Genomic DNA, 121,896 nt, shown 5'->3' with positions numbered 1-121,896 from the left:
AAGTAGTGTCTTGGGATTAAAAAGTTATTTGGCATAAATATGGAGCAAGATGAGCAGAACTCAATTTAGCAGTAATGCACTGCCTAAATGACAGCTGAACAATATACTTGGAAACGAATGCTACGGCTATGGGAAGTGAGGTAAGCAAGCTTAACTGAACAGCTTTTCCAAAAAGCTGGCTAATGCACATTGTTCATCACAGAGAAAGGCTGCTTAGAACCAATGAAATGTACAAATTCCAAGCTGGACCTTCTTTCCAAGTTGATTGAAATAATTCCACAAATCAACACATTGGTTCATCATTCAAAGGCAAAACTCAAAGGTTACAAGTAAACTATACCACAATTTTAATGTTTGAAGATTTATTTTGTATAAATTTGTTTTTCTGCATGATTACAAAAAAATTCCAGCCCATAAGGAGTGACATGAGTAATGATAAAAAAATCTGTTTTCACTTCAATTACACCTCAAATCAGCCAAGGCAAGATTAAATTCAAATGAAAACATTCCGATGCTGTACCAGAATGAGGCACAATTAAGTCAATCTTTTTCAGCATTGACTATTCTGGTCAATCCAGTTAAAATGGCAGCATTGCCCAGCAATGTCAGCGGAATCTGACTTGAGACAGCTACCAAATTCACACTTTGGTAAAGAAAGTATCAAAAACCTCATACATCCACTTCAGTGCTATGCTACGCTGTGGAGTCCAGTATAAAGCTTGATTTTTTTAATAGAAGTGTAGAAAAATATTACATCTGTGATACTGTTTCATTTAAAAAACTCACCAAATAGATTTAGAAATTCATAATAATTACATCCATCATCTTTACAATTTCCCTTCAAGCTTTGATAACTGTATAACACTTAATGCGCATTATCTGAATCTATTGCAATCCCAATGATAAGGAATCTATTAAAGACTACAATATCTTGAAAGTACTATGTAAAGAATGGAAGAGCTGAAGGAATAATGGGATACACAGCAAAAGATCTCCAACCAATTTCAATTTCCCCTCACTGTGACTCAAGTGCCAACACGAAACCATGAGAGATTTAATCTTATTTTGTTCAACAGCACAGTGAGCAGCAAAAATGATTACCATCCCCTTCACCGTAGCATGCTAAGCTAAATATAATGTAAGATTACTTTAAAAACATACCTTCACACAAAAGTAAGTTTTTATAATACGTGTTCTAGTTGGATAGTTGCCTTCTGGATTACAGTAACACAGTTGGTTGTTTACAAATTGAATCAAGATTCAGGCATTTAGATGAAGTGTCTCTCAGCTACTTAAGAGTACCTGAAATAAACTTTAACTATGGAATACTGGTCGCAGTGTGAAAATAACTGATGATTCAGACAAATATCGAATGTCTATTCTAAAAGAAATTGCAATTGGAGTCACTGCCTACAACCAGGGTCATGACAATCAAAAGTCGCACAAGGCTTACAGTGATAACACGTATAGGATGTACAATACTCAAGTGCTCAAAAAATCAATTACAACAATAACATTCCAGGTGGACTTGTACATTCCCAATAAAAGTTCAGTATGTTTCCGAGTGCTTTTCCTATTGCTAATTTACAACTAATACAGTGTTCATTGCAACGCCAAGTTTCTATGCTTTTACCCAAATAACCTTTGTTCCTAAACATGATTCCACTTCATATTCCATCAAAATTCCCCAAATCCTGGTATCCAACCATTCAAAGCAGGTCTAGCAGAAGGCAAAAAGCAGCATTAAGGTAATTGTTAGTTTTCACACTTCTGTGTTACATGTCCAAGGCTGCTATGAAGTCCAGTTTTCAGAGGTCGTTCAAAGAGCAGTTGAGGTAAGTTTCTTAACACCCCTTCGCTGAGCCAGGTTTGAGCAGCCAACTGGTTCTAGAATGGGCTGCAATGGTGTGCGGTTCAATGCAGAGTAAGTGGCAGCCATGGCCCCCTAAAAATAAAAGGACACGAGTGAAAAAATAAAACACTAGCACACAAAGATAAAATGCACATATCTTTACTCAAATCAACTGATCATTAATTTCATATTTGCAATTGTCTTTACAGAGAGCTACTACACTAGAATACAACTTCCTCTTCTACGAAGTGTTTGGAGCTATCTTGAGGATATACCAACCAAGCAATGTTTCCATACTATGAATTTCAAGTACCATCTTTCCCTCATTTAGAAAATGAACTTAAATTTAAATACAGCTAAATTAGCTAGCATATTAAAATTGTCAGATGATCCACAACCTGTGTCTAGATTTTCTTTTGTAGGTATAAGTTGACTTAACTGAAAGGCATCTTAGATAGCACTGAACACTGTAGCTCAATACACTGGAATGCCACCCTAGATTTTCATGCATTAATCTTTTAATGAACCTAGAAGCGTCTGGCTAAGATAATTGCACTACCGACTGTGCACGATGCACAAGGATCAAAATGAATTATCTCAGTTTTCACCCTACTTCATTCTAACCTCTCCACAAACAGTGCATTCAGAAAGTATTCAGACCCCTTCATTTTTTCCACATTTTGCTATGTTACAGCCTTATTTAAAAATGGATTAAATTCTCTTTTTTTTAAATCATCAATCTACACACAATACCCCATAATAAAAAAGCGAAAACAAGTGTTTAGAATTTTATGCAAAGTAATTAAAAAGAAATAACTGAAATATCACATTTACATAAGTATTCGGACCCTTTGCTATGACACTCAAAATTGAGCTTATGTTCATCCTCTTTCCATTGATTATCTTTGAGATGTTTCTACAACTTGATTGGAGTCCACCAGTGGTAAATTAAATTGGACATGATTTGGAAAGGCATACACTTGCATAAGGCATAAGGCATAAGGTCCCACAGTTGACAGTGCATGTCAGAGCAAAAGCCAAGCCATGAAGACGAAGGAATAGTCTGCAGACCTCCGAGACAGGATTGTGTTGAGCCACAGATCTGGGGAAGGGCATAAAACAATTTTTGCAGCATTGTAGGTCCCAAAGAGCACAGTGGCCTCCGTCATTCTTAAATGGATGAACTTTGGAACCACCAAGACTCTTCATAGAGCTGGCCGCCCGGCCAAACTGAGCAATCGGGGGAGAAGGGCCTTGGTCAAGGGGACAACCAAGAACCCGATGGTCACCCTGACAGAGCTCCAGAGTTTCTCTGTGAAGATTGGAGAACCTTCTAGAAGGACAACTATATCTGCAGCACTCCACCAATCAGGCCTTTATGGTAGACTGGCCAGACAGAAACTACTCCTCAGTAAAAGGCACATGACAGCCCGCTTGGAGTTTGCCAAACCTTTCTTTTTTTAGGTCTCTTCCTCGGGGCACGGCTCGGCCGCGGGGCCTTCCATCGCCCGGCGCGGCTCGGCCTCTGGACTTAACAGTGCCCGGTGCGGCTCGGCCGCGGGGCCTTCCATCGCCCGGTACGGCCGCGGGGCCTTCCATCGCCCGGTACGGCCGCGGGACGTTTCAGTGCTCGGTGCGGCTTGGCCGCGGGACGTTTCAGCGCTCGGTGCGGCTCGGCAGCGGGGCCTTCCATCGTCCGGTGCGGCCGCGGGACTTAACATCGCCCGGCGCGGCTCGACCGCGGGGGCTTCCATCACCCGGTACAGCCGCGGGACGTTTCAGCGCCCGGTGCGGCTCGGCCGCGGGGACTTCCATCCCCTTGCGGGGGCTGTGCGGGTCGGTCGCCTCGGTAGGGGTCGAGCTGTCTGTCTGTGGGCGTGGGGAAAGAGAGTGGAAGTTTTGTTGCCTTCCATCACAGTGAAGGGGTGTTTGGAGTCACTGTGATGGATGTTTGTGTTGGGGTCGTGTGTCTTGTGTTCTTTTCTTTTTTGTTGTGTTCTGTGACTGCTGGAAATGTAATTCCGTTCGGTATCTCGGTATTGAATGACAATAAAGCTCTGTAAAAAAGAAGACTTGAGGCTGTAATCGCTGCCAAAGGTGCCTCAACAAAGTACTGAGTAAAGTGTCTGAATACTTATGTAAATGTGATATTTCTGTTATCTATTTTTAATTACTTTGCAAAAATTTCTATACACCTGTTTTTGCTTTTTTATTATGGGGTATTGTGTGTAGATTGATGATAAAAAAAAAATCAATTTAAAAATAAGGCAGTAACGTAGCAAAATGTGGAAAACGTGAAGGGGTCTAAATAGTTTCTGAATGCACTGTATACAACCTGGAAAAAAAAAAGAATCACTGGTCTAATTTAGCAACACAAACAGATGTTTAATGGCCTAACCCAGCTAACAAATGGGTTCTGTTTTCAGACATCCATATATTAATTTTGTTCTTTAAAACAAACGCATGTACAGCTTTTGAATTTAATAATATTACTAGAACAAGTGGACCCGTTGGGCCCAAACCTCTCCTGCGTTGGTGCAGCACCCTCTCCTCCCCCACTCCCCCTACTCCATCCCCCTCAACCCCCCTTATCCTCCTCCTCCCCCCTCCCTCGGAGATAGATTTAAACTTTAAAATGTGAATAACTTTAAAAATATAACACCGATTTCAATGAAACTTCTTCCATTAGCACCAAAGGAACGTCAGTGAGCAAGGTGGGCCTAAAATTGTCGCGCTATCGTGTATCGTGTACCTACTTATAGTGAATGTCTGTAATAATCAATTCTTAATATTATAAAAATTGCCTTTTTATAAATATTTTTGATTTGGAGTAATAATGTAATTTAACTACCTTTCATATACCTTTTCCCCTGTTCAATCCAACAGGAAAATAGATTCATGTTGTACTTAGTATGGTTCTAATTGACACCCAAAAGCCAATTACCGTGACCCATTTTGTATGCCTGAGCATCTTCCCATAGTGGTTTTAAGGATGGAGTGCAAAGGGCAATATATGTTACTCACAAATCAAATAGGCAAGATCTCACCTTTACTAGATGAGGGGCATCCTGTCGGTTTAAGTGAAACTGTGGAAGTTGATCTCGATGAATAATCCAAGGGTGCCGGAGGATCTGAGGTGTGGATAACCTTTGCTGTGGATCCACATGAAGCATCTTTGATACAAGGGCCTATTACATCAAAAGTTAAAGTCATGATACTTTCAATTAACTTTAGCTTCATTCTGCTTTGCTCAGTGGGTGGAAAAATTCTCATTACACAATTAAAAATATTGGTGGGTCAATGGTATTTCCAAAACTTGAATACATTTAGCATCTCTCACAACATCTTAAAGTACTTTAATTGATTGAAAGATGAGCATGGAAACAGGCCCACAGAGTCCACATTGGCCATTGATCCCGGATTCACACGAGTTCTATGTTATCATAACTTTTGCATCCATTCTCCCACATACTAGTGCAATTAACAGTGGCCAATTAACCTACAAACCCACATGTTTTTGGGATGTGGGAGGAAAATGGACCACCCAGAGGAAACCCACATGATCACAGGGAGAGTATGCAAAGTCCACCCAGACAGCACCTGAGGTCAGGATTAAACCAGAGTCTCTGACGCTGAGGCAGCAGCTCTACCATCACAACTATGCTACCCTTATTATTCTTTTCTTTCACTCCCTCTTTCTCTCTCCTCAATTCTACAGTTATTTTAACCTCTCTTCCCGTCTTGCTTATTCTATTTCTCTTCATTTAATCAATGCTGCAGTGCTGGGCCCCATCGGTTTCTCTTGAAATTTTGTGGCTGACACATATCTAATCAGGGTTTTGAAGAATTCATATTATTTTCATGTCATGTGGTCGTCCCAGCTACAGAACATTTGAAGCATGGTGGCTATTTCCTAATATATAGGAAATGCACCAGCCAATTTGCAAACAGTAAGCTGCCAAAACAGCTAAGAACAAGCTCATTTATCTCAGAAATATTAAATAAGAGATAAAAATGTCCTAGAATAACAGTTAAAAAGATCATTCGACCATATGGATCTAACCTCTTCAGGAACAGGATCCCAAATCTTTGCCTCTTGCAACCATACTGGCACCAGTGATGTCGGGTTAGGAGAGTTGGCACACAAACTGCTGACTGTACACAATTTGGGATTTTTAAGATAGTTAAATATATTTTATGATCCTCATATAATGAAATAATTCAATGCCAAATCCTTTCCTGGATTATTCTATTAAGTCCCTGACTTCAGTATCTAGTGTTGCCTTTATATTTTTATATTATTCAACGTATTCTCTACTATCGTGCATTCATGTTTTTCCTCAAATCACTAAGTATTAAACACAATTTATATTTCAGATAATGTCTTCGACACCAACCTTGGCAACATCTGAGACAGTATTCCAGTAACCTCCAGTCAGGCTAAATTTTCCACTACCTATTCTTGCCAATATTTCTTCTGGTGTGTCATCAGGTCCATTAGCAAAGGGGGTGTAACTGAAACAAAATTTAAATTCTCATTAAACCACAAAAATTATGAGATTAGGAAATTGACATTGATGCACAATCAAGAGCCACACAAAGTAATATTTTCCTTCAACAGGACAGATGCAAACAGGATTTGTTAGAAATAAAATGATGTGCTAGAGAACACACTTCATTTGTATACTTCAGAATTCTGAATTTGGCCAAATGACATCACTTTGCAGGTCACCTCCAGTGTACAAATGCCCGACATGTGTACAACCTGTACATATGAACAAGCATTTGAGAGACCAGTGGATGTATTTGCTGGCTGCTGTGGAGCGGTGGCAAGTGTTCTTGACAGTAGTTGGAATTTTGTCACATTGAACTCAACAAGAATTCTAGTTTTCTAGTTAACACGTCGATGACCATTTAGCGAATGGAGATGCACAGTCTGGGCCAGCAGCAGTATCCGTTTTAAAACCATTAATAACATTTACATCCTCACCTGCTGGATCATATTTTTAAAATAGAAGCCGAGCTCAGGTTAAATTTGTCAATATCACTTTTTTAAATTAAGAATGACACAATGAGATTTAAAATGTTTTTCCAGACTATTGATTCCATTGGGACAGTGCACCCTTGCAGATATTTGCTGCAGTGTAGGAACCTAGTTCAGCGTTACACTGATCAAAATACTGTTTGGATTATGAACATTTCCCAGAAACAGAATCTTGCCGTAACCCAGAGGACCCGCAGCTGTATCGTAATTGATAGGAAAGAGGTGACAACCAACCCCACCCCCCCTCAACCTTTGCTAAGATCAAGATCTGATCTAGGCCTCAACTCCATTTCACTTCCACATAACCTTGAACTCCTTTGCAATACAAAAATCAGTCCAGCCCCTGTATTTAACAGTCACCACAGCTCTTTGGGAGAGAATTTCAAAGATTCACAACAGTAGATATTCTTCCATGTCGTCACCTTGCCCCTTATTATGAAGATATCTGAAGTGAGATAAGTATACATGAAGAATGTTATGAAATTAGAAGCAAGGAACATCTTGCACTGCATTAAGGTATTGCAGAACTGTCAGACCAAAACCTGTTGCCAGCAAAGTATGCAGACTGCAATGCAAACAAAACCTTTGCTGTGCTCCTACATAAAGCAGTTCCAATCCAAAATAGTGAGGCTTTGTATGATGTAGTGTTTTCACATGGCAGGCCAGAACAAGCCCCACAAGACAGCTGAAAACTTGCCAACAAATTTGAATATTTCTGACATTTTGAAATACAAATTCTTTAAAAATAATGAAAAACATTTTTTTTTTAAAATTGAAAACAAAATGATAAAAAATATTTACATTTAGAATGTTTTTATATTATTTACTGAACATATGCCCAAAAGAGTTATTCCCATTCGACTCGATATTTCCACACCAAGTTAGTGGGCAGATTATTTTTCCTCCAAGGGATTGCATAAGGAGTTCATATACAGGAATGCAAAATACCAGCATGAAGGGAGTCTTTGGATTTGTAAACTTACATGGGAATTCCAAACTTAGAAACATACAAAAATAGGCGCAGGAGAGGCCAATTGGCCCTTCGAGCCAGCACCACCATTCAATATGATCATGGCTGATCATCTAAAATCAGTACCCCATTTCTGCTTTTTCCCTATATCCCTTGATTCCTATAGCCCCAAGAGCTAAATCCAACTCTCCTTAAAACATCCAGTGAATTGGCCTCCACTGCATTCTGTGGCAGAGAATTCCACAGATTCATAACTCTCTAGGTGAAAAGGTTTTCCCCATCTCAGTCCTAAATGCCCTACCCCTTATACTTAAACCGTGACCCCTGGTTCTGGACTCCCCCAACATCAGGAACATTTTCCTTGCGGCTAGCCTGTCAAATCATTTAAGAATTTTATATGTTTCTATAAGGCCCCCTCACATCCTAAATTCCCGTGAATAAAAGCCCAATCGACCCATTCTTTTATCATATGTCAGTCCTGCCATCCTGGGAATTAACCTGGTGAATCCACGCAGCACTCCCTCAATAACAAGAATGTTTTACCTCAAATTAGGAGACCAAAACTGCACACAATACTCCAGGTGTTGTCACATCAGGGCCCTGTATAACTGCAGTAGGACCTCCTTGCTCCTAAACTCAAATCCTCTCGCAATGAAGGCCAACATGGCATTAACTTTCTTCACAGCCTGCTGTACCTGCATATTTACTTTCAGTGACTGATGTACAAGAACACCTAGGCCTCGTTGCACCTCTCATTTTCCTAATCTGACAACATTCAGATTATAATCTGCCTTCCTGTTCTTGCCACCAAAGTGGATAACCTCATTATACTGCATCTGCCCACTCACACATGTCCAAGTCACCCTGCAGCCTTATATCATGTTATCATCCTCCTCGCAGCTCACACTACCACAACTTGGTAGTACATGCATGGAAAAATGCTGTACATTGAGTGTAGAACTGCCAGCATTTCCATCAACTTCTAGCACAAAATAAAAGTTAGACAAATGTAACTATATTTTTGTTTAATTGCTATATCCATCTTCACATGTAGCACAAAGCATACAGAAGAGTCACTGCCTTTAACCTGGATGGATAGTCCAATAGAAAATTAGTTTTTTCAATTATTAATAATGAAGACTGCCCACAAACTTACCCAGTGAGCATCGTGTAGAGAAGAACACCAAGACTCCAGATATCACAAGCTGCATCATATCCTTGCCGCTTTAAGACCTACCAAGTATAATACATTAACATAGTTAACAGCTTATGTTTACAATTCACCTTGTAATGAATGACTTTATCAGCAAAGTATGTGCAGTATTGGCATTCAAACTTGATACAAGAGCTTTCAGTAGGTACTGCATAGTTGAACTAAGTTGCTGCCTGGAATGAGGAAATACAAGTTGAGGCATCTACCAAAAACAACATAAAATTTAGCACCAAAAGGATTGTGAAGCTATGAAATTAATTTGCATTTTCATTGAAATCGTCTCTACGAATGCTTGGTGATACATCTATCTTATACATACTTTGCCTTTGTTTATTTACACCAAATACCTTTAAATATTGTCTTAATTACAATTGGCATCAGAATTTCATTGTAGAACATAACATTACAGAATTCTGCACAGAATGAAGATAACATTTCTTTGAGGGCCCTTCCATTGTGAACATCAGTAAATTGTATAGGATACACAGAATCAGATTTAAACAGTTGCAAAAACATAATAGTTTGTAGCACTATTATCTGAGCCATCATAATAGAAATGTAACCCCCTACTTCAGGATTTGAAAACATCAATTTTTGATTATGGATCTGGGACAAGTAATAGAAAGTGCAACTTTCCAGCTTTAAAGGAGCTACATAAATGCAAGATTTCTTGGTACTAACTTACATGGTGAATATGTGTTTCAGACAAGAGCCCAACTCAGACATCATCTATTACTTGCAGGGCAATAAAGAACAAAATATTTCTGAACATTTCTGAAGTAATTTCTTGTATAGAAAACACTTGAGAAGATTGGAAACATAAGGAAGAGGCTCTAGAAATCATGGACGCATTGGTGATCATTTTCCAGATTCAGGATCAGTTCCTGTGGATTGGAGGGTAGCTTATGTTATCCCACTTTTTTAAGAAAGGAGGGAGAGCAAAAATGGGAAATTATAGACCAGTTAGCCTGACATCAGTGGTGGGGAAGATGCTGGAGTCAATTATAAAAGAAGAAATTGTGGAACATTTGGATAGCAGTAACAAGATCATTCCGAGTCAGCATGGATTTCCGAAGGGGAATTCATGCTTGACTAATCTTCGGGAATGTTTTGAGAATGTAACTGGGAAAATGGACAAGGGAGAGCCAGTGGATGTAGTGTACCTGGACTTTCAGAAAGCCTTTGATAAGGTCCCACATAGGAGATTAGTGGGCAAAATTAGAGCACATGATATTGGGGGTAGGGTACTGATATGATAGAAAATTGGTTGGCAGACAACAAACAAAGAGTAGGGATTAACGGGTCCCTTTCAGAATGGCAGGCAGTGACTAGTGGGGTACCGCAAGGCTCGGTGCTGGGACCACAGCTATTTACAATATATATTAATGACTTAGATGAAGGGATTAAAAGTAACATTAGCAAATTTGCAGATGACACAAAACTGTGTGGCAGTGTGAACTGTGAGGAGGATGCTATGAGGATGCAGTGTGACTTGGACAGGTTATGTGAGTGGGCAGATACATGGCAGATACAGTTTAATGTGGATAAATGTGAGGTTATCCACTTTGGTGGCAAGAACAGGAAGGCAGATTATTATCTGAATGGTGTCAAGTTAGGAAAAGGGGAAGTACAGAGAGATCTGAGTGTCCTTGTTCATCAGTCACTGAAAGTAAGCATGCAGGTACAGCAGGCAGTGACGAAAGCTAATGGCATGTTGGCGTTCATGACAAGAGGAGCAAAGAAATCCTTCTGCAGTTATACAGGGCCCTAGTGAGACCACACCTGGAGTACTGTGTGCAGTTTTGGTCTCCAAATTCTTGCTATTGAGGGAGTGCAGCGTAGGTTCACGAGGTTAATTCCCGGAAAGGTGGGACTGTCGTATGTTGAAAGACTGGAGCGACTGGGTTTGTATACACTGGAATTTAGAAGGATGAGAGGGGATCTTATTGAAACATAAGATTATTAAGGGATTGGACACGCTAGAGGCAGGAAACATGTTCCCAATGTTAGGGGAGTCCAGAACCAAGGGCCATGGTTTAAGAATAAGGGGTAGGCCATTTAGAACGGAGAGGAGGAAAAACTTTTTCATTCAGGGGGTTGTAAATCTGTGGAATTCTCAGCCTCAGAAGGCAGTGGAGGCCAATTCTCTGGATGCTTTCAAGAGAGAGGTAGAGCTCTTAATGATAGCGGAGTCAGGGGGTATGGGGAGAGGGCTGGAACGGGGTACTGATTGTGGATGATCAGCCATGATCACATTGAATGGCGGTGCTGGCTCGAAGGGCCGAATGGCCTACTCCTGCACCTACTGTCTATTGTCAATAAACAGAACAGACCAATGCTACATTCTATTCTTTCATCTTTCAGGACTGGAATGTATTTTATTAAACTATTTGTTCTTTTGGAAAAGACTGTTCTACATCCATTTACAAGCTGCAACATGCCTTGTAAATTGATGTAAATCACATCATTCTGGGAAACCAAGTAAATGGATTGTCTGGCAAAAAAACCCACCGATGATGCAATTGGGTTGCTATTCCCAGGGAGGGTAGACATATGGAACAAAGGAGACAATAATTTACATTGTGGTGAGATACTTGAAATTGCTTGAAGTATAAGTATTACAATATTTATTTACCTCATCTTGATGAGCGCAAAACTTAATTGGGAAAAAGAAAGATTTAGGGAAACTAATGAACAAATATTTAGTTTGAAAAGTTGGTTTCTAATATCTTAATACCATTCCCTGCATTTTATTGTATCACTTCTAACAAGGAAAGGTCAAAGTCTTGACCAAATCCACATCTAGACCATTGCCAGGGAAGATATGCCCACTCATCCTGCATGGAAAAGAGCTGTGGATCACAGGTAATCTCTACTAATGCAACCGAAACTGGTAGCTCAGCATAATGGAACAGTGAAGGGTTGATCTGCATCCTACCATCTCATGGCAAGTATAGATTTCAGATACGCTGCAGTGCCATGGAATACCTTGATGAACATTGAACATATTGTTGTTTCAAGAGGTACTTTAAAAAAAATTGTAATATTTCAACAAAAGACACGTCTTACCTCGGGAGCAACAAAATTAGCTGTGTAACATGGAGTCATGAGAAGGCCATTGTCAGCACGTAACTGCTTGGCAAATCCAAAGTCACAAATGCGAATCGATTCTGGATTGCCTGACTCATCCACATACAAGATGTTGCTTGGTTTCAAGTCTCTGTGCACCACCTATATGGATTCATATAAATAGAGAACTTTATTCCTTTATCAATCTATTCTCAATAAAATAATTCATGGGTTAGGTTGAAACACTACTCATAGCCATATTAACGTTGCTCAGATATACAGCAAATGCTTGAATATTCAAACGGTCTTTTGAAATTGATGCATAAGCTTCGAAATGTGTCACCAAGTCAGATATTAAAAGTGTTTGTAATTTATTCCTGCTTCAATATAGATTCACTGGACACCTTTTGATTCAGCGTGGAGCAGATAATGGCAGCCAAGTCTCTTACATATAGAAAAGAAACAGCTACAGTGACTTGTTAGTTAATTAGTAAATATCCTAGTACTTCACGATACTCAATGCTCTTTCAATGCATCAGTGGTGAAGAGTTCAGGTAATGCTAGGATTTCCCCTGTGGTTGAGGATTTTTACACTTTCCAAGTTAAGCTAAACATGCGCACTTTAATTTTTTTTTTTTAGTTCAGTTCAGAGATAGAGTCTGGAAACAGGCCATTTGGTCCACCGAGTACACTAGTTCTATCCTACATATTCCAGACAGTTCACAAAAGCCAATCAACCTACCAACCTGCACATCTTTGGAATAAGGGAGAAAACCAGAGCACCTGAAGAAAACCCATACGGTCACAGGGAGTACATACAAAATGTACAGACAGCACCCATAATCAGGATCGAACCCAGGTCTCTTGCACTGTAAGGCAGCAACTCTACTGTGTCGCCCAATTGGCATATTCAAATAAAGGGACAACATGATGAAAGGGAGAAAGTAAATAAGGGGAAAATGTATCATGTGTGATATAAACATCTTTTTCTAAGCTCACATTTGTTTCATTTGATATTTCATATGGCTGGCATGCTTCAATCTGTCCTCAAAATCGGCGTGCTTCGTATTTATGGTATTCAGAGTTGCCTTCAAAATGAGGTCAATAATCTTGTATAGAATTGCATGAGAATGCATGTCAATAATATACTGCTGGAGAACAATTTACTTTCTTTGCATTGGAAAACATAGTCCAAAGTTTACCATGGAACAAAGAACAGTTGAAATTGCTGCCTTTGGCAACAAAACTATTGCTAAATCCACTGCTGAGCAACATTTAATGAATAAATTATGTCTCACTGCCTGCAGTTTTTGCAGTGAAAGTAATGAGATATTACAACTTCTTAATAACTAAAGCATGTTAAACATGTCCACACTAAAACCTTTGACTTTCCATGTGGTGTTACAGTATTGAGTATACTGTTAGTTAAGATTAAAACAGCCTTTTTTGCTTCTCCATCTAAATTGATTAAATTTAGAGCTTCTCTTCAAGTAATCATATTACTTAAGATTATTGCATGATTGGACACATCATGCAAGATGGAAAACTGGTGCATTGAAATGCGGTGTGAAATAACCCAACTAGGAGAAAAAGAGCAGCATAAAATTGAGAAAAGTCAGGAGAGGTTTTGTAAACGTGATCAACTGAAATCTGACAGGAATTATTAACAGGGCAAAGTACCTGGGGAGGGAGTGGTGTGGGTGGGAAGGGATGTGTGAACCAAGGAGCTGCAGAGGAAACAGTCTCTGAGGAAAGCAGTGGGTTTGTGAAGGTGAGATCAGATAGATACAGTCAAACCAAACTCAATTACAATAGGTAGTGCAAAGGAAAAGAGTGTAGAATACAGTTCTCAGTATTTTACACAACAATGCTCCTACTCCTACCATGGGAGAAAAAAGATTTTGACTATGCCACTGATAAATTTATACACCTTTACAAGGCCATCATCCAACCTCGCACTCCAAGCTCTTCAATCTCTCCCCATAACTCAGATTATCCAATCCAGGCAGCAGCCTGAGAAATCCTCTTGACACTTTCCCCAACAACACAAACCTTTTTATAGCATGGCAACCGAAACTCAATACAGCCTAACCATTGAGTTGCAAATTTGGAATATAACTTACATATTCTATTTATTGCAGTCCATGTGCCTTTTCCCTTCTCCATATACCCGTGTTGCGCCACTTTCAGAGATCTATGGACTTGAACCTCAAGTTCTCTATTCAGCACTCATTACTACCCTACTACTTTTTACTGTATGTCCTATCACTACGACTTCCGAAGCATTTGGTCTGCTTCATGAATCAAGTGCTTATCCAGATTATAATGGCATGATTAACTGCCTTCACCATCCATTCAGGCAAATTCCAATCACCTTCTAGATAAAAAAAGAATTTCATTTACTTCCTCTAAACTCCTTACCCCATCTTATACCTCCTGGCTATAGTGCCCTCTTCAAAAGGAAAACCACTTCCGATTAACTGCCCGATGCTGCTCAATTTTGTTTACTGCTAACAAGCCCCAGCCACCACCACTATCTCAACTCCCACCCGAATTTGACATCCCAAAGTGCATTAATTCACACTTATCTAGATTAATTCCATCTGCCACCACTCCACTCAACTTTCCAACTCCTCCATGTCCTGCTGCATCTTTAAATTTTGGGGGAAAAAAAGTTTTGGCAGGTAGGGTCATAGGATCAATGACTGGAATGGACCTAAACCATGTTCCATTCATGAGATGCGAGAACATGAGATGAGAAAAGCTGTTTATAACTTTTCACAAATTTTAGTTTAATTTTTAAGACTGCAGAAGATTTTCAGTGGAAATAAAACCTTACATACAAAGTTAAATGTGAATACCCTTTTCCTAATTTTCTCCGTCTTTTAGGTACCATAGGGCTTGGTTCCAGAACGCCATGGAAACAATTACAAGATTAATGCTACAGCACCCATCTTGGCTTCAGTCTATTTTTTTTCATCAGTATTAAAAGAGCAGAGCTTTCATGGCAGCACCACTACTTTTGTCCAAAATTCTCCACTTATTCAAGTGAAGTCCACTTGAGTGGAATACTAGCTTAGTTGGCAGCAACAATTTCTGTTTTGTTTAAGCTGCTTACTTCCTAGTTGCTACTGTCAATTATGGTTTTATGCTCCATCTAATACCTTGATGTAAGATGAATTCTCCATTCGGGAATAAATGATTTGCATGCCCCGAGGTTTGTAGGGAAGCAGGGAAGCATGGGTCTTCAGCAAAGCCACATTAACAAGTAGCTCAATTTCCAGTCAGTAGTTCAGTCCATCGAAAAAAAGAGCAAGAGTGATAAGGGGCTGAGACTGGAAAATGGTGGATGGAAGAAGGGAGAAGACAAAGTGTGGGTCTCGCTCAGGGAGCTGCACAAAACCAAGTGGGAAAGGAACAGAGAAAATTCTCTTCATATTCCCCAACCCATTCCCCAAAGTCCAGATGCAGAACTAGGAGATAGTGCTGGTGAGAAACAAAGGAAAGGAAGGATTGTGGGATTGGGGTCAGGAGAACGGGAATTCAAGGTTGAGTGGCAGGCTGCAATTTAAATAAATTATTTCTTAATTCGTGGTGTCAAATAGGAAACAAATCAAATTTACATGAAACCTTACTTTTAAGTATGGTGTATGAGTATGGTGCACAGCTTTGGTCTGCAGATTGGTTTCTATTAACATGAACATTACTGACTGAAAAAGGTTTGAAGCAATTAAATTCAGCTACTCGTTTCCACAATGAATTCCAACCATTAGAAACAGCTGCTCTAAAAATTATCAACATCTTTAGTAAAGGTGACTTTGACCGCAAGGGCACAATGGACATACAGTCAGGTCATTTCCTGGGGCTCTGCTGGTGTGAGGTGGGATCAGTGGGAGATCATATTGGAGAGTAGACAGCATGCATACAACATAGGCAGTTATTGAGGCTGCTTGTTTATCTCGCATTATAATCCAAGTAATTTCTCATTGCATGATGCCAACGTCTCATTCTCCATTGATACTGCAGTGGATCCACAGAGTCAATCTTCAGCAATATTTAACTCATCAAACGACTGGAAATCGTGTCACAAAATGCTGGAGTAACTCTGTGGGTCAGACAGGCATCTCTGGAAAAAAAAGAAACAGGTATAGTTTCCGGTTGGTATCCTTTTTCAGAGCCGAAATGTCATCTATTCCTTTTCTCCAGAGATGCTGCCTGATCCGCTGATTTGCTCAAGCATTTCGTGTCTATCTTCGATATAAACCAACATCTGCAGCTCCTTCCTACACATGGAAATCATGTCACTTGGCTTTGGCTTAATGAATAAAATCCACACAAAGTTCACTATTTTCAAATTTAGATGTTCTGCAAGTTGCTTTAAATTATAGTGAATTTAAGAGTCTACCATCAACCACAGTATTAGAAAGCTTGAAAGAAATAATATATTCCCTATGGCTTCAGTACTAGAAGTAATTAAAAAATATATTAAAAGTGTTATATTTACCCCCTGGGCATGTAGATAATCCATCGTCTTTGTTATGGTATACAGCACAGCATTGGCTTCACGTTCTGAGAAAAACTTTTGCCTGAGAATCTTGTCCAGCAATTCTCCTCCTTTCATTAGTTCTGTCACCAGATACACATATTTGCCATCATGATAAACCTATAAAAATGACAATGAAATGTAGTTACAATCATTATTGAGTAACTGATCACTACTATTTCGACAACTAAATTGTGAAATAATGTACAATGTTACAAAACTGGAAGAGTGAGGGGATTTAATAGAAATATACATGGATGTGGAGGGGTTTCCTCTTTGGGTCAACTTGGAACCTGAGGCCAATGTTTAAAAGTATATGTCCCCAACTTATGAATGCCCGTCTAACGTATCGCACATACAAACGTGTTCTTGGGACGATGATGGAATAGGTTTGCTATTTGCTGCAGGCATTTTTGCTAAGTGGAAACTTGGTTTATTGCCACATTTCCTACTTACGAACTGTTCAGGTTACGAATGGTTCTCAGGAATGGAATCCTGCCGTAACCAGGAGAGGAACACTTAAGGGGTCATCCATTTTAGCCAGTAAATTTTTTCCTGTTTAAATGACATACAACCCAGAAGATTGAGAACACAATGTGGCCGAAGTTAATGAAAAACTGCACTTACATCTTTCAAGGTGATAATATTGGGATGCTGCCCATAGCGCAGTAGAATGTCAATCTCTTCAGAGGGATCCCTCTTGTTTCTATCAATTATCTACAAAACAAAATTATTAAATTGTGCAGTAAAGCATGAGTATATTCTGAAAATTATCAGAGTATCAAACCGTGACACAATCATACTTGCATTGTTTATGTGAGTAATACACAATGTGCAAGGCTGCTGAGGGATTAGACCTTTTAATTATACCAAGAATGAATAAATAATTCTCATTTAACTGCTGCAAAGTTATCTTTTTAGAAAAAAAAAAAATCTTCCTCCCTTGACATTTGATATTATTTATCATCACCAAATTCCTTTTAATGTTCTGTAATAAGGTGCCGTGGAGGTTGTCACCACTGACCACAAACCAGACCTGTGTTACAATCGCAAGAGGGTGGGTATTCTGCAGCAATTAACTTCACACCAGCTTCTCAAAATCTTTATACCATCTACAAAGCACAAATAAACAGTATGATGGGATTCAGCTCTTGGCCATGTAATTACAGCTCCAATGTAAGCAGTTCATTGCCATTTAGTACATTTGCTTCTTCCACTGTCATAACACTGCCAAACAGAACATCTAGAAGTTTGCAGGAATTGGCCAAACTTTCCTCAACAGCACCTCCAAAATCTTGACTACTACTTACAAGGAAGCAGGCACCTGCCACTTGGGAATGTATCAAACTCTCCTCCAATCTGTACACTATCCTGAATTGAAAACATATTTTTCTATTAGAGGATCAAAATGCTGGAACTCCCTTTCGAGGACAACTGAAGAACTTTCACAATGGACCGTAAAAGAGATTCTCCACCTACTTTCTCAAGGTTAATTAATAGGGATGGGTAAATTTTATCTTTTGTCATAAATGCCCTGATATCACAAATGGACAAACCACCAAACATTCTCCCTGAGGAAAGGGAGTTTCTATTCAGAATCTGAAAAATAAACCACTGGTCAGCTTACATTATTATTCCTCAACACTCATCCAGAAGGCAAGTCCTCACATGATGCAAATAAGAAAATTGTGCTCAGGAGAGGAAATTGAGAGGGAGTAGTGTTGGAGCAGGGAAGAAGAGATTTAGAACTTTAATTAAGGGAAAATAATATCTCCAAGTCCTTATTACTGTAATTTCAGCATACACTGACATCTAAGATTAAACTAAATGAACATGAACCCTCATGAATAAATGTAAAAGATCACATTTACGAACTGTCATGGACTACTCACGAATTGGCAGCATGGGTATGTTGACAAACAAGTAGTTCTGCACCAACCTTCATAAAGTAACCCACTTGACAAGTGCTAAACTAAATATCCACCGCTACCTTCAGCAGAACACAAGCCCACAGGGGAGTTATTACAGCTCTGACCTAAACTTGGTACATCTGAAACTCAAACCATTGTCATTTTGACCAGAGTGCCTGTCTGGGTGAAATTGGATACCATCTCCATTTATAAGCTTCCACATTCAAAACATTCAAAACACGGCAGTTAAGATGCCAAAGCTGTAGATTGGTTATTTTCTACTAACCAATTGTAGCGCGTTAGTAGCTCCTCTGCCTAATATGCGATATATATTACCAAGAGCTTGCTTACGTAGGGCAGTTGGAGTAGCTGTTAGCCGCTGTGACGTCTTGCAGATCAATGCTGTAAGTGGACATTAATAAATGTGTGTTGCATTTCGACGTGTGTACGACTCCACTCATTACATGGTGTCTTACCTACTCCGTTCATGTTTATCGGGTTTTGTTTTTTTACATTTGTTTTATGTGCCTGTTAACTCTATCATGGCAAACTCATCTCGCCGTCCTAGTCCTCTGATCTTTGACTGACATGGCTGAACGCTGGCGCCTTTTCGAGCGTGACTACACTCATTACATTTGCATCGTGCATCGCAACGATCCTCCAGATGTTCGTGCTTCCGTGCTGCTAAACCTGGCTGGCCCTGAGGCAATGAAACGTGCGGACCATTTTACTTTTCAGCCTGCTGTTTTAGGCTCAAACGGACAGATTCAAGTGCCTGCAGAAACGATTGATAACCCTGCTGTCCTACTTGCAAAGTTCAGACAGTTGTGCGACCTTCCCTCGAACTCTATTATCGAACGTACCAAGTTTTTTGCTCGTATGCAACAAGTTGGTGAGCCGATAGAATGTTTTATCAGTGACTTGAAACACATGGCTGCGCGCAGTCAATTTCGAGATTTATGCCATGAACTGGTCCGTGATAAACTCGTTGGTGATATGCTTAATGACAAGGTGAGAGACGAATTACTTCGTAACACTGAACTGACAATAAATCAAGCCGAACACGCCTGTCGCATTGTTGAAATAACGGCTTCTCACACTACGTCTGTGCTCTCTAGCCAGCGTGCCCAGTATAGTGTTAACCTCAGACACCTCTTGTTGGAACAAGCGTCCCCAGCCTTCCCCGCCCTGGCAGCGGACAAGGTCTGCTGCTCGATGTCCTAATTGTAGCTATTCTCATGCTCCGGCTCGGGAGTTCTGTATTGCTTATAGTAAAATTTGCAAGTTCTACAAGAAATCCAACCACCTTGCAAAATGTTGCTGTTCCCATGCGACTCAATCCATCCCAAGGACATGTTTGCACCTGTTGCACCACGACTCTGCTGATAACGAAAGCCGAAGGTTTGCGGAGCCATCCCCCGCTCAGCTCCGAAAGTGAAGTTAACAGTTCCGCCATCCACTCTCTCCTCCCTTCCTCTAACGAGCAACTTGACCCTGCGGTAACCATGTTTGTGAAATAACAAACCTATGACTGCTAAAGTTGATACCGGTGCGACATGTAATGTCATCTCACTGGCTGCATTTAAAAAGATACGTAATACTGAACATATTGAAAAGGCCTCGGGCACGCTACGGGCCTACAGTGGCGTTCTACACCTGCTTGGGCCAACTGATTTAAACTGCATCATAGACTCGCTGTCTCATACCCTGAACTTTTATATCATCAAGGGGGATTCTGAGACTCTGCTTGGTATCAATGCATGCCATGATCTAGGCCTAGTCTACTTTGGCTGTGCGGTCCATCACCTCTTTCTCACTGAGGGCCCCACTCAACAAATACTCTCTCAATATAGAGAACTGTTTAACGATGAGCCTGGCAAGCTGTCCCTCAAGTACAACATCCCCAAGTCACTCCTGTGGTTCGCGCACCACATCGTGTTCCGCATGCGATGCGTGACAGAGTACACAACGAGCTCAAGTGGATGGTCTCCCTGGGTGTCATTGCTGAAGTTACTGACCCGTCTGACTGGGTTTCCACCATGGTGGTTGCAACGAAGAAAAACAAGGAGGAAATCCGTATCAACCCCAGGGACCTCGACACAGCTATCAAACGCCCACACTACCCTATGCAAACGGTAGAGGAAGTTGCTTCTCAAATAGGCAACGCATCGGTGTTCTCCGTTCTGGATGCCAGAAATTCGTTCTGGCAGATTCCGCTGGACCCAGACTCGTCCAACCTTACTACATTCGGCACCCCCTTCGGCCGTTACAAATTCCCGAGGATGCCCTTTGGCATCAACGCTGCCAGCGAAGTTTTCCAGCGCACGATGGAACAACTGTTTGCGGGGTATCCATGCGCCATCATTGTTGATGACATTCCCGCCTACGGGCACAATTTGGCTGAGCATGACGCCAATCTGAAGAAAGTGCTGCACCGTGCCAAAGTCATTCAACTCAAAACTCAATCCCCTGAAGTGCATGTTTCGGGTCCCGGACGTTACCTAAGTCGGCCATGTTTTCACAAGTGACGGCCTCAGACCAGACCCTTCAAAGACTGCTGCTATCAATGAAATGCCGGCTCCTACTGATGTTGCGACTCTACAAAGGTTCCTTGGAATGGTCAACTACCTAGGAAAATTCATTCCCAACGAAAATTCATTCTCCACTCATTACAAAAGCCATGTTCCATTAAGGCATTTTTGTGGACAATAGGTGCTAGAGTAGGCCATTTGGCCTTTCGAGTCAGCACTGCCATTCATTGTGATCATGGCTGATCATTCACAATCTGTACCCCATTCCTGCATTCTCCCCATATCCCTTGATTCCGCTATCTTTAAGAGCTCTATCTAACTCTCTCTTGAAAGCATCCAGAGAATTGGCCTCCACTGCCTTTTGAGGCAGAGAATTCCACAGATTCACAACTTGCTGGGTGAAAAAGTTTTTCCTCATCTCCATTCTAAATGGCCTACCCGATATTCTTAAACTGTGGCCCCTGGTTCTGCACTCCCCCAACATCGGGAACATGTTTCCTGCCTCTAGCGTGTCCAATCCCTTAATAATCTTACATGTTTCAATAAGATCCCCTCTCAATCTTCTAAATTCCAGTGTAGACAAGCACAGTCGGTCCATTCTTTCAACATATGACAGTCCAGTCATCCCGGGAAATAATCACGTGAACCTACGCTGCACTCCCTCATTAGCAGGAATGTCATTCCTCAAATTTGGAGACCAAAATTGCACACAATACTCCAGGTATTGCCTCACCAGGGCCCTGTACAACTGCAGAAGGACCTCTTTGCTCCTATACTCGTCTCCTCTTGTTATGAAAACCAACATGCCATTAGCTTTCTTTATTGCCTGCTGTACCTGCATGCTTACTTTCAGTGACTGATGTACAAGGACACCCAGATCTTGTTGTACTTCCCCTTTTCCTAACTTGACACCATTCAGATAAGAATCTGCCTTCCTGTACTTGCCACCAAAGTGCATAACCTCACATTTATACACATTAAACTGCATCTGCCATGTATCTGCCCACTCACACAACCTGTCCAAGTCACACTGCATCCTCATAGCATCCTCCTCACAGTTCACACAGCCGCCCAGTTTTGTGTCATCTGCAAATTTGCTAATGTTATTTTAATCCCATCATCTAAATTCTTAATATATATTTTAAATAGTTGCGGTACACCACTAGTCACTGCCTGCCATTCTGAAAGGGACCTGTTAATCCCTACTCTTTATTTCCTGTCTGCCAAACAATTTTCTATCCGTCAGTACCCTACCCCCAATAACATGTGTTCTAATTTTGCCCACTAATCTCCTATGTGGGACCTTATCAAAGGCTACATCCACTGGCTCCCCTTGTCCATTTTCCTAGTTACATCCTCAAAAAATTCCAGAAGATTAGTCAAGCATGATTTCCCCTTCGTAAATCCATGCTGACTCAGACCGATCCTGTTGCTGTTATCCAAATGTGCCACTATTTCATCTTTTATAATTGACTCCAGCATCTTCCCCACCGCCGATGTCAGGCTAACTGGTCTACAATTCCCTGTTTTCTCTCTCCCTCCTTTCTTAAGAAGTGGGATAACGTTTGCATTATAAAACGAAAAAGAAAAAAGGTATTTACCTTAACCGCATAATCCATGTTAGTGGATCTGTTCACGCATCGTTTGCAGATTGAATAGGAACCCACACCAATGTCCTCTTTCAGGTCATAATTGTCTGCAAACTGAATACTGGTTCTGTGCAACTGTAGAAAAAAATACAAACATGATGCAAGTCTACACTTATTTTGAAGTATTATTTTCTATATTGTGATGTTTTGGGGAATTTAAATCTTATGTTACAGAAGTCTTGACATTATTTAAAATATTTAATTTATCAAATCAGTTGAAAATACATAATGTATTTAACTTATTTAGCCGTGTCATGTTCCACTTAATGTTTCACTGACTCGTCTTTTATAAATCCTTTAAATTTATTCACATTGTTATTATCTATCTTTACTCAATTAGCAAGGAAGAAACAACAATGTAAATAAAGTTATTGTGATACTTGGGATTCCAATAGACCAGAGATCATGACAGGAAAGAGAAAGCTGATCTGCATCTTAATTTCATCCATCTGCCTTGACATGTAAATCTTAACCTTGCTGTTAAAAAAAAAATCAAATTTGAAATTTATTTGATTTAGCTTGTTTGTTTTAGTAATGGACTGGAGGTGGATGGTGAAAGGAGGGGTGCTGTAGTTGAGAGTTCCAATTTTTCATTCATTTCGGTTAAGTGCTTGTGATATTACCTCTGAAAGCCTAGCCTTAATGTTAAGTAGATGCTATGAAAGGCTGCCAATCAGATCTTCAAGAAGATATTCACTGATGTGTTTAGAAAATGCTCCATGTTGGGCAAGACCCAGAATAAAATACAGCAGTTAATTGAACGTGTGGATAAAGAGACAAGGGTGAAAAGAATAGAATTCTGCTCAGTGAGACAAATGGAGAAATTGAGACAAAGCAAGCAAAGAGCCTAGGGACAAGATGTCAGGTATAAATCCTGTGGAGAAACTTTGGGGAAATTAACACTTAACAGTGGAATACATCAAGATACATGCAAGTAGGTAGTACGGGACAAAAAGTGCAAGGCTGCAAAAAGTAAGATCCCACAACAAAGTAATCAAATGCAATAGTTGAAGAATTATGTTCCATCCATTGTAGACGATGTCCTGGGCAGGAAAGAAGGTCAAGTAAAACATAAGATGCAACATAGAAATCATTGCTAATCATGGAATATTGACAGCCAGAACAATATTTGAACACAGTAACCAAGCTGAACTGTGTAGACAAATCTGGTAACAATGGTAAGTATTAAAGGAAATTTGAAAAATCAGGTACGATGTTTTAAAGAGAGATACAATGCCTCTTGCAACTTAGATGCTCTCCAAAAGGGATAGGTCAAAGGCATGATTTAAGGAAATTGGAGGTGACAGGTAATTTGCACAAGGCAGCTCTAATCCAAGAGCAAATATGGGATTGAATGCCAAGGACCCCTGCTCCTTTCTGAATCAGTGCCATTTGATTTTCTTTTAATTTATTTGCCCGAAGGTGAGCAGAGGCTCAGGCAGGCATTTCATTTAGTCAGTTGCACAGCACTCCCTCAACATAGATTGAAAAAAAAAACTTGAACGCAAGACCTTCTGAATTAGAGCAAGAGTGCTCCTATTCAGCATTTTCTGAAAATGAATTATTCCAGTTCCTAAATTTACTTTCTTTCAAAGTGATCAGGTAAAGAACCCCACAGGTACATGAATATCTGCAGGTTTAACTAATGGCAGAAATAAATAATTATGGATCGCAATTTTTAAAAAATCAGTAAATGGCAAAAGTACATTAGATTTTGTACAGAGAAAGAATTAACATTTCAGGTCAATTAGCTTTCATCAGTGTACGCTGATGAATGGATCTGAAATATTAAATCTTGTTTCCTTTTTCAAGAGATGCTGTCTAACCGTTGGAATATTTTTGGTTTATTCAGTGATATTCAAATAAATATATTGAAATGAGATCTAAGATAGCTAGAGGGAGAATATTATCAAATGCATTCAGTACTTTTTTTGGTAATGGTATTGAAGGTGGAGTAGACTTGATTGAATGGTGGAGTAGACTTTATTGAATGGTGGAGTAGAATGATGGGCCAAATGGTCTAATTCTGCTCCGAGAACCAATGAACTTATCAAAGATAGAAAATGCTGAAAATTCAAGTTTTTAAATATTGGCACGATGATTCGGGGTTTTTACTCTAGATTGGTGCAGCACTTCAGGCTAATATGCATCATATTGGAATAAATATATCACCTTTAATGTGAATTGAAAACCAGTTTCAATATATTCTGACAAAGGGTCTCAACCCAAAACGTCACCCAATCCTTTTCTCCTGACCTGACCCGCTGAGTTACTATAACTTTTTGTGTCTATCTTCAATATAGTCTTCCTGTGCTCTCTTGTAGTCTATATACTAAAACTCTCATTTGTTTTTGTTTGTTCCTGAACTACAGCCAAAACCGCACACGATAGCGCAACAAATTTAGGCCTATCTTACTCACCGTCACCCCTTTGGCGCCAATGGAAGAAGTTTCATTGAAATCGGTTATATTTTTAAAGTTATTCACATTTTAAAGTTTAAATCTATCTCCTAGGGAAGGAGGGAGGATAAGGAGGGTTGAAGGGGATGGAGTGGGGGGGGGGGGGAGGAGGGAGGGGGGATGGGGAAGGGGAGGAGGGAGGGAGGGGAGAGAAGGGGGAGGCGGGACAGGGTAGGGGAGGGAGGGACGAGTGCTGCACCAATGCAGGAGAGGTTTGGGCCCACCGGGTCCACTTGGTCTAGTTGCTTTTAAAAGGTGATTGAAATCGCACTTTTAGACAGCACGCTATAAAAATAGATAAAATAATAAATATGAACAGCAGTTTACTGGATTTTAGTTGTTGTATGTTTTAATATTAACTTGCTAGCTGCTAATACCCAGAGATTCGCTAGGCCATCTTTCTCCAACTTCAAACACAACTTCACTTGAAGCAAAAGTAATGGATTCCTTAAAAATTAAAAGGAATACATTTAAACCTTAAAAAATAAAAAATAAATCTATCCAGTTTCATGAGTCTGGTTTTGCCAATGTCAGTACCTGTATTCTACCCATATATCAAAAGAACGTAGCATTTAACTGAATAGTCAGGAGCTTTTCCACTGCATTTGTACCTTGATTAAGACAAAATGTACCATATACAAGATCATTTCTCTGTCGTTCCCAAAGAATTTGACATAGAACTGCAATCAGGACTGAACTGAGATTTCACCCATTTTCTTAACATAAATGTAAAATGAAACAAATGCCTTTGACAGGTAAAAGGATATTTTCCTCAAATTAGTCATTTTCACAAGGTTCAAATCTTGTATTTTTCACTTTAATTACCTGTATAACTGGATGTGCAGCTGTTTGCATTGGCTGGGGTTCATCCTCTGAGGTATTAGCCACAAAACTGAATCCACGAAAGAGCTGATGAGCATTGGCACTAGGTGGAATACCAGGGGAATCTATACAACATTACATCCAACAAGAGACTTCAAATAGACCATATTCACGTTTCTATAAATATATTTAAATTGATATACATCACATTGCAGAACTATTTATAATTACTCTCAAGTTTTTCTCCATTTGAGTCAATTATTTCTAGCTGAATTTCACTTTGACACCAGAAGAAAAGCAACTATATGACAAAGTAAGATTGAAGTTTTACATGCAATTTTCATGCAGTCTGTCCTTCAACAGAGAAGTACATAACTAGTTGAACAGGCAGTAAATTTTAAGAATTAGGTTTTAAATTATTTTGCACATTCATTACCTTTTGGTGTCTTTGCTGTAAACTCTGGATCAAAATAGAAAGTATCCTCTGGTCTACCAATTGCAGGTTTGAAAGGTGGCTGTATTTCTCGCCTACACAATTTCTGAAAATAGTAGTGAACAAATGAACATTTACAGACACATTGTGAGGAGTAATTGTGTAGAACAATGAGAAAAAAATATCAAAAATCTAAGCCACATTCTGCATTGGTGGGGAAAAATTAATGGTTTACTCTGAATTGAGGAAATTATAAGATTTGTAGGTAATTTAAAAATGTAAATCCAATCTAAAAAAACCAATGTACAATATTACTTACATTCCAATCAATAGTGGAAAAGAAACCGTGCCTCTTAATTTCTTCAACACCATCTGGACCTGCTCCTGGTGATGGAATAAAAAAAGTATGATTTATCATCTCCACCACTTACCATCTCCTTAATACTTCATTATAAAACAACATACAGAGAATATTTACTCTGACGATTAAGGATAAGAAATCAATAAGCAATTTCTATTAGATTATTTTCTTCCATTCTCACCATCAAACACTAAGTCACATTGATGTTATAAGACGACCTTTAATTGCTATTATACAATGACCACAGCGAGCATAATCACCATGCATATGATTCTAGCAAAAGGTGTGGGCAAATAATCTAACAAAATAAAAGACAACCAAATTTCTGCATTTGAATTTAGTCCACTATCTGATAGTTATACAAAATCTTTATTCTTACTGCCTAGTATTATGAGAGAATTAAAAAAAAAAAAGATTTGCATTTAAAACAATCATCTTTCACATCCATTGCAGAGCACCCAAATAACTTTTCAGATGATAACTTCTCTTTGCGATGGCGTCATTGTTCCAATAATAACCGTGATGTTTTAATTATGTACAGCAAGTGCTCACAGATAGACGTGATGCTAACCAGAGAAAGTTTCTAGTAATGTTGAGTAAAAATAAATATACTGCCTGAATTTCAGAACATTAACAAGGAAATTACCCTGGTGCTCTTCTAAACAGTGCCACAAGAGCTTCCATACGCACTTCAGAAACCTAACGAGTTCAGTTGGTGCTTCAAGTAAAAGATTGCAGCTCCAACTGTTTAGTACTCGCTCAGTTTTGCAATAACACCAGCCACAGGACAGGCCAGCCGGCCAACCGTAACTGCGCTGGTTCTTGAGAAGCTCTTCATTCTGTACACCTGCCTTGTCTGTAACTATTAAGTTTCTCATCCATTTAAAAGTACACTGCAATTTGATATTCAAAAATTCCACTGGCAGAAAAATCTGAATTCTCTGAAAACCAACTTAAAATTGGGAGAATTGGGGTGGAAAACTTAACAGCAAAGGAAATATTTTTATTCTCCTCGCATCAGTAATGATCTGGAATACAGAGCCCGAGGCAATTCGATCATTCCTTCAAGAAAAGGAATTGTATCGCTAATCAAAGCAAAATGGAAATTTCAACGGCAATGGTCAAAGATCAGGAGAGTGGGACTAACATTTCTCATGCCCACAATAGACTAAATTACAAGCTCATGATTTAGAATTCCATAAACCCCTGAATTGCTTCCACTGCCAGTTCATTATGAATCATATATTAGCTGCATAAATACCTAGTCTGTTTCCAGGATTACGTTTGAAAAGCATTCGCAATAGGCTTTGGGAGTCCGTGCTTAAAAATTGTGGCATTCCCAATTTTGCTCTGCAATAAACATACAAGAAATAAGAAACCTTACTTTGCAGAATTGGGCACAAGAACAATTTTTGACTGTAAAAATCACATAATTTACAAGATCAAAATACTTTAAAAGAACTTACTTTAGGATCATTGTCATGGTTTCTTTTCTATCCTTCCCTTGAAAGGGCAAGGTACCTGTAAGCATTTCAAACTAGAAGAGAATAAAGTTTACTATGGCACCATTTTTAAATACAAAGCATTCATTACAAGGTGTCATATGATCAAAGTAGAACTAACTTTATGGTCCCACTAAACAAAGTTAATTTACTTCGAAAACAATTTAAAGATGGGAAGTATCAATTAAGTACATAAAGTCGATTGTGCAACTGCTATGTATGATTACCACAGAAATTACACAATCTCCAGTGTGGCTGTGAATAACATTGTTACTACATGCCGCATTGGTATAAATTTTACTTTGGAATAAACCTGATAAATTCACATTATTACCTCTAATTGAAGCATTCCCACAGAAATGCAAAATAAACCATTTAATTAAAGAATCACTGTCAAGGTTTTTCAAAGTACTCCCTGGAACAAGTGATTTTATTTTAAAAGGCCAAAAAATAATATGCATTGCCAAGTTAACTCTTTTTCTCCATCCTGAAGTATCCCAGAAGCAATCGGAGCAACATTTGAATGCTTCAAAGAATATAGACAGGATCTGATCAGGCTAACAAATTGGATACAAGTAAACAGTAACTTAATTCTGTAAAATATACCTCTCGTTGAAATTTTTAATTTTAATTATGTATGTAGTCCATTGACCCAGATTTTGTTGGAATTTCTCCAGTGATGCCAGCACGTTTTGGCACACGAATACACGGAAGTCCCAAACTTAATAAGCAAATGCTGCTGACGCGCCACCCATGGTTTCAACATGGAGCAGGTTTGAAGGAATAGGCATGTGCGAGGTAAAAAAAAGAGGAAAAGAGCCGAGCACTTCCTTGAGGCGTACAGCGGGGGTAAAAAAAAAATTGGCAAATGTACACACAAAATTACCCGTTTTAAGCCTCTTTTAGTGCATTTCAAAGTAAAAACGGATATTACAAAATACATCACATAACATTTTAAAGTAAATTCACACATTAATTGATAATCAGCCCAAAAAGGTGGTGATTGGCTTTTCTGCTGTGTTTTATATTTTAACCCTGTCTTAATTAATTTAGTGATATAATCTTGCACTAAAATTTAATATTTACTCATTATAGTTCCACCACTGATTTTCTGGCACTCTTGGTTCCAGAGCTTTGTTGGTTTATCCAGCCGGCAAAGGAAGTCAGCTATGGGGATAGATTTGCTGGCTCCAGCTGGGCTGGAGTTCCAGAGTCCCGGCCGCGGGTTGTAAATTCAACCCACTGATCGGCCGTGGAAGTCCCGTTGAGGTTGAGATTGGCTGCCTTACCCAGCCTAGGTGCCACATTTTCGGGGAGACTTCCAGGGCGCAGGGGATTTCTCGCGGAACCCTTAGCGACCTCTAGCGTAACCCTAGTGTTCATTACAAGTCTGTACATCGTTTATTTTCTTTTTTTTTCTATCCGATTTCTCCATTGGTAAACGTGATTTTGGCAAAGTGAAAAACGCGGAAATCATGCAAAAAAACGCGGAAAATGGATTTTTTAAATGCGGAAATCCGCGGAAAATTCACACGCCCGAGTAAGCTGAGGGGTGATCTTGGAGTGCAGGAAGGAGGCTGAGGGGTGATCTTGGAGTGCAGGAGGCCGAGGGGTGATCTTATAGAGGTGTAGAAAGTCATGAGGGGGGATAGAAAGGGTGAATGCACAGTCTTTTACCCAGGGAAGGGGAATCAAAAACAAGAGGACACATGTTAAAGGTGAGAGGGGAAAGATTTAATACAAACCTGTAGGATAACCTTTTCATTCAGAGTAGTGTAAGAAAATAACTGCAGATGCAAATCGAAGGTATTTATTTCACAAAATGCTGGAGTAACTCAGCAGGTCAGGCAGCATCTCAGGAGAGAAGGAATGGGTGATGTTTGGTCTCGACCCGAAATGTCACCCATTCCTTCTCTCCTGAGATGCTGCCTGACCTGCTGAGTTACTCCAGCATTTTGTGAAATAAATACCTTTTCATTCAGAGTGGTGGGTATATGAAACGGGCTGCCATTGAAGGTAGTTGAGGCAGATACTATAACAACATTTAAAAGATACTTGGACAAGTGCATGGAAAGGTTTAGAGGGATGTGGGCTAAACGCATGCAAATGGGCAAAAGTAGCCTAGATGGGGAATCTTATTTGGCATGGAAGGGCTGAAGGGCTCGTTTCCGTGCTGCATGACTGAGGAGTCATCCATCCCATTACTGTATATAGCCACTTGCATTAACTAATACACTTCTCCAAAACAAAAAACTTTACTAAGGAACATAAATTGGAGTTCTATAAACTGCACAAATCCCCAAGACCCAACTCTGGAAAAAATACAAAGTGGGAATGGAAAAAAAATAAATCTCAACAACCTTATTCGTTAAAATTTGAAATTCAAATAAAGTACCGAAAACTTTATTAAATGTTATCCTGACCACTTGAAGCAAGCTCTAACATAGAAGAGTTACAAGCTGACAAAAGGTGGTAGAATAAGAAACATGGATGTAAAATCCACAGCATGCAACAGGATTAATGGTGATTAGTATCTCAGAAGTATTACTTTCAAAACAGATTTATTTAGAACATTTATGTGAGAACATTTGGGACTGATCATTCAAAAGCTACGAGTGTCCAACGGTCCTCAAACGTACAGAAATATATATTTTTTTAAGTCTAGGAGAATGAGTAAATGCCAATTAGGTATTACAGTATCTGTGTAGAAAATGAAGTCCAATGTGATCAAGTTGAAAAGCTTACCATGAGAACACCAAAAGACCACCAGTCAGCACTCTGAGTATGACCTCGCCGGTTGACTACCTCTGGTGCCATGTACTCCACAGTGCCACAAAATGAATAGGCTTTCTTCTCATGATCAATAGACTCTTTGCTCAAACCAAAATCTAAGTGTAAAAGAGTTTATTTTAGAATTCATGCCATTCATCTAGTGTACAACACTTGTATACTACTAACATTTTGAAATCAAGAAATATGTCACAAATCCAGACTAATTAACTAATTAACACTAAAACACAGTATTTTGTTGATTGCAGCTCTTGAAAAAGGTGGTAGAAGATTTTCAGCAAATTTAAAGAGTTGTCCCAAGTGTGATGGCTGTCCTTCCATTGAATTTCGAGTTACAGATTTTAAGTAGAAATTCCCAAATTAAGTTATGCAACAGATTTACAAAGACCTTTATCTTCTAAACTTATTTTCTAAATTGATAATGAACAAACTGCGTATTTATTTGGGAAATAACAGTGCAGTGGCATTCCTCCCAATAGACTACATTTTGTCTGAGATTGCATCTCATCACAATTCGCAGTCTTGGTATAATCATTAGGCTATTTGGAACTTGAAAAATAAAAAAAAAATCAGGAATATATTGTTTGGGTATAGTGGTATTTGCTGCATTACAGCAGATTTGGTAAGTGAAATTGTGAACAGGAATTCATAAATCACCACCAAATTTTTGATCTTGTGGAATTTGTGAAAATTTAAACAGAATTGAACTAGTTTACCAAGGTTCACAGCAGGAAATCACTTTAGGGATTTGTTTTGAAAACTAACAAAGCCATCTCTTCCATTAACACTTGTACAACAATATTTAATCAATGCCATATCCATTTCGAGTTAAAGGAACTCTTCTGCCTACAATCGGAATTCCCTCGCCTGTAGACCATGCACTCATGTTGAGAGGCAAAAAAAGGTAGGAACAAATCCTCCCCACACACACATTATTCATACATATACACATAGATATAAGAAATATACATATATATGGAGAAAAAGAATTGGAGGCAATGTTAAAGTCAGAGCTGAGTTTTACAATACCCTAAAGGTGGTTCCAGTGGAGGGGCTGGCAGACAGCACTCCAGAGAATGCATCCAAATGCACAGATACTAACAGAAAGGTAGAGAAGGGACAAGACATTTTGATCAATATGTCATTGTGGCCCAAGTGCCATTATCAGTGACTTTATTGATATTTTTTCTTGTTATTTGCAGGAAGTCTGTGCTTCCATACTTCACAAATAGCAGGAACAGTATATGTTTTATGCTGTTTCCAACCATCGACCTTTTATGAATAAAAATCAGCAAAACGAACTAATTTACTCACCTGTCAATTTAATATGGCCGTCTTCATCCAGCAAAATACTGAAAGGAAACAATCATATATAATTCCATGAATTATTCCTAAATACCTTCATTTCAGTAAAAATTACACGCCACACTAATTATAATTAATCGTGCAAAAAATATAGATTTTTTCTGTAGAGCACAGAGGAAAAAAAGGCCAATAAATAGAAACAGCTTACTTTTCTGGCTTTAGATCTCTGTAGATAATTCCCAGACCATGAAGATGATCCAAAGCAAGTGCCAACTCTGCAAGGTAAAACTTAACATCTTCCTCAGTGAACATGACCTTGAGAACAGAAATAACAAAGAAGAACAAATTAAAGTTGTCCATACATTAAGTCTATCTAAAATGCAACACGTTTTGGAAAAATCCTAACAAATTCTTTGATTGGAGTTCTATTTAATCTTAACCATCTCAAATGGCATTTACTACACTGATGCAATAGTCTTTCACTCTAGGCACCCGAGTAATTGCACTGAAACCTGGGTACAAAACAAAGTTTTAAACAGTCCGAGATGAAATGAGAACTAGAACCAAGGAGGGAGAAGAAAGAGTTGCAATCGAAGGGAAGGTTTTAAAGTGGTCTTTGAACCAAAATAGCAGCAGGGCAGAAAATTGTGCATCATTGTGGCAAATCTCTGAGCGAGATAAAGCAAGTTAGGGTTCGGACAAATACAAAATAAAGATAATGTCCAATGTTCCCAATATTTGCTCTGAGGAAGTAAATATCTGCTCATCCAGTAAAGATGACAAACAAAGTAATGAGAGGAACTGGAAATGTCAAGCTTAGTGGTGGATGGAAACATGCACTATTGAAGCCAAGGTTGAACCATTACATATATTTCAAAGCAGAATAAGTCCTCCAAGTCTGTTATTTTATATAAAAATGCATTGCACATCTGAACATCTTACCTCCTTGGACAGCCGTGTAAACAAGTCACCTCCTCTGAGAAAATCCAATAAAAGGTAGAGCTTCCCTTCGGTCTGGAAAGCTTTGAAAATGTGTTAATTTTTATGAGTAAGAGTTAGAAGCCAGCAGTGAAGATTAGCACTTATGAAGCATCATTCACAACCTCAAAATATCTCAAAACCAAAGCATATTTTTCAAGTGCTGTTACCACTATAAAGCAGGAAATGTGACAGGAAGGCATCATAAACAAAGGCCTGAATTTTGTGGCCAGTGATGAAAGCACATTTATTACATTCATCACTACCTAAAGACTTAGAGCGGGATTGGACCTACAAGCTATAATAATTACTACATCTTCCCAGCTGTACCTGGTACCTTCTGAGCATGACAACTAACGGAGAATATTTAGACTGCACAATGTTTACTGCAATAGATTAAGGGACCACAAGCATTACTTCAATTTAAAAAAAATTAGGAATCAAAATGAAAGAAATGTGGTACTGAAGGATAAAAATGACAAAGGAAAATAAAGGGAGATACAAGGAACTGCAGTTGCAGGTTTACAAAAAAGACAGTGCTGGAGCAACTCAGTAGATCAGGCAGCATCTCTGGAGAACACGAATAGGTGACATTTCAGGTTGGGATACTTCTTCAGACTGATTGTGGTAGTGGTACGGGGGGGGGGGGGGGGGGAGGAGACTGGATGGAAAGTGGAGGTAGAACAAAGCCTGACAAGTAATAGGTGGATACAGGCAAGGAGAATGGGTTTTGAATGGCAGATGGCTGCATAAATGCCGGCGATGAAAAGACAAAGTGTAAGATAAGGATAGAAGGGGTGCAATTTGCAACACCAGAGGAACGAATATAGGTGGAAGGAGATAGGGGAGGGGAAGAAATGGGTGTGAACCCAGGTGAGGCACAGGTAAGGCAGGGAGAAGCTGGTATTGTATGTAGGTTAGTTCCCAAAATTGGAGTATTCAATGTTCATACCATTAGATTGTAAGGTACCCATCCGGAATACGCAATGCTGTTTGCATGTGGCCTCACTTTGGCAATGAAGGAGACCCAGGACAGGTCAGTATGGGAATATGAAGGGGAGTTAAAATGGTTAGGAACCAGGATATCCAGCAGGCCTTGGTGGACAAAGCACGTATGTAGTGAAACAGTCGCCTAGTCTGTGCCTGGTCTCGCCGATGTAAAGGATGCCACATTGGGAACACCGAATACACTTGAAGTTTGAGGAGATGCACATGAACCCATCACACCTAGAATTACCACTGGCATCCTTTTCCAAAGACACTATCTCCAACTCTCAATTTTTCCATCTCTGCTCCCAAGTTGAGGTTTTCCATTCTAGGACATCAGATGTCCTTAATCTGATTATTCACTGGAATTTTGAAGGACAAGAGGGGATCTTATAGAAACATATAAAATTCTCAAGGGATTGGACAGGCTATATGCAGTAAAATGTCTCCGATGTTGAGGGAGTCCAGAACCAGAGGTCACAGTTTAAGAATAAGGGGTAGGCCATTTAGGACTGAGATGAGGAAAAACTTTTTCACCCAGAGTTGTGAATCTGTGGAATTCTCTGCCACAGAAGGCAATGGAGGCCAATTCACTGGATGTTTTCAAGAGAGTTAGGTATAGCTCTTAGGCCTAACGGAATCAAAGAATATGGGGAGAAAACAGGAACCGGGTACGGATTTTGGATGATCAGCCATGATCGTATTGAATGGCGATGCTGGTTCGAAGGGTCAAATGGCGTACTCCTGCACCCATTTTCTATGTCTTTTTTCTTTTGTAAATATGGTTTTTTCCTCTCCTGTCATTGATGGATCCCTCAACCGTGTCTCCTCTGTGTCCCCTTGTTCTACCTTTGCTCCCCCTGACCCCAGATAGAACAAGAATACAGTTCCTCTGATCTTTACTTTTCACCCCACAGGCTCAGCATCCAACATAGCATTCTCCAACATTTCCGCCACCTTCAACGTAATCCCACCACCAGTCACATGTTCCCATCCACACCCCTTTCTGCCTTGCACAGAAACCACTCCCTCTGCAACTACTTGATACACTTAACGCTTGCCACGCAATACACCCCCTCCCCAGGTACTTTCCCCTGGAACCACAAGAGATTTAACACCTGTCCCTGTACCTCTTCTCCATCATCCAACCAGGGACCCCAGCAGTCTTTCCAGGTGAGAGGAGTTCACATGCATCTACTCTAACCTCGTCTACTGCATTCACTGTTCCCAATATGGTCTTCTTTATGTCAGCAGGACCAAGCATAGAGCAGGCAATCTTTTTACCGAACATGTGCACTGTCCACCAAGGCCTGCTGGATCTCCCAATTGCTAACTATTTTAATTCTCCTTCTCACTCCCACACTGAACTCCCTGTACTGGGCCTCCTACAATGCCAGAGTTAGGCCACACTCAAACTGGAGGAACAGCAACTCATTTTCACCTTTGATGGTTTACAACCCAAAAGCATGAACAATTAATTCTCCAATTTTAGGTAACTAAACTACATACAACCCCCCCCTCCCTTTTCTGTGCCCCACACAGATTTTCACCAATTACTCCCCTTTGGCCTCACCTTCCAATTATATTCTTTCCTCTGGCTTCACAATTCACACCTCTTCTATCCCATCTCATTATCTCAGATTTATTGCCTTTTTATCTCCAGCCTATATCCAACTCTCCCTTCCCTGTCTGCATCTATCACTTTGCAAGGTGGAAGAGCTCCCACTGCTCTTCCACCTTTCTCTACCCCAACGCAATAAGTCTTAAAAAGGTTCTCGGCCCACAAAATTACCAATTCGCATTCTCCATAGATGTTGCCTGACCCACTGAGTTACTCAAGCACTTTGCGTCTTTTAAAGCAAATATATATTTTGCTTTAATATCCAATAATAATTCAAATCTGAACGTAGCACATATGCAAGAATTAATTTTCAATACCAATTCAAAGTTCAAGTCTTGAACTTAAAAATGTAGTTACACTTAAATAAACAAGGCTCACCATTTTCTAGCTAATTTATTAGAAAACTACTGGATATCCTATGTGCAAATACTTTACCTACGTAGCCTTTAAGGGTTTTCATGTCAGTTCTATCAAAGTATCAGAGTGCAGCAGGACATCTGAAACAGCAACTGCGGAAATTTGATATTTGCTGTGTAATGTGTAACTTTATAATGTAACGTTATAATGTGTAATTGCTGGTTCAAATTTAAATGTTATTTTAGATTGGCTCATAGAAACATAGAAAATAGGTGCAGGAGTAGGCCATTCGGCCCTTCGAGCCTGCACCGCCATTCAATATGATCATGGCTGATCATCCAGCTCAGTAACCTGTACCTGCCTTCTCTCCATACCCCCGATCCCTTTAGCCACAAGGGTCACATCTAACTCCCTCTTAAATATAGCCAATGAACTGGCCTCAACTACCTTCTGTGGCAGAGAATTCCACAGATTCACCACTCTGTGTGAAAACAGAATACTGGCTCAACATAATACTTCACAATCCAAGCCAATATGATAAAGATATGAAATTCTTTTGATATTCCACTCAGCTACCAGAGCTGGCATGGATTTCACTTGCCACTGCACTGCACACTCATAAACCATAATACATCTGATTCTAGATAACCAAAGTGATAGAAATGGAAACCAATTCAACTTCCAAAAATTACTTCTAAAAGACATCAAACATAACTATTTACAATAACTGACGATACTTAGTTATCAATCAATGAGCTTTCACCAATATACACCGATCAACCAAAGCATTATGACCTGGTGAGCCAAAACATTATGACCACCTGCCTAACATGCTGTTGGTCCTTTGTGTACAGCCCCATACGTAGCAGGGTGCGATGCACTGTGTATTGTGATACATTCCTCCCGTGACCACCAGGTGCCATTGTACCAAGATAATCAATGTTATTCACTTCGCCTGTCAGTGGTCATAATGTTTTGGCTGATTGGTGTATAAAAGGGTTATTGCAATAATTAGAATCTGTACGATTGTTTAAAGAAAAAAAACTTTGTCAACTCACCATAGTGTAACTTGACGACGAATGGATGATTTACTTCAACCAAAATGTCACGTTCCATTTTAGTCCGAACTCGATCTCTTACTGTGATGAAGGTGCAAAATAAGTGCTTCAATAAGCATAGTTGATAAAAGTAATAAATAGTGTGCCATTGGTATAAGAATGTGTCTACCAAATTAATGCAGAATGTTATAAACAAAATTAAAATGTAAGAGTGTGAAACTCAAATATTAAACAAACTTTCTTTTCAAAGATTGATTGAGTTACATTCTCATAAATGCACAGCATTTGAATGCTAGTAATATTTAGCATTACAAAGCAAATATACAATATTAATTTCTGAGCCCAATTGCTGTGAAAGCAGACCTAGCAAATTAAGATAATTTCAGTAAAATGTGTTAACAATTTTAGGTTTTTCTGAAATGCCAATGAATCGAGATAACAAGAGGTTTACTTATTTTGAAAATAATTAAATGAGTCCATCAAAAAGGGTTTACGGTCAGATTGAAATCCTATAGAGATGCATAGGTGCAAAAGACAAGTAATATTGTGCAATACAAAATCAAAAAGTAGATTGCAGAGTAATGCAATAAAATAATAGCATTTTCATTAAAATGTTAATAAGCAGGTTATTATTCATATATATTCATGGATATTAGAAAAATTTCACAACATAGGAAGCCATCCAAAGTCAGTTGCACCCAGTTTATTTTGTTTATAACCATGTAAAATTCCTGTTTAAGATTTTCTTTAGAGGCCCCTTTAATGACAGCTTTTAACTGTCTTTTCAGATTTAAAATTCCAGATCATGACAAAGTTGGATAAAATTCGCATCCTGTCAAGATTAGAAGGGGGGTGGGGGGTGGGAAGAGAGAATTTAAGGGAGATGTGCAGGGCAACTTTGTGTTTTACAGAGTGGTGGATACCTGGAACACTCTGCCAGGTGTGGCAGTGAATGCAGATATAATAACAGATGTTGAAGAAGCTTTGAGATATGCAGGGAAAGAAGGACATAGATCATGTGGAGGTAGAGGAGATTAGTTTAACTTGGCATCATATTTGGCACGAATATTTTAGGCCAAAGGGTCGATTCCTGTGCTGTACTGTTCCACGTTCTGTCTACTTTACTATGTGTATCATTCTTTTCTCTCAAATATTCACTCAAAATATTCAGAAATTATTTAATTTTAATAAGTCTTGTCTCCTTAGTTATTCCTAAATGAAATCATTCCTGTCTCACACTACCTATGTAACTGGCAAGGTCCCTATTTATTCTCGCACCTTAAATTCACAGAAGAGGATGGTGATGATCCACTGTAGTGTAGTTTCACTAATGTTCTCAGATATAAATTCTTGGATTTAGAACTATGTCTACGATTATATAGGCGTGTGGAACTAGAAGGGAAATTTGATCGGGGTGACATTTCCCTATGTCGACAGTATGAAAGATCACAAACTCCGGAGGCTGACTGGATTACCACATCATTTTTTACCCCTTTTCTTTCTTGAATAGTGATATTGTATTAATAGCGCTCCAGCTCTCCGACACTACACTATAATCTAAAATGAAGACCGAATCAGCCTGCAAATTTTGTTTTAGATTAAATCGTTTCTCATACACCCAGCAAAAATTTCTTAACAATATTACACAAAATTTTACAAATCGAAAGTTGAATTTGGTGTCCCAGGTTCCGATGTCATTTTGTTCATACAATGCCGCTTATTAACCTACAACACAGCATGCCCTTAGTCCTCTGTGTAAAATGGCAGCTGCTTCCAATTGTGATTCATAAATCATGCTGTATTTCTCCCATCTATCCACTCTGTCTGATAAGAACACTATCAAAGATATGAATTGGAAATGTTCTAACATCAAATCAGAAACTGGAAATAAAAACTGAAAAAAGGTGAAAATCAATGTTCTGAATATTGGTCTCTCAACAATTACATTAAATTGCAAAGCTTAGAGTACTTCCTGAACTTGACGATAAAAGCATTGAAAATGCTATACATGACATACAGGGCAAAGCATTCTCCAAATATTATCAAGCGGCCAACTTTCATCTTTTGGTGTAACTCGTGCTATATACTACATTGTAAGGAAAATGCAAAGCATTAAGTGCAATCCTCGCTGTTCTAAAATGAAGACTTTCATTTGGGTTCTCAAAAGGGATGTCTTTTTTTATCCCAGCTAACCTCTAACATTTGCCAATGTCTTTCTAGTTACCAAGCGTTTTGTCCCTGATGCATATCACAAGTTTCCTGTTTCTTGTTTTATCTGAACTTTTATTTTCTGTGTCACTGAGAACATTGGCTTTGGATGCACTTGTTTGCATCAGAATTACTCTTGACAATGCACACAGCAACAGCCTGTCACTGCATTGCTAAACCAATCATGTTTAAAATGAGAAGCTATTTTTCATATCTCTTTTCACCTTTTGGTGGATCCAAAGCCAGTTCTATTGGCCAGTATATTTAATTTAAAAAACCCTGCACAGAAAGCAACCTTGGCGAGATGCTGCATAATGTTTAGTTTTGTATGTACCCTCTGGACAGCTGGGTGCTTCTATGTAGATTTCACCAAATATCAAGCCGTAAATTGGTAACTTCTAACCAACTTAAAATATATTGAGACAGCAGTCACATTTTGAGATTTTAAACACATAATTTCACTCACATTAGCATTCTGCAGCTCTACTGGAAAATCTATGCAACAATTTATTCAGAGTAGGGTGAGGGAGTCATCACATCAGAATATTCAGTTAAGATATGTGAACAGAGTGCTGCTACAGAATAAGATTCACACTGAATAACAAGTTCTTGGTAAAATCATCTTTAAAAAAAAAAGAAATATTCACCTTTTAATGTTGCCTTTTTAAGCACCTTCATAGCATACAGATGCCCAGCATCGTTACCTTCAGTCTTTCTAACCAGAAACACCTAATTATAGGAAACAAATACAACTTTAACAACTCATTTATATAACTACAGGCAAAGAAAACAAAGATAGAGGTATAACTAGATAAAAATTGACAAAATCATTGAAAACAATGAGACACCAAAATTTATTCAGAGACGAGATCATCATAAAGATGGAAGGGTTTAGGCAGGGAATTCCAGAACTTGGGACCTACATTTCAAAGTGCACAGCAGAATTTGAAGGGGCCAGGAGTTGGGAACAACCCATTCAGAAATTAATGATGAATAGCATAACCTATATATAAAATTTAAAAAACATACAGATGCTGGATATCCGAAATAAAAAGAGAAAACATTGGAGACACTCAGGTCGGGCTGCATCTGTGGGAAGAGAAACAGGGCTAACAAAGACTCTTTGTCAGACCTTAGGGATAAGCTATAAACAATGATAAACAAACTCTGGTCAATGAGTGAATGAAGTAATTGAAGAAGGAATATAAAAAGAATGTTGGAGCTGCAAAGTGCAGTGCAAGGGAATATGCCCAGCAGGTTGGGTTGGGCATGTCCTCCTGGAAGAAGAAAAAGAAAAAACAACATACATGCTGTCTGCAATGAAGTGCTATCTGCAGGGGCACCTTGAGCTTTCTGTTGCCTGCCACCTAATTATTCATCCCACTTCGACATTAGCCTCCTGGACAACCCAAATCAGGAGTATGATGGTACATGCTTCACTTGTCTGAATGAGTGTAACTACAACAATACTCAAGATATTCAGGTAGCCCAGTGTGGACTCATTCTGCAAAGTGGACTAGGATACTTTAAAAAATATTCAAACTTTTCTGCAATTTGTGCAATATGTCAGATATTGTGTTTTTTTTTAAAAATAAGCAGACTTTTTTCATTGTTCAGATTATTTAGTTTCACAGGAAGACAGAAATTACTTTCCCCCAGTTAAAATAAGAGGTTGAATCATGTTGAAATCAATGATTCCGTAATTGCTCATTTCTGCATGAGCTCTTACAAGCTTCATCTGCAGAGTAGACTTATTTGAAAATTAGAATTACTGTTCCACTGCAAACATACTTTGAGTACCAAATTATAATTGTGATACAACTGACCAAAAATAACTGCTTCTAAAACCTTGGGGATGCTGTCACTGTTAGAAACCTATTAGAGCTGGATAAAGGAACACAAGCCTTGTGTCTTGTTTATTCATTCATCCAACATCAAAATTGTTGTTAAAGACAGCATTACATATCTAGACATCATTACATATCTGGTTTCAGCAATGCATGATTTTGAATGAAATGTTTGTGATTTTTACCTTTTGAAACAATTCTTGAATTCCTCAACGCTAAATCATGCACAGCTCAAACAGAAGCAAAAATGCAGGAAATAAACATGCTCATTCAATTTCAAACTGCATCCCTGATGTATATAGCAAAACTTTTTCCTTTTAATTTTGGTGCAATTTTTCATCAAATTTGCTTCAAGCTTTTAATTAGAAATACATATTGCTCTTTCTTTGGGCTTTTACATTTTGGAATCTTCAACATAAAGTGCTTCTTCAATGATATCTCACCTACCACCTCAAGCCAGATTTGGTGCAATTGTGCTTCAACGGCCCATTTCTCCAGACCTTAAGAAAATCCTTAAACATTCAATTTAATACTCAATCCCCCAAATTTCCTCAACGTATGTAGTGTTTGAAAATGTTTAAAAAGCAGGGCTTAAGTATCAATGGAAGTCAGATGGAATTATCTAGTTTCACTTCTCTTCCAATGAGGTTAGTGTCTCAATCCAACTCTCCACAAAATACACTACTGACTGTTAAACCTGCAATTTTATTTGTTAACCTTAGTTAACACTGGTGGTGTGCCTCAGGGTTCAGTGCTGGGCTTGTTACTGTTTGTCATTTACATCAATGATTTGGATGAGAACATACAGGGCAAGATTAGCAAGTTTGCTGATGATTCAAAAGTGAGTGATTGTGCAGGTAGTGAAGATGGTTGTGAAAGATTGCAGCAGGATCTGGATCGACTGGCCAGGTGGGCAGAGGAATGGTTGATGGAATTTAATACAGAGAGGTGTGAGGTGTTACATTTTGGGATGTCTAACAAGGACAGGACCTACACCGTAAATGGTAGGCGTCTGGGCAGTGCTGTAGAGCAGAGGGATAAGGTAGTCAAAAAAGCTTTTGGTACTTTGGCCTTCATCAGTCAGAGTATTGAGTATAGATGTTGGGAGGTCATGTTGCAGTTGTATAAGACGTTGGTGAGACCGCATTTGGAATATTGCGTTCAGTTCTGCTCACCATGTTATAAAAAAGATATTGTCAAGCTCAAAAGGGTTCAGAAAAGATTTACGGGGATGTTGCCAGGACTAGAGGGTGTGAGCTACAGGGAGAGGTTGAGTAGGCTGGGTCTCTATTCCATGGAGCGCAGGAGGATGTGGGGTGATCTTATAGAGGTGTACAAAATCATGTGAGGAATAGATCGGGTAGATGCACAGTCTCTTGCCAAGAGTAGGGGAATCAAGGACCAGAGGACATAGGTTCAAGGTGAAGGGGAAAAGATTTAATAGGAATCCGAGGGGTAACTTTTTCACACGCAGGGTGGTAGGTGTATGGAACAAGCTGCCAGAAGAAACAATTAGACAGGTACGTGGACAGGACAGGTTTGGAGGGATATGGACCAAGCGCAGGCAAGTGGGATTAGTGTAGCTGGGACATTGTTGGCCGGTTTGGGCAAGTTGGTCCAAAGGGCCTGTTTCCACACTGTATCATTCTAACCTAAGATTTAATAACAGGCCTTGTGATGTTCCCTTAAATCGCTTAAGAATTAACTCAACAGCAAATGGTTTTGCAGCCTCCTCAGAACTGCAGTGACCCAGTTTTAATTCTGACCACTAGCAATGATTCTCATGACTGCACGGGTTCCTCTGGGTGATCTGATTTTCCCCAAAAATAATGGGCAAAATGGCCTTCTTTCTCACTGTGAGAAACATAATACAAATCACTATATTAAAAATTAAAAGACATACAGAAAACTACATATATAGTAAACAAAAACCATTAGAGGAATTATTTCAGATTTAAACCAAAAAAAAATCTGGATATTAAACAATTAAATATTTTCAGATAAATCTCAATTCCTTAACCATACCTTTCCAAAGGATCCTTGTCCCAAAACTTTAAGAATCTCAAACTGTGCTGGGTCAGCCTTTTCGCAGCCTTCTTTAACAAGGCACGTAATTGGTATCTCCTGTTCATTTTCTTCATCTTGCTGGAGAGGAGAAACACAAACATTCAACTGCATCCCTGATGTATACAGCAAGTACATCCTATCCCCAGATTACAATACCTGATTTACAGATACCCTTAAATACGAACGACTCCCATAATATTATTAAATTCAATAGTTCACATATGTAATATGTTTTTTCCCACTAATGTCCCCTTCTCACTTCCAGTAATTGTTGTTTTGTTTATCATGTGACTTTGAAGTGATTCATTACAATATTGTGGGGGTATGGTTACCATATCTCATGTTTTTTGTGTATTTTCTGCCTCATGGGCAAAAATCGACTTATGGATATCAGTAAAAATGGAACCCTGTTCACTACACGGAAACAGCTTGTAAATATAATATTCAAGGACCTTTTTTCTTAAAGAATATTCCTCAAATTGCACATAAATTGCAATTACATAAATGTAAATAATTTAGCAGACAAATGCAGCATAAACAAATTTCTTCCTAAGACAAGAATTTAAGGTTAATTTCATCTTTTGAGGCCTGGATCATATTTATTCCCCTGTAGGAAATACCATGAATTGCAGATGCCAGTTGTTATAGAATCCTAATACCTTGCACACTGTTTCATTGGGACATAATCAGAAAAATCCACCATTCGCATGCAGGTTAGTTTTACATGACATCATGTCCTTACCAGCAACACCAAGTTGACTCGAATCATGTTGAATTGTCCCAACCCATTAATGCTGTTAACTCTAAGCCATGTCCTTGGGACAATAAATGCTGCCACTTCCAATAATGTCTACAATCTGCAAATTTTAATAAATTAAAATTGTACACTTTTGGAAGTGCCAGCTCAGGTTAAGGTTTGCCCAACGTGATGATGCTCAACCAAATAAATAATTAGGGATGGCAATTCCATTTGGGCATTTTGACTGTGATGCCTATTCACAGTTAGTGTTTGCAAATTTTGCTTTCAATGAAAAGCATTATTGCAAGGAGAAGGGGTGGAGAACACAAGCTTGTTGGAATGAAGAATGAAAATACGTCTTTAAACAGTTTAAGCAATTTACATAGGACAAATAACGTGGGAAATTTCAGTCCATTACAACTTGCTTTTGTGTTGGTGCAGCGAGTTTAAATTTTCAATCAGTAACAATTTCCGATCTTTTCAATCTGTGGTGCCAGATTAATAGAAGGCTCAAAACTTTACGTGTTTAAAAAAACAACCAAAAGGGACTATTGCGAAAGATCAATGTAGTAAATGAAAGTTCTCAAAAAATTTAAAGCTTTTCAAAAACACTGAACCTCAGTCTTCCCAATGTTAAATGATAGGAAGAGTATCACGTGCAATTTGTTGTTCATTCCTCATCTGCTTACCTCCTTCTAAAACCGTGCACTTGCCCTGCAAGACTGTGGATCAACTATAATCCAAGGGGCTAACATCTATCCATTGATAGCATATAGCAAGATTTATGGCCATCTTCATCCTTGCAATTTATGAGAACTATTAACTTAGTCTGTCAAATTGAGAACCACAATCATCCAGCCCCCAGAGGCTTAGAAGTCAAATTATCTGATTCACCTTTTAATTGTTTGCCAAACAACGGCAAGGTGGAATGCCACGCACTCCTGCTGCATATTTCAATTAGACATTTTGGTCAGATATTAAACAACACAGCTAGACTTGATACATAATTCTGAAGTCCTAATCACTGACTAAGAATATCCCACTGAATATAACTTTTCCAAAGTTCAGACGATGATATTATCGATAATATTTGACATTTGATTTTACAAATTCAGAATTTTGATATCCGAAATTCAGAATTTTACATCAAAATTCATAATATGGTGCATAATGCAACTTTTCAGCAAAAACAAAGTATGCACGCCAAATGCGCATATGCGTTGCGCTATATTCATTTGTGAAAAACGACTATTATTTCCAACAATCTGTAGTTCTTGGACTACACGTGGACTCAGGCCTATCATGAGAATATTCTGCAATTTATAGAAAGGCTATTGAAAAGAAAAACTTTTTACAACACAAAGAAAAAAATGTTTTGTTTTGTTTTTTTCTATTTTGCTTTTTCCTTACACATTCCAATTCTCTTGGTATTGAATAAACGAACAATGGTCATAAAATGTATGACTAAGTTATGATGAAAGAGTTTCATTTAAAACTGCACATACCTAATTTCATTGACTACATACTTGCTCCAGTGGCCTTCAACAGCAAATCAGAATGGCCCCTGTCCCCCCCACCCCCACTCTACGCCCATCCTTTAGTTACCAAAACTCTCCAAATCACCAATCTAGAAAAGGAAAGTGCATGAGGATGAGGTCAAAAGCAGCCTCAGTAGACAAAAATGCAGACGAGGGAATCAGGAAATAACCAAAATCAGCCTTGCAAAAATTAGGATCTTAATCTGTGGCCAGTCCTATCCTCCTCTGTTACTACTTTAAAACTACATACCAGACATAACATTAATAACAACAAGCTATCTAACCTTTGGGGAGTTTCACAGTCAAACCACACAATCCTCACCAGATGATTCACAACCACATTCCTTTCATTGGTTGTAAGGATAGCAGTATGAATCAAGAATCCCTTCTTGGGATTTGGAATGTTTACAGTAATAAAACTATGTTGAGATCAGCAAACCAAAGGAATCAGGAACCCATCTTGCCTGCATCATGATTATTTGATGGGTCAGTAGATTTACCAATTCCACTGGGGTTTTACACATTCATTATACAATGTATATTGAAATTCACTGAACAATTGGCACTTTCTATAAACTACGCTTATAATATGATTGCGAGTAGATTTTAAGACAGACAAATATTTAAATGAACACAGACTTACAGGTTGAAGAACTGTTTCATCCTCTGACATAGGCTCATCTATCATTTGTTGCCCATCCTGCTGCAAAATTTAAAGAAAATGGTTACAGGTCATCAAATCTTTTTAAAAGTACATCATTATATTTGTAATTATATGTTTCTATCATGTCTGTTAAATCTTCCAAATACTGCCTGCTGAGAGTACTTCTAAATTGTTATTTCCACCTAGAGCTTCACCAATTTGTTTCTACTGATAATTCACATAATAGATTAAAAGTGAAATATATAAAGCAGAAAGGATGATTATACTCCTTCATCTTGGACAAGAACTTTGTTAGACAGGTAACCAAAAAAAGCCAGGATCTAATGCATAATACCAGTTACCAATTCATTAAAAAAAATTAAAAGTTCAATGTTTAGGTTATATTCAAATTGACTTTAACACAATGGGAAAAAAACTGCATTCCATTTGAAGACAATCCTCCTTTTATCATAGATAATTATACTTAACCTCTACCACTGTGTCTCAGAAAGCATTGAAAGAATTTGAAGATAATTCATTAGGCATCATAATTTAACTTAGTGGACCAAATAATTTATTTACAAATGTATAATTAGATAAAGGACAATATGAAATCAAAACTATCTCTACATTCTACAGATGTAGCTCCATTAAATGGCAAGATTTTCAGGTTGAGACCAAAAGTTTCCTATTTCAAAAATAAGACCGCAAGATCCAAAGTTATTACATTTACCAAGAAAAGTGGTCTATCACTGCAATCAGATGCTTTATTTTGCAAGTTAATTCTATTACCACAAAACAGATTTACATGGACGTGTTGTTTCAGTTAAAACGATACCCATGTTCCCATCATAATATATTGATTATATTTCAAAATTGCTGCAAAGTAAACTGGAGCATAAAAATTGCTTTTTACTAAATAATGAAAATAACTTAGAAGCCTTGCATGTCAATTCTATGTCCATGCAATTTGTCTTGAATGCCCAATTTGTCGCTTCAATTTACCTCCATTAACACAAGATCTGTAGCCAATTTAGTTCACAGTAGCCATCAGTTAGATTTAGCTCTCAGGGCTAAAGGAATCAAGGGATATGGGAAAAAGGTAGGAACGTGGTACTGATTTTTGATGATCAGCCATGATCATATTGAATGGCGGTGCTGGTTCGAAGGGCCGAATGGCCCACTCCTGCACCCATTTTCTACCCATCCATGGAAAAACTTTAAATACAATCAATCCAGAAGAGCTATAAATGCACTGTTAGGCAACACACTGTTTATATTTTTCTGCAATAAATTTACATCCAAATGGTTCAGTTATTTTAGTGATTACACCCAATTAATGTAACTAAAGGGACGCATCAAGAGATAGTGCATAACACTTTATAAAAATCAAAAGGCCACTCATTTGGTCACATTTCCCTTCCACCTAGATAGCTAGGATATTATGGCCGAGAAGGGCAGGACTAGCCGCTCAATATTCCAGTGAATAGATGCTACTGGAGGGATAGAGATGCAGGTAAGAGAGGAGGGGTTGTTGCCTTGTGATCAGGGAGGGCATAACTACGGTGCTCAGTGGATATTCTCGAGGGATAATCCAGTGAGGCTATATAGGTATAACTTAGAAAATAGGAAGAGAATGGTTACTTTGATGGGACTGTATTATAGGCCCCCAATAATCGACATGGATGAGAGGAGCAGATGTGTCAGGAGATCGCAAATAGCTATAAAAATAATAGGGTGACATTAGTTGGAGATTTTAATTTCCTTCATATTGACTGGGTCTCCCATACTGTAAAGGGCTTGGATGCGGTTGCAAGCGGGAGGCTTTAAAAATTAAGTTAGTAATAGTACAGAGACAGCATGTTCCTGTAAGGTGAAGGGAAAGGTTGGCATTTTTAGGGAACCCTAATTGATGAGAGATGTTGAGGCTCTGGTCAGGAAACAAAGAGGCATATTTTACAATTAGGCAGTTGGGATCAAGTGAATCCCTCCAAGTATAAGTATACTTCAGAAGACAACAAGTATACAACAAATTATCCTCTGACATTTCCGTCACCTCCAACGGGATCCCACTACTGGCCACATCTTCCCATCTCTTCCCCTTTCTGCTTTCCACAGAGACCGTTCCCCCCGTAACTCCCTGGTCCACTCGTCCCTTCCTACCCAAACCACCCCTTCCCCAGGCACTTTTCCCTGCCACCACCGGAGATGCAACACCTGTACCTTTACCTCCCCCCAAACGACCCAAACAGTCTTTCCAGGTGAGGCAGAGGTTCACCTGCAACCTCATCTATTGTATCCGCTGTTCCAGATGTCAACTTCTCTACATCGGCGAGATCAAAGCTCGGCGATCGTATCGCTCAACACCTTTGCTCAGTCTGCCTTAACCGACCTGATCTCCCGGTGGCTGAGCACTTCAACTCCCCCTCCCACCCTGACCTTTCTGTCATGGGCCTCCTCCAGTGTCATAGTGAGGCCTACCGTAAATTGGAGGAACAGCACCTCAGATTTCGCTTGGGCAGCATACAGCCCAGCGGTATGAACATTGACTTCTCTAACTTTAGATAGCTCCTCTGTCCCTCTCTTCTCCTCCCCCTTCCCAGTTCTCCCACTGTCTTCCTGTCTCCACCTATATCCTTTTTTTGTCCCGCCCCCCTGACATCAGTCTGATGAAGGGTCTCGACCCGAAACGTCACCCATTCCTTCTCTCCCGAGATGCTGCCTGACCCGCTGAGTTACTTCAGTATTTTGTGATACCTTCAGAAGATAATGAGGGGTAGAGGGGGAAGAAAGAAAAGGACAAGAAACAGAGCCGGCAGGCAAGCTAAAGGAAAATGCAATTGATTCTACAGATATATTAAGAGTAAAATGGCGGTGAGGAAAAATAGGTCCTAAAGGTCAGCATGGCTGTCTTTGAGTAGAACCACAAGAGATGGGGAAGATATTAAATGAATACTTCTCATTCATTTTTCTTGAGGAGATCACAAAAGCCAATAAATTGTGTAGCATTGGAGTTGTGATTTCTTAAATCATATTCTAATTACCAAAGGATATATAGGAAGTTTTAAAGCACATTAATATAGAAAATAGGGGCAACAGTAGGCCATTCTGCCCTTCGAGCCAGCACTGCCATTCAATATGATCAAGGCTGATCATCCAAAATCAGCACCCCGTTCCTGCATTCTCCCCATATCCCTTGATTCCGTTTGCCAAAAGAGCTATATCTCACCCTCTCGTGAATACATTCCAGTGAATTGGCCTCCACTTCATTCTGTGGCAGAGAATTCCACACATTAAGGTGGATAAATCGCTAGGGCCTATCCAGTGCATCCTCAGACCTTTGGGAGGAAATTGAAGAAGCCCCTGCAGAAATATTTGCATCTTCAGCTACAGGTGCAGTTCTGGAAGACTGTGGCTAACATTATACCTTATTTAAGGAGGATACCAGGGACAAACCAGAGAATGATAGGCAGTGAGCACGACGTCATGTGGTAGGAAAGTTATTGCAGCGGATTTTTAGTGACATGGACAAAATACTAACTGATTAGGGATAGTCCACATGGCTTTCAGTCTGGGAAATCACGTCTTACAAATCTAATACGTTTTTTTTAAAAGAATCGATCGAGAGTTGATGAGGGCAGAGCAATGGGCATTGTCCATATGGATCCTATGCCTCTGACAATGTCCCACAGGGGGACAGCGGTTGTTTATTATTTACATCATATTGGATGACAATGTAGTTAATATTGTTAGTAAATTTGCAGATGAAACCAAAATAGGAAGTATGGTAGAGAGTGAGTACGGTTGTCCAAGTTTACAACAAGATCTAGATTAGTTGAGAAGATGGGTCTATGAATGGCAAATGGAATTTAATGCTGACAAGGGTGCGATGTTGCACTTCGGTATGTTAACAGGGCAAGACTTGCACAGTAAATGGCAGAACCCTGCACATTTGCAGAAATTGAGAGATCAAGTGATGAATCAGGTGGATAGCGAGGCGAGTCAGGCTATCAGAGGAAGCTATAGAAGCAGATACAATTATCACTTAAACACAGTTGGACAGATATCTGGATAGGAAAGGTTTATAGGGACATAGGCCAAATGGGACTAGCCTGCCCAGTATGCCAACTTGGTAGGCACAGACAAGGTGAGTCAAAAGGCCTGTTTCTGTGCTGTACAGATCTATGGCTTTGAGACGTACATGCAATGTTTTTTATAAAACATAGAATATATGCGCTATTCTACGCATTTCTTTATACATAAGCCAGGAGAACAATCATCTAAATGTTAAGCGTTGTTTTTGAATGAGATCACCTCTCATTATCCTACATATGGCCAGTTTACGTTATCCAGTATTCAATTATGAGTGCTGAGAGGTCACAACTAAGACTACGATGACTTAGATTCACGGTCAGGAATAATAGTAAAGTTAACATTAGCTATCTTAAATTCTATAAGGCGAGGAATTTCTGCAGTCATTGACAATAGTACACATTAGTATTTTGCCTCCCTGGTATCATTTGGTTGAGAGCTGCAGGGGTGGTGAAGAAGTTGTTCAGCACAGGCAAGTGGGGCCGAAGGACATGTTTCCATAATGTATAGACTAGTACAATACTACATAGACAATGCTGTATAAATTGCATTACATGGCATCTACAAGTGACCCGAAGGGCAGTTCTTGGACTCCTCTGACAAAAAGATTCATCTGTTCATACTTCTGATTGGACCTTGCCCAGCTCTTCATCTAATACCCTTGTAAAAACTCTCCTGCACTATTTTATAGCTTCTCTATATCCTTACCAAGTGACAACTAGAATTGCTTGCAGTGCTCCGAGTTGTCAATACAAGCTATTTATATTTATGACCACCTTGACACATTTGCCCACTTTTCAAATTCTGTCTTATAAATCTTTGCATCCAGCTAATTTTTCTCTGGCCTTGTTAACCTCTATCAATCATTGTGCAATCGTGATGTGGAACAAAAAACAAATGCAAAATCAATCGGGTAATAATGACAGAATCATTTGAAGCCTCCTTTTTAAGTTATAATATGAAAGGTTTTCAAATCATTTTTGTGGAAATGCCACAACACAAATTAGCAAACTGAATAATTTCAATCCTCAATTTGAATGCAAACTCAGCTTTGTCAAACTCCAAACTCACACGGTCACTGTATACATGAAGTCTCTTTAAAAACAGAAAATCTAATCTTATGGATCAGAGCTTTCAGGAGGCCCAGAAATAAAATAATATTTTGTTTGCCACCTATACCAAAATGTTAAATCCACTGCTGTGCATATACTCAAATGGTAGAGATACGTTCAGAGATCTTGTCCATTACTGTTGAAAATTTAACGTGTGCACAAAGACTAAAAAAGTCACCTGCCTTTTATTTAAAGCAAACCTTGAGTTAAAGAGAATTCAAAATTTCAAAAGTAAGCTAGATGTATTTATGACAATCTTAACAAGAATAAAATGGATGCTGATATGAGGAATTAGCTCTGGGATGAGTGATAATATAAACAGTTTCAAGGTCAACGACTAGCCTTTATCGAGGTATGTTCTGTTTCACCATCTGAAACAATCATAAAGAAGTAGCTTGTGAAGTCTTCTCATAGTACAAGGAAAGATCCTCACAGCATGTTTGGTGAACACTCACTCTCATTTGCTGAAAAGGTATTCTTTTCAACATCAATCAGAAGCAGCACTGAGCAGCTAGAATGGAATGACTCAGAACATAAATGCTTACCACCAGTATTCACTAATATGGATTGATGATTTGTGAATGATTTGATCCACTAGCTTAAAACTGAGCAAATGATTTGTTATAGACCATCAACAAAAGTATGTTCCAATGTAAAGTAACAGCTTTAATCCGATCATTATAAGCAGCCAACTACACCCTTAATATTATTAAGACCATATGCTGAATTTGCCATGCGACGCTGGAAATCTGAAAGAAAACACAAAATGCTAGAAATACTCAGATTAGGCAGCACCTGTGAGGAGAGTGTTACATTTCAGATCAATGATTTAACATCACATCTTACCCTTTCTGAATGCAGAGAAAAATTCTGACCCAAAGCATCTTAAAGGACAGCAAAATAATAATTGGTCTTAGCCCCTAAACACCACTGGTGAAGGGCCATTTCATGGTGCAAAGTCTGGCTGCTTTGACAGCTAGCACGTCCTGCTCAGTTATCAACAAAATTCAGGCCCCAAAATTCCTTCCTCTATTATCAAAGACCCCTATACCAAGTTCATTTGACTGTGTTTAAAAAGCGTACAAGCAACAGCACATCAATGTAGCTACAATATTTCAAACAAAAGCAACATACAAACTGCTAAGAAATCCCAATAAATCAAAGTACTGAATTCTTGTCACTCTAGTTGTGAATGGTGTTGGGCAATTAACAAGAGAACGGGAGCACATCCAAAAGAGAGAGAGGAATGTGTATCTTTGATATCAAAGGAACATTTAACATTATGGGGGAAAAAAAATCATAAAACTGAATTCAATGGGAATTATGGACTTCAGGCTGGTTGGAGGTGGGAACGCAACAGAGCTGGAAGTTCTTCAGGGACGTATCCTTAACCGAATAACCCCCATTGCTGAACCAACAATAAAAAACAATTGAACCCTTGACATTACCACATTACCTATTGTTGAAGTCCATTGAACACAGCTTTCAGCTCAATTTACAACTCAAAGCAACCAAGCTGTCCAAATACTGCATAAATTTATACTTGGGCTGATAAAGCTGCAGAAACACCAACCAACCTAATTAGATGTTGAAAGAACCTGACATTTAAAATCCGTGCGATCATATCTCCCACCAGCAGCCAGCATCTTCCAAACCAGCAATATTCATAAAGTTGCTCGTAGTAATGATAAAGACAAGGTATTCGACGGCGAGTGATTTTCTTCACAAGTTCCCAAATTGTTTCCAAAGACTTCATGCTCCCACTTTGCCCTAGGGCACAAGCCTATCCAGAAGCTTCCCATGAACTTTTTACAGATAACTATCTGTGCTTATCATGGCTAAGCATAATACGGATAATTTTAGTTTTGCCCTCTACTGGCAAAACAAGATGCGACAAAGCTAAAACACACTGACACCCCAAGAAATAGCCTAGATATTACCAACAAGTATCTCTGATCAAATGCTCAACACATGATTTGATAACCCTGAATGGTAAATCAGCTTCACACTTGGTAAGCAAAGGCATCAGTATGTTGGACCTATACCTGGCCCTATACCATCACCCTCGCACCCATCCAGGGACTCCAGCAGCCTTTCCAGGTGTGACAGAAGCTCACATGCACTTCTTGTAACCTATCTGCTGCATCCAGTGCTCCACATGCAGCCTCCTTTGTATTGATGAGCCTAAATGTTTCATCGAACACTTGTGCTCAGTCTGCCAGGACATGCTGGATCTCCCAGTTGCTAACCATTTTATCTCCCCTTCCCATACTGACTGCCCTGGGCCAAATTGCCATTGCCAAAGTGAGGCAAATGGGAAGAACATCATCTTGGCAGCTTACAACACAAATGGTACAAGATTGAATTGTCCAACTCGAGGTAACTAACCACCACACACCCATCCCGGTCATCTACCTCCCCCGCCCCTCTCTCTGGGCCCTATCTGGATGCGCACCTAATTCTCCTTCCCACTTTACCTTTCCATCTATATCCCCCTCCCACCACATTTTACATCTCTCTCCTTATCCCACAGCCTTTTGTCTTCTTCTCATCTCTAGCCTTTGTCCATCTATCTGCCAATCAAGCCTTTTCCTTCACCTGTAACCACATACCACTTGTGTAGGAAGGAACTGCAGGTGCTGGTTTAAACCAAAGATAGGCACAAAAAGCTGGAGTAACTCAGTGGGTCAGACAGCATCTCTGAAGAAAAGGAATAGGTGATGTTTCGGGTCGGGACACTTCTTTGGGGTCTCGACCTGAAACAATGCTACTAGCATGAGCAGCCACTCTAATTATAAGAGGTAAATGACCATATAATAATCAAAGGGTTTTGTTGCAAAAAACAAATAGCTGCCCTTCAACTGGGAATAAAACAGATACTATTTGACTGCAAAACCTACCAGCAGAAAATATCTGATCAGATAGTCAGGAAGATGGTAAACAAGCAATGTAAATTCGTATACCTGTTGCTACCTAGCACCAGAGAATAGATCTGTAAATAGTGCTCGACCAATAAAATTATAGCTCATTTAATACTTCAAATCCTCTGTTTTGAATTATGCCTGTATTCTCTCCCAAAAAAACAATCTTAACTCAGGCTCGTTATATGCCTGACTTTTTGTACATCATCTCAATGCTGCTAATGGAAACCAGCATTGCCTTTTATGGCAAGTTGCATTTCTACTATCTTTTTGAATCATAATATGGGTCCATATTCAGGCAGAAAAGTACAGTACAGCAAGGTACTGACATACTCAGCCTATCATTCCAAACCAGGGAATAGGACCTCAACCTGGAAAGAAAAGTAGCCAAGAAACAAACCAGCGAAAAAGTATCAAATTACATGAATAGAAAGGCTAGCAAAAACAGGGAAGACGAGATTGAAACAATGAAAATATAACTGCTGGATGAAAATGGACCAAGGACTGCCCAGTTTGCTTTTTACTCTCCTGATATAATATAATGGAGATGTTGACCAATTATAAAAATCACGCTCAATCAATCTACATTGCCAGTCATTACTGTACAAGAACTCTCCCGGACCTGAAGGTTCCACAAGGGTGCAACACTTATCATGGGCAGGAATATCCAACCCATGGATTGGCTGTAACAGGAATAAATGTTCTTACTGATCTCCGTTTCTGGCCAGAATTTGGTCAGCTCAGCAGAGAGCCACCTGTATAGTCTGTAAACTATACAGTTAAGAACCACACTGATACTTATTCGCTCAACCTGTGGCTCTACACTGATAAGAACATCACACACCCATTTTCCAAGGGTGGCCGCCCCCTTCAGCAATCCAAGCTCTGCCACACGCAAACTGGAGGAACAGCACCTCATATTCCTCTTGGGTAGCTTCTAACCCAACAGTATAAACATTAAACTGGAAGAACCCCAAGTCTACCACCCCTCTGTCTGCTGCTTCCTACCCCAGTTTTCTCCCACTACACCAGTCACCCTGCTCCTCCCCCATCTATGTACTCATCTTCCATCCTCAATTCCCATATTTCCATTCATCCTTTCTCTCCCCTCCTCCATTCACATCTCACTCATATTCCTTCCCCGTGGCTTTACTTTTGACTTTTCCTCTGACACCCATTTCTCTCCTTTTCACCTCTAGCTTTTGTTAGTCATTCCACGCATCTGCCAATCACCAGTACCTATTAACACTTGCCAGGCTTTGCCACACCTTATCTCTCTTTACCAGCTCCCCCCCCCAGCCCCCACCCCCGCTGTGCCATGACTACCCATTCCCTCTGTAGACGCTGCCCGACCTGCTGATTTCCTCCAGCACTTTTCTATTTGCTCAGGATTCCAGAATCTCCAGTTTCTTGCATGTCCATACAGGCGAATGGCATGTAGCCCCGGAAATAGTAGATGCATTAGTGATAATTTTTCAAAACTCTTTAGATTCTGGAGTAGTTCCTGAGGATTGGAGGGTAGCTAATGTAACCCCACTTTTCAAAAAGGGAGGGAGAGATAAAGGGGAATTAAAGACCAGTTAGTCTAACATCGGTAGTGGGGAAAATGCTAGAGTCAGTTATTAAAGATGGGATAGCAGCACATTTGGAAAGTGGTGAAATCATTGGACAAAGTCAGCATGGATTTATGAAAAGTAAATCATGTCTGACGAATCTTATAGAATTTTTCGAGGATGTAACTAGTAGAGTGGATAAGGGAGAACCAATGGATGTGTTATATCTGGACTTCCAGAAGGCTTTCGACAAGGTCCCACATAAGAGATTAGTATGCAAACTTAAAGCACACGGTATTGTGGGTTCAGTATTGATGTGGATAGAGAACTGGCTGGCAGACAGGAAGCAAAGAGTAGGAATAAACGGGTCCTTTTCAGAATGGCAGGCAGTGACTAGTGGGGTACCCAGCTATTTACAATATATATTAATGATTTGAACGAGGGAATTGAATGCAACATCTCCAAGTTTGCGGATGACACGAAGCTGGGGGGCAGTGTTAGCTGTGAGGAGGATGCTAGGAGGCTGCAACGTGACTTGGATAGGTTAGGTGAGTGGGCAAATACATGGCAGATGCAGTATAATGTGGATAAATGTGAGGTTATCCACTTTGGTGGCAAGAACAGGAAAGCAGACTATTATCTGAATGGTGGCCGATTAGGAGAAGAGGAGATGCAACGAGAACTGGGTGTCGTGGTACACCAGTCATTGAAAGTAGGCATGCAGGTGCAGCAGGCAGTGAAGAAAGCGAATGGTATGTTGGCATTCATAGAGAGGGGATTTGAGTATAGGAGCAGGGAGGTTCTGCTGCAGTTGTACAGGGCATTTCCGAGACCACACCTGGAGTATTGCGTACAGTTTTGGTCTCCTAATCTGAGGAAAGACATTCTTGCCATAGAGGGAGTACCGAGAAGGTTCACCAGATTGATTCCTGGGATGGCAGGACTTTCATATGAAGAAAGACTGGATAGACTCGGCTTGTACTCGCTGGAATTTAGAAGATTGAGGGGGAATCTTATAGAAACTTACAAAATTCTTAAGGGGTTGGACAGGCTAGATGCAGGAAGATTGTTCCCGATGTTGGGGAAGTCCAGAACAAGGGGTCACAGTTTAAGGATAAGGGGGAAGTCTTTTAGGACCGAGATGAGAAAGTTTTTTTTCACACAGAGAGTGGTGAATCTGCGGAATTCTCTGCCACAGAAGGTAGTTGAGGCCAGTTCATTGGCTATATTTAAGAGGGAGTTAGATGTGGCCCTTGTGGCTAAAGGGATCAGGGGGTATGGCGAGAAGGCAGGTACGGGATACTGAGTTGGATGATCAGCCATGATCATATTGAATGGCGGAATGGCCTACTCCTGCACCTATTTTCTATGTTTCTATGAGCCAATCCCCAGCAATCCCCATAATAGGTGTAAAAAAATATTAAATCTGTACACAAAGATCTCAACTGTTGAATAAGTAATGTGTGCTAATAATATCACTGATTAAACTGACAAGATGATTCGGCCTAAAGTAATAATCATTTCACAAAATTCTATAAATACATTTTGTCCATGAACATCAGCGTAAGCTCAAGCCATTTTGGAGCGCGAAAGAATTATAAATCACATTATTTCAGATAGTGAGAAAATCTTTGAAAAAGTTGTTGACTTGCTCAATATAGACATTTCATAAAGATATCATCAAAAGCATTCATTGAAACATTAATGTTAAATTTAGTTTTTATATTTCTATTAGCCCAGTGATATTCAAGTAGTTTGTAAATTAATCCCTTGATTTCAAATATTCAAACCAACAAAATTCATATGAAGCTATTGTCGTGACAACTAAGAAGACGACCTCAAAAAATTGTCAAGGCCTTCAACAGATGCCCTCAAAAGCCTAATAAGGAAATCCTCTCAATCAACCAACAACACATGAAATGAAAAGTGGTATCTGTCCATTTTTAAAGGACAAGTATTAGTTGCAACTGGGCAATGATTTTATTATTCCAACCATCACCCACATTAATAAAGTCATCTTCCATTTGAAAATGCTATCCATTTTTGTCCATTTCTTTTTACACTTTTCATTGTATATTAATATGGATGTTTTAAAATCAATTCTATATTTTTATAGAGAAATGTTGCAAAGTATTTAAGTATACCTCATACTGTGGAGAACTGTTAAGTTGTACAGCATTACTAGCCTGACATCGAGTGGGGAAGTCACGTAGTGTTGTGCCCCTGTTTGGGCTCTCTGTTGGTTTCTGGCTGTGGAGAAGTTTACATAGGGGAAACGATGTTGACTGCGAGGCAAAAAAATACATAAAGAGGAGAAACTTCATCTCTTGCAAAAGCCAGTGAACACTTTCAGGCAGAGTATATGCAGTACAAGACTAACACTTTGCACATTATCGCTATTATAACAAGTGTTAATCACATTTTTATAAATGCACATTTTATAGCAATCCTGGTTTTTAATGATACCTCGGTTATTGCATTTTAATGACAAAAGTACCGACCAGAATATTAAAGGAAACAATAATGCCACCCTCAAAGAAAGTATTGTAATTTTGAAGGAAAGCTTAATACCAAATTTATTGATCTGCTAAATGACACCTTCAATCATGCCAATTTTTTCAACTTTTAGAAACCCAATACAAAGTGGTCATAGGGTCATAGAGCGTAAAACAAGCCCTTCAGCCAGTCGAGTCAATACGGCCATCTAGTACTTATCCATACAATTCCCATTTCCCAGCAGTCTACCTAGAATCTTCGAAGCCATAAAAAGGGAGGGAGAGAGAAAACGGGGAATTATAGACCAGTTAGCCTAACATCGGTAGTGGGGAAAATGCTAGAGTCAGTTATTAAAGATGTGATAGCATTACATTTGGAAAGTGGTGATATCATCGGACAAAATCAGCATGGATTTACCAAAGGCAAATCATGTCTGACGAATCTTATAGAATTTTTCGAGGGTGTAACTAGTAGAGTGGATAAGGGAGAACCAGTCGATGTGTTATATCTGGACTTTCAGAAGGCCTTCGACAAGGTCCCACATAGGAGATTGGTGTACAAACTTAAAAGCACACGGTATTGAGGGTTCAGTGTTGAGGTGGATAGAAAATTGGTTGGCGGGCAGGAAGCAAAGAGTAGGAATGAACGGGTCCTTTTCGGAATGGCAGGCTGTGACTAGTGGGGTACCGCAAGGCTCAGTGCTGGGACCCCAGTTATTTACAGTGTATATTAATGATTTGGACGAGGGAATTGAATGCAACATCTCTAAGTTTGCGGATGACACGAAGCTGGGTGGCAGTGTTAGCTGCGAGGAGGATGCTAGGAGGCTGCAGAGTGACTTGGATAGATTAGGCGAGTGGGCAAATGCATGGCAGATGCAATATAATGTGGATAAATGTGAGGTTATCCACTTTGGCGGCAAGAACAGGAAAGCAGAGTATTACCTGAATGGTGACCGATTGGGAGAAGGGGAGATGCAACGGGACCTGGGTGTCATGGTGCACCAGTCATTGAAAGCAAGCATGCAGGTGCAGCAGGCAGTGAAGAAAGCGAATGGTATGTTGGCATTCATAGCAAGAGAATTTGAGTTTAGGAGCAGGGAGGTTCTGCTACAGTTGTACAGGGCCTTGGTGAGACCGCACCTGGAGTATTGTGTGCAGTTTTGGTCTCCTAACCTGAGGAAAGACGTTCTTGCCTTAGAGGGAGTACAGAGAAGGTTCACCAGATTGATCCCTGGGATGGCGGGACTTACATATGAGGAAAGACTGGATAGACTGGGCTTGTACTCGCTGGAATTTAGAAGACTGAGGGGGGATCTTATAGAAGCATATAAAATTCTTAAGGGGTTGGAGAGGCTAGATGCGGGAAGATTGTTCCCGATGTTGGGGGAGTCCAGAACCAGGGGTCACAGCTTAAGGATAAGGGGGAAGTCTTTTAGGACCGAGATGAGAAAACATTTCTTCACACAGGGAGTGGTGAGTCTGTGGAATTCTCTGCCACAGAAGGTAGTTGAGGCCAGTTCATTGGCTATATTTAAGAGGGAGTTAGATGTGGCCCTTTTTGCTAAAGGGATCAGGGGGTATGGAGAGAAGGCAGGTACAGGCTACTGAGCTGAATGATCAGCCATGATCATATTGAATGGCGGTGCAGGCTCGAAGGGCCGAATGGCCTACTCCTGCACCTATTTTCTATGTTTCTATTTCAAATTTCCATATAAACATTTATTAATTTTTGTCATGGCATTTCACTTTCCCATCTAAACGTTTCTTAATTCTTTGAGTGCTACCTCAAGTAATGCATTTCAGATTTCAAGCAATCATTGGGTGAAAATTCCTCAACCGCCCGCAGCCCACGTTGCTCTAAATCTCCCATGTCTTTACCTTAAAACAATATGCTCTGCTTTTAAGAGCGCATTGGTTTAACAATCTACCTAACAAAATTCACAGAGGTTAAAAATCAGAAGTAGAATTGGCTATAGACCTGCAACCTCGACCCATAACATTCTATCATAATGTGCACATTGTGAATAAGCATCTACGTGGAATATTTCCAACAGTAAATTGGCCAGTCATGAGGCTAACATCAATGCGCACAATACATTAAAACAGAATATTGGTCAACTATGCACTCCTTTGGCTTAAAGATGTCAGGCAACTAGATCCAATATTATTAAAATATTAAAAAGCTCCAATTTAGAGTGATTCAATAAAAAGCTAACTATTGCCCCAAGTTCTGATCAGGCTCATAAGTTTCAGACTGTGGGGATAACAGTAAATTGCTAAAATTCAGTTTTGCTGATTCAATATTGCAGGTGAAAAGTTTAAGAAAATATTTCAAGTGGCTAAATCATTAGCGGACAAGAAATAAATCAATTAACTTGGGCGTAAAACCCAAACAAATAAATTCTAATAATGCAACTCGATTTTACCAAGGCAAAATCAAAATTATAGAAACTGCACTGCAGTTTTCACAACACTTTGCTGATTAGTGGCAAAACCAAATAAACAAGAACCTGAAAAGATATACCGTGACAGCAATGTTAAATTGAAAATGTAGATCCTCGAAAATTAAATATTCTGCACATTTTAAAGGCAACAAATACTTGGCTTCCTTTGTAACTGTGACAGAACTGGACCAACAGCCTGTTTAATCCCAGACCAAGGACACACAATAATGTTATTAGACTAGAAAGATAAATCCTCCTTCCCTGTCCCCTCCCAGTAAAAAAGTTAAGTTACAAACTCTGAAACCTGGCCACGACGATGAAACGGGGAGGGGAAAGGTCGGGGATGAGGGAGCGAATGGGAGATGCGACGCAAGACGAAGATAGAGTGACCGCAAACGAGAAGAGAATTGGGAGATGGGGCAAAGAGGAGTAAATGAAGCTGATGGGGCAAAGATTGAAAGTGCCCAGGAGAGAGGAGGGACGAATAGTCCGGGGCGCGAGAAGAGATCAAGTTCGGGAACTGGGGCAAAGGAAGCATTCAAAGTCCTGAGGTGTTCTGCGTGTGGGAAGAATGTCCGGGGAGGCGGGGGAATTAGCCGAATGGTGGGAGATGAAGTCAAGAGGGTATCGGGGCGGGGCGGTTAGCCCAGCCTGTGGAGATGGGACGCGAAGCAAACAGCGAACAGGGCGGGGGACAGGAAAGTTGAAGTCGGGGCCTGTCGGCGGGCACGCTCACCTCTCTCCCCTTCTCCACAGCCATTTTCTGCCAGGGGTCCACCAGCTGAGCGAGCGGCATCTTGCCGGGGAGCGGCGGCCTGGCGGACGGTCCGGTGTGGGCGAGGGTAGAGCTCAGATCTCTGCGGCTTCCAGTCGGGCGGAAAGGAGGTGCCGCCGCCGCCGCCGCCTCTATCTCTATCTCTCTCTCCGACGCCTATGTGGGCCCTGGCCTCTCCCCCAAACCCGCACGTTTCCGCTGTAGAGCGCCGGACCTCCAACCGTCACCTTGCCTGCCTCCCTTTCTTTCCTCTGCCGTCGCTTCCGCTCTCAATATGGCGATCGGTGGCGGCAGCACCACCTGTGCTCCATAGCGAGGCTGCTGCCCGTCACCCCGACGACAGCCCTGGAGAGGGGGCGTGGCTCGCCCCACCTGTCAATCATCGCCGCCGCCAGGTGAACCCAAGGCCCAGCGGCTGGAATGTGCATCTGCATTGCACAACACCGGAGGTGGGAAGGAAGGAACTGCAGATGCTGGTTTCAACCGAATCTAGACGCAAAAAGCTGGAGTCAGCATCTCTGGAGAAAAGGAATAGGTGACGTTTCGGGTCGAGACCCTTTTTCAGACACCAGTAGATCGGGTAAACGCGCGGAGTCTTTGACCCAGAGTAGGGGAATCGAGGACCAGAGGACATAAGTTTAAGGTGAAGGGGAAAAGATTAAATTGGAATCTGAGGGGTAACTTTTTCACACAATGGGTAGTAAGTGTATGGAAGGAGATGCCAGAGAGAGGAGGTAGCCACCCGGTGGTGCTATCAGCAATGGCAGCCTCCCCAACCTTTGTCGTTTTGTCTTTCTTGTTATTTTTAGTGTGTTTTAAAAATATGTGTTAATGTTCTCTGGTTTGTTTTGTGTGGGGGAGGGGGAAACATTTTTTCAATCTCTTACCTTGCAGGAGATGCGATTGTTTTCCGGATCGTATCTCCAGTCGCTCTGCGGCCTAACATCATGGAGCTGGAGGCCTTGCTCGAAGCGGAGCTGTGGACTTCCCATCGGAGACAGTGATTCCTTGGCTGGGATCGACGCTCCAGCCACGGCCTGCGGATTTCAACATTGAGGAGCTCACAGTCTCGGGTAGAGACTGATATCGGGAAGCTCTAAAGTCGCAAGAGGTTCGACTAGCCCCGACCCGGGGTCAGATCGCCCAGCACTGGGGAGCTGAGATTCCCCCCCCCCCCCAATGCCGGAGCTTGATTGCCCAAACACGGAGGGCCCAACCGCTGGCTAAGGGAGCCAAGATCGCCCTGTCAACGGAAGGCTCAAGGCCCTCGACCGCAGGAGAACAAAGAAGGGAAGAGATTTAACTTTTTTTTGCCTTCCATCACAGTGAGGAATGTGGAGGAGTCACTGTGCTGGATGTTTATGTTAAAATGTATTTTGTGACTACTGTTGGGCCATTCTTAGTCACATGTGTGACCAAAATTGTGGAATACATCTCTTCTAATTCTGAAAGCATTACAGGTATATTGTTTTATACTGTATATATGACATATATGTCAAAGTTTATCAAGTGAATTTTTTATATGTTATGCTGACTGTTTGTTTAGGGTCAGAAGTCAAAAATGACTGGTCATGTGTGTGACCTCACATGGTCACACACATGACCAGTCATATTTGACCTCTGACCCTAAACAAACATTATCAGCATAACATGTAAACATTTCATTTGATAAACTTCGACATATATAAGTCATATGCACAGTACAAAACAATATACCTGTAATGCTTTCAGAATTAGAAGAGATGTATTCCACAATTTTTCACATTTTTGGCCACACACGTGACTAAGAATGGCCCTATATCGAGGGGCAGAAACCCCCCTCAAACAACAGAATGGATATTACCCCAGGAGGCAACATGAATGGCAAGGGTTTTGTTAAAGATAGGTGCAAACACTATTGACTGTACAGACACTGATTACATATAAAGTTTTTACACAGTTTTGTATATTTTTATTCTGAATAAAGTTTATTTTTGAAATTCAAAAAAGGAACCATAACAATAGTCTAGAACTATCGAGATGGCTGCTTTGCAGAGGAGATGGTTGCCCACCTCTGCGAATAGGGTCTGCAGTAGGATGCAAGGGTCCTCGTCATAGTTCATCCGAAACAGCTCTGTAACATAACTCTCTGATTTACATGTTGTACCCAGGCACACATTTGGTGACAGACATCAAGTGCTGCTAGAGGACCATCAACTCGGTGAAAGGGGCTCTTTGGTCCATACAAAACTTGTTGGTGTTCCAGCAGAGCGAGACGTTTGTCAGATGTTGCCATCTGGCCCAGTCCAAACTGTAGGGGTACATGCTGAGGGACGCACTGAAGCTCAGTGCAGCCAACTATCTCTGTAATGCAAGGCTCTGTGGGGAAGGATCACAGTCTAGGGTCTTGCTGCAGGATCTTGAGGGACTGAATCTATTTCTCCCACCACCCCAATCACCCTGCTCTTTTCCCATCTGCTGTGCACTTATCTCCAATCCCAGGGTTCTATATTTATCCTTTCATTCCCCCCTCTCTCGCACTCCCTCCTGTCACCATCCATCAATATCTTTCCTTTCTGGCTTTACATTTCACTCAGCTTCTTTCCTTATCTGACACGTTTTTATCTCCTTTTCACCTCAAGCCTTTGTCACTCACTCCTCCAACTGCCATTCAACCCCCTTCCCACCTCTATTCTCTTATTATTTACTAGGCTTTGTGCCACCCCTCCTCCCAGCTTTCTCCCCCTGTTCCAATCAGCCTGAAGAAAGGTTCTGGCCCGAAATGGCGGTTCTCCATTCCCTCCGCAGATGCTGCGTGACCTGCTGTGTTCCTTTGTCCTTGATCATTTGGGATAGCATGACTTAAGTGTGGGAGAGGTTCTGTCTCACAAATTTGATTAAATTTTTTGCAGGAGTGAGGAAAATGTTTGAGCAGTTTAGGTCAGTAAATGTTATCTACATGGACTTTGGCAAAATATTTGGCAATGTACAATATGATAAAACTTTATTCATCCCCGGAGGGAAATGTTACAACACACAAAGTACACAAAAACTTGAAATTAAAAGTGAAAACAAAAAGAAAAAGACAAGTGACTGTTGGCTGGCTGCCGTGTGCACAGTTCCTTCACCGGAACAAATGACCAAACAAACTCTTATCCTCTGGGCAGAGGATTCTAAACTAGAGTGCCTCCCCCCCCCCCCCCCCCCCCTCACATCGGGTTCTCCTTTATTCTTCCACCATCTCTCACAGCGGTTCCCCCATGTAGGGTCCCCATTGTTCTTCATGGCGGTCCCCCCACGCCGGGTCCCCATTGTCTTCCCCTCCTCCCCTCGTGTTCATCGACCACGAGGCCTCACCGCCACCGAGGCTCAGGTTGCTTCCGAGGCCCCCAATGCTTCTGCAGAGTTTCCTGCTGCCGCTGAGTCTGCCGCTGCTGAGGCTCCTTTGGCCCAGCCAGGCCTCGCTGCAGTCCCCTGCCGTGTCCCCGGCTCACGGTAGGCTGGTTCAAAAAATTTATTACATGAGACCCGCTATGAATTGATAACTTGGAGGTCTGTGAAAAGGGGTGTTCCACAAGGATCAGTGCTGGGATCTCTGTGATATTTATTAATTATCTGGTGAAAATGTACTGGCCTGATAAATATGTTTGCAAATGACATGGAAATCTATTGGCGTTGTGGACGATCAGTTAGAAATTTGGGCAGACAACAAGCAGATGGAGTTTAATTTGAACAATTGCGAGGTGTTGCATTTTGGGAGGTCAAATGCAAGAGAAAAGTAGGACTCTTCGGAAGATTGATCTGCAGATGAATCTTGGGGTGCAAGTGCATAGATCCCTAAAAGTGTCAACACAAGTGTAAGATGGTAAAGAAGGCACACAGCACGCTTGCCTTCATTGGTCGCATCATTGAGAATAAAGGTTGAGAAGTCATGTTGCAGCTGTATAAAGTGTTGCTTAAGCCACATTAGGTTTATTGTGTGCTGTTCTGTTCACTACACAATGGGAAGGATGTGGAGGCTTTGGAGAAGATGCAAAACAGATTCACCAGGTTATTACCTGATCAGTGTTTTAGCTACTAGGAGAACTTAGATAACTTGTTTTGTTTAATATGGAACACTGGAGGCTGAAATGCAACTTGATTGAAGTACAGGCTGTCCTCAGGCTACGTAAGAGTTGTGCTCCTGAGAAGTGTGATAAGCCGATTTTTTGTAAGTCAGAAACGTTCATTTTCTAAAGCTACACATATGATATAGAAACAAGAAACTGCAGATGTTGGTTTACCAAGGAAAGACACAAAATGCTGGAGTAACTCAGTGGGTCAAGCAGCATCCCGGGTCAGGTTGGCAACCTTCTTCAGACTGATGCTCTGCATATGCTTCCCATAATAATTTCAATTGGTTGAATATTCAATCTAACACACTCCATAATTAAATTAATGGGATATATATGATATTCAGTTGCTAATCAATTCCACAAAGCATTTAATAATGATTATTACTACTATGTTGAGAAACGCTAACATTTTCGGGGAGAATTTGTCTGAGATCAGATTTCTGTAAGTTAGGTGTTTAGTAATTTGGGAGCCTCTGATATAAAATTAAGAGAGGCATAGATGAAGTAGAGAGAATCTTTTTCCCAGGGTGGAAGTGTCAAGTACTGGCAGGCTCTGGTTTAAAGTGGGAGTGGAAAAGATTTAAAGAGATTTGCGAGGCAAGTTTTTTTACAGAAGAAGAAGAACAGAATACAGAATAGCTTTATTGTCATTCGTTTTACCGAACAAAATTAATTTGCCAGCAGTACAAAAAAACAAAAAACACAAGACACACAACCCCAACACAAACATCCATCACAGTGACTCCAAACACCCCCTCACTGTGATGGAGGCAAAAAAACTTCCTCTCTCTTCCCCCATGCCCCTCCCACGGACAGACAGCTTGACCTCTACCGAGGCGACTGACCCGCACAGCCCCCGCAAGGAGATGGAAAGTCCCCGCGGCCGAGCCGCACCGGCGCTGTTAAGTCCCGCGGCCGTACCGGGCGATGGAAGGCCCCGTGGCCGAGCCGAGCCGCACCGGGCACTGTTAAGTCCCGCGGCCGAGCCGCACTGGGCGCTGTTATGTCCCGCGGCCGAGCCGCACCGGGCGATGGAAGGCCCCAGGGCCGAGCCGCACCGAGCGCTGTTAAGTCCCGCGGCTGAGCCTCGCCCCGAGGAAGAGACCTAAAAAAAGAAAGATTTCCCCCACCCCACACCCCCCCCCACACATACACAGCCAAAAACAAAACACAACACACCAACACACAAACAACAAAGGACAAACAGCCTGCCAGCGAGCCGCAGCCGTTAGGCGCGGCCACACGTGACACCGCCACACGTATACAAAGAGTGGTAGGTACCTGGAACCAGCTGCCAGAGGAAGTGTTAGAAGCAGATAGGATAGCAACATTAATGAGGTATTTGGAGATATAAACAGGCATAGAATAACAGGATCCAGAGCATGTGCACGTAGATAGGATTAGTTTAGATTGGCATCATGGTTAGCGCAGATGTTGGCCCAAGGGCATGTTTCTGTGCCTGTACTGTTCTATGATCTATATCGGTTAACCCTTTTAAGTACCAGATGACGTTTTGAACGTGTGTTTGTTATGTGTCAATAATGGATTTTTTTCTTAAGAACACTAGGTCCGCACGTTGTAAAAGGCAGGGACATTCTCAACTCTTTCATATTCCTTCAGGCTGATTTTATTGACCAGATTAAATCCTTATCTTCACCGACGCATAAAGAAATGTTGCCCTTTCTATGTACAGAATATCCTGAAAATACTCAAAAATCAGGTAACATCTCACATGAAATTAAAAAAACCAAAGTAGTTCATTTGAGTCTGCACTACCATTTATCAAAAGTGTGACAGACCTTCTACCTCAACATAATTTCCCTGCTTTATACTCCTGTTGTTTGATTCCCTTTGCTATCTAAAAATCTATTAATCACTGTTTTGAATGTACATTGAGATTGTTCCTTCCCAGCCCTCGAGTAGTGGAAAAACTTACATGACCTTTGTGTTTTGTCAAGATTAATGTTCTGACCCTTTAGTCAACTTTAACTGACAAATACAGCCTTGCAGTATACACATCCTCTCCACAGCAATATACCACAAGCACACACATGCACAGAAACACACACACACACTCAATAATTTAACCCATGACAACATTATTTTCCTTTTGTTTTGCAGAATATGGTTGCAAGAAACTACCACCTCTCAATAGACAGTAAAGCCCCTTCCAATTCCAAAGACTTGCCAAGCAGATGAAGTTGCTCAGTTCTGCTTCAGAGTAATCAAATGAGGACTCCACACAGACACCAACCCAAGATTAGGATCTAACCAGGTTAATCAAACTGCTAACCAACTGTGCATTTATTGTGAGTATTGCTCAGTGGACGGATTGGTAGCAAACCTATGTTTATCTATGTTTAGTTTGAGGCCATTCTCTTGTATAATTAGGCAAATTAGTTGATAATCAATTGAAGCTTGACCTCCAAAAGTAGATGTAAAATGTTTGGTCTGTGCACTAGATGGGAGTGACATTTGGCCTGGAATGGCGGTGAAGTGGGGTTGAATACTTTCCCATTTTTCCTGTTGATTAGATCCAATCTGGAGGGACGTTTTTTTTTAGATGAATGTATAACATTGCAATGAGAAAGTTGCTCAACATTCCCCTTTCAATAGATCAAGAGGAAATGATTTTAAGCCGGACAATATGTGTCTTTAGTTCAATTAATCCTTTTACATTGCCTACATTTTCATATCCCTTTGATAAATGCTGATTTGGCTTAAGATCAGTGGAATTTACTGCAGACCAGTAATTTAATTATTAAATCAATAATACAATAAATTCTGAAGCCTTTAATATTAATTCAATATTCTATCTTTATGTTCTACTGCAATAATATCACTACACATTATTGGGATTGGAAAGGAAACCAGATTCCCCTCCCACTTCCCAGTTCTTCCACTTGTCTTCCTGTCTCCGACTAACTTCAGATAGTCCCCTGCTTTCCCTCTCTATCTCCTCCCCCTTCCCAGTTCTCCCACTAGTCCTCCTGTTTCCGACTACATCCTATCTTTGTCCCGCCTCCTACCCTGACATCAGCCTGAAGAAGGGTCTCGACCCGAAGCGTCACCCATTCCTTCTCTCCGGAGATGCTGCCTGTCCCGCTGAGTTGCTCCAGCATTTTGTGTCTACCTTCGCCCTAAACTAAACTAAACACAGGATTAAAATTGCAGTCAGGAGGAGTTTATACCATGTAATGTTTATCCTCAGAAGGCAGTGGAGGCCAGTTCTCTGAATGCTTTCAAGAGAGAGCTAGATAGAGCTCTTAAGGATAGCGGAGTCAGGGGGTATGGGGAGAAGGCAGGAACGGGGTACTTATTGAGAATGATCAGCCATGATCACATTGAATGGTGGTGCTGGCTCGAAGGGCCGAATGGCCTCCTCCTGCACCTATTGTCTATTGTCAGATTGGAGGAAATTCATATGATATCAGGAAGACCCAAACTCCATATAGACAGCACCAAGGTCATGATTGAAGTCAAGCGAAGGAGATGTGAGACAACAGCTTAACTGGCTTTGCCATCCTGCCATTCTTACAGGCCAACTTGGAAATAAACTTGGTACGTTCAGAGGCCAAACACTCAGTTTCTTGTTGACTCGAATGAGGGATAGTGGTAGAAAGGATGTGCCTAATTGTACAATTTGATATCACAATATTCTTGAAATATGAAATGTGTAAGGAAATCTGCAGCACTCAGCTGAACTGGCTAATTGTGATTCCAGTCCCTTACCAGCACATTAAATTTGTAACCATAACAACAACTTACTTGTACATGCAACTTTTAAAAGGCAAAAATCACAAGACTCCATCTGAGAGTAAAAAATGAAAATTGTCACTTGCCATCTAAGGTTGATTAGTAGGACTAGATGTTACAATCCCTAAGGTTATATTAATGCAGATTTAAAAAAATGATTTTTCAAAGAGATATATTTAAAAAAGTATCTAAAAAGTAAAAATTGAGGTAGAGAGAATAGGAGAGTTTGCAGAAGAATTTCTTAAACATCAAGTCTTGCGAACTAAAAACACAGGGACATAAGGTGGAGTTATTAAATTTGGAGATGTGTTCGCAAACTGAAATGAAAGAATGCAAATTACTCAGTTTTATATAGCTGGATGGAATTATAGAAATAAGGCAGAAGAGGAATATGGAAAAATTAAAAAACAAGTTTGAGAATTTTAAAATCATGGTGTTACTTGACAGGGGGCTAAACTAACGCACCTACACAGATGCAATGATTGAAAGGCAACAGAGGTTCAGAATACCGTAATCTTATGACAAGTAGATTCGGGGAGACCAAATAGTCTTGCCACTTTCAGTGATGGACAGTGATGCTAAAGTCCCAGCAATACCAACACGTATAATGTATTGACATGTATAATCCAATGTATAAAGTCATCGTTTCATACAGCGTAGAAACAGGCCTTTTGGCTCAGACTAACCATCAATCACAAATTCACTTTAACCCTACATAATCCCATTTTATTCTCCCAACATTCCGTCAAATCCTGCAGAGTTTAACCCTCACTTGTACGCTAGGGCTATTTACATTTAATCTATCAAGCAGCATGTCTCTGATAGATTGGGCCACAGTTTAAGAATAAGGGGTAGGCCATTTAGAACGGAGATGAGGAAAAACTTTTTCAGTCAGAGAGTTGTAAATCTGTAAAGGCACCTCAGAAGGCAGTGGAGGCCAAGTCTCTGAATGCATTCAAGAGAGAACTAGATAGAGCTCTTAAGGATAGCGGAGTCAGGGGGTATGGGGAGAAGGCAGGAACGGGGTACTGATTGAGAATGATCAGCCATGATCACATTGAATGGTGGTGCTGGCTCGAGGGGCCGAATGGCCTACTCCTGCACCTATTGTCTATTGTGTGGGAGGAAACTGTCAGGATTGTACCTGGGTTGATGGAGCCATGGGGCAACAACTCTACTAAACTGCACCACTGTGCCACATGTGCAGGCCAACCTGGAAGGAAACTTGAGCAAAAGACAAAGTGCTGGAATAGCTCAGCAGGTTAGACAGGATCTGTGGAGGCAACATTTTGGGCTGTGACTCTTCTTCATTGTAGTAGGGAGGAGAAAGCTTGAAAAGACCCTACTTTTTTTTCCAGTCCTCTGATCCCTATAACAATCAATCTGAAGAAGGATCCCGACCCGAAATGTCAGCTACCCAGTCCCTCTGCAGATGCCGGACCTGCTGAGTTATTCTTGCACTTTGTATTTTGCTCAGGATTCCAGCTTGTGCAGTTTCTTGTGTCTCTGGAGGTAAACTTGCTAAGTTTGGAAGCCAAGCAGTAAATATGTTGTTAACTTATATGATAGAATGGAGGACAGTGAAAACACTTCAAAAGTTTCTTAAAGCTTCTTGAAAAAGTCTAACATTTTTGTCAACTCTTGTATTTGTATTGGTAGTTTGTTTTCCCAACATTTATTTTTGTTATATGTACCAAGATATATTTTTTAAAAATGTACTGCAGACCAACCTGGTGGATCATACCAGAGATGAGAACAACTGGCAGTGCAAAATAAAAAATGAACAGATTGCAGAACAGAGTGTAACAGCTACAGAGAAAGTGCAGAAAAAAAGAGTGGAAGTGCCCAACGAGGTAGATTGGGGAGATACAAGCTTAGTATCGAGAGGTCCGTTCAAGAGTCTCATCACAGCACGGAAGAAGCTGTTGTGGAATCTAGTGGTATGTGCTTTCAAGCTCTTGTTTGTTCTGCCTGACAGGAGCAGAGAGATGAGGGAAGAGGAGAAAAAGAGACCTTTCCCGAGGCAGTATTAACTGTAGATAGAGTCAATGGGAAGGAGGTTGGTTTGTGTGATGCTGTTTCTCTACGGTTTCTTGTGGTCTTGGGCAGAGCTGTTGCCATATCGGGCAGTGATGGATTCAGACTGGATGCTTTCAAAGGTAGATTTGTAGAAATTGGTCAGAGTCATCGGGGATATGCCAAATTCCCTTAGTCCCTGGTTTATAACCAGTCAAAATGAAGATGGGCCATGCAGAAATCCAGCAAAAATAGGAAAAATGGACTCCACACTACTACCCACTGATAAACCCTTCAAGCATTTTCCGCCCTACCTGTGACAGAATCTGTGATCTCACATTACATAGATCAGACACCTCAAACTCAGAGTAAAAGCAAGAAGAAGAAGAAGAAGAACATCCCAGGAATAATAAAAACCTAGTTTGGTAGTACCACAGCACCACACAATATTTATATCAGTAAGTACACTGGGCATTTTATATTACATTTCAGAGATTGTTGACATTTAGATCAGAAGGGTGATATATCAGATAAAATATTTTCTGGCACATTACAGTGGAAAACAGGATGCTGTTCTATCTATATGAAAACAACTGACACTGGATCCATTTTCCTTTTCACATATTTTCATGATATTTACCATATATATCTTTTCACCATACCTCTGCCTTTTCTGCAACACCATATATTCCTCTTTCTCACGATATGACTTAGTTGAATAAATTTTTATTTGCGCACTTTAATTTATACTGCTTATTCTTTCATTTCTATCGGAGAGAGATAAAGTGATTGCTTTATTTTTGGTCGCCAGGGTGTCTATGAATCAGATAAAATAACCAATGTAAATGTTAGCATAACATGCTGGAACAGCGTAAAGGTCAGTGTGTTGGATGAATTGAATGTTCAGTATTCTCAGCAGGTTTGAGATTAGCAGTTTTGACCAAACTCATTTAATGATTCCAACATTTGGTATTTATTTGCAAATGTATCGGATTATCCCTTTGCTGTTATGTACAAATGGAAAGATAATGATGCATTATAAAAATAAAGCAGAATCATTTTTGCATAGAAAAGGGGTAACTAATTATCACACAGCAGAATCCTGGAAAAAAAAAAAGAAAAAAAAAAAAAGAGAGAGAGAGAGAGAGAGAGAGAGAGAGAGAGAAAGAGAGAGAAAGAGAGAGAAATCAAAAAACAAATTTTAAAAATGAATAAATAAATAAATAAATAAAAGTGGAGAGGAAGAAAGAATACCCTGGTGTCATTGGTCACATTAAGGCCTCTCGATTTAAGTAAGGGTATTTTACTGCGCAGAAAAATATTTTCTTTAATTACCAAAAGTTACTCATCAGGATTTCTGCAATGGCTAGCCTGTTGTGGATGTGTGTAAAGAGGAGACGCCAGCCTTGCATGGCATTTTTACCCTTCCACGTCATTATAGCAGTTTATATTTCACATTAATTTATTGGAGACCCTCCTTTGAGGCTACAATTTTAATATTCAATTTTCTCTGTGAATCTCATTGCACAGTCAATGCACATTGAACTTATTTTCAGACTTTGGGGGAGTTCTAACTTCCCCTTTCGCAATATGTTCCCCTCAAACTTCACCACATCCTTGTTAAGCATGTCTATTTCCTTTAAAGAGAAATTTGCACGAGAGGAAGGGCAAAATTTATCTTTGAATTATTTTACTTCTAAATTTAACTTCTAATCCTCTAATCATTTTCAATGTGCCTATTCTGTGTTAATGATATGCCCGGGTTCTACATAATAGTTTGTCAATCATCATTAATGTGACTGATTTACTAATATCATTAAAGGATGGAAATCTGTCATTCTGACCCATCTTGCATTTTTATGTAAATTGTGGTGATTCACCTATGTAGTGGTCTCTGTACTGCTCTTTGAAGTGGCCTAGTTATGTTACCCACTTTAAAGATCAAAACATATTTCCAAACTTTCAGCAAGATTAAAATAACCAATTTTCAGTGAGACATAGTTAAACGATGTTAGAATCATCAGAAAATAGCAGCAGCAGATCAAGGCCTCTCAGGTCTGCCCTGCCATTTAATACAATCATTTGCTGATTTGCTGCAGGCCTCAACTCCTCTTATGTGCCAGTTTTCCATGGACTCAATTCTCTGAACTTCCAAAATATATCTACTTCCTCTTTAAATACTCCTAATGATTTAGCGTCCACAATCATCCGGGGTACAGAATACCAGAAATGCATCACCTCAGTGAGAAATTCCTATGCGCCTCGGTATTAAATGATTATTCCCCAATCTGCAACTGTGTTCCATCCATTGAGAATAACCGCAAATGGAAACATCTTCACATCTGCTCCATCATGCTCCCCAAGAGCTTGTATATTTCCATTAGATCAACCTTCATTCTTCTAAACGCCATTTGAATTTAGATCTTATTTCTTGAGCTGCTTGTGATAGGACAAATAGTTATTTTAAACAAACTGGCCTCTTGACTTGCAAATTAGTAGAAATGGTTCACCAGCATCGATTTTTCATTCAAAATATATATCACCCATGTTAATTTGAAAAGTCAGCTCCCCTGCACCATCTCAAGACTATAAGTAATGGAAAATAAATGCTAGCCATGCCAGTAATGAGCACATTGTGGTAATCTTTATCTGTATAAGTTCCTTTAACAGATCTTGTGATTATATTGTTACTGATGTTATCCAGTGATCAGATGATTGCACAAAGCACAATGATTTCACATAGAGGACATGGTCCTCAGTAAACTGGACTGGTCCAGGAATGCTGAGGCCCTGTACAACATGGGACAGAGCCAACTGTACTTTATGAGAAGGCTCCGCTCCTTCAACATCTGCAGTAAGATGCTGCAGATGTTCTACCAATCGGTGGTAGCCAGTGCCATCTTCTTTGCTGCCATGTGCTGGGGCAGCACGGCGAAGGCAGCAGATACCAATAGGATTAACAAACTCATCAGGAAGACTGGCTCCATCCTGGAGGCGGAGTTGGATTCATGGGAGGTGATCTTGGAGGGGAGGATGCTCCTCAAACTGCGGAACATCCTGGGCAATACAACTCTCCCCCTCCATGACACACTGGTCAACGTGAGGAGTACCTTCAGCAACAGACTGGCTCCACCAAGATATAAGAAAATAACTGCAGATGCTGGTACAAATCGAAGGTATTTATTCACAAAATGCTGGAGGAACTTAGCAGGTCAGGCAGCATCTCGGGAGAGAAGGAATGGGCGACGTTTCGGGTCGAGACCCTTCTTCAGACTGACTCCACCAAGATGCAGGACAGAACGCCACAGGAGATCTTTCTTCCCTGTGGCGATCAGATTATACAGCTCCTCCCCCTTCTGTCGTGGGGTAGGCTGAGGCTGAGACTGACTCCCCTCCCCCCCCCAATCTTTGCACATCCCCAATCCTTTCCACTCGTCACTTTAATTTCATGTATTTTGTGTTTTTATGATAAATAAAGTTCTATCGTATTGTATCCTACATGATGATAACTACTGAACTGTTAGTGTTATTTTCACTTTATATTTAAATCCACACCCTTTGGGCTGTGCAAGTATTGTTTAGACATTTGCAAGAGATTCATTTGTACGTCCATGGCTGGGTCATCCGGGGCACTCACAGAGAAGGATACTTGAACCTCCTGATTAGTTGTTGGAGATCCTCAGGTATCGAGAGGAGTCTCAGTCTGTAACTCATTTTCACTTAACACAGCTAACAATGTCCTGTTTCCTTTATCACGTTACTTTTCTGCATATCTTTCATTCATTTGTTCCATATGTCTCTACATTACCGTCTATATCTCTCGTTTTCCTTTCCCCTCAGTCTAAAGAAGGGTCTCGACTCAAAAGGTCACCTATTCTTTTTCTCCAGAAATGCTGTCTGACCCGCTGAGTTACTCCAGCTTTTTGTGTCTATCATGTATAGAGAGTTGTGACTTGTTTTTTTGTTAAAGTTAATAATTTTGGCCTGCTCTGTGCTCAGGTGTCCAGGATGTCAATCCTCTCTTAAGTATGTCAGATGCTAAAAAATGTTTACACAAGCGACAATGTTATTTAAGCTCTCCACCAGAATCCCCCCTCCCCCCCCTTTTTCACACCTCAATTCCCTCTCAGACTCTGGATATTAGGACATCTCCATAACTATCATATGCCTTGACTGTTGATGCTCTGGCCTCCATTCCCCCCCATGCAGTTGTTCCAGTGCTCTCTAACTCCTCAATACTTTCTCAATACCTACTGTTCCCTTCTCCACTGTTAACTAAGGACCTATCTGCTTTTCTCTGCATCATTCATAATTGTATTGAAGGACTGGTACGACAGAACAATGTTGGCAAAGCACTAAACTGGCTTTCCCACCCTTCCTCACTCACTAACAGTACCAGTTTTAACATGTTGTGTGTACTAAATGTCTATTTTGAGTCATATGAGGATAAGCTTCTGGATATTGGTCTTAGGGTCTCCATATGCCACTGGCTTCTGGACTACTTGACTGGCAGATCTTAGTCGATTAGAATTGGTGTTGACATTTCCTCCACCCTGACCCTCAACAATGATGCCCTTAGTGTTATGTGGTCAGTCTATTGCTCATCTCCTAGTGCAGCCATTATTGTGTGGCCAAGTACATTGCCAACTCAATCTTCAAGTTTGCTGATGATATCGCGGTTGTCAGCCAGCAATGATGACTGGAAGAACATCAAAGAGATTGGGAACCTGGTGTCATGGTGTCAGGCAATAACATAGCTCTTAATATCAGTGAGATGATTGTTGACCTGAGGAAGCAAGGGGGTTGAACACAAGCCTATCCTCAACAATGGAGCTATGGCAGAGATGGTTGACAGCTTCAATTTCCTGGGCATTCATATCACTTTCCTAGGCATCTTGGTATGTCTACAAGGATTCTCTATAACTTCTATAGGTGTGCGATAGAAGAATTCTCAGCCTGGAATGGAAACTGCTATGTTCTTGAACGACTGACTCTGCAGAGTGGTGTCCTCAGCCAGTCCATCACTTTGGGTTTGTCACCTCCTTCCATCCAGTCCATCTTCATGATGCATTGCATTAGTGAGGTTTGGAATATTGTCAATGATGCCCGTGACTGGTCATTCCCTTTTCTCCCTTATACACTTACTCTTAACTCTACCTCATTCTGTTATTCTATTATTGTATTTTAATATTCTTTTGCCCGATTTGGAGTTTGCATTACTATCTTGCACCATTCTGCTATTTTGCTCTCATTGTATTTCTGTTGCATTTATCATTACTGTACGTAGGTATGAACAAGGAATTTCATTGCACCCTGGTGTATATAACAATAAACTCATGTAATCTAATGATATACCTACTAAGACTCATAATTAGGTTGCCATTTAACACTGTCAAACTTGAGTCTTCTGCCTAGCTGGCAGTGACCCTCAAATATGTTCCAGTTGTGAGAGAGGAAGAAAACTGGAAATCAGGATGGACCAATTGCATCCATGTGTGGTTCCCTCATATGCTGTAGAGGCAAAAAATGAATGTTTTACTGCATTAGTACGGGATTGGGTTAGTGCAGCTAAGCTTAGAGCTTGCTCTCTGTAGGGCAGCATAATTTTAGGAACATTTTTAAACAGGTAATTGCACAGCCAAAAATAACCCAAAACCTGCCAGTACACAAGAGGAACAGGTGTTGAGCACCCAGCCTTTGACTGCCAGAATGCCTGAAAAGTCCTTTTGAAAATATGAGATCAAATAGATTTCAGACCATTTTTATAGAAACATAGAAAAATAGGTGCAGGAGTAAACCATTCGGTTCTTCAAGCCAGCACCGTCATTCAATATGATCATGCCTGATCATCTAAAATCAGTATCCCTTAATTCCTTTAGACCAGTTCTCTATCCATGTCAATACCCTACCCCCAATACCATGTGCTCTAATTGTGAACACTAATCTCTTGTGTGGGACCTTGTCAAAGGCTTTTTGAAAGTCCAGATACATCACATCCACTGGCTCTCCCTTATCCATTCTACTTGTTACATCCTCAAAAAATTCCAGAAGATTAGTCAAGCATGATTTCCCCTTCATAAATCCATGTTGTCTTTGACTGATCCTGTCACTGCTTTCCAAATACGCTGCTATAACATCTTTATCAATCGACTCAAGCATCTTCCCCACTACCGATGTAAGACTAACCAGTCTATAATTCCCCGTTTTCTCTCTCCCTCCTTTCTTAAAAAGTGGGGTTACGTTGGCTACCCTCCAGTTCACAGGAACTGATCCAGACTCGAGAGAACATTGGAAAATAATCACCAATGCATCCACAATGCATCAAACATATAATAGAATGTTTGCTCTTATTTTTCCCTATTTCATTTCCACCCCAGCATTTGTAATAGAACTGCTTTTACATCTAATGCATAGAGGTAATAAAACTAAATTTATCAGTGCTTCTCAATTATTTCCTCAATGGACCCCGAAATGTTTGTTAAAATCTTATTTGAGCATGATTCCAGGATGTACTTAAATCACTTATAAATTATTAAAATATATTTACTCATGTGTAATTTTGCTGAGACCATACCGATTTGTCAGCATTTTATGGAGAAGCTGTGAAATATTGATGATGCAAATTGATCTATTTTAGAGCTTTGAATTTTAGCTGTCCACTTAAAAAAAAAGGCACGGTAGCAATATGTTTTACTGCATTTTAATAACAACAGCAAATTTCATTCATATAATTTTATAAAGGTAATAATTTTCAAAGCATTTCAACGGAGAGTAATTGGAACAAAATTCACACCACATGAAAGAATGAATAGAGCTCAGTCCAAAAGGTGGGTTTTAAGGGCTTCCAAAAGAAAAGAAAGGTGAAGAGATTCAAGGGAGAAATCCCAACTTTAAGATTTAAGTAGAAACCAACCTCCATTGGGAGAGCTAAAGGAATAGGAATAAATAAAACTGCAGGATTGACAATTCTCAGGATTTGGAAGAGGTTACCAAGACAGGCAAGGGTGAGGCTATTGAGAAATTTTAACATAAGATTAAGATTTGTAAATTTGAAGTATTTCTTGGAAGTTATCTGTTGCATTCAAGTTCCTGCAAACATTTTAACCCTGACATTGAATCATTCACAGGATGTTCATATCATTTTTAATATCAGCATTTACTGAACAACCCAATTGTCCTTCAATTTTGTAGGTTAAAGGTCAGTCTCATGGAAGGTCTGTTGTCATGTATAGCTCTGACTAAGGACAGTAGATTTCCTTCTCTGAAGGGCAGTAGTGAACCAGATTTAGTTATTTTTACAGTTTTTTCAGTTGTCACGGTAAGATTCAAGTGGATGTTTGGGTCACTGATTCGGAACTCTGGCTGCTGATTCAGTAACTTCATCAATGTACTCCCATATCCCAAGAGAGCGAGACAAGGGGGAGGGGGGATGACACTGATCTACCACCCGGTTGCCATAGCTACTAATACTGCAGTGGCTTTTAGTAGAGCTGAAAACCAGGCATCAATTTGTAGACCCGTTTAATGTCATTAATACTCTTCTAATTTTGTACTGAACTAGCCAGAGTGTGAGTGGTAGAGTAGCATGACTGTTACCTTCCAGTGGCACAGCCTGGGAAGACTGCAAAGGACTTACCTTTTCATAGGTTTTGGATGAGCAGGATTGCATCCTCAGAATCCACCAATGTAATGTTGTCATACACCATACAGGCTCTCCTATTTTTCCACCAAACAATATCCTGGTCTTGATTTCTAAAATGAGTTAAGAATGTATGTTTAATGCCTTCCTATAGGTTAATTTGCCTTCTGCTTGATAAAAATGAAAAGAAAAACTTTGTGGGTATTCAGCTGTCTGAGCTAAACATATGGCCATTGCTATAATGAATGACTATTCTGTTGACTAGGCTGACATTTGTCGACTGAACTACTGATTTACAATAAAATGACACTGAGAGGTGTTTGATGAGTCACCCACCAATGACCATTGTGCTTGGTTTTCAGTTCTCCTAAGTATAGCACGATTATTCTCAGTTATCAAAAAAAGATGTTGTTGAAATCATCACTTGTTTTTCTTGTCATGACACATTAATAGATCATATCAAGTACATTGTCAATTGCTTTCAGGTGACGTCTTAGTGACGAAGAGGGACAGATGGCTGTTCATGAATTTCTTCACCTCAATGCAAAGTGACTTAACAGAACTGGTTTTAAAAGAGTAGCGTTCACAGTTGCCTGTTTGTTCATATTGCCAAATGCCACAATTGTTCATTTTACCGAGTTGCCAAGTAATTTGTAACATGTTAATTATGAATTATTTTATAGTCTTTCACCATGTTGAGTTCAATTACATCCCTTTTCCTTCATTTCCATCATTTCTCCTTTAAGAATCACAGAATGATCACAGAATCAGAGGAGAAAGCCATTCAGCCTATATCAGTTCTATGCCAGAGCATGCCAGGTAGTTCCGCTCTCCCACCCTTTTGTCTGTGGTCCTTTCAGGTATTTATCCTGCTTCCTTTTGAATGTACAATTGAATCTGGCTCCATGACTACTCCACTATTATTCCTGGCAGCGCATGAAAGACTTAGCCACTCCCAGTATAAAAACATTCTCCTCATGTCTCTTTTAAATCTTTTGCCAATCAGCTTCATTCTAAATTCCCCATTCTTTGACTTGTTCTCCATTGAGACCAACCTCTCTTTATCTAACCTGGCTGTATTCTTAATGAATTTAAATACATTTATTAGATATCCTTGCAACCTTTTCGGTTCGAAGTAACAATTCCAGCTTCCCCCTCCTTGCCATCATCTGGTAAACATCTTCTGCACGCCTCTAAAGCTGACATATATTTCCTAAAGTGTGGCACCCAAAATTGGACACAATACCTCAGTTGCAGCTGAACCAATGTTTCATCATGCTTTTGTATTCTGTGCCTTTATTTATAAAACTCGGTACCCCATATGTTTCTATAACCACGCTCTCAACCTGCTCTGCCACTTTCAAGAAACTATGCGCTTATATCCCCAGATCCCTCTTTTAGAAATGTGCCCCCCAATTAATCTTGTCACTTCTCACTTTTCTACCAAAATTTAACAATTTGCATTTCTCAGCATTACATTTCATCCACTACCCTGTCTATACCTCTGTGAAATCTATTATCATTCTCCATAAACTCACTATGCTTCAAAGTTGTCACATTAGAAAGTTTAGAAGTCATGTACGCAAGGTTATTTACAATTACAATGGGATCTTGATCCTTTGGGCCAATGGGTTAAGGTATGACATATTTATTTATTCATGTCATCACACAGCTATTTGCCGATAGCGAGCAAATTTTAGTGCCACAATGCACTGCAGTCCAGGGGATGGACAGAAGAGAGGAAACTTCTGCGTGATTTCAAACGCTGAGGTAGCAAAGGGTGGTCATGTAGGGGTGTCTTTCATCCTCTGATTGTCTGAGGTGTTCTCTTTGACTGGCTACAGCTTTTCTGATTCCAGGAGATGCAATGCCAGAGAGTAGGTAGATGTCAGTTTTGGTAGGTTTCATGCATCCACTGATGCTTGAGGAACAAGCATCAATGCATTGATGCACAAGGAAGCTTGTGTTTAGCACAGGATCAATCTTCCTTGTATGAGCTGAGCGCTCCCATACTTCGCAGGCATACTCGGCAGTGGAGAAGCAGAGAGTCAGAGCTGTTGATCGAATAGTTTTAGAATTTGCTCCCCATTTTGAGGTACTAAGAAGAGCATTTCTGCAACTGACTTTTCCTTTAAGCTTGGTGATATGTGCTTTGTGGGTCAGAGATCGATCAAGAATCACACCGAGATAGACTGGACTGCCATAGTGCTCCAATCTGACTCCATTCCATATGATCTTCAACCTTCGATTTGCATACTTGTTCTTCAAGTGGAAGGTGAAGACGGGTTTCAGATGGATTGGCTCTCAGGTAATTCTCTTTGTAGTATGAGGACAGGTTGACTAAAGCCTCACACAGAGTAGCTTCTGCCTCAAGGAAGTCAGCACTTTGGGTTGTAATACACAGGTCATCTGAATAAATGAATCTCCTGGTGTTGGGATGGATAGGCTGGTCGTTAACATAGATATTGAACAAGGTGGGTGCCAGGACACTTCCTCGAGGGAGGCCGTTTATCTGCCTGCACCAGCGACTTTTCTTTCTTGACAGTTCGACAAAGAAGCATCTGTTTTCGACCAGAGTCTTCACCAGGTTGGTTAGATGCAAGTTGTGTGTCAAATTAAGTACTTTGTGTAACAGTCGGCGATGGTTTACTGTATCATAAGCGGCTGAAAGGTATGACAAATGTTAATTTCTTTATACCTGCCAGGTCAATTTTGAAATGTTGAGAAGCTGAGATTCTGGATGGGTTACGGTTAGGGTTAAGATTAAAATTTTAACTACATCTTCATTTGCTGCGATTCCACCAGCTTATTCCTTGGTTAAACCCTGATATAAATTGCACGTTTAACGCATGGAAATTAAAACAAAATCTGCAGATGGTGGAACTTTGGAAATCATTTCACACATGCCTCCTGATCTGCTGAGTGTCTCTAGCTTTTTCTGTTTTTTAAAAAAACCTTTTCACATTACATTCTACCTATCATGTTTTGCCTCCTCACTTTGCTTGTTATATACCCTCTTGAATCCTCTTTGCATCCTCCTCATTACTCACAATTTCACCTAGTTTTATATCATTAACAATTGTGGAACTATGACATTTGATTCCCTTCACCAAATTGTTGATATAGTAGTCGATAGCTGTGGGACCAAACACCAATCCTTGTGGTATGCTATGGATTACATCAGCCAACCTGGGAAAGAGCCAATTGTTTCACTTTTGGTCTGTTAATCAACTGTCATTAACCTGAAATTTACCCCCACCCTGCACACTTTGTACTGGCTCTCTTATCTGTCCTACCTTTCTTCCCCCTCCTCCCACATGCATGTCCTGCCTCACCTCTCTTCCACCTATCTTTTCCCCCTACACGCTTTGTCCTGCCTCTCCTCTCTCCTCTCTCCCACCCTTCTTACCTACCTCCCCTCCCCCCCCCCCCCCCGTGACAGTCAGTCTGACGAAGGATCCCAACTCAAAACGTCACCTATTCATGTTCTTCAGAGATACTACCTGACCCGCTGAGTTACTCCAGCATTTAATGTCCTTATGTTTAATCTGAAATTGAACTTCCCTATTAGTGAGAAGTGGTTGATTTTTAACTGTCTTCTCAATTCAGGGATAATTTGGGAAGAAGAGACAAATCATTTAAGATTGATTTAGGAGTATTTAGTCTTTAATAATTTAGGTGTATTTTGCCTTCAATACATAATATTTCTCCACAGTATTAGGTTGCCAATGACACCTGTGCTGAACATTTATTCTAGCTACAGGTATCAAATGCATCCTCATACTCTGGAGAAATATTTTGTATTAAAGGTAAAATACTCCTAAATCATGCAGGAGAAATTAATAGTTCCAATTCTTGTTCGAGAGATTGTAAAGTTATTTTCTTTCGTGGGTGAATCCATACTAAGTGGTCATCATAAAATCATGGTTCACCATTCTAGAATGTAATCAGAAGCTTCTTCTAGCGGCACGGTGGCGCAGCGGTAGAGTTGCTGCCTTACAGCGAATGCAACGCCGGAGACTCAGGTTCGATCCTGACTACGGGCGCCATCTGTACGGAGTTTGTACGTTCTCCCCGTGACCTGCATGGGTTTTCTCCAAGATCTTCGGTTTCCTCCCACACTCCAAAGAGTTTAGTTTTTGATTCCTTTACCCTGGGGAAAGAGAGTGTGTACATTCACCACCCTATCTATTTCACGCATGATTTTATACACCTCCATAATATCATCCCTCAGCCTCCTCTGCTCCGAGAAAGGCAGTCTTGAATGCCCAACCTTTCCCTACAGCTTAGATCCCTGAGAACTGGCAACAACCTTGTAATTCTTCTCTGTACTCTTTCCAGAATATAATGTTGTACAGTATGGTCGAGCATGTCTTGCTCACACATGATGGTGGATATGCAGAGCGTACAGACTCTGATTTGACACCAGTGCTGTCAAGTTGTATAACAGTGATCCATATGTTAATCACAATTGCAGAATCTGATGTTTAGAGGCCAGAAAGATAATGCCCTCCTCACTACACTTATGCTATTTAATGAGATTGAAAGTGGTTTGTGGGTGTATTAGTAAATGCTGGGGAATAGAATTTGTTAGAGAGAAATAATTAATTATTTTATTTCTCTTCAGAGAGTGCTGCGGTGCCAGATGGGACAATATTCTCAATTAGTATCTGAAGGCATACACTTTTCCTAACTAAACTATTGCCCATTTTCTCCAGGTCTCCAAAATATTGAGAAAGGGAAGGCTACAATGCAGGGCAACCTGCCAGAAAGAAGAGAAAAAGAAGAGAAGGGTATGTTCACTTCAGAGAACAGTTCTCCTGTGTGCACCTCAGTGCAAAGCAATGCCCCAAAGACTCTTGCAGCTAGGCAGCGGTAACCAAGTTCCATAGAAAATACAGGAAAGTGCAGGAGGAGACCATTCGGCCCTTCGAGCCAGCACCACTTTTCCTTGTGATCATGGCTGATTGTCCCCAATCAATAACCCGTGCCTGCCTTCTCCCCATATCCCTTGCTTCCACTAACCCCTAGAGCTCTATCTAACTCTCTCTTAAATCCATCCAGTGATTTGGCTTCCACTGCCCTCTGTGCAGAGAATTCCACAAATTCACAACTCTCTGGGTGAAAAAGTTTCTTCTGACCCCAGTTTTAAATGGCCTCCCCTTTATTCTAAGACTGGCCCCTGGTTCTGGACTCACCCAACATTGGGAACATTTTTCCTGCATCTAGCTTGTCCAGTCTTTTTATAATTGTATATGTTTCTATAAGATCCCCTCTCATCCTTCTAAACTCCAGTGAATAAAAGCCTAGTATTTTCAATCTTTCCCCATATGACAGTCCCGCCATCCCAGGGATAAATCTCGTGAACCTACGCTACACTGCCTCAATTACAAGAATGTCCTTCCTCAAATTCGGAGACTCTAAACTGTACACAATACTCCAGATGTGGTCTTACCAGGGCCCTATACAACTGCAGAAGAACCTCTTTACTCCTATACTGAAATTCCACTGCATATGGGACAGCTGAGTCGCTATCTGTGAAAGAGGGTTTGTTGGTTTCTTTGTCCCGGGATCATCTTAGACTTGTGCTCAGAACATCAGCACCAAGTTACAATTTTCAACACATCTTTGCCCTAGGGTGACCGCAGAGGCTTTGTACTTGAGGTGGTGAAACTTCAATGCTTGATCAACCTGGGTGAGGGATGGATAAGGGGCTGTTCTGAAGAGGATGATGCAGAATTCATTGTGAGATCAAGTTGCATTAACATTTTGTTTATGAAAATAATCAATTTATGGCCATATTAAGAAAGGTTTCTCAATTTTTCAATTTGCTCTCTGATCACCCCAAGCTAGAAAGAGGAATGATCAAGAATCTAACTCTTGGTCACAAGTACTGAGAGAGCTTTTAAAATTTAAGTCGGCGGCAGCGGCGGTTGACCACCCCTTCCCCAGGTACTTTTTCCTGCAACCGCAGGCGATGCAACACCTGTCCCTTTACCTCCCCCCCTCGACTCCATCCAAGGACCCAAACAGTCTTTCCAGGTGAGGCAGAGGTTCATCTGCACATCCTCCAACCTCATTTATTGTATCTGCTGTTCCAGATGTCAACTTCTCTACATCGGCGAGACCAAACGCAGGCTTGGCGATCGTTTTGCTCAACACCTTCGCTCAGTCCGCCTTAACCAATCTGATCTCCCGGTGGCTCAGCACTTCAACTCCCCCTCTCACTCCCAGTCTGACCTTTCTGTCATGGGCCTCCTCCATTGTCATAGTGAGGCAAATTGGAGGAACAGCATCTCATATTTCGCTTGGGCAGTTTATACCCCAGAGGTATGAACATTATAGTATCATCGTCTATAATATCTGCTGTAGTTGAACAGCTCACATGATGAAAAAGTCAGCATGCTTGGAGAAGGAGAGAATGATGAAAAAGACAGCAAAAATTGATGAGGATTAATTTAAAAAATGAAAGTAAGTATTTGGATAAACATATCTAGTTACTGTGGGCATTCTTTATATAGGGATTAGAGCAGGGCTGAACTGCTTCTGTTTTATGTCAATAAATCTGTGCTGTGGCCTGATGATCTCAGCGAAATGTTAATGTTTCCTGCTTATCATTTTTTTTCCCTTTTCATTGATTCTCGTCTCCTGTGTCCAGGAGGGATGCTAGCATTATAAGTTGGACTTGGTTCAGAAACCTCATTATAGCATTTGCAGATAGATCTCAGCTTGACAAGCATTCAGCGAACTCGTATCATTTGAGGTATGCTTACTAGTAGATCTGCCTATTACCAACAAATGGAGCAGTTATGGGACAATTCCAGAACAGCAGATATGTGATACCTTGTCTTCTGCATTGCTTATGACCTACAGAGAATAAATGCATCTGCTTCTTATTTTCCACCCACTGCCCCATTTCACATTTACTTAACATTTAAAGAAAATGTAACCGGATAACCAGGGTAACAAGAGAAAGATAGGTACATGATTTGCTTAAGGATTGTTGATAATGCAAACTGGCTGGGAGACACCAGTCAGGATGTGAATCTGCCGACTGGCTTAGCCCAGCCCTGTTAAAATAAATGAAATAAAAATGCACTTGTATCATTGTCAGTTACTTTAAAGGACCCCAATCTGCTTAGGATCCTCTGTAATTCAGCCCATCATCCTTTAGATGAAGCTCCCAACACTAAACATAGAGATTCAGCTGGATCTGACAATATCTCTCTTCCAATTCCTTCCCATTATTTTCTTTCTCCTTTGAGATTGCACTCTGCTGCAGTATAGAATTAAACCCTACGTAAAACTGATCTGGCCATGGTCAATCCAAACCTGAGCGCAAGGACACATAATTTGTATCCCCGACCTGACCCTGAAGCATTTGCAGCAAAGTCACAACCACTTTCTGCACAGCATTGCTATTGATCAAGAACAGACAACACATGCAGTAAGTTATTCCAGCCTGGATATAGCACTGAAATAGGTCAGCAAAAACTAACCCAAAGTCAAAGTCAAATAGTTTTTTAGAATATACATCTGTCCTAGCAGCTCAGACCAGGTGGCCGGGGTCAGACTTGAGCTAAAGGCCTGCTTCATTGCATCTCCTGCAGGCATAAAAAGTAACCAGCATCATCGCTACCAGCTGCAATCCACTCATATGCGGTACTTTAAAAGCAGGTGTAACTTATGTCCAACTAACAATATTTCCAAATTTGGAAGTCAGCTGAGAAAAATTCAAGCAGTGTCTGCTGCCTGACATGAATTTACTAATTATTGTATGGCAGTTACCAAGTATCTCTTGGGTCAGCCATTCCCATAGGAGGCATCTTCTTCTCTATATCTAAAGGTTGCTGGTTTAGGTCCCATTCAAGAGATTTGAGCACAAGAACTGGGATAATATGACGTGCAGTCCTGAAGGAATGCTGCATAACCAGAGGTGCTGTCTTTCAGCTGATGTGTGAAGTTTGAATGCCTGTCTTCTCTCAGGTAAACTAAAAACACAGCTAGCATATCCTCCCCAGTAGATAGACACAAAGTGCTGGAGTAACTCAGCGGGTCAGGCAGCATCTCTGGAGAAAAAGGATGTGCGACGTTTCAGGTCGGGACCCTTCCCCAGTGCTATTTTCAACATATCCTTCAACAAACATCACATGTGATTTTTAGCTTGTTATCGCAATATGTGATTTTGCTGGACCTCCTGTGCACATTTTCAGGGATTTATTTGTTACATTGAACTGATAACTTTTAACTGACTAGAAGATACCTGGGATACGCTGAAGTTATTGAAAAGGATTATTGTATTCTGTTAGCAAGTTAAAAATGAGAACATGCAACAAAATCAAAACCTGTCAATGAAACACAGCTTGTAATAGATTTGTTTTTATTCCTCTGTGAGAGACCGAACGATCTACAGTTCACAGTCTTTGGAGATTATACTGACACTGACACAGCTGAGAGCTTGTCTTGAAGTATACCTCATTCATTTGGAACTACAAGCTCACAATCCTCCTGGGAGGACTCTAAAATTCCTTTAATACTTTGTACTGATTGCTTGATTATTTAATTTCTTGAAACTTAAAGGAACAATTTCTGTCATTTTATTCCATGAAGTCTGCTTAATTCAAGCAGCTCTCCTCCATTCCCCCTCCCCATGCCTGTGTGTCACATGGTCAGACAGTGAGTCAATGGCACCTGTTCCTGTCCCACGCACTCCCTGTGAAACAGGATCAAGCTGGGAATATGAAGCTGTAGTTTGCTCAGTCCAACCACACTCGAAAATAGCGGCGTTACTGGGTGACAGGTGTTCTGTTCTACTTTGTGACTCATTTCTTTATAAAATGAGATCTTTCAATTTGCTGTTGGTGATAGAGTCACAACAGAGGACACAGCTTCACTTGTCCTAACATGTGCAGCTTTTGTGGACCATATATTACCTTTGTAGCATTTCTGATACAACAGAAAGATTATCATTTACTTCAGAGAGCAGTTAAGAGTTAACTACGTTTGGAGTCATATTTGGCCTGGAGTCACATTTACCGAGTGTATAAAAGCAATGAGTTCTTTTATTCTGAAGGACAACAATGAATCAACTGGTTTATGAACAATGTTCTGACAACTTCACGGCCTTCTTTACTGAAAACAAATTATGCTGCATTTAAAATCTCAAACTACCAAATGGGGATTTGAAGTCATATTCTGCTGATTATTAGTCATGATTTCAACCTCAGTAAATGAAATAATAATAAAACTGCAAATCTAGTTGAACAAGGAAAGAATAAACCTGTTTGTGTGATATTATGATTTTGTTGGATATAGCACCCAGGGAAAATCATTCCTAAAGCCATTAATCCCAATTTAATCATCCCATTCCTTAATCTGGGCTATTGATGGCTGGAGAGCAATAGCTGTATCTATTGCTGCCCCATTCCATGGACACATCTATAATCTTCTTGCTCCATAGCTTTTTTTGTGGCTTCACCAGTTCTCTCAAAGAATTATCTCAGTAATATAACTTCCCTGCTCTGCCCCAGGTTTTTTTTTGTTCTTTTCACAATTTTATCCAATTCCCTTTTACTGAAGAATCTGCTACCCACCACTATTTGTGACAAGAAGTGTAAGAAAATAACTGCAGATGCTGGTACAAATCGAAGGTATTTATTTCACAAAATGCTGGAGTAACTCAGCAGGTCAGGCAGCATCTCAGGAGAGAAGGAATGGGTGACATTTCGGGACGAGACCCTTCTTCAGTCTGAAGAAGGGTCTCGACCGAAACGTCACCTATTCCTTCTCTCCTGAGATGCTGCCTGACCTACTGAGTTACTCCAACATTTTGTGAAATAAATACTATTTGTGACAATGTATTTCAGCTCAAAACAATTGCGTGGAGATATTTATTCTCTGATATTTTCACTAATTATATTAAATTCACAAGATTGGGTTGTTAACCCTGGCAGCTGCCGAAGGATTGGTTCTATCAAGCCCTACCCTCTCTCATTAAACTCAGGAACAGCTTCTTCCTCTCAGGCTTCTGAAAGGTCCTTCCATAAGCTAGTGATAAGCAATCGCTTTAGATATGGTTGGTTTATTGTTTGAACTTGCAGAGTGGTACAATTTGACACAGAGATGACTGCCAAAATTTTTGCATCAGACCAATTGAACCAATTCAAGCATGCATCAAAAGATACAAGCAAATTTCTTGGCTAGGGTGTTTTGAAGCTTCAAAAGCCAGTTAAGGTGGAGTCACGGCTTAGCAGGCTGTAAAAGTCAATCTTGGCCCTTGTTTCCTTTGACCCAGTGTACGTGATATGACTAGAGTGCAGCAACTCCCACTGATGTGCAGGAGCATCCACCATTGATGAATCCACTTCTGAGGTGCAAGATTATGATGGAGAGGGCACACAGGATTTGTGTGAACATCTTTCAGAGGTAGGGTGTGATTACAGGCAGATTACCACTGGGCCATTTCTGGGGCAGAATAGTACCCGAATCGCATGCTGGCGGGGTCATTGAGCCCAGAATCGGAACTGATCTTTATATTGAACTTTCCTGACTAAGTTGTGACAGGTGGTTGCCCAAATGCATTGGAAGGCAGTGGTCAAAGACCAGAATGGGAAGAAGAGAGGGTGAAAGATTAAGGGGTTGAGAGAGGTTGAGGAGTTTTGGATGATGGTAGAGGTCCTATTATATGGGGTAGCCATTTTATTGCATCAGGAAGAGATCACAGCAGTGTGGCTTGAGGAGCCAGAGAAAAGCATTCCTGCTCCTCCTGACTCACATTCAGAATTGGAAAAAACAGCATGTATGTTGTATTTGGCATTTCCTGCCTCCCTCGAGTTTCTGGTTTCTGAGCTCAGGGAAACCAAGCCATTTATCATTAAAATCAATTGGCTACTGAATTCTGTTCACTTAAATATACATTTGATTATTGTGATCACTGATGTATTTCTCTGGAGTGGGCTGATACCAAACTTGCCTGATCAAGATGATAATTGGAGGTTGGCTTCCAGAGTTTTTGAGATTTGAACCCACTACCCAATTCATTCATGGGTGAGTGTGGGGGCTTGGTTAAAATTACTTCTATTAGGCATAAGGTTCTCTCACATTTTGGGACATGGGACTTCTGTGACTGACGCAACTCATTCACAGAGAAGCAGATGGTTTAAAAAGCACTCTATAAGATTCATGTTATTGCAGAGAGTAATGAAAGAAGGTTTTAAGAAAATGCACACCATTATTGGTTTAAATATTGTTGCAAGTATCTATTTGAAAACTTGTCAAATACAATAATCTGCAACCATTGTAACTTAGTGCTTTAGTACTGACAGTAAGAGAAAGATATCTTTATTTATAGCTGTAATAAGATGTTTTCACAATGCATCTTTCTCCTTGACATTCTATTGAAAGCTTGTTATTTAATAGAGGGATTTTCAAGGATTTGTCTTTGCAGTGAAATCTCATGGGCACAGTGTGGATTACAGAGTGACCCACAGCACCACAAAGTTGGTTGTAATTCTCACTTTTGTCAAGACATGGGAGGGATTTACAAATATTTTGGCGTGTTCAATAATAGTTATTTATTCTTATGTTAAGCAGGGGGAATATCTTAATTCAATATTGTCACTTAAATTTGAATCCAGGACCAAACATCTGAGATAACAGACATTTAGAGAACCTGACTGCCACTCACAGCTTAGTTGCTGAGGATAATTAACTCAAAGACCAATTAATTCTCAGACAGCACAACAGTAAAATTTGCATTACACCTGATCCCAGCAACTGAAAACTCAGTTTCCTGGAAAATCTTCCAACATGGTTTCAGGCTACAACACATCCTGTTTCACACAGGCTTGGTCCTTAATCTCTGCTGGAACAAATATTGATCCAACCATGAGGGTCACTAACTCTAGTTATATTGTTCTTGGAACTTTGTGCCTCCATCTATACAATCCTGATGTTCTGCTCTTTGGGTGACTGACAGGCCCACTCATTCTCTTTACTAATCGGAATTATCTGCATTGCTTGGATAGATGATTGTAAGTCAAATCACTTTCTTCTCGTACTCTAACTCATTTAGAGCTAACAAACACAAGCGCACAAAGAAACCAAAACAAGACTTTCTAAAATCGCAGAATTGTTTTTTTTCATGGTAATTTGCAAGGAGCTTGCATGTCAGTGTTTTAGGCCAATCTCAGAGGCTCGCAATTCGTGGCCTGTGTGGTGACTGAACTGGGCTCAGCAATGATGCTTCCAAATTAACCCAACAGACGAAGGCAATGTTCTGCTTGTAAATAATATTAAATGACTGGAAACTCTTTTCTTTTGAATTCAGGAAAATAAAAGCATTTCACAATCCCCCCATAAAGGTCCACCCCGGGTTTGGGCAGGGTTCTTTTCTGGGGAACTGTTCATGTCAAATAGTTTACAAGTTGGAAATACATGTCAGAATATGCCAGCAATCCTGCTGTATCTGGTAAACCGATTCCACCAGTCTCCCAAATGCTCGCTTGTATGAATGAACTACACATAAGTTGTGTGCTCAAAAACTGGAGAGGACATATAGACAGTTATAATTTAAAATATCTGTAGAAAACATAATAAACTTGAAGAATCATTGTATAGCCAGACATCGACCAACATCTAAACTATAGTGTTCAATCCATAAATATCACAGGTAGATGACAGTTTTGAAAAGTAAGATGGCTGATGTTCAGCTCTAATTGGCAGCACTGTGTCAAGTTAACAAGTTATGATTCTTACAGTGAACACTCACAAAGCATTTTTATATTGTGCAGTAAACATTAAATTGTGCCATGTCCGATTTGATCTAAATTTAGATAGTGAAGGTCTGTATAAGAGGTTGGTGCGGTGATTATTGCAGATGAGGGTTTGGGATGATGGACAGGCTTGTGCAAGTGGATGAGCTGATGGGTGCCGTTACTACATTAAAAATATAGTACTTTTTTATTATGCTTTCACTTGCACGAAAGAATGGGCACCATTTCAGGGAACAGTGACAGTTGCTTTTGTGCACAAGGACATGCTTTCTCGCACAAGGACAACATCTGTGGCTTGTTTGTAACATCAAGGCCCCTGCATTATGAGTGATGCAAGAACTGCCCTAATTGTCACAGTGTAACCTTCAGGTTTCCTGCATTGATTCACAGATTATGCACAAATAGAAATGTCATCAATAAATCTTAGGAATAATTTATCTCAGAGTATTGCTGCAGCCATAAAGCTGACTCAAGCACAATGTAAACATCAATACAAAACTAATTATTTCTGTGAGAGACAGTACTGGAGTACAATTACAAAATGAGAATTAACTTCAGTAATGTCTAATAGATCAAATTTGACCTCATACAGGTGTCAGGAAAACAAACATTAAAGATGCTAAACTACAAGACAAGGGGAAAAATTATTTTCTGACTGCATTGGAGCAAGTTAAATCTTGCAGAGTGTATATTGACAGCTCTGCATCAGTCTGAATTGGAGGCTGAAAAAGCAAATTGTCTGGGATCATCACAAATAGCTGAGTGCTCAGCACTTGCAGTCAGTAAACTAAGGCTCGGAAATTCTACTCGATCATGCACAAAATACTTGTACACAAATCAATAGATGCAAAATATTCTGAAAGCAAAAATCACACACTTTTTTTCCCCCAAACTCCTCGAGATCCGAAACAGCATGGACACAGGCTCTTTGGCACAATTCACAATTGACCAAGATGCCCCCTCTAAGATAATCCCATTTGTCCGTGTTTGGCCCAAATCCATCTAAACCTTTCCTATCCATGTATCCATCCAAGTGTCTTTTAAATACCGTTATAGTATGTCTCAACAACCTCCTCCGAGCAGCTCGTTCCATATACTCACCACCCTCTGAGTGAAAAGGTTGCCCCTCAGTTTCATATTAAATCTCTATAAGATCATCCCTCAGCCTCCTGCACTCCAACGAATAAAGTCCTAGCACTGCCAGCCTCTCCCAATAGCTCATCCTTTCAAGTCCTGGCAACATCTTTGTAAATCTTCTCGCTACTCTTTCCAACTTAATGACATTCTTCCAGTAGCAGGGTGATCAAAACTGAACACAGTACTCCAAGTGGGGCCTCACCAAGAATAAGGATAGTAGCGTCCCAGTGATAGACAATGCTCATCTGGGCATTGCAGGGACAGGCACATGCATTGTCACACCTTAAAATCCATGTATTACTAATGTATTGAGGAGTCCAATTCGGTTCATTTGCTCAGCCTCTGGATACAAATAGGGTCCTAAAGTTGCTGTCAAACCACAGCACCCTTGCTTTCCCTTTTAGGTTATTAATGCAGCACCATTAGGCCAGATTCTCTGCGCATTCTGAATTCATCCAGTCCTACATTCTCCCAAACCCCTGTGTCACCAGACTGCTTATCTATTCTTGTATGATTCTGAAGCTTCTACTAGCAAAGCCTTGGGAAAAGCAAATTCATGTCATCAAATCCTGCCAGGTTCGAGTGTTCAGCATAGATTCTAATTTTGTGACTGACCCACTATCTCAAGCCTCTCGCGACTGTACTCAAGCATCTGTCTGATTAAATACTGTATTGATGGAAATGAGCTTGAATTCACGACTTTTCAACTCAGAGGCAAGAGTGTGATCACTTAATACTGGTGTAAAGGATTGCAACAGAGCTTCAGGCAGGCAGGGTGACCTCCATAAACTTGTCTGGGGAAGTGGAGGGTAATAAACAAGATTTATTATCAGTACCATTAATATCCCATAATCTAAATGCAAATGTATTACCCCAAAGCAACATTTTCATCAGAAGCTGAGAAACCTTTTGCAAAAATAACTACGCAATGGTTTCTGAGTTTTCATAAAAATGCAAAATGGTCACTAAAATCCTTCAGGAAAGGACAACTCCTGTCAATGCCTGACTGATCCCTATATAACGAGAGTCCCACATGGACATGGTTGACTTTTACTTCTTTCCTTAACTTTTACTTCACTTCAAGAGCCAACTATCCCAATGAGTTGTATTCTACTGCAATCCTCAAAGCAGGTCAAGAAAGTAGCCCATCACCAGCTGAACTGATTATCATTGCCAGCCTTGATAATGGTACATGACAAAAAGAAAATTGCAGACTGGTTGCAATGTTCTGTTATAAAATCTCAGATTACAGTATCCAAATTGTTGCCAACAAAAAGCTGTCATCTTGTTAAAACATTATGCTCACAGCTCAGATCCCTAACATACTTCTGTTTTGTTTTTAGCAGATGTCTGTCAGAAATATTAAGTATTTGATTGGAAAGTTTAAAATTTGCCTTGAGGCAGAAAACCCCCCATTACAGTAGACCTTTCTAGGATTCAGAAAGGTTTAATGAACAACAGATGAGCAGATCTGTGGACTAGTGCAACATTTTATGCTTCAGGGTAACGCAAATTACACATGAAAGGGATTATCTACTTATCCATTACCGTCAATTTAATTCTCAGGACTCGTCCTCACTTCCTGCATGGCATACTCAATCATTCACCAGGGTTTTAGAAATAGTGCAGTCAGCTAATATAGCACTAGATGCTTACATCAATTTTTTCCTGCATTCAGGGCAATCAAACATGTTGAAAGCAACAAAAAGAACAGTTTGTGGAACTCAATGGATGAGGTGGCATCTGTGGAGGGGAATTGTACAGTTGATGGTTCATGTTAAGACTCTTCATTTTGACTGAAATAAAGAGGTGAAGTAGACAGTAAAAGGAAGCGATGGTGAGGGGGGTGGTGGCACAAGTATGAGCAAATGATAGGTGGATACATGTGAGGAGGGTTGATTGGCAGATAACAGTCAGGTGGGGAGGAAAGGCCAGAGGTAGCCACAGAGGCTGGGAGGTGATAAGTGGAGGTCAAAGACTTGCAGATTCTGGAATTTGATGGGAAAGGAGGGTGAAAAATGTAACAGAATGAGGGGTGGTGGCAGATGGGAACAAGAAGGAGAAGAGGTGTGAACAATAGCAGGGAAAGGGTCCATGGGAGATGTGTGTCAGAAGGGGAGGTAAAAAGGAAACTGGATGATAGGGTGCTGGGAGTAAGAGTGTGAAGAGATAGGACTAGGAGAGAAAGGGCCCAAGGCAATGCCAGTTACTTGAAATTGGAAAATTCAATGATTGTGCTGTTAGGTAAAACAGAGATTCATCTGCACCTTCTCCAACCTCGTCTATGGTATTTGGCACTCTGGGTGTGGCCTCCTCTATATCAGTGAGACCAAATGCAGACAAGGCAATCACTTTGCCGAGTACCTGTGGTCCATCTGCTGTGACAATTTTGATCTCCTGGTTGGTAGCCATTTTAATTTCCCTTCCCATTACTACACTAACTTATCTGTCCTCGGTCTCCTCCACTACCAGGATGCAGCTGAACAATGCGGAACAGCACTCATATTCCACCTTGGTAGTCTGCAACCCAATTTCATGAACATCGAATTTTCCAATTTCAGGTAACCGCACCACCCCATCCCTTTCTCTCTCCTGTCTGACCTGGTCCTCTCTCACACTACCATCTTCCCACCTCACCCCTACCCAGCCCCTTATCACTGTGTTTCTTTTTATCCCCTCTCCTATATACTCCCCCTGGGGACCCTTCCCCTCCTCCTTTCTCACTCTGTCCCCTTCCTGTGGTTTTCCCATTTGCCACTACCTCTCACTCAGTTCCATTCTTCACCTTCCTTTTCTGATTCCAGAGGCTCCGCAGTCTTTTGATCTCCAAATCACCTCCCAGCCTCTGTTGTTATCCCTGCCCTCCCTGCCCCCTGCCCCCCCCCCACACACACCTGTCCTGTTATTTGCCAATCAACCCCTACTTGTCTGTGACCATCTATTATTTGCTAGTTTTTGCGCCTCTTTCCCCCCCCATCTCTTTCATACTAGCTACTTTCCCTCTGCCCTTTCAGTCTAGATAAAGGGTTTGGTGTTACCTTCTCCTAGCTAACAATGATCTATTCTACATTTCCCTTGAGCTTCATCCCCTTTCTCTCATTTTCACACCTTACACTTCCTTATCTCTGTATCTCCCTCTCCCCTGACTCAGTCTGAAATAGGGTCTCACCCGAAATATCACCCATTCCTTCTATCTGGAGATGCTGCCTGTCCCGTTGAGTTACTCCAGCATTTTGTGTCTATCTTTGGTCTGAATCAGAAACATTGATTGTCCATTTCTCCATAGAGGCTGGCTGACTTGCTGAGTTCTTCCAGCTGCTCTCCTTTTTTCTCTACAGATTCCAGCATCTTCACTCTCTTGTTGAATGCCAACTTTTGAAACAAATTTGCATTTTCATTTAGCACCACTCCAGATGATCATAGAGAATTATGTTTTAATACAAGTCTTCCTTTTTCTTAGGTGGACCCTCAGGATTGAGAATGCTTTGTTTCCATCGAGGTTTTGTCGGTTCTGGGGTGTTTGACGAGATCTATGCAGGATCTGCAGAGCTTGCCACTGATGGGCCATGGTGTGCTTGATGGGGTAGTGGATTGGGTTCTGCTGTTGGTTCATGGCCTCTATTTGATCAGTTGAAGAGACCCAAGGTATTCACCCTCATTACGGATACTCCTTTTTCCATTTGGAGAGGACACAGTCCCGAGGTTCTCATGCTTTTATACAGGCAATTTGCTTTCAATCTCCATTATTAAATAAGTCCATTGACTTGGACATTGTAGTGAGTCCAAAACGAGCGTTATTGTTCAAAGGTCTTTATTCGTAGGTAACCGTAACAAACTGCAACTGCTTACTTTGGACACACACTACTTAACTAGCCAATACAATCTAATCTCATCTCTCCAGCTGGTCGCCAGATACAACTATACCTCGCGCTCCCGCATCTCGTGACTCGTTAGCCCAACCGAGGGTTTGAGACCCCCCCGCTAATCCGTATGTCCCTACATGACCCCCCCCAGAACCCTCGAAACCGTACCTCACGGGTGCCCGGACCTCCCTCCCGGAACGCGTACGGAGGGGGGAAACCGATACCGCCAATGTTACGGGAGGCGGGGAGGTCGCCGCCGCCGGAGGCGATGGAGGGGCCCCGAAAGCGGAGGGCGTAGGCGACGGAGAGCATTTGATCGGGAACGGGGGCCCGGGCCCAACGATAGGCGGCGGGGAGCTGAGGGGTGGCAAACAAGGCGCCGCTGGCGGCACCAGGGGGGCGGCCATAGGCCGGCCGCTGCGCGGCGGCTGGGCCACCGACACAGGGAGGTCCTGGTCCAAATGGGCCGGCTTGAGCCGGGATACGGAAACGAGTTCCTGGCGATTACCCACCTGTAAGGTAAAAGTGACAGCCCCTCTCTTCAGTACCTGAAACGGGCCCTGATAAACCGGCTGAAGAGGGGGGCGGTGGGAATCTTTCCGCAGAAACACAAAATCACAGTCCCGCAAGTCCGACGGGACGTGGACCGCCGCGCTTCCATGCCAGGAGGTCGGGACTGGAGCCAGAGATCCTACCCGTGCCCGGAGGGAACCCAACACCGACGTAACGGGTGGTGGCAAAGCGGGGGCGGAAGGGAGGATGTCACCTGGTACCCGCAGGGGCGAACCGTAGACGAGCTCGGCCGAGGATGTGCCTAGCTCGGCCTTTGGGGCCGTACGAATGCCGAGGAGGACCCAAGGCAGCTGGTCAGCCCAATCGTGGCCGGTCAGTCGGGCACAGAGGGACGCCTTAAGCTGCCGATGGAAACGCTCAACCATCCCGTTGGATTGGGGATGGTAGGCGGTGGTCTGCTGTAAGCGAGACCCATACAACTGTGCCAGCACGGCCCAGAGGGAGGAGGTGAACTGGGCTCCCCGATCTGTGGTGATGATAGCCGGTACGCCGAAACGGGCCACCCAATGCAACGCCAGGGCCCGTGCACAGGAGGCCGCCGAGGTGTCCGACAATAGGAGCGCCTCCGGCCAACGTGTAAACCGATCCACCACCGTCAGGAGATGAGTATAACCCCTGGAATAAGGCAATGGACCCACCAAATCCACGTGGATGTGGAAAAAACGGACTGGGGGAACCTCGAAACTCTGGTATGGGGGCTGGAAATGGCGATGAACTTTGGAGGTTTGGCACGGAATACAGGCCCGTGCCCAGGCCGCCACCTGCTTCCGCAGGCCGTGCCAGACAAACCGGGCGGCCACCATGGCCGAAGTCGCCCTGATGGACGGATGTGCCAGGCCGTGAATGGCCTCAAAAACCTTACGCCGCAGGGCGGCAGGCACCACCGGGCGAGGGCGTGAAAGGGAAACGTCACACCACAACTTGGTACCTGTGGGGCCATACGCCACCTGCTCCAAACGCAGTCCCGAGGCTGTGGAGGCGTACACCTCGGCCGTTTTTTCCAGGCGCTGAGCCTCCGCTAGCTCCTGGAAATCCACCTGTCCGCCTATCACGGCAACGGAGGGAATGGCCGGCCGGGACAGGGCATCAGCAACAGTATTAAGCCTACCCGTAATATGACGGACATCGGTGGTAAACTCCGAAATTAGGGTGAGGTACCGCTGCTGGCGAGCTGACCACAGATCAGAAACCTTAGCAAAAGCGAATGTCAGAGGTTTGTGATCCGTGTAGGCCACGAAAGAACGGCCTTCCAAAAAATAGCGGAAGTGGCGGACTGCTAAATAGAGGGCCAGGAGCTCCCTATCAAACGCACTATATTTGAGCTCTGCTCGCGAGAGCTGCCGACTGAAAAACGGCAGTGGCTGCCATTGACCTTCGACCTGCTGCTCCAAAACCCCACCCACCGCCACGTCTGAGGCGTCCACCGTCAGCGCCGTGGGGGCGGAGGAGCGCGGGTGCACCAGCATGGTGGCATTGGCGAGGGCCTGTTTGACCGCGACAAAAGCCATCTCTGCAGATGCGAACCATACCAACTCTGCGGGGTTACCCGCGAGCATAGAAAAAGAGGGCGCATGACCCGAGCTGCTGCAGGCACGAACCGGTGATAAAAGTTCACCATGCCTACGAATTCCTGCAATCCCTTGATGGTAGTAGGACGTGGAAAAGAGCGGACCGCCTCCACCTTAGCTGGCAAAGGGGTGGCTCCGGCCGATGTAACCCGGTGACCCAAAAAATCTGCCACCGACAGGCCGAATTGGCATTTGTCCGGGTGCAGAATCAGGCCGTGGTCCAGCAGCCTCTGGAATACAGTGCGGAGGTGGACTAAGTGCTCCTGGACCGAACGGCTGGCAATCAAAATGTCATCGAGATAAATAAACACGAACGGCAAACCTCGACCCACACGGTCCATGAGACGCTGAAATGCCTGAGCTGCGTTTTAAGGCCGAAAGGCATGCGCAACCACTCAAACAATCCGAACGGAGTAATAGTAGCCGTCTTTGGGATGTCCGGCAGATGGACCGGGATCTGATGATACCCCCGCACCAGATCGATCTTCGAAAAAATTGTAGCCCCCTCCAGGCTAGCTGAGAAGTCCTGTATGTGCGGAATCGGGTAGCGGTCCGGCCGTGTTGCCGCGTTAAGTCGTCGGAAATCCCCACATGGTCTCCACCCCCCAGATGCTTTGGAAACCACGTGCAAGGGTGAGGCCCACGGACTACTTGAAGGCCGTACAATTCCCAGCCTCTCCAAGCTCAAGAACTCCTCTCGAGCCATGGCCAGCTTTTCGGCGGGCCCTCAGTCGGAATGAAATGCACCACCCCGTGCTTCTCAGAAGGTGCATCGAACCGCTGAACGAGGAGCTGCGGGAACTCCGCTAGGACCGCATCGAACTGACCGGGGGCCGTGATGGCCTGGATCGCTGAACTGGGTGGGGCGGCGCTTGGAGGGGCCGCAGGCCCTGTACTTCGGGGCCATACGTCGGCCGAGGGCTGCAGGCCGCTACCGTGGACGTCTATGACTAACGAAAACGCCCATAGGAAGTCTGCACCCAAAATGGCCTGGCCCACATCCGCCACGATGAAATTCCAACGGTAGGTCCTAGACCCAAAGGACAGGGACATAGTCCTCTTACCGTAAGTGCGGATGGCGCTACCGTTCACTGCAATAAGGGGCGGCCCCTTCCCCCCCGCTTGAACTTCACAGCCGTAGGGAGGCACAATACTCACAACCGCTCCCGTATCCACCAGAAACACGATCCCGGTCTCTTGGTCCGTCATGTTGAGGCAGCAATTACGGCCAATTGAAACTGCTCTATGTTCGATCGGCCCAGGCATTTCCCGGAAACGTACACGGGGCTCTGCAACTTCGGGCGTCACAGACCCACCGCCGATGGAAGAAACACCAGCCACTTTTATTCTGCCGTGCTGGTTGTGCCCGCGACCAATAAACATGTTCTGCAGCCCCCTCTTGCCTGGCAGACTGCGAAATAGCGGCCGAGCCGTCGCTCTCCCGGCCGCTCCCCCGACTGCCGCTGGGCCTCGAGACACGATTGACCGAGTCGTCCCGGGTGTGCCGCTCCCTGACGAGCACGTCGGCTTTCTCGGCGAACGTTTCCGGGTCGTCAAACGAGACGTCGGCCAACACCAGCCTGACGTCCTGGGGTAGCTTCTCTCGAAATGCCACCTCGAACATCATGCACGGCTGATGGTCGCCCACCAATGTCAGCATTTCCGTCATCAACTCGGACGGCAGCCGCTGCCCCAACGCTGGTAGATGGAGCAGCCTCAGAGCCCGCTGGTTCTGGCTCCAGCCGAATTTCTTCAGTAGGAGCCTCTTGAGCCCCACGTACTGCTCCGTTTGGGGTGGACTGGTCAGATATTGACTGACTCTCGCCGCCACCTCCGCCTGCAGACAGCTCACGAGGTGGTGGAACTTCTCCAGTTCGCTATCCACCTTTTTAATATGGAACTGCGACTCCGCCTGTGCAAACCACAGGTGCGGCTGATGGGCCCAGAACGGCGGTAGGTGCACCTCGCCCGCGCTCACTCCCACTTGCGACATTCTGCGTGTTCTTCGCGTTCGGGTCACCAATGTAGTGAGTCCAAAACGAACGTTATTGTTCAAAGGTCTTTATTCGTAGGTAACCGTAACAAACTGCAACTGCTTACTTTGGACACACACTACTTAACTAGCCAATACAATCTAATCTCATCTCTCCAGCTGGTCGCCAGACACAACTATACCTCGCGCTCCCGCATCTCGTGACTCGTTAGCCCAACCGAGGGTTCGAGACCCCCCCGCTAATCCGTATGTCCCTACAACATAATAATTTTCTATTATTGTTTGGCTTGAGGGTATTGCAGAAAAATTGGGATTTATTGGCCATATCAAATTGTCTCTTTGACTCTCTGTAACTTTTGACTCAATCAAACTGCTTTTTCATTGGCAAGTGAAGAGCCAACTACTTGTTTGTGGGTCTGGAGTCACACTAAAGGTTAGTGCAGTAAAATATTAATGCTCACAGGGCTTTTGAGATCTAATTTACTTCTTACGACAGTTGTGGTTACTTTTGTTTGCAACAGTTTGCATTTCCAGATTTTTACAACTGAACTCAGATTTTCAAACATCCCCTGTGGGACTTAAACTTATGATCTCTGATCAACCGGATTTCATTCCCCAATTTATTTCCATGAATTGTGTGCAATAGATTGCAAAAGATGAATGTTGAAAATAATATTTTTAAGCGTTAGCGACAACTATTCATGGACCATCAGAGGTGATCACTGACAAACCTCTATTTACACCTGCAATTAAGCTCAAATTGTTTATATTTATAAATGAAAGGATACACCAGTAAATGGGCACAATTAATCTGCTCTCTCAACAAACAAAACCTATACATTTCTCATATTTCATATTTCATATTTCCTTGAAACACCGGAGAGTTTTAACCTTCGAGTCCATGCTGGCATTTAGAGCTATCATCAATCTCATTTCCAGTTTAGTTTAGTTTAGAGATACAACGCGGATGCAGGACCTTCGGTCCACCGAGTCCGCACCGACCAGCGATACACTAACACTATCCTACACACTAGGGACAATTTACCAAAGCCAATTAACCTACAAACCTGTACATCTTTGGAGTGTGGGAGGAAACCGGAGCACCCGGAGAAAATCCACACAATCACAAGATCGAATCCGGGTCTCTGGCGCTCTATGCAGAAACTCTACCGCTGCGCCACCGCCCAACTTATTTCCCTATAACTTATTATTTTACACATACCTGTCAAGTCCCCACAATTCTCTTCCCATCCACATAAACAAGGGTAATTTAAAGTAGGCAATTAACCTAACAACCAGCAGGTCATCGAGATGAGGAATTAAACTGAAACTCTAGGCGGGGGTGGGGGTGATCCCACAGGATCTACACAGATCTACACAGAAAGTATCAGAGGTTGCAAACTCTACACAGAAAGTATCAGAGGTTGGGTTCAAACACTGCAGTTGAGCAGTAACGCTACCTACAACAACACCCTAAGAGGATGCACAGATGTAAAATTAAAACCCAACCTAAACAGAATCTAAAGATGCCAATCCAAATCAGACCCAAGTTTGAGGATTTGCAATTTTTCTCAGACTGACAGGATCTTTGGCATTGATGGGTCAACTTAAAAATCCAATTTTCTCTCCAATAGCACTTAGTGAGTCATCCCAAACTGGATAAAGGACTGAGGCAGGCCAGTACAGAATTTATATGTGAATAACCAATCAGTATACAAACCCGACCCATTTGATATGTTCTCATCCCATTGGGGTTGTTAGCTTTAATGGGGCTGAACGTCAATGGTTTTCAAAATATGGAAAGGTTGAGGATGCTATCAACGTAAATGACCCTCATTTCCTTTCCTTTCCTGTTTCCACACTTTGGTTTGTTGAACACAAGCCAGGAATGCGTTCAATAAAACAAAAACAAGTAATAAGCCTGTACTCTGTGAATGACCTTCAGATCACACAAAAAGGAAATATTACAATGAAACCAAATTTGGAATTGAATAATAGGAATAAACGTAAAGTACTATCCGTATTTGCAATAAGCAATTGAACAATCAAGGAAATCAATGAAAGAAATTAATTCAGTCATTGCATTTATTGAATGCACTGTTCTGATGTGGGAATATTCCATGAGGCAAGAAAATGGTGACCAAGCAGGTCAAATCAAAAATGTAATTAAAGGGACCCGTATTTCAGATTGTGCTTATTGAACAATAACTTCCATTTGTTCAGCCAGCAAATTTTTCCACTAATGATTCACAAGCCAAAAAATGAATTAAAGCAAGTGAGTCATTCATTGGTAAAGACATACATTGAACAAACAAACTGCTTTATTTCTCATATGATATTCCTGTAAGTGGCTTAAAATAATTTAAAGGGCCAATGTTCATGCATTTTCTTGGAGGACAATAATTTTTTTAAGAGAACCTGTCCCTTGATAAAACATCCTTTAAATTTCTGTTTGAAGGCGAGAATCTCCTAAAGGTTTCTCTTTTTGCACTCACAGATTATCATAATTATTCCATCAATGACACTTTTAAACAGCATTAACTGTTATGTGTTAATCAAAACTAAAACCTAAAAGCCGATTTTTTACACCAGCTCTCTTAAAATCTTTGCTCTTCCATTTTTGATCCTTCCTTTTGTCTTTCTACCTTGGTATCACTTAATGGAATCTATACATAAACCCCCTTCCACTCTTTTTTAAGACTCTCAAACATACCTTCCCATTAACTCCACCTCTCGTCTTGTGCCAATTTACTTTCTGACAATGCGCCTCAGTGTCATGCCCTTTCTATTAAAATGCTTAACAAATGTTACTGTTGCGCATAATTAGTTTTAACTCTTTGACTGCCGGTATTCTTAAAGCACTTGGATTTCAGGAATGGTAATATAATGCTGGGTATTCATGCAGGGTTTGTGCACTTGGATATAAAGATATTTCATAATTCAATTTATGATTTTGCTCTAATGCTATTGACTCATCTGGGTGTGCGTCGTCAATTTACATATCAAATTTTCATTATAACAAAGAACTTACTGAAATATCCATAAGGCATTTTGTTCTGACTTTTCAATTTATGAAATTTTATTTTCAAGGAGTGTGTTTAATTGTCATATGTACCGACAATGGAACCATTAAATTCTTACTTGCTGTAGCTTCACAGGTCCATAACCACAGTAACACAGATAACATAATAATTAAAAATACAACAAATTAATAACCATAATGCTAGGTAACCATAATAGTGCAAAAACCAAAGTCCATAGTGCAACCAAAGACAAAGTCCATAGAAGATCATAGTTGCTGAGTTTAGTGTTGTGTAGTGTTCAAGAGTCTAATGTTTTTAGGTCGACCTAGTGGTCATGATTTTCAGATTTCTGCACCTTCTTCTTGGTGGTTGTAGCAAGGTGAGAGCATAGCCAGGGTAATATGGGTCTTTGATTACATTGGCTGCGTTTTTGAGGCAGTGCCTCCTGCAGATCTCTTTGATGGTGGAGAGGTCAGTATATTTGATGGACTGGGCAATGCCAATGCACTCCCCTTCATTCCTGAATGTTTGAGTTGCCAAACCAGGATGTGATGCAACCAGCCAATATGCTCTCTCCCATAAACCTGCAGAAGTTCGGTAGGTTATTCATCGACATACCAAATCTCCTCAATCTTCTGTGGAAGTAGAGGTGATGATGAGCTTTCTTTGAGCTGCATCAATGAGCTGGACCCAGGACAGATCTTCAGAAATGCACACCCAGGAACTTGAATCTGTTGACTCTTTACTGCCACCATGTCAAGGAAGACAGGTTTGTGGATCCTCAGCTTTCCTTTCCTGAAGTCACCAACAAGCTCCTTGAACTTGCTAACATCGAGAGCGAGAATCCATTCAATCAGATTTTCAATCTCTCACGTGTACTCCGACTCATCGTTACCCATTATTTGTCCAACTACGGTGGTAACGTCAGCAAATTTAAAGATGGCATTGGAGCCGAGTCTGGCAAAAGTCCTGTTGTAAATCAAGTATTATCTGTATGCATTATGTTGCAAGGTCAGTTTTGTTGAACAGGTTATTGTCGTTTTTGGCACGTTGGAAGAACACTAAGGTTGGGGAGATTTGTTAGAAGCAGCAGCTTAAACATTTATCCCCCAGCATCACAGGTGTACTTTGGCTACAGTGTAAGTACTGGCAGAATATTCTGCAATCACTGGGGTTTGTTTGGTACCACTGCCCAAATCCTCAGACTTGAGTGACAAAAGCAGCAGACTTATGGGATCACCATCAACTCCAGGTTTCCTTACAAATCAAATTCTTTAGCGTCTTAGCTAAGTGCACTTCATCACACAGACTGTCGTTCAGGATGACTCACTATCACATATTCACAAGCAGCAAAACAGGCTTTGTCAGCAACGCCTACAACTCCATGACTTAATTTATTTTTAAAATTATTGCGTAAAGTACTGCGGATACATACTGCACAATTGGATTTTTTATTGGGATTATGTTAAGGTGGAATAATGAAGAATGAACAATGGTTAAGGATCAATCTTGCATTTCCCAAAGTTTGAAGAAGGGTCAAAACCTGAAATGACACCTACCCTGTCCTCCAGAGATGCTGCCGAACCCAATGAGTTATTCTGGCACTTTGTGTCCTACACAAGATTCCAGCACCTGCGGTTCCTTATTCTCCATTTTACTGCTCCATTGTGAAATTTCTTCAAAATATTCCTAATTTGAAGAAGTTCTCCTTCGCTCCTATGGGAGTTCTGTGAGACCCACTCTCACTGCTCCCCATATGTGATTCCAGTTGCTCTCCGGCCATGATCTGACCGAGACTTACCACCATGGCCACGTGTGTTTCCTCAACACTTGTCTGTACTGCCTTATTGTGCCATGTGGCTACCAGCTGTTTCCAGGTCTCCCAGTTCGGACCCAACCAGGATTTTAGGTACCTACATTCCAACCATCGCTACTCACAACAGTTCTCCCTCCAAGTACTGCATTCTACACTCTCAGCCATGCGCCCTTTCTGGCCCATACTCAGTCCCTCCTGCAACTACAGGCCTCACTTACCCAGACCTGCCATGGATCTCAACACCTCTGCATCCCACTTAAAAAGGCTCATGACCTGAAACTTCGCCTATCCATGTCCTCCAGAAATTATACTTGATCCGCTGATTTACTTCAGTACTTGCAGTTCTTTGTGTCTCCCTTGCATTTCCCAAATCCATCTTGCTAAGTGTAAACAGGCCTCAGCTCTCTGTGCTGAAAGATTACAGAGCCATGTGACATGATGCACTGGAGGCATCCCTGGGCTCCAGCATCCATCATTGGCAGTTGGTTCAATAGACATACTCCAAAATATTTCAGCTTTACCATATTAGAAACACTTATGAAAGGGAAATTTATGAAAGGGAAATTTTCAACGTGAAAGATTATACCAACAGATAATTATAAAACCTAGTAACCAGTGAAGGGAATAGTCCAGTCAGCGGAAAGACAATACACAATTACAATCAAGCCGCCCACAGTGAACAGATACAAGATAAAGGGAATAATATTTAGTGCAAGATAAAGTCCAGTAAAGTCTGATTAAAGATAGTCCAAGGGTCTCAAACAAAGATAATAGAGCAGAGCAAGAAAGACCACTCGACCCTAAAAACCGTAGTATGTCATGGCGCCAATTTAGTAGGCAGAAACTTGCAGAAACATTTAAAAAGAAAAATAACAAATATCTGTGAATTGATAGATGAGATATATTCTGCATTTTTATGGTATCATCACACATACAGCATACAGATTAGCCAAAAAAAGTAGCATATCAGAGGACTGGGAGAAATTCAGAGTCCAGCAGAGGAGGACAAAGGGCTTAATTAGGAAAGGGAAAATAGATTATGAGGGAAAACTGGCAAGGAACATAAAAACTGACTGCAAAAGCTTTTATAGATATGTGAAGAGAAAAAGATTAGTTAAGACAAATGTAGGCCCCTTGCAGTCGGAAACAGGTGAATTGATCATAGGGAACAAGGAGATGGCAGACCAATTGAACAAATACTTTGGTTCTGTCTTCACTAAGGAAGACATAAACAGTCTGCCGGAAATAGCGGGGGACCGGGGGTCTAATGAGATGGAGGAACTGAGGGAAATCCAGGTTAGTCGGGAAGTGGTGTTAGGTAAATTAAATGGATTAAAGGCAGATAAATCCCCAGGGCCAGATAGGCTGCATCCCAGAGTGCTTAAGGAAGTAGCCTCAGAAATAGTGGATGCATTAGTGATAATTTTTCAAAACTCTTTAGATTCTGGAGTAGTTCCTGAGGACAGGAGGGTAGCTAATGTAACCCCACTTTTTAAAAAGGGAGGGAGAGAGAAAACGGGGAATTATAGACCAGTTAGCCTAACCGGTAGTGGGGAAAATGCTAGAGTCAGTTATTAAAGATGTGATAGCATCACATTTGGAAAGTGGTGAAATCATCGGACAAAGTCAGCATGGATTTACAAAAGGCAAATCATGTCTGACGAATCTTATAGAATTTTTCGAGGATGTAACTAGTAGAGTGGATAAGGGAGAACCAGTCGATGTGTTATATCTGGACTTTCAGAAGGCCTTCGACAAGGTCCCACATAGGAGATTGGTGTACAAACTTAAAGCACACGGTATTGAGGGTTCAGTGTTGAGGTGGATAAAAAATTGGTTGGCGGACAGGAAGCAAAGAGTAGGAATAAACAGGTCCTTTTCGGAATGGCAGGCAGTGACTAGTGGGGTACCGCAAGGCTCAACGCTGGCACCCCATTTATTTACAGTGTATATTAATGATTTGGACGAGGGAATTGAATGCAACATCTCTAAGTTTGCGGATGACACGAAGCTGGGTGGCAGTGTTAGCTGCGAGGAGGATGCTAGGAGGCTGCAGAGTGACTTGGATAGGTTAGGCGAGTGGGCAAATGCATGGCAGATGCAATATAATGTGGATAAATGTGAGGTTATCCACTTTGGCGGCAAGAACAGGAAAGCAGAGTATTACCTGAATGGTGACCGATTAGGAGAAGGGGAGATGCAACGTGACCTGGGTGTCATGGTGCACCAGTCATTGAAAGCAAGCGTACAGGTGCAGCAGGCAGTGAAGAAAGCGAATGGTATGTTGGCATTCATAGCAAGAGGATTTGAGTTTAGGAGCAGGGAGGTTCTACTGCAGTTGTACAGGGCATTGGTGAGGCCGCATCTGGAGTATTGTGTGCAGTTTTGGTCTCCTAATCTGAGGAAAGACGTTCTTGCCTTAGAGGGAGTACAGAGAAGGTTCACCAGATTGATCCCTGGGATGGCGGGACTGTCATATGAAGAAAGACTGGATAGACTAGGCTTGTACTCGCTGGAATTTAGAAGACTGAGGGGGGATCTTAGATTGATTAGTAGGACTAGATGTTACAATCCCTAAGGTTTGCACTACAATTGACTGGTGTTGTTCTTGGGGGTGACCACTAGGTGATTTTGCTACCATTCAGCCACATCTATAGAAATATATAAAATTCTTAAGGGGTTGGAGAGGCTAGATGCGGGAAGATTGTTCCCGATGTTGGGGGAGTCCAGAACCAGGGGTCACAGCTTAAGGATAAGGGGGAAATCTTTTAGGACCGAGATGAGAAAACATTTCTTCACACAGAGAGTGGTGAGTCTGTGGAATTCTCTGCCACAGAAGGTAGTTGAGGCCAGTTCATTGGCTATATTTAAGAGGGAGTTAGATGTGGCCCTTGTGGCTAAAGGGATCAGGGGGTATGGAGAGAAGGCAGGCACAGGTTACTGAGCTGGATGATCAGCCATGATCATATTTAATGGCGGTGCAGGCTCGAAGGGCCGAATGGCCTACTCCTGCACCTATTTTCTATGTTTCTATGTTTCTATACTGTTCTCCCAAAATACTGATTACACTGCAAGAGACAAAGCGAACGGTGGGTTTTGCCTACTAAAACGGCGGGCGTTCCGCTCCGTTGCTTAATACACATCAGTATAGGAGATTTCGACGGAGTGGTCCATCGTGCTCCTCTAGTATCTTTGGTCTCAAATTAAGTAGTTGGTAGATCAAGACCGCTCTCAAGTTGGTGATAGAATGGTTGGTTCAGTTACCTGATAACAGCTGGGAAGGAACTGTCCCTGAACCTGGAGGTTTATGTTTTCAAACTTCTGTACCTCTTGCCTGATTCATATTCATTCATATATATACAACCGGAAACAGGCCTTTTCGGCCCTCCAAGTCCGTGCCGCCCAGCGATCCCCGTACATTAACACTATCCTACACCCACTAGGGACAATTTTTACATTTACCCAGCCAATTAACCTACATACCTGTACGTCTTTGGAGTGTGGGAGGAAACCGAAGATCTCGGAGAAAACCCACGCAGGTCACGGGGAGAACGTACAAACTCCTTACACTGCAGCACCCGTAGTCAGGATCGAACCTGAGTCTCCGGCGCTGCATTCGCTGTAAAGCAGCAACTCTACCGCTGCGCTACCGTGCCGCCCACGGTACGATGGGAGAGAGGAAATACTTAATCAAAATAATAATATTCAATATAACTTTCTGCCAGTATCTTTTATTTTGATCTTTTGGGTAGGCTAAAACAAAATATGGTCATAAGCAACTGCAAATGCTGGTTTTCAAAAAAGACACAAAGTGTTCGAGTAACGCATCGGGTCAGGCAGACATGGATAGATATTTCAGGTCGGGAGCTTTTTTCAAACCAAAATCTTTGAATCTTTTAAATCTTTTCAAACCAAAATTTTTGAATCTTTAAATGGTCTTAGGTAATTTTTTTCAGGCAGCAAATAAAGCCTGGGTTTGACACTCATACCTGACAAAAAAAGCGACCTGAAGGTTTACATTTCGACCATAAGCACTGCTGTAATGCGGGAAATATGGCAGTCACTCATCACACAGCAAGATCCCACAATCCGCAATGAAATTTATGGGCGGATAAATTTGATTTTGCAATGTTTGATTTATATTGAATTTTGGCCTAAGTGCAAGTAAATCTCGTCTTCACAGATTATTTAACATCCCTATGTGTGGACAGATGGAGCCTTTTTTTAAACTGGGATCTCCAACAGTGCAGCATTTGCTCGGTACAGCATGAACCTGCACTCTGAGTAAGAGGCATGAACACTACCACTGAGTGATGGAAGACAAAATCATCACTGTTATAGCTTTCAATGGCTTAATGTCAAAAAACGTACTATTTTGGCTAGAGTTATAGAGAAACAATATCATCAATATAAGAATATTTTATTTTATAAATGCACAATGCCAACATCCTGAGATTGTTGTGTGATAACTGCTGACAAAAGTGAATGTTAACTGGATTCCAAATTGTGGTCCCTTCACATTTGTAATATTGAGGATGTCCTTGCTGCACAAAGGGGCCAAGGTTCTCTTTGCCCCTATAAACGAGATGTTCCAATCTGAAGTACCTGTAAAATTGTTTTGGAAAGCCAGCTGGTCATGCAATAAAAGTCATTCATCTTTCATGATAACATTTTTTTCCAAAACAAAATTTCCTTGTATAAAAATTAAGAAACAAATTTGAATTTCTTATTTCCATCTTTTTAATCTTCTTCAAAAGATACTTTGGGGAAATAAGTGTAACTGATGTCAATAAGCCCAAAATCTGGAACCTGATTTGAATTTTTCTCTACATTAACCCTCAGCAGACTCACTGTACTCTGACTGATCGTACAAGTCTGTGTTTCAGCTATAATCCAGAGGACTCTCACTTCAGTTATGTAATATGTAATGGCAACGTCCAGACTTTTCCAATAAATTCTCTAATGTGACTGTGGTTTTAGTTGGTTATTAGGGAAGGTTTGAGTGTAGAGACAATGGGTACAGCCAACTAATACATTCTGATTATTACCATTTATAAATGTGAAAACTGGATTCTTTACGTATTCTGATTATATTGTAACAGGCTCTTTAGGAAATGACCTTTATGCCCTTCAGGAAATGAAATCTGTCACCCTTATCTGATCCAGCCCATATGCATCCGACATTTATTGGGAGAAATTCTGCAGACAGTTTCCTTACTGTTCCAGGTCCAAGTTCTGCAAATAACTGAAACAGTAGTAGCCAGTAATTTAAAAAAAAATCTGTTCTGCAATTTATTACATCATAGTTTGTTTATGTTCAACTCCATTTTCCTGTCTATGCTCCATTTTGTTTGATAGTCTTAATCAACCAAAAATATAATTCTCAAATCTTCAAAAGATTCCAGGCACCACACCCTTAGTGAGGAGAGTTATTTATTTCTACTGCCTTTAACATAGAAAAATTGCTTCCCATTTCATTCTTCATTTGATTTTTTTTTAAGATGGTGCCTTCTTGTTCAAGATATGGCAAACCTGAATGCACACTATGAATTTATGTATTACTGAGATAGTAATTAAGCAAATTAGAAGTAAATCCCACTATATGAAGTTTATCTGGCCTGGATATGGCTACAATCCCAGAACAAGAATCAAAAACACATTGTTGGGGGAAGGAAGTAAGGTATAGGACAGACTTAGTCAGGCTTCCTTCCTGAAATGGCATTAGGTTAGTTGAGCTTTTAATCTAGAGAAGCAATAGCTTTTCAACTGTCCAGTCCATTCTGTCCCTAACTTATGTGTTTTCAAATGTCAAGGAGCTCATTATTTAGGCCACTCACTTAATTCATAGGAGGGGGAAAGTAGACTGTGGATGAAATCTTTTCAGTTGTTATCCAATTTCCACAGCCAAATCTGCCATCTGTTGGCTAAAGTTTGCATATCAAGTAACATTCATAAGAATGTGGCTCGCTTTCCTCAATAGAAAATGCTGGGAAAACATGAGAGTCCTTCAAAAATACAAAAGTTAAAAAGGAAATATTTAAAAAAAAAAATCATAACTCTGGAAAGAAAGAAACTAATTCTATCAGGTTGTACAGAAGTAGAGCATGGAGCTGAGCACACAACCATTAGGGACACCAGTGTTGAGGGGCAGGATGGAGGAAATATGTTGTTCTTGACCTCCCTTGACTCATATAGAAAGGCAAGGAGTGGTGACAGCACAGAAAACCATCAGGATGAAATGAAATGAATGGGCAACGACAAGGTCCAAATGTGTGAATTACCTTTGATTAAAAAGGTGAAATACAAGAATTAAAAACAGAAATTATTTGAAACAGGAAAGGTTTGTTACAGTTAATGTTCCAAGTGTAGGGGCCTTTGTCAGAACTGCGAGAGTGAGAAAAACAAGTTTGTTTTAAGTACAAGAGAAGACGGAGGGGGGATGGGTTGAACAACGGAAACATCCCTAATAGAGCGAGACCAAATAGCTTGATATGGACAGTTACAATCATGTTATGTATGCTTCCTTGCCTGTATATGTTCTTTACAACAAGGCTGTAGTACATGCTAGATATAGACTTTAACATCAACCATAATGAAGTGCTTTGAGAGACAGGTAATGGCCCACATTTGCCCCAGTCTTCCAGCCAATATAGATCCCCTGCAATTTGTGTACAAGAGAAATTTAACTACGGAGGACTCCATCTCTATTGTACTACATTCATCTCTGAATCAGCTTGATAATAATACCTATTACAGGATGCTATTCATTGACTACTGCTCAGCCTTCAACAACAAAATACTGAATAAGCTTAGTTTAGTTTAGTTTATTATTGGCACGTGTACGGTGAAAAGCTTTTTGTTGCGTGCTATCCAGACAGCGGAAAGACTATATATGATTACAATCGAGCCATCCACAGTGTACAGATACAAGATATAACATTTTGTGAAAGATAAAGTCCAATTAAAGATAGTCCCAGGGTCTCCAATGAGGTAAATGATTGGTCAGAACCAGTCTCTAGTTGGTGTTAGGATGGTAACAGCCTATAACAGCCGATGCCTGATAACAGCTGGGAAGAAACTGTCCCTGAATCTGGAGGTATGCATTTTCAGACTTCTGTGCCACTTGCCTAATGCAAGAGGGGAGAAGATGGAGTGACTGGGGTGAAACTCATCCAAGGTTATGCTGGTGGCCTTGCCGAGGCAGCATGAAGTGTAGGTGGAGTTAATGGAAGGGAGGTTGGTTTGCGTGATGGTCTGGTCTGGTCTGTGTCCACAATATTGTGCAATTTCTTGCTGTCTGGGGCGGAGCTGTTCCCGAACCATGTTGTGATGCATCCTGATAAAATGTTTTCTATGACTCATCTGCCAGAGTTGTTGGGGCTTGTCAAACTTCTAAGAAAGTAGAAGGAAGTATAGTGCATTCTTGGCTCCCTCTCCCTCTCTCCTTCCTTGTACCCCTTTCCTTCAGCCTCCTCCTCCCCCTTCATACCCCCTTCCACCCGCACCTTTGTAAACCCCTCCAACTCCCTCTTCCTCGCTTGTAACCTCCTCACTCCCCCTCATATCCCCTCCTCATGTAAGGCTTTACCTTCCCTTGTATCAACCTTCTTCTTGTCCTCCTCCTCTCACCCCTCTTCTTCCCTCATACTCCCGTCCCTTTCTCCCTTGTAACCCCCCTCTCCCTCCCTCACACCTCTTCAACGCCTCTTTGTACACCCCTCCTTCCCCTATCATACCACCATCCTGCCCCCACTTCCTGCCTCATACTCTCCTCTCCCTCATACCATCCTCCCTCACCATAAGCCTTTTCCTCCTTCATAGCCTCCTCCCTTGCTTGGATCGTCCATCACTCTTTTCCTTTCATTTATTCCAGTACAGATGTTGTTTTAAAATTAGATATACCATAACTTAGATATACCATATCTTAGATATATCATCTGCAAATGTACTCAACATTGTCATCCAAATCGTTAATGTATATAACAATTATTAAAAACATCTTTTCACAACTACCCTTTGACTCTATCCTCCAAGCCAATTTTGAATCCAATGACTAGCTCACCTTGGATTCTATTCGATCTAACCTTCCAGATTAGCCTACCACGCGGGATCTTTTCAAATGCCTTGATAAAGTCGATATACGCAATGTCCATTGCCTATCCTCACGAATCCTCTGGGTGACCTATTCAAAAACTGTCCGATTTGTGAGACACGATTTCCCACGCACAAAGCCATGTTGACTATCCCTAATCTGTCTGTGCTCATCCAAAAGTGGTTGATCCTGTCCCTTAGAAACCCCACCAACAACTTTCCCCACTAATGTTATGTTTATCGACCTGTTATCCCCTCTCCCACTCCCTCCCCTACTTCTCTTCCCTCCTCCCTCTACTCACTTCCATCTCCCCATTCATTCCCCAACTTCTCCTGCCCTCCTTTTCCGCTCTTCCCCTCTTCTCCACCACCCCTCACTCTCAGAACTGAAACAGGGCTTTTGACTCCAAACCTCGACGTGCCACACACGTTCAGAGAAAACGTTAAAAATTGTGAATGCTACCGACACGGAAAGACGGTCTCTGCAACGACCCGGCCAGATGGAAGGCTTCCCTTCCTGCCCGACATCGAGCTCAGTCCAGGGTCCCCAGGAGACGGGGCTTGAGCTTGTCCGACGCTCGATGTCTGTTCGTTGTTGACCGCAAGTCCTGCCTCACCATTCATCACTCTGAGGGGGTGAAGGAACAGCTTGTTCGGTCCTGCGAAGCCGCCCCAGGTAAATAGGCGGGCAACGCCGGGCTCCATCCAGATTGATTCGGCCTAATATGTGAGAACTTCAAAAAGGTTGTTAATTAACTACCACATATTAAACATGGCTCAAAACTTGAACAAAGACTGTTTTTTTTCTCCTTCGCCCCTCCAATACTTATTCATGCCCAGCTCAATTCCCAACACACTTGTAAGTAATTTGAAGCTCCTGTTAAATAGTGTAGGAAGCGGCGGGGGCAGTTGTGCGTGGACTTTGATGTTGGTTTCACGGGAGTAGATCACACTGGATAGTGGTAATTCAGTTCAGCAGAATTTGGTTAAATCAATACTTACATCGCCAATACTAAATTTTTGTACTTCCGGCCGTATAATTGAGTTACACGTTGTGAGATGTGCCAGAATCATGTGATTATAGTTTGTTCTTACAAATTATTATTTTATTGCCCAGTGCTCTATATATTGAAGGATATAGAAATTCAGGACGTCATAGGTATAGATTTAATGGTCAGTGCGAACTCGATGGGCTGATGGGCCTGTTTCTGTGCTGTGTTTCTGTTACGTTTCGGGTCGAGACCCTTCTTCAGACTTCAAACTGAGTTACTCCAGTATTTTGTGCCTATCTTCGATTTAAATCAGCATCAGCAGTTCTGTCCTACACATTTTGCAGCCAAATGCCCACGCTCACTGTGCCTATTCCTGAGAGCCAAAGGAAAAGTAGGTGGAGCCGGTGAAAAGAAATCTGAGATGTGCCATAAATCAGCAACAGCTTCTTGGAGCGACTGTGCTACTGGAGGGCCAAGGCTCTCTGTGACTCTGATCTTCATGGGCACAGTAGTCCAGACACATGAGAGAGTTGAGAATTTGAGATCATACTAAGTCAGAGATCTCAATGAGAACGGAGTCTAGGGAGCTTCTGGTACCTTGAGAAAGGGAGAATGTGATGATGGGTCTTCTGATATGCTGTAGTCCATGTGCTGAAGGCATTCTGGTTGCGTTTAGAAATGAAGTTTCAGAGATTTTAACTAATAACGATGAATGGGTGATATCTTATTTTCATGTTAGGAGGTTGTCTGACTCGGAGGGGTGCCTATGCTTCTGCTGGCCCTCATCCCTTCAGATGTCAATGGTTCGGAGTCCAAGAGATGTTGTTCAAGAATCCTTGGTGAATTATATTACATGCTACAGACATCGTATGCCATAGTGGAGGTTGAGGATGGTTAGAATAACAGATGAACTGCCAATTTATCAGTCTGCTTTTCTTTACAGATTCTACTGAGCCTTTTAAGCACTGGAATACTTGTACACATTCAGGCAAGCAGAACGCTACCCATGAAACCTCTGCCATGCGAGTGAAGGAAAACTTTATTGATTCTGGAAGTAAGTCACTTAATCAAAAATACATGCTCTGCAACCTGCTTTAGCAGCAATAATTTTATATGTCTGGTTCAGTTGAATGTTAGCACTTTTCCCTGAGGTCCAGACTTATCCTTATTCATGGTTAACTGAATAATCATAGAGGTATGATCAATGTTCCCAAAATGCTCTTCCACTTAAACTCTGATTGCCGTTCACTGCACCGATCTTCCCCTCCATCCACCGCCGCCATCTTGAAGATCAGCTCTAATCCATTTTGCATATTCAAACAAGGCACAAATGGATAGATTTTGTATTTAGGAATATGGGAATCAGGCAGGATAAAGGATTGAGACACAGAATGACCAAAGTTCATAATGAATTGTAAAGTTGGCTCTATGAATTGTGGGATGTGGGACGAAACCAGAGCAACTGGAGATAACCGACACGGTCACAGTGAGAACGTAAAACTCTGAGAACGTACAGACAGCACCCGTCGTCATGATTGAACCTGGGTCTCTGGTGCTGTGAGGCTGCAACTCTACCGCTGCGCCACTGTGCCACCCTACTGCTGCCCCACTGTGCTGCCCGTTCTTGCACTGTTATGATCTTATTGCTTAGCATTTTCAGAGCAAATATTACTTTGGTATATCCTATGGTTTGCTGTGTACACACCTAAATAAGCAGAATAACTGCTGTTCTTTCCTTAACTACCATAGGGATGTCCTCCATGCGCACAATGGCTACCGTGCTTTCCTCATGATGACAACAAGAGCTAGATTTCAAAGGAGTTAGTCAGCTGAGGAGTGCTTTGGGGCATTCCGAGGAGATGAGAATTCCCTTCTTCTGAATTGCAATTGGGTGTCACAGATTGATAACTAGGGACCACACCATTTCCCAGCTCAAGTGTTCAATGTCGATGAATCATGGTGTGCACAAAATCATGAGGGGCATGGATAAAGTGAATGCTCACAGTCTTTTTTTTCCATGCGTAGAGGATTCTAAAACTAGAGGGAATAGGCTTAAGGTGAGATGGGAGAGATTTGGACAGGCAAATGGGACTAGCCTAGAATACTAGCTTGGTTGGCCTGAACAAATTGGGCCTGTTTCCATGATCTATGTTTCTATGGCTCGATAATACTTTTGAAGTATTACATTTTTAAATATAGATTGTCAATTCTATTGCTTTGTTGAGGAATCTGATGATTGTTGTACTTCTTACTTGGTCCACAAGGTGGTATTGTCTAACAACTCCACTGTCCTTGCTTTTTCAGAATTGCATTTGTTCAGTGCCATTTGTCTTATTAGAGCTGAACATGCTGGTAGGCAATAAATTAATAATAAAAAACATCATACTTTTTGAAATTAGTTTTAAACCGTATTGGCCTTGAATTTGTATTCATAAAATTATTTTATAATTTATTTTTGACTTGTAATCATTGAATGCAACTTAACGATTTTAATGCACAAGCTCAGTAAAGATGACTTCAGAAATTCATCAGTTGCAACAACATACTGCACACTACATTGTTCGTTATAGGTTTGAAGTGTCAAAGTGAAACACAGCATGGAAACTCCATTTGGCCCACTGAATCTGCGCCAACCACCCAACTACCCACTTGTACTAATCTTATTTGAATCCCGTTTTTAATTCTCCCAACATGAAGGCAATGTTATCTCTCCAAAGAAGATTATTGAAAAAATGTGGCATTACAGATACAAGCATTTATTTCAGGTTTTTGAAAAATAATTCAAATTTCTAAAATGGGATTTAGAATTTAGATTTTTCCAGTTGTTAGCCAGATATTATGGAACATAGAACAGTACAGCACAAGAGCAGGGTCTTTGGCCCACAGTGTCCATGCCGAACATGATGCCAAGACCATCAGTTATCTATCTGCATATAATCCATATCCCCCCATTCCATGCATATCCATAAGCTTATTCAAAAGCCTCAAATGCCACTATCTTATTTGCCTCAACCACCAACCATGGCAGCATGTTCCAGGTACCCACCACCCTTTGTGTAAAAAAATAGTTACCCGCCCGACTAATGGGAGTGCCATGCTCAGTGGCTTCCTCTCCCCTTTCCTCTCCCTCCTCGCACGCCCCCAACCCCGGAGGAGAATTAAGCGGCGTTGCCGGGCCTACACCCAAAAAGCCGATGGGGAAGAGGGTGGGGGTTTGAGGGTGCTACACCAATTCAGGAGAGGCTTTCGGTCCAGGGCTCACTCAGTCACATCCTCTCCCCTTCCCTGTCCCCCTCTACAAGGAATGGGCCCAACGGGTCCACGGTCTAGTAATATCTAAAATGTCAAGATGAAATGCTATTCCTTGAGTTGGGTTCCATTGGAACAGTGTAGAAGGGCAAAACAAAGGTTACAGTGTGAGTAGGATGGAGAAATACAGGGAAGAGCAAATGGATGTTCAGAATCTTCCTAAAATGTGTAAAAATACAGCTGCCTACTTAAAACACTTCCATGAAGCCAATTCTTGGAACTGGACAGGCACAATTAAGGGTGAACGCACACTACTTCCAAGATAGAGATTATAGGAATGCAATGTGAGTGTAAGGTATGCTTTGCAGTTGGCGAAGCTAGTTTAGTAGGAAGTGGCACTCTTTGTTGGTATTTTAGTACACAAGTCTTTATGTACATTGGTGTAAAACTGGTGATAGCAGGTCATAAAGATATGAAGGGGACTCCAGTCTCTAACACACCCCATGCCTGACACATTATGGAAAAGCAAAATAACTCAAAGCTAGAAATCTGAAAATGGAAAGTGGAAGTCCGTAGGCAAGAGAGGGTGGGGAATGCATGCTAATGAACACTGATCCGTTTCGAGGAAGTACAAATTGTGGGAGATGAATGAGGGCAGAAGAGAGAAGAAAGATAAACAAGATTGAAACTGTGAGTTGCAGATCCCAGCAGCTGAAATGAAAAAAATGTTGGAAATATTCAAGGGGTCAAGTAGCATCAATGGAGAGCAGAAAATTGAGTCTGACACCAATTGCTGCATTTAATATTGAGTCCTGAGAGCTATAATATGCCTATTGAGAAGATGTGCTATTACTTGAGTTTACATTGGGCTCCATTGGAACACCGTACAAGGGCAAAAACAAAGGTTACAATGTGAGTGGGGTGGAGAAATACAGTGAAGAGCAAATGGAAGATCAGAATCATCCTTACTGTATGATCTGTTAAATATCTCCAGCATTTCATTTTTTTAAATTTCTGTTCTATTATGTTTGTACTGGTTTAAGACACATTTTTTTCACACGCAGTTTACTGTATGTATGTTAAGTTGTATAGCAATTTTCAAAGCAGCATTGTAAGAAACACTACAAAAAACAATAATGAGATGTTCCGGCTGTGATAAACCTTTTTTTTCTCCTCAGCTTCAAGTAATTCACTGCATTTATGTTCAAAGCACTTATTTTAACTTTTGATTAATTTGCCAATTAATTGAGCTGAATACCCATATCAGTCGTGGCAAGGTTGCTTGTGATCTTGAGGCAATTGTCCCAGCTGATCAGCTGTGGAGCTTCTCATTGAAACTAGTAGCAGGACCTGACAGGATGGAAGAAGAGGGGAATGGGTAGTAGTTATTTAGGTAGAAGACCCTGCGAGGTAGTAGCCCAAAACACTTTAGTGGGGCCTGGAAGAGCCAACTTACCTTGGATTTATGTCTTAGGCTCCTTTGTCTGCACAAGCAGTCAGTGCATACAATGCCAGGAGTGTCCTTGAATGGTTTTACGGGATCAGATTCCTACTGGTAATTCATTTCACTGTGTGTCTGTTGTATTGAAAACAAGTTGCTTCTGTTGTGTCTTTTTAGCAGTGGTTACAATTAAACTTTGCTTTTGCCAATTTTGCCATTAAGTCAAGTACAACAATGAAATGTGATGAAAATTATCAGGAGAGTTCAAAGACAATTTGTCTTGATGTACAAACTACTCTGTAACAGTTTGGTGTCATACGATACAGTGCAAATGCATATTATTCTTTTTGCTTCTGGACCCAGTGGAATGAGAATCTACATCAACTCTGAAAGCAGTAAACATTCTCTTTGCTTTTGTCAAAAGAGACTGACTGAGTTTTTAAAATATGCGTAAGCTATGCCAACCTTCACAGACCTGAAGAATGTCTAAGTATGATGCTCCTGGGTATAATTAATCTTATTCAGATTGGAAAAGCAATGAATGTTGTATGTGAGGGCTTGTTCTGTACTGCAGTGTCTGCCAAGTATATTATGCTTTGAACTCAAGGCATTATTTAAATTCAAATTCTTACCACTATCTTTAAATTAATTTACTGATTTGCTATCTAAGCATGAGGTAAGACTAGGTCTAGCAAATTAGCAGTGAACAATTTATCTTAGAGTTAGTCCAGTTCATCTAGTTTATCGGAATCCATTCTGTTTGTACCTAATCCATCTCTACTTTCAACACTCTATTGCACTCTTCAAATCGGAGTTATGTTTTTCCATTTGGAGATTGTGTAAAAGAGGTTCAGTCTTCATACACCTCTCCTAACTTTTACTTCCAATCCAGCTACAATGGATATTGGAATAGACTGCAGCAGGGGAGTGCTGAATATCCTACTATTTATGTTTTGTTCATTGTTTCCCTCCTAACTGTCATTTTCTGTTTTCTATGGAGAGTTATTATTGGGTGTAAGGGACCACAATAAATCAGCCAAGGTTACTTTGCATAATTTTTTTAGTGAATTATTTATAAACTGCATGAAGCATTCTTGTTTTATGTTCCCATTCTAGTGTTGCACAACTGTGCAATGACTTTCTGATTTGGCACAAACCTCACGATGAAGTGTTTCAGGATGGAGCAAATACCTTGACATAAATGAGCTAGAAACACTTCAAAATTTATTCTATTGAACAAATTTTGTGTGTGCTTCTCGTGTGAGTCTATTCACTCACCCACGGGAAATGTTGTGGTTAACACCCACAATATTTGAGAATTAAGGAAAGTAGTATTTGGTATTGAGCATGGCTGGGGAGAAGCAAGTGTGGGTGGAACTGAAGGTAGACAACCTGTTGGCTAACCTTCAGTCCTCCATAGCGGTTGAACTATGAACCATTGACAATTACAGTTAGGAACATGGGTCTTATGCTAAAAAGGGATAACAGCATGGGACAGAACATACCTTCACCACACATTGCATATTTGGTTAAAGTAGGGAAAATTAAAACTATCATGTGCTCTGTGGTTGTATTGGTAAGAGCCAGGTAAGGGGCAGTGGAAATTTTATTCATGGTCTGGATATAGGACCAGCCCTCATCATAACTATGCATTAATTACCAAATTGGACATTTTGGGAGTTTCACCAAGTAAAACCTCCAGTGGAGCAAGCATAACACCTGTTGCCGAGCAAATTTCTTTTGTTACAGGGATACTCCATCTTCTAGATGGGGTCTGCTTATTGGTGTGAATTACTGTCACTGGTCATAATAAGACAGCACAGTGACAAAGCTAGTTGAGTCACTGGCTTAAAGCTCGGGTTCAATCTTGGCCTTGGGTGCTAGCAAATTTGCATGTTATTCCTGTGACCATGTGAGTTTTCTCTTGGTGCTCCACATTTCTCCCATGTTTCATAAACTTGTGGGTTGATAGGTTAATTGG

At 41.1% G+C, this 121,896-nt stretch overlaps 1 protein-coding gene across 2 annotated transcripts; it reads right to left on the bottom strand.

Moving 5' to 3' along the window:
- Positions 1 to 390: 390 nt before the first annotated feature.
- On the bottom strand, positions 391 to 62,244 carry LOC144598894 (ribosomal protein S6 kinase alpha-3-like). Of its 2 annotated transcripts, XM_078409461.1 has the most exons (23): positions 61,853 to 62,244; positions 58,319 to 58,459; positions 46,497 to 46,556; positions 43,535 to 43,654; positions 40,310 to 40,391; positions 37,455 to 37,535; positions 33,396 to 33,475; positions 32,662 to 32,768; positions 32,463 to 32,500; positions 31,104 to 31,246; positions 28,323 to 28,393; positions 28,118 to 28,206; positions 26,815 to 26,879; positions 26,499 to 26,601; positions 26,066 to 26,187; positions 22,734 to 22,856; positions 17,319 to 17,408; positions 16,653 to 16,811; positions 12,149 to 12,310; positions 9,023 to 9,099; positions 6,250 to 6,367; positions 4,900 to 5,040; positions 391 to 1,945 (listed from the first exon to the last, which is right to left on the bottom strand). In XM_078409461.1, exons 1-23 carry the CDS (start codon positions 61,910 to 61,912, stop codon positions 1,820 to 1,822), a joined length of 2,358 nt encoding a protein of 785 aa, XP_078265587.1. In that variant the 5' UTR covers positions 61,913 to 62,244; the 3' UTR covers positions 391 to 1,819. The 2 variants fall into 2 exon arrangements, with proteins under 2 accessions (XP_078265587.1, XP_078265588.1); XM_078409462.1 differs by lacking the exons at positions 391 to 1,945; positions 4,900 to 5,040; positions 6,250 to 6,367; positions 9,023 to 9,099 and adding an exon at positions 9,192 to 9,252.
- Between the last annotated feature and the right edge of the window lie 59,652 nt (positions 62,245 to 121,896).

Source organism: Rhinoraja longicauda, chromosome 12 (assembly GCF_053455715.1).
Source record: "Rhinoraja longicauda isolate Sanriku21f chromosome 12, sRhiLon1.1, whole genome shotgun sequence".
NCBI classification, from domain to species: Eukaryota; Metazoa; Chordata; class Chondrichthyes; order Rajiformes; family Arhynchobatidae; genus Rhinoraja; species Rhinoraja longicauda.
The sequence above is the reverse complement of the archived record's forward strand: the minus strand, read 5'-3'. Positions and strand labels throughout refer to the sequence as shown.

Excerpts from the sequence above, each read along its gene's own strand:
- LOC144598894 (XM_078409461.1), bottom strand. The coding sequence starts at position 61,912 with ATGCCGCTCGCTCAGCTGGTGGACCCCTGGCAGAAAATGGCTGTGGAG. Across the intron at positions 43,655-46,496 it reads ATGAAACAGTTCTTCAACCT|CAAGATGAAGAAAATGAACA; the intron begins GTAAGTCTGTGT and ends TCTCCTCTCCAG. Across the intron at positions 40,392-43,534 it reads GACAAGGATCCTTTGGAAAG|GTGTTTCTGGTTAGAAAGAC; the intron begins GTATGGTTAAGG and ends TCCTATAATTAG.